Source organism: Bos grunniens, chromosome 15 (assembly GCF_055505025.1).
Source record: "Bos grunniens cultivar Pamir isolate PY7600 chromosome 15, Bosgru_T2T1.0, whole genome shotgun sequence".
NCBI lineage: Eukaryota > Metazoa > Chordata > Mammalia > Artiodactyla > Bovidae > Bos > Bos grunniens.
The window spans coordinates 65,539,484-65,683,662 of NC_141179.1; the positions used below are offsets into that span (position 1 = coordinate 65,539,484).

The 144,179-nt window shown below is 44.0% G+C and overlaps 1 protein-coding gene and 1 long non-coding RNA gene across 4 annotated transcripts; one reads left to right on the plus strand and one right to left on the minus strand.

The window, feature by feature from the left end:
• Window positions 1-8,057: 8,057 nt before the first annotated feature.
• ELF5 (E74 like ETS transcription factor 5) lies at window positions 8,058-54,719 on the minus strand. Of its 3 annotated transcripts, none has more exons than XM_086341127.1 (7): window positions 54,586-54,719; window positions 32,785-32,909; window positions 21,048-21,281; window positions 16,591-16,641; window positions 10,071-10,139; window positions 8,947-9,142; window positions 8,058-8,298 (listed from the first exon to the last, which is right to left on the minus strand). In XM_086341127.1, the coding sequence occupies exons 1-7, from the start codon at window positions 54,639-54,641 to the stop codon at window positions 8,202-8,204; spliced, it is 828 nt and encodes a 275-aa protein (XP_086197253.1). In that variant the 5' UTR covers window positions 54,642-54,719; the 3' UTR covers window positions 8,058-8,201. The 3 variants fall into 3 exon arrangements, with proteins under 3 accessions (XP_086197253.1, XP_086197254.1, XP_086197255.1); XM_086341128.1 differs by lacking the exon at window positions 54,586-54,719 and adding an exon at window positions 39,915-40,051; XM_086341129.1 differs by lacking the exon at window positions 54,586-54,719 and adding an exon at window positions 37,565-37,734.
• A 7,283-nt stretch (window positions 54,720-62,002) lies between these two features.
• LOC147358411 (uncharacterized) lies at window positions 62,003-101,798 on the plus strand. Its single transcript, XR_015142253.1, has 2 exons — window positions 62,003-64,121; window positions 94,996-101,798. It is a non-coding gene; the product is annotated as an uncharacterized LOC147358411 (long non-coding RNA).
• The last annotated feature ends 42,381 nt before the right edge of the window (window positions 101,799-144,179 follow it).

A 144,179-nucleotide genomic window follows, 5' to 3' on the forward strand; every position in this document is an offset into this window, starting at 1 on the left:
CACCTTTGTTGGCAAAGTAATGTCTCTGCTTTTCAATATGCTATCTAGGTTAGTCATAACTTTTCTTCCAAGGAGTAAGCATCTTTTAATTTCATGGCTGCAGTCACTATCTGCAGTGATTTTGGAGCCCCCCAAAAATAAAGTCTGACACTGTTTCCACTGTTTCCCCATCTATTTCCCATGAAGTGATGGGACCAGATGCCATGATCTTCGTCTTCTGAATGTTGAGCTTTAAGCCAACTTTTTCACTCTCCACTTTTACTTTCATCAAGAGGCTTTTTAGTTCCTCGTCACTTTCTGCTATAAGGTTGGTGTCATCTGCATGCTGCTGCTAAGTCACTTCAGTGTCCGACTCTGTGTGACCCCATAGATGGCAGCCCACCAGGCTCCCCCATCCCTGGGATTCTCCAGGCAAGAACACTGGAGTGGGTTGCCATTTCCTTCTCCAATGCATGAAAGTGAAAAGTGAAAGTGAAGTCGCTCAGTCGTGTCCGACCCTCAGCGACCCCATGGACTGCAGCCTACCAGGCTCCTCTGTCCATGGGATTTTCCAGGCAGGAGTACTAGAGTGGGGTGCCGTTGCCTTCTCCGGTTATCTGCATATCTGAGGTTATTGATATTTCTCCCGGCAATCTTGATTCCAGCTTGTGCTTCTTCCAGCCCAGCGTTTCTCATGATGTACTCTGCATATAAGTTAAATAAGCAGGGTGACAATATACAGCCTTGATGTTCTCTTTTCCTTATATTTACATTAGACTATGGAAATAATGTTAGGCAAAAAGCAAATTTGAGCTATTTTCTTATTTGAATTCAAAATGGGTTGTAAAGCAGCAGAGACAGCTTGTAAGATGAGTAATGCGCTTGACCCAGGAACTGCTAGCGAAGTACAGTGCAGTAGTGGTTTTGCAAAGTTTTGCAAAGGAGATGAGAGCTTTGAAGATGATCGTAGCGGCCAGCCATCAGAAGTTGACAGCGACCAATTGGAAGGATCATCGAAGCTGATCCTCTTACAATTACCCGAGAAGTTGCTGAAGAACTCAACGTCAGCCATGCTGTGGTTGTTCAGCATTGAAGCAAATTAGAAAGGTAAAAAAGCCTAATTAATAAGAGGGCGCCTCATGAAGTGACTGAAAAAAAAAATCGTCATTTTGAAGTGTCATCTTCTGTTATTCTTCGCAACAACAGACCATTCCTGGATCGGACTGTGACGTGGCAAAAAGTGGAATTTATATGACAGCCAGTGACAAACAACCAGCTCAGTGGTTGGACCAGGAAGCAGCTTTAAATCACTTCCCAAAGCCAAGTGAAAAGTGAAAGTTAAGTCCCTCAGTCGTGTCTGACTCTTTGCGACCCCGTGGACTGTAGCCCACAAGGCTCCTCCCTCCATGGGATTCTCCAGGCAAGAATACTGGAGTGGGTTGCCATTTCCTTCTCCAGGGGATCTTCCCGACCCAGGGATTGAACCCAGGTCTCCCGCATTGCAGGCAGACGCTTTAACCTCTGAGCCACCAGGGAAGCCACATCCCAAAGCCAAACTTGTACCAAAAAAAAAGGTCACTGGTGGTCTGCTGCTGGACTGATCCACTACAGCTTTCTGAATCCCAGCAAAACCATTACATCTGAGTATGCTCAGCAAATTGATGAGATGCAGTGAAATCTCCATTTTGCAGGGACAACTTTTTGCAGGGAAAATGCTTCCGTAGCCAGCAGGATGCAGAAAATGTTTTCCAAGAGTTTGTTGAATCCTGTAGCATGGATTTTTACATTACAGGAAGAAGCAAACATTTCTTATTGGCAAAAATGTGTTGATGGTAGTGGTTCCTATTTTGATTAATAAAGATGTGTTTGAGGCTGATTATAATGATTTAAAAATCACAGTACGAAACCACAGTTACGTTTGCACCAACCTAATAATTTTAGTTAACATTCGTCATCTCATATAGATACAACACTAAAGAAATAGAAAAAAAAATTTTTTTCTCATGAGGAGAGCTCTTAGGATTTACTCTCAACAGCTTTCATATATAACATACAGCAGTGTTAATGATATTTATTGTTATTGTTCCCTTTATTCTGCTCCCTTTTATTGAAAAAATGTCTTTTAAGAACTGCCTTTACTTGCTATCTTCACTCTCTCTGTCCTTTCTTTGAACCTACAAGCAGACTGCCCTTGTTAAGGTCACCAGTGACTTCCATGCCACTAAAATCCAGTGGTCCCATCAAGGAGTCCCACTTCTGGGTATATCCCCAAAAGGGGTGGAAGCAGGGACTTGAAGAGATGTGTGCCATGTGAAGCATTATTCATCAGAGTCAAAAGGTGAAACAATTTCAGGGTTCATTAATAGGTGAATGGATAAACAAGATGTATATCCAGATAATGGAATATTATTCAGCCTTAGGAAGGAAGGAAATTCTGACACATGCTGCAACATGACTGAATCTTGAAGACATGCTAAGTGAAGTAAGTCTGATACAGATGGGCAAGTATGGTATGATTCCACTTATATGAGGTACCCAGAGCAGTGAAATACACAAAGACAAAGTAGAATGGTGGTTGCCAAGGGCTGGGGGAGGGGGAGTGGGGAATTCTTATTTAATAGGTATAGAGTTTCATTTGGAAGATGAGAAAGTTCTGGAGGTGGATGGTGGTGATGGTAACATAACAGCGTGAATATATTTGCCACTGAACTGTATACTTAAAAGCAGTTAAAAAATGGTCAATTTTATGTATGTTTTTGCCACACACACACGTACACACACAAGCCCAAAGCTCAAAGTCCATTCTCGTCCTTACCTTACGTGGCCTTTCGGCAGTGTTTGACACAGTTGATCATTGACACTTGCTTTAAAAAAAGAAACCAGCTGTTTTTGGATGATAGACTTCACATACCATAAAATCCATCCATTTGAAGTGTATGATTCAATGGTTTTTAGCATATGCACGGAGTTGTACAGTCAACACCACAATTTCAGAACATCTCTGTCACCCCCTAAAAATCTCTGTACTCATTAGCAGTCATGCACCAGCCCCCCTGCCCCTGCCCAATTTAATCCTGCCCAGTAACCCTTGGCCATTAGGGATCTGTCTATAGATTTGCCTACATTGCACATTTTATCTAAATGGAATCATAACAACATGTGATCTTCATTGACTGGCTTCTTTGACTTAGTATAATGTTATCAAGATTCTTACATGTTTTATCAGGTATCTGTACTTCATTGCCTTCTGTTGCTAAATAATATCCCGTTGTATGGATAAGCTGTTTTTTAGTGATCCATTCATCAGTTGACAGACATTTGGGTGGTTTACACTTTTTTGGCTACTATGAATAATGCTGCTATGAACATTTGTGTGTGTGTTTTTGTGTGGACATGTCTTTTCGTTTCTCACATTCTTACCTTCTTAAAAGACATTTTCACTTACCTTCTAGCACACCACTCTCTAAAAATCTACTGGTATTTTATTTTTTTATTTTTTCTAACACAATGTTCTTTATTTTTTTTCTTTTATTTATTTATTTTTTTATGTTTTAGTTTTTCTTTTTTTTTTTTTTTAATTTTATTTTTAAACTTTACAAAATTGTATTGGTTCTGTTATTTACTGTTCTAAAAGGAGGGTCGGTCTGGACTTAGGGAAACATTGAAGAATCATCTTGTTGCTTTCAAATTCAATGTCAGAATTTTAGTTTAAAGCACATTAATTTTTTCCCTTCCCCAGGTAAAAGGGCATGACTCTAATTTGTAATCCCTGCTACAGAAATAAGTTTTCAAAATTTCTTAGCACTTGCTTTTCTGAAAGAAAAACAGTGGGCAAGCTTCTTGGCCATTTCTTTGCCTCTTATTTCATGATAAAGGCAAAGGGCCAGATTCTATTTTAAATGATCCTACAGGGCACACTGAAGGCTTTAAAATTCTCATCAGAGCTTTTAAAGATGTGAAAGGTTAATAGATGTGAACTCAAAAAGTTCTGTATACTTTTGAGTTTTTGAGAATTTTAATCACTCACATATAGAAAGCTCTACTGTGGTCTTTTTCTTTCTTTCTTTCTTTCTTTTTTTTTTTTTTACAAAAGAAATACTTAATTCTATCATTTGGCTGTTTGATAAGTGATTTTTGCATTGTCATTTTAATTTTTGTTGTTTTGCGTTTTTATTGTTTGTTTAAACGTGGTATTTTAAATAATCCTTGTGTTTTCTGATCTGGAATGAATTATATTATGAAAATCTATGTTTAAGTAAAACTCACATTTTAAGGAGTATAGAGGATTGAATGATGGTCTAAAATACTATATCCATATCCTAACCTCTGGAACCTGTGAAGGTGACTTTATTTGGAGAAAAAGTTTTTGCAAATATCTCCAGATGAGATCTGGCTTCCCAGGTGGCACAGCGTAAAGAATCTGCCTACAATGCAGGAGACATAAGAGACTCCTCTTATGTGGGTTTGATTCCTGGGTCAGGAAGATCCCTTGGAGAAGAAAATGGCAATGCACTCCAATATTCTTGCCTGGAGAATCCCATGGACAGAGGAGCCTGGGGGGCTACTGTCCATGGGGTCACAAAGAGTCACACACGACTGAGCGCGCATGCATGGCATGGCCAGGTGAGGTCATCCTGGACTGGGTCCTAAACTCCAAGGTCAGCTTTTAAGAGACTGAAGGAGAGGAGAATGGGCAATTCCTATGTAGATGGAGGCAGAGATTGAATTTTTACAGCCACAAGTGAAGGAACCACTTGAGACTCTAGAAGCTGGAAGGGGCAAGGAAGGGGTCTTCCTTAGAGCTTATGGAGGTTGCGTCACCCTGCTGATGCCTTAATTTTGGACTCATCCCCCAGAATTGTTATAGAATGAATTTCTGTGGTTTTAAGTCACCGAATTTGGTAACTTCTTTCGGGTAGCCTTGGAAACTCATACAGAGACAGAGCTAGTTTAATGGTTTTACAGAAGGAAAACTTTTTGAGTAGCAGAGGGATTCATTTTTTTGTTCTTTGAATTGCCTGATGCCCACCTCCGGCAGGGGACAGCATCTCTTAGGTGGTGAGTGTACAGTCCACTGCTGCCTGCCCGGCCCCCACCTCAGTCCCTGCCATTCCCCAGAGCTGCTTGGTTCTGCTTTTTCACTGCCAAGCTGACAGCCTGAAAGCTCCCAGCTCCCCTCCTGTTAGAGAATTGCCAATTTCCTGGACAGTCTCTTCTTTCAACTGGACTGTGAGATTTGATCCAGTGCATCAACATGGTACTTCCCTCTTCACCTGGCTTGGACAGGGGTCCCAATTTCAAAATGTAAAACCATTCTGGTTATATGAAAAAAAAAAAAAAAAAAAGTGAATTGGTGCAGCCATCATGGAAAATAGTATGGAGGCTTCTCAAAAAAACAAAACAAAAAATAAGAAAACCACCATGTGACCCAGCAATTCCACTGCTACATATATATCTGAAAAAGCAAAAACACTGGCTCGAAAAGACGCATGCGCCTCAGTGTTGAAAGCAGCATTGTTTGCCAACATATGGAAGCAAGCTAAGCATCCATGGAAAGAAGATTGGATAAAGATGTGGTGCATATATATAAAATGGAATATTACTCAGCCACAAAAAGAATGAAATTTTGCCATTAGCAGCAACATGGATGGCCCTGGAGGTCATTATGCTTAGTGAAATAAGTCAGAGAATGACAAATACTGTATGATATCACTTACTTGTGGAATCTAAATAATGCGACCAACTAGTGAATATAATAAGAAGCAGACTTACAGAGCGAGAGAACAGACTAGTGGGTGCTAGTCGGGGAGGGGGCAAAATAGAGGTGGAGGAATGGGAAGCACAAGCTCCTGAGTGTAAAGTAGGGTACACGGATGTATCGTACAACATGGGGAATATAGTCAGCATTTTGTAATAACTAAATGGAATGTAACCTTTAAAAATTGTATTGAAAAAAAAAAAAAACCACCACCTCGAACTAAACACAACAGGGTGCAAACAAAGTTCAAGGTATGAGGCAGCAAGAAGTGACCAAATGCTCTTCCACCCAGTCCAGGAAATTCCTGCCACAGCACTGAGACACTAGTGATACCAGATCTGACTTTTAAAACCAAAGTGGTGATCTGGATTTGCCTGTACATCTCCTGATTTTCAAATAAGGCAACTAATTCACAGGAAACAACAAAACACCACCTCATACACAAGCCATAAAAATGTGTGTTTGTTTGCAAACCAAACAAAAACATACCTGTAGGCCCCACTGGTCCATGCACTCCATCTTGTGAGAACTCTGTCTTCAGAAGGAAAGGTGGTGGGGTAGATCACTCCCCTATATCTCTTACATCTTTGGGACTCTCTAGGAATCTCCATCTCCTAAATGGTAGGAAATATTAATAGAAGGGTCATCCAAGGTCCATATAGTCAAAGTTCTGGTTTTTCCAGCAGACATATATGGATGTGAGAGTTGAACCGTTGAACCATAAAGAAGGCTGAGCGCCCAAGAATTGATGCTTTTGGACTGTGGTGCTGGAAAAGACTCTTGAGAGCCCCTTGGACAGCAAGGAGATCAAACCAGTCAATCCTAAAGGAAATCAACCCTGGATATTCATTGGATGGACTGATGCTGAAGCTGAAACTTCAATACTTTGGCCAACTGATGCAAATAGTCAACTCATTAGAAAAGACCCTGATGCTGGGAAGGATTGAGGGCAAGAGGAGAAGGGGGTGACAGAGGATGAAATGGTTGGATGGTATCACCAACTCAATGGACATGAGTTTGAGCAAATTCCGGGAGATGGTGAAGGACAGGGAAGAGGGCGTGCTGCAGTTCATGGGGTCACAAAGAGTTGAACACAACTTAGCGTCTGAGCAACGTTTCCTGAGTCAGCCTTGCTAAACTGAACAATCCAGAGACAGTGTAACATGTTAAATATTTTATTCACATTGTTTATAAACTGTATCCACCTGGGAAACACATGAATCCAAAAAATAGATTATTTTACAGTCATTCACATTTTTTAAAAACAAGTGACTTTTGACGTGAAACTCTAAGATGGAGGCCCTCAGTCTATCTTGCGGTTCAGTGCCTCATGACATGAAGCTTCCTGCTCTGGGGAAGGGGTCCTGGGGACAGTCCACCTAGCTGGAGTCACTAATGGTTCACCTACCAGTGACTGATGAGAAAACATCAGTGCAGACTTTAACCCGTGAACGAATATTCACTGGTGTAAATCCATCGTCACTATTTTTGTCAAGGAAATATGCGTTTTAGAGCTTGCGTACCCATCAGGTAGGAAAACAAAGGGAGAGACTCATAGTTTAATTGCCTATTACAGAGCCGTCAGGAAATTCCTGGCTCTGTAAAGGTTTAATGTCTTGCTCACAGACAGAATCGGTGAATTATGATTTTATTGTGTTGACAGCTTGAGCCATGGAAACAGTAGTGGTTTGGAAACTGATGCAAACGTCTGTGGATTAACCCTTTGCACATCTGATGCTCCCTACCCTGGAGAAGAGGGGGAACAAATTCAGCAAGAATTAAGAATGTGCCTAATTTTAAGTGTGTTAGCCCAGATAGATGGCCATGGGGGTTTTGCTGAGCGGCTAAAAAGATATTCTGGTTAAGAAAGTTTACTATGCTAAATCCAATTATGTATCAGCTTGATGGCTTAGCTCCTTTACCAGTTAAGAAACTTTACTATGGAATTTGACTTTAACGATTTAAAATCTGTCTGTTTATCTTATCACATCTGACCCCCTCCTACTATGTGAACTACAAACTAATCACTTTTTTTTTTTTTTTTTGCTTTGTGAGCTGCCACAGTTACCGATGTGAAAACTTTGGAGCCTTTGGAGTGGGACCACCAGATGAGCCTCTAAATAGCAGAATTGGATCCTTTTTCTCTGAGCAGCACCGATGACACTGGGCATTGTGGTTCTGCAACTCTTCACTAGGGAAGTGATGTTCGATCAGGGTACCACAAAAGGTCATTCCCTCCTCCCCTTGGGTTAAAAAAAAAATAGCTTAAGGGTTGCGGCCACTACCCCCAAACAGACAACAACAACTCTGAGTCCAAACGTAAGCTGAGATGTGGAGAAATTTTATCAGCACGTTGGCAGGTGTTTTTTTTTTTTTTTTTTTTTTAAAGGACTTTCCAATGTCTATTGCAATCTATTGTTTGAAAAGACAGAAATCCATTACATGAGCTGGATGATGGAGCAGATCATAGCTTGTCTTCCTGCCACCCATGTGCATTTTTTCCAAATTTGTACACTAATCTTCGGTCAACCCGTTCCAAAATTCCGGTTTTATAGTAGTACCTGCAAAGACAGCAGAAGAGAAGCACAGGGAGGGTTCACACCCCGGGAGAGCGACAGAACACGAGCTCTCCCCTCGTTCCTCTCAGCTGACGGGGCCAGCCTGTGGTTGCCCTGATATTTTCACACCCTCTTATCAACTTACACTTAAACCTTTCCCAGACATCTTGAAAACTGAACCTCACCACATGCAGTTCAAAATGTGTGTGTATGTGTGTGATGGCCTCAGAGTGATCCCCTGGGAACACTGCCAAGAAGGGCAAGGATGACGTGTCAGTTTACAAACCCTAATCTCACCTGAAACTAAGTCCCAAAGTGTAGTCTCATGACCTTTTGGTTATCAAGTAAAAAGAGCCCTGTAATTTTCTATGTGTGTGCTGTTGCTTCAGTCGTGTCTGACTCTTCTGCAACCCGCTGGGCTGTAGCCTCCTCTGTCCATGGGATTCTCCAGGCAAGAATACTGGGATGGGTTGCCATGCCCTCCTCCAGGGGATCTTCCCGACCCCAGGATCGAACCTGCATCTCTTACGTCACCTACGTCGGCAAGCAGGTTCTTTAACACTAGTGCCCCTGGGAAGCCCAGTTTTCTATGGCTGACCATTTAATATAACTGTGCTGGCAGACTCACGGCATTTCATGCTGTTCACCTACCTCAGAGCTCTGCTCAGCTTTTCGTACGTCATTCTGTCATTTTTCTTCCTTTGTCCCCACATCTTCGCCAGGGCTTCTGATTTAACCACCCGAAAAATACCTTGTTCCCTATCTTCCCATTCCAGAATGCCGCAGTTTTCCTCAGGAGATAGAAGCAGATCTCGCACAAATTCCCATAGATGAGAACTCTGGAGGCCTTTAGGGAAGCAAAGAAAAGTGAAAAATTAAAAAGTTTCAAGTCATACAACTTCTTATGAAACCATGAGAACTGCTCCTGCATGGAGTTAGTCTCAAAATTATGACCGAACACTCTACTTGGAGCCTTACAGAGCTGTGAAATGTTCTCTTCTGCTAAAACAGTTACAAAACACCCACAGAGACACCAAATTTACGGCAACCAGCGACACTGGTTCATGAAGCTTCCCCACTCTATGGAACTCCTGACCAGTTCTTATGGAATTAACGATGTGACAGTCGAATGATGCTTTGATTCTTCTTTCTGACAAGCAGTATGGTTCTTCTGAGGCCCCATAGCTACAACCATCTGGCTGGACTAATCCTACAGGTGTGTTTTTCATGAGAAACTGGTATTTCTGTTGTTCCATTGTATCATCGTTAAAACTGACTCTGGAGCCTGGGTTTGGGTCCTGATTTACCTCTTCTTGCTCTGTAACCAAATCTCTCTAGTCATTGTCTCCCTCAAATGGGTTAGTAAGAGTACTCTCTCATAGCACAGGTTAGAGGATCATGATTTAATACGTGTTAAACGGTTAGACCCAAGCCCAGCAGGATGGACCCTGTAGATCTGTCTCAGTGCTGGGAAAGCTAACAGAATTGCTATTATCCTGAGTACCTTTGAGAGAAGAATCCACAGTAGACCAGGAGAAAACAACCCAAATTCAATCTGGCTAAAACATTTACTTAAATTCTCCTATTACCATTTCCAAGGGAAAAGAAAAATTTGATAACACTTACAAAAGTAATCATCAGTTTCTCTGCTGTGTTGTTCAGGAAATAACTAGTCCTGTTCAAACACTGGGTCTCAAAGCTTATTGAAGTAGATGGTGTTGTCTCATGAATGGTTTCAAAAAATTAGCAACGACAAACGACATCAGCATACTTACTTGTTCGACTATGACTGTGACAGTCTTGACTTTTGATGCCACTTGTTTTCAAGCAACTGGAATCAGCATCTGCAACAGAGTGATTGACAGCTGCAGGAAGAAATCTAGAGGCCACATTCAGACCTCAAGTCACACCAAATGAGCAGCTATTAATTGGACACCTTCGTGGCAGGAGACAACTGGTGCCGGCTGTTCTGGGGATAATTAGTAGGTTTCAGGAGAATTTGTATTCAACACTGGGGCCCAACTGTGTGTCAGATTCCAGGTTCTGAGCTGGAAACAGAAAGCTGGAGACAAGGCAGACTTGGTCCTCGCTCAGGTAGAGGCTGAGGACTACAGGGCAAGGAAAATACAAGTGAAACACGAATCGCCCCTGTTGTAAGTGTTACGAAGGAAGGAGGCATTAGGCAGAGCATGGAGGCAGGCGAAAGCTCCTGCTGCATCTAGATGGGGTGGGCAGGGCGGGTCTCTTAGAGGAACACATTCATGCTAACGTCAGGAGGTGGGAGAGGGTTTCAGAGGGAAGGAGCAGCAGTGCAAAGCCCAGGGGACCTCCGGGTGCTAGGGAGGGTGGGAGGTGTTGCCTCGGGGGCAGCTAGCTGCTGACAAGTCACGTGGGCACCTGAGAATGACGAGGGATTTTATTCAACAAGTGAAGACGGAAGACTTTGACAAGATCCACACGTTAAGAAGATCCCTCCGGCTAGTGTGGAGAACAGACCAGAAAGGACACAGGGAAAAGCAAAGGGACTACAGCTTATGAAGAGCAGAAAGCAAAGCATGAAATCAATGCAGGGTTAGATTAGAACTCAGGCTGCAGCAGTCTGAGACAGGGGTATAGTTTCATAATTATGTAACAGCCAAATGGGAAAAGAATTTGAAAAAGAAGAGATACATGCATAGGTATAACTGAGTCACTTTGCTGAACACAACATTGTTTATCAACTATACTCCAATATAAAATAAAAAAATCTGGCCTTCCATTTAGAAGCCACAGCTAAATGTCCACAGAGGCTTCTAGCAGGGGGTGGTCCTTCTCCTGTCAACAGGTAGAGTCTGCGGTCCCCACACCTCCAATATGGGCCACGAACGGAGCCCAGAATTCACGCCCTGAGACTCCCAAGGCTGGCAGGAAGACGTCACAGACCAGGTCACAGCTGGGTCCAGTGGCCAGCCCTGCAAGTGGAGTCTTGGAAGAGGATCCTCCGCCCCTCCCCTCTCACCTCCCTTCCCCCTCCCATCCCTACCTCCCTTCTCCGGGGCCTCCCCTCCCCCTCCTCAAACGCAGGACTTGGACGCCTTGCATGATGTGCAAGCCTCCCATGCAGAGCTCTGCCCAAACTGCCTGTTTGTGTGTAAATAATAAATTGTTTGAGCCACAAAAATAAAATAAAAAATTTTAAAAAACCCACAAAGTGTATATGATTCAAATCTAAAAGGTGGCAGCAGACCACCCCTCCCAATCCCTACATCACCTGCTCCCTCCACTCCAGCCACAGTGGCCTCCCAGCTCCTTCTGAAACTCACAGGCACCTCCTGCCTTGGGGCACTTGCTCCCTTGGCCCTGAGTGCTCTTCCCTGGGGCGTCCAGGGGCTTAGGCTCTCACCTCCATCTTTGCTCAAAGTCACCGTTTCGGGGAGGCCCTCTCTGACGGCTGAGCCGGAAGTGCACACACTCACCCTACTCAACACTCCATGTCCTAGTTCTATTTTTTGCCGCCGTATATGTCGCCATGGAACATATTATGTATTTATTTTCTTCACTGGCTGACTCTCCCTACTAGAGGGCAGGGATTTGTGTTCCCATGTGTATCCCCAGAACCTAGCACAGTGTGGGGCATACAGTAGGTGCTCAATAAATGCTGTGGCACAGCCATGTACTGTACTGCACTGTTTTCACCATCCCTGCTGTAGGGAGGCGATGCTACAACTCCTGAATGACAAAGTATGCTGTCCTAGGAGGGAATGGTGCCCCATGCACCGCACCACTGCCCAGGGTGGCTGGTCTCAACGCCCATGGGTCTTGTCACTCCGCGGGGTGACAGCCTGCAATGGTGCTCTGTGGTCTCCCGGGCAGAGGCTGCCATGTCAGCCAGGCCTTTCACACCCAGACCTCCACCTGGTTCTCCAGGTTTATCTCTTGCTGCTCCTCAACTCCTTCCCTCCTCTTGGGTCAGATGGTCCCAACAGGGCTCGACTCTCTCCCGCCTCAGGGCCTTTGCACAGGCTCCCTGCCTCCCACTTCCACCCAACCGACTCCGTTCTCACAAAACTCTTCAGGAAGGCTTCTTGGAGCCCACCCTTCTCTGTCCCACAACACCTGTGCATTTCTCAGTGTCCAGCACCGGACCCACTATCCCTCTACTGCAAAGGTCCACGTCGGCTGTTGGTCACCTGAACTGACAGCTGATATTCATTCAAAGTGGAAAGTGTTAGTCGCTCAGTCGTGTCCGACTCTTTGTGACCCCATGAACTGTAGCCCGCTAGGCTCCTCTGTCCACGAGGTTTGCCAGGCAAGAATACTGGAGTGGGTTGCAATTCCCTTCTCTAGGGGATCTTCCTGACCCAGGGATCGAACCTGGGTGCCTGCATTGCAAGCAGATGAGTGCTTACTAAATGCCAAGTGCTTGGTGAGGGCTTCACAGACAGCATCTCATTTCATTTTTGCCAAGATCCCTTGAGGTATTATTGCTTTTTCCCTTTACTGAGGAGCAACTGAAGCCCAGAGAGTTTAAGGGTTTCACCAAGGAAGGTGGAGCGAGGACTTGGACCTAAAGCAGTTCTGTTCCAAAGCGGCTGTTCACAACTACTGCTTCAGTGTGTCTCTCATGGCAAGTATCTGTTCAACAGATACTTAATGAATAGTCATTGAAATGTGTTGAACGTCTGCTGTGGCTAGGTGGTCACCCAATCTCATCCACCCTTATGATGCATGTTTCTTACTCTCCCCACTTTACATATAAGAAGACAGAGGTGTCTCACTGGAGGTCCCTCACTCACAGGCTCCTGAGGGACCACACGAAACAGGTCCCAGTCTCTCCTCTCAGGGGACTTAGACCCAAGTGGGAGGGAACAGCCAGTGAACAAACCCATATTGGTGATAAACGCGGTGGAGAAAGATGCTGTAGTAGTGTGAAAGGATCGAGGCAGTGGTGAAGGGGCTGAGCGACACTGCGATCATAACAGGAGCCAACAAAGAAAGCTCTTGGACAAGAAGACAGCTGAACAGGAAGGAGCGTGCCCTGGAGACGTTTGGGGAGCCTGTCTAACGGCGGAGCTGAGATCACATCTAATTTTCTGGCATTGGAGCCCTCAGCTCAAGTAACTGCTGTGCATGGTTCACTGAAACGAACAATGACATGAACACGTGACTTCAGTGTTCAGGGTCCCTTTGGCCTCCCCTCTGCTATTTCCTACGTTGTAGCCTAGGATCATATCATTGTGGGAAAACAGGCCTGAGCACACAGGCCAAACCTCAACCAACGCTCAGGAGAGATCAGCTGACAGTGGAGATGCTGCCAGGTGGAGAGAGGTCAACGGAGGTGAGCAGCGTTGATGGTCAGTTGATCAAGATGGAGAAAGGGTTTCGCCCTCCTCTCAGATCCGGTGCCATGCTCTGCGGCGTCGCCTACAGAGCAGGCATGGCCTTTGTTTTAATTTAATCTTTCAGGAAGAGAGAAACAAATGGAGCGGTCAAGATAAACAAAGGTGAACTATAAACTGGGGATTGGACAACAGCTTTCACTGAAATGCCCAAATGGCAAGAACAGGTGGAAGAGAGTCACCTTTTTAATTCTTAAGATTTCTTCCACGTGCTTTGGACAGAAGCTACGTGGCTGGATGGGATGGACACAGGATTGATCAGCAAGAGGCGAGGTGGGTGGGATGGTGGGCGTTTCCACCTGTGGGTCTTGCCAGAGATAAACAGTCCTGCTCTATCCATTCCTACTTCTCAGCAGTGGATTTGATGGTAGTCAAGGGTAAACTAGGCTGGAGGCCCCGCTTGGCTCGGGGGTGGGGCTGGGGGTGGGGATAGAGGGGCTGAAGCCATCACTGTGTGGCCACGTTGAGGGAAGTTCCCACGTCCAAAGCTCCCCAAGGCGGCAGTGGTGGTAGCATCACAGTGAACCCTGCCCCACCCCAAGCTTTTCTGCAGAGGTCCGCAGAGTCTGAGGGTTGCTCTCCCTGCCTCACACTGACCTTCATCTTGGATGTGTCTCCGTGGCGGGGCTGTGCCTGACACGGGCCAATGGGAACAGGGCCCAGGCTCTCTGCTGTCTGTGGGATTTGGAGAGGTTTGTTTGCCTTGAAACTGGAGACTGGTAAAGTGTGGCCAGAGGATATGTTCCCCGTCGTTGACTGAAATCACGCTCACTGTCCTCCAGAAGCTGGGATAGAGACTGGAGGGGTAGTGTCTACACTGAGCTTGTCACGCACACGTCCCCGAAGGCCAGCAGTCCAGTCACAGAGCTGCATCTCGGGCCAACGCAGGAAGTGCCCGGCAGCGAGGCTAGCCCTGCAGGCTTGGTTCACTGGCTCTTCTGAGGCAGAGGTGGGGCAGGGCCGGGGAGAGGAGAGAACAAGTGGAGAAGAGCTGGGGTGCGTCCCTTAGGCCCCTTCTGACGGTTTCCTAGCTTGTTGGGTGTAAGTCAAAAATCCCTTGTTCTCTGAATCATTGTGGCGCTGGGCCCAGACTCAGAGGAATTCTGAGTCCGAGGTCTCAACTGAGTGGACAGCAGAGTGAGCACAAGGGTCTGGGGGCACGTGTGCGTGCATGTGTGTGCACCTGTGGGCATGTGGTGCGGAGCGCAGCGTATAAGAGCATAGACCTTGAGGAGATGAGTCGGAAGCTCAGTTCCGCAATGACTTGTGACTTGTGAGTTCCAGCACCGCCAGTTTCCATAGTAGCAAATGGGGATAATGCTACTATCTACTGAAGTTACTCACTGGTAGAGATGTGGATGGACCAAGAGATCATCATACAGAGTGAAATAAGTCAGAAAGAGGAAAACAAATATCATATATTAACACATACGTGTAGAATCTAGAAAACTAGTATAGATGATCTTTTTTGCAAAACAGAAGTAGAGACACAGATGCAGAGCTCAAACATATGGACACCAAAGGAGAAGAGCGGGGGATGGGATGAATTGGGATTTTGGGATTGACATACACACACTATTGATACTGAGTATAAAATAAATAACTAATGAGAAGGCAATGTATAGCTCAGGGAACCCTACTCAGTGCTCTGTGGTGACCTAAATGGGAAGGAAATCCAAAATAAAAGAGGGGATTTTTTTATATACAGGATTATATAGAGGATTCACTTTGTGGTACAGCAGAAACTAACAGAGCACTGTAAAGCTACTATACTCCAATAAAAATTAAAAAATAAAAATACATAGTGAAGTTATATATGAGGATTGTGGTGTTGGAGAAGACTCTTGAGTCTCTTGGACTACAAGGAGATCGAACCAGTCAATCCTAAAGGAGATCAGTCCTGAATATTCATTGGAAGGACTGGTGCTGAAGCTGAAGCTCCAGTACTTTGGCCACCTGATAGGAAGAACTGACTCACTGGAAAAGACCCTGATACTGGGAAAGACTGAAGGCGGGAGGAGAAGGGGACGAGAAGATGAGATGATTGGATGGCATCACCAACTCGATGGACATGAATCTGAGCAAGCCCCGGGAGTTGGCGATGGACAGGGAAGCCTGGTGTGCTGCAGTCCATGGCGTTGCAGAGTCAGACACAACTGAGACTGAACTGAACTGAACTAACAATGTACATAGAATATTTGGCCTGGCAGCATGCTGGGCACGTAGTAAGGGTTTCACAAACGGCCACCGTAGCTATGAATTTAATCTTACAGTTATTGAAGATGGATGGGAACATTGCTTGAACCCCCAGATGGATGCCACTTTGTCCTGGTTGGTCAGGCCCCCAGGCCAGGACTTTTGAGAGGGTCTCAGTAACCAAGAGCAATCATCATCAGCTTTAAAAAATGAAGGCTCCAAAGTTCCCTTTCCTAAACCTTCTCCATCTGCAGAAGTAAAACCACGAGGGTTAATTTTCAGTCAACAAGGCCATCTGAGATCCTCCATTGCCTTATAATTATAAATGTGATCTGCTTAATGAGCTCTGATTTTTAGACATTATCAACCACAAGGCCTCTAATGGTTGGTAATTTGTAATTACGATTTTTTACTGCTAATGGGTACCAGTATTTGGAGCAACTAGGCTGCTGGCATAGGTTAGGCACTTTATATGCACTGTTACTTGAACTCATCATGACCCAGCGAGGGTCTGACCATTTTATAGACAAAGAAATTGAGTCTGGGGGAGGATAAAGAAGCCACAGACCCAAGCCCCATGCTCCACCATGTTGCTCCTGCCATCTTCTCTTCGTCTCCCACCGTTTCAGGTTATCAGCCTTTGAGTGAAGTCCTACAAGAACCATCGAGCCCCTGTGCGCTACAACAGCCATGGCACAGCAGCGTGAACTTGGTTACTTACAGTCTTTGAGGGTGGCCTTGGTCTCATCAGGATCATTAAAAAAGGAGTAACCTGGGAAAGAAACAGAAATCCATTAACCATGGTATACAACCCTGGTTTCTGTGGCCAGGCCAGAAGGGGAGGTGCTGGGGAGAAGGGGAGTGATTTTATCCTCTGCGGGGTAGTTTTATTTCACAAGGAAACTTGGAAACCACCTGGCCCTTACAGGGCCACCCCAAAGCCACTCCTGAGAGATACAACCTCCTGGTACTTTTTTGGCCACTGCACAGCTTATGCAGTCTTAGTTCACCAACCAGGGATCAAATCAGGGCCCCAGCAGTGAAAGCGCTGAGTCCTAACTACTGGACCACCAGGGAATCCCCCAACCTCTTTGTTTTTAAAGGTCACCCCGGGAGAGCCCTGGGCCAGGCCTCCCAGCAGCTTCTAGAATGTTTTGAGTGGCTATTGGGAGCGAGTCCTGGCTTGGGGTCGGGAGGCCTGAGCTCTGCACTGGTCTGAGTCATCGACCCTTGTGCAGACTTGCCAGTCACCCAGCCTCCAGGCTTGTGTTCCTTCCCGGCAACACGTGACAAAACCACCCTGACCACCCTGTTGGCGCCGTCTATGATCTGGGATGTGACCTCTGATCCCTCGGGGATTTGAACACGTGTGACATGCTGGTCTACAATGGACACGAGAATGGACACAGGAAGCCTTAAGAAACCCGACGTGAGGATTCAAAGAGGGGTCTGGAGACTGCTGTTCTCCTCTGAAGGAGGGGGGTGAGGTTGGGACTGGATCAGGACTTTCAGATCACATTTTCACACAGCACCATAGGCTAGAGGACATCCATTTTCTAACGTGGCGTCCAACGTGAGGGCCAGTTTCCGTTTACTGAGAAGACAGGAACAGGGCATAGCTGTGACTGCTGACTCCTAGGGCCGCTGGTTCTCAGAATGACTGGTTCTGGTCAGCCATACACTGTTCCTTCTTCCCAAGAACAGGCGGGGTTGCCGGGGGATCTTCCTGTCCTGCGCTGGGGAGCTGCCTCCTTCCTCCTCCCTTCCCACCGACCCCGTGCTCAGGGCCAGGGTCCCTCTGATTCTGGGCCCTTAAATCCCACTACAGTACCTGTGGAGCCAGACCACACACTGGGCAGAGAGACCCCCTTTGACTCCTCTCCCTGCTAAAACTTGGTCTGTGCCCTTTTCTGTCAGAGCCCCAATCTGTGGGGTCATATAAGGCCTAAACCAGCCTTCTCGGGTGGTGCTAGAGGTAAGGAACCCGCCTGCCAATGCAGGAGACATGAGACGTGAGTTCGAAACCTGGGTTGGGAAGATGCCCTGGTGGAGAGCATGCAACCCACTCCTGTATTCTTGCCTGGAGAATCCCATGGACAGAGGAACCTGGCAGGCTACATTCTACAGGGTTGCACAGAGTCAGACACGACTGAAGTGACTTAGCACGCATATACACATGCAAGGCCTAACCTAGGTAATAACCAGTTTAACATATAACTTATAGACCAAACAAGGACTTTTCTGAGGATAAAAAACAGGATAACAGGTGAAGACACTATGTCCTGGGCAGATTGGGACACTGGAAACTTTGGTCACAGTACCTGCATTTCAATACACTTTACACACTCCCACCCAAGCAACAGTGAATAGAGATCTAAGAACTGAGCAGGCTGATGGGGTAATCTCACTGCTCAACACGATAACCGTCCTGGCCTGCAGACTGCCTGAAAGACCATCATGGGGGGTGGCTTTGTGGCTCCTAGGATCCTTTAGAATAAGAAGAGGCAACCTGTGGCCTGTTTAAAAACCAGCTGGTTTTTCACTTATCCATTTTGCACAGACCTTGAGGTGATGGGACCAGGGACAGATATGTTTTGATGTAACAATTGCCTGGAACAGAAGGGCCCCAGAGGGGAGATCCCAGCACAGGACCTGCAGGGGCCTGAAGACAAACGTGATTGACTTGACCTTTGACTGAGGCTGGCAGTGCCAAGCTGCATCTTCTCCTAGATGGGCTACTCTTCTCTGTGGTCCTGGCAATCTTGTGCAAGGCTGTTCCCTTGGAAGGGTTCCGAATGGAGCCTACCTCCTCCCTGAGCCTCTGTGATTTGCTCAGACTTGCCTTGTTTCCTGGAAGCCCATTCTGTGCGGACCACTGACCCTGGTAGGTCACTGGCACTGGCAATAGTCACGTACGGACTGGAAATCAAGGGACGGCAGGCCTGTTTGTCCCTTCCTTGCCCTCAAGAGGCCATGGTTCCTAGGGCAGAAGCCAAGCAGTGCCTGAGGGCCCCCGTCCTGGGCTTTTGTGCCCTTAGGCACTCATGATGGGGGAGATCAAGGTGGGGGCAAAGAATCTCAGAGCTGGAAGGTCCTCTTTGGGTTTCTCCCCAAATAGGAATCCCTGTCACAGCACCTCCATCAAGCAAGGGACCATTAGGTTGTTTGATTACCTCCGGTGATGGGGAGCCTCCTACCTATGATAACTTTGAAACAGCCTTTTTATTTTTTTTTAATTTGATTTTTCTTAAACGCCAAGAACATTTTGCATTGGAGTATAACCAATTAACAATGCTGTTACAGTTTCAGTGAACAGTGAAGGGACCTGGCCATACATGAAACCAAAGAAGGTGCTTTTAGAAATGTCTCCTTAAATGGAGCTGAAATATGTTTCCTTTATTTATTAAATTATGTTTTCTTCTTGGTTATATTCATTATGACAAAAGCAGGTGTCATTCACTGTATTTGCTTCCTTATCTGCTTATGCCAGGTAATGTTTCACTGAATCCTGTCAAGAAGGCTGAGGATGTGTGTATCATTACCCCACCCTAGAGGTGAGACAATGGAGATTCACAGAGGTTTAACCCTGTGCCAGAGGTCCTGTGGCTCTGACGTATTAGAGCCAGGGTAGGAACAAAGGTCTTTTTGATCTCGAAGCCCTTGCTTTGTACTGACTTTCCACGAATCAGCCTTGTTTTCTGTGTGACCCTGGAGAAGTTACTTAACCACTTGGGTCCTCAGTCCCTTTATCTGTGATATGGGAAAATAGAATCATATGTTCTCAAAAAACCTTTCCGGATTTAAAAAACCTGTCCATATACATTCTACTCTTTCAGGGCATGTGTGTGCATGCTAAGTCTCTTCAGTCATGTTTGACTCTGTGCAGCCCCATGGATTATAGCCCACCAGGCTCCTCTCTCCATGGGATTCTCCAGGCAAGAGTACTGGAGTGGATTGCCATGACCTCCTCCAGGGGATCTTCCCAACCCAAGGACTGAACTCCCCTCTCTTACGTCTCCTGTATAGGCAAGAGTCTTCTTTACCACTAGCATCACCTGGGAAGCCCCTTTCAGGGCATGAAATGAAAGTTGCTCAGTCATGTCCGACTCATTGTGATCCCATGGACTATACTGTCCATGGAATTCTCCAGGCCAGGATACTGTAGTGGGTAGCCTTTCCCTTCTCCAGGGGATCTTCCCGACCCAGGAATCAAACCGGGGTCTCCCACATTGCAGGTGGATTCTTTACCAGCTGAGCCACAAGGGAAGCCCAAGAATACTGGAGTGGGTAATCTATCCTTTCTCCAGGGGATCTTCCCTACCCAAGAATCGAGCTGGGGTCTCCCTCATTGCAGGCAGATTCTTTATCAACTGAGCTAGTAGGGAAGACCCCCTTTCAGGGCATGTTATGGCAATGGCACCCCACTCCAGTACTCTTGCCTGGAAAATCCCATGGATGGAGGAGCCAGGTAGGCTGCAGTCCATGGGGTCGCTAAGAGTCGGATACGACTGAGCGACTTGACTTTCACTTTTCACTTTCATGCATTGGAGAAGGAAATGGCAACCCACTCCAGTGTTCTTGCCTGGAGAATCCCAGGGACGGGGGAGCCTGGTGGGCTGCCGTCTATGGGGTCGCACAGAGTCGGACACCACTGAAGTGACTTAGCATGTGTTAAATAAAGATACTATCGCCACCTTGTGGCCAATTGATCCTTGACCATTAGGAATGTGATGAAATTGCAATTAGTTGAGCCTCCCTGGAAATAGGGAAGGTAAAGAGTCTAGTTAATTTTCTTCTGCTGCTTAATGAAAGGTCAAGCCAAGTCTCTTTCTGTCCACTTTTCATGGCTACCAATCTTTATGAACATAATATTTTGTATCGGCCTGGTTCCTGGGCAATCCCTGAAGATGTTTTAGTTTTCTTTTTCTTTCTTTCTCATTTTTTTAAAAATGGACTCAACTTACTTCCTTGGTACTCACTCTGCTTTTCCTCCAATCTCTGATTCTAGCGTGCTAGAACTTCTAGGTATGGAAAGGTCTGGTTAGTAGAGGATCTGGGTTAACAGTTGTAGTTAATAAAATATCGCCACGTGAGTCCTATGGTGGGGCAGGACCTCAGAGGTCATTTGGTCCCAATCCCTCGCCCCTGTCCTTGAGGCCCCACGCTCTGGACACTGACCTTGTGAGCGGATGCTCTGGAGGATAAAGTACAGATACTCCCCACAGACGCCGGCCGCCTCCATGAACTCCTCCTGTGTCATGCCGCACAGCTGCAGGCCGCTGATGTTGAAATGGCAGAAAGAGATGCAGTTGGCGTCCAGCTTGTACTGGTCACAGCAGAACTGGAGCCATTCCCAGACGTGGCGCTTCGTCCAGTATTCGGGGTGGACGGATGTCCAGTAGGAGTCGCAAGCTGCACCAGGAAGAGACAAGTGAGGGATGACAGCTGGGAGAGGATTAGAAGCCCCCCGGAGGAGGCTCTGATTTTGTTAACATCCTCATCCTCTGTCCAGTGAGTCAACAGGGCCTCCAGTCCTGGGGTGTTTTTCTGGGACCCTAGTAACTTTCTATCCTGCAGTGAAAACCAGAGGCATCCTGTGTGTAGACTTATTGGGAATGAGGGAATGAGAGGAATAAGAAACCTGATTATGGCTTGGGAGTACCTTGAAGGGGGGTCACTATAGGAGAAGGAAAGAAAAAGTCCCTTCAGGTATTTGGTTTCAAACAACATGACATCAAGAGTATAGACTTTAGAGCCTGATAAGCCTGGGTTTTAATCCTGGTTCCATGGCTTTCTACTTGGGCAAGGTTCACAGATATTTAAACCTCAGTTTCCTTATATGCAAAATGGGGATAATATGCTCCACTCACAGGGCTGTTCTGGAGTTTGTGGTTAATGTATATAGACTACATGGCACAGAGAAAATTATTGATCAATATTTATTCAATACCTGTGGTGTTCCAGGCACCATTTGAAGCGGATTTGATTCCCTCTGCTTTTATGGACAGCTGCCCCACACTAGCTACTGGTTTGTATATTGTCTCTGGCCATCTTGGGTTGCTGAGATGTTGCCCAAGTGTTTGGCAGACCATGGATCACCGGAGCAGGCTTCTCTAGGGGATGGGGGAGGTGGAAGTGTTGGTTGTATTGCCGTTCTTGTGTTTTGGTGGTGTTTTGAGGAATTTCTATCCCAAGGTCAGATCCCCTTCACTCCTTCACTGAAGCTCCCTATGCCCCCAGACAGAGGTGGGCACCATCCTGTCCAAGAGGCTGAGAGGTGGTTGTGCTGACCCAGGGGCAGAGACGGGTGCTCAACAGACTGTCTCAATGCCAGGAGAAACTAAAAGGTTGATGGATCAGGTGTGGAAGAGCTGAGGGACCAGGTCCTTGATCAGGCACTTTGACAAATCTTGCAATTACCATGGTACTTGTTCATTCATTCAAAAAGCTTCAGTTTTCTCATCAGTAAAATGGGCATAATGATAGCCCCTACATCATAGGGTTGTTCTGTGGATTAAATGAGTTAATATATATAAAAGTACTTAGAAAACAGTCTAGAAGATTTTTAGTGCTATTATTATCATTAAGCACCTTTGATGACAAAGGTCCATATAGTCAAAGCAATGGTGGTTATCCAGTAGTCATGTACAGATGTGAGAGTTGGACCATAAAGAAGGCTGGGTACCAAAGAATTGATATTTTTGAACTGTGGTGCTGGAGAAGACTCTTGAGAGTCACTTGAACAGCAAGGAGATCAAACTGGTCAATCCTAAAGGAAATCAACCCTGAATATTCATTGGAAGGACTGATGCTGAAGCTGAAACTCCAATACTTTGGTTACCTGATGTGAATAGCTGACTCATTGGAAAAGACCCTGATGCTGGGAAAGAGGGCAGGAGCAGAAGGCAGGTGACAGAGAATGAGCTGGTTGGATGGCATCATTGACTCAATGGATAAGAGCTTGAGTTAACTCCAGGAGACAGTGAAGGACAGGGAAGCCTGGTGTGCTGCAGTCCATGGGGTTGCCAAGAAATGGACATGACTTAGCGACTTAACAACAACAAAGATTATCCCTGAACACCTACTATGTGTGAAACAACAAATTGTGAGCTAAGGATTCATCATGAATAGGAGGTTTGGTTTCTGTCCTCCAGGAGGAATCCGAGGTTCACAGAGGACCTGCTGAAGGTCCCACAGCCAGTGGTGGGCAGAGTTGGGATACGAACTCCAGTCTGAACTCGAAAGCCAGTGCTCTTCCCATTCTATCATGCTGGTGTTCAGAGGTCAGTACAGAGAAGAGATGAAATATGGAAGGAGAATTGGACGCCAGCGGAGAGCCAGAGAGAAGGAGAGGGCTGAGGAGAAAGCAGCAGGCAGAGCCAGGAAGAGGTGACTGGCTCAGGCTGTGTGGATGACAGAGTATCTCTCATCAGTTAGACCCCACAGTAAATGGCAGCGAGGCTGTTATGATTCTCTCTTTAAATGCTGAATTTGCTGCCACTATCACCAAATGAACTGTGGCAATTCTAATATCTAGCAGGAGATGGCTTCTCTGCCCCTAAGCATCCATTTGTGTTGGTCAGGCTGCTATGTGCCCTGACCTACACCACCTTTGCGTCCTCAAATCCTCCCACATGGGTAATAGGAAGAAACTGAGGCTCCCTCTAACTCAGAGCCCTTCCAGAAATCTCTTTTCCTACCTTGAAGTGGACTGAGATCAAACTTGAACACTAGGTTTGTTATAGATTCGGGTCCTTGGACTCTTTAATCAATAGAAATTGATAAGAGACCAGACCAGGAATTCAGGCAAGGCTTATGACTTGTGCTGCAGCACGAGGGAATGAGAACAAGAAACAGGTGTCCCTGCTAGATGCTGGGGGAGGGTTAACCTGGTTTCTCAAGTAGGGTGAGGGAGGGCGTGAATTGGTGGGTCAGGCTGGAGGGGTGGTTTAGGTGGTCTGCCCATCCCCTTGGAGGCGCTGAGCCCAGGAATCACGCACGGTTCCCTGCTTCTGCTCCGGTGCCTCAGAAGTGGTGGTTGGGTTTGGGCCTTTTTGTATTTTAGGGCTTTTTGTATTTTATTGTTCATCATTTAGGGCTTCCCTGGTGGCTCAGGCAGTAAAGCATCTGCCTACAATGCAGGAGACACAGCTTTGATCCCTGGGCCGGGAAGATCCCCTGGAGAAGGGAATGGCTACACACTCTTTCTTGCCTGAAAAATTCCATGGACAGAGGAGCCTGGTGGGCTTGGGCTGCAGTCCATGGGGTCACAAAGAGTCAGACAGGATTGAACAACTTTCACTTTCAGCCATTTGCCCCAAGTATGCATGCCTGCAGTTATTTTTAGTCCCTTAATAGTTTTTTTTTTCTTTTTTTGTATTTTATGTTTTTGTATTTTATGTTCGAGATGTTTGTCTGGGTGTAAGCACTACAGCAAAGGATCCCAGATTTTAGGTTTATTTAAATTTAAGTTTTTAATCAGAGTTGATATCTGGCCAGGATGGCAGAGGTTGACGTTGCTGGATGAGGAGGGACCCCTATCAGTCGTGGGGTGGGGCTCCAGGATCTCCTCGGAAAATCTGGGGGCCTTTTCCCATCTGGGCTGTGTTTCCATGTGCTGAGTTCTGGCTGGAGTAAACCCGGGGCCTCCGCCTCGCTGGTATTCCCATGAGACTTTTATGAACCTTGCAATTCTTCCGCCCCAGTCCTGAGCTGAACCCCGCCGGGGGTATCTATCTGGGCACTGCCCTTGGAGGACACACTTTCTTTCTTTCCATGGAGAGTGTTCGCCAAGTCTCCAGGCCCCTCCCCGCTCCTCACCTCAACCCCTGTGTTATTTTCTTTGGCTCTGGGAGACGGCCATGGCCGTGTTGTTTCTGGAGGCCAGCGAGGCCTGAAGGATTCAGAGAAGTGTCATGGACACTGGGAAGGCACCGCTGGCTCTGCCTGCTTCCCCTGGGCTCCGAAGCTCCCCACAGAGCGGGCTTTGTGCGCCGCTCCCGCCCCTGGAGGGAGGCCAGGGCCGGGGCCAACATGGCGGCTCTCCTCACCCGCTGAGTGCCTCCCGCGGCCCCCGGAGTGGAGAGAGAAGTGGCTGTTCTCGGCCCTGTGGAGGGCGAAGAGCCAACATGCTGGGAAGACTTTTGGTTATGGGGTGTTTGCGCCATCCTGTCCTCACAGCGGTGAGGAAGGCCTGCTTCCTCCTCCTCACTCGGTCCGTCCCCACCCCCCCCTCAGCATTGCCTCCAGCCCCAGGCACTTCTGGTCACTTAGGATGGCATCAGCCTGTCTTCTACTTCCTGCTCATCCTCAAGAGCACAGCTCACTGCCCCTCTCAGGGAGGCCAGCCCTCCTCACCCCGATTCAGGGGTCCTCCTGTCACCTCCCTCCCCATTCCCCCAGGTGGGCGGGCGCAGCTCCGCTTTGTTCAACCTGAGTGGGCTGGGAGCTGGCCTAGCCCCCTTGTGGGTGCTTGGGGAGTGAGATGACCAGCCTGGGGCCCGATGGCTACTATCATCACTTCACAGGCGGGAAACTGAAGGCCCAGGAGGTTACGTGACTCTGCTAAGGCCGCACGGCTGGTCAGTAAGGGAGTTAGGCCCCACTAACTCGTCCATCTTTGCAGGTGGGAAGTTGGCATCATATTTGCCTCCCTCTTCTTGGTTGACAGGGACCAAACTGGACACACAGGCTAAACAGTTTGGATGACGGTATATACATAGAAGGGGCTTCCCAGGTGGTGCTGTGGTCAAGAATCTGCCCGTCAATGCAGGAGAAGCAAGAGATGTGGGTTTGATCCCTGGGTGGGGAAGATCCCCTGCAGTAGGAAATGGCAACTCCCTCCAATATTCTTGCCTAGAAAATTCCATGGACAGAGGAGCCTGGTGGGCTACAGTCCATGGAGTCTCAAAGAGTCAGACACAACTGAGTGACTGAGCATGCATGCACATATATAAAAATATAATTAAATTAAAATATATGTACATAGTTTATATAAATACTTATATAGTACAGTGTATGTATGTATATTTACATATTTTATGTTTCACATATATATTTATATATATAATGTACATATATAACCTAGGTTTAAAAAATCAGAGTAAGGATAGAGAGACTGGTGATAACACTGTTTGAATGACATGAAGACCATCCTACTACTTGGAAGAAATGAACTCAGAGAAAATAAAAGACAGGGTAATTCACCCAGAGAATATATTATCTTCAACAGGTTGTACTGTCTGGAAATGTGAAGTGTTTTCCTCAACATGTCTACCATTCACAAAATAATCTAGACTTTACAGAGAAACTGTGCCATGAGCCACTTCTGCCTGTGTTTACCAGTTGGGGACAGACGACATCCCATGTCTGGTAGGCTTAATCCAAAGGTTCCCAGGCCATGATTACACAGCGGGCTTGGCCAGCTCCTTTGAAGTTGGAACTAGGTCAGGACACTTGTTTAAAGGGTTAGCTGCACTGGGAAGAAGACTTATGGGGTTAAAGGGAGTTTTCAGCAATTCTGGGGTGACGTTCTCAGAGACGATGCTATACCCTGGGATGCATTCAAATTCAGAGGGAGGGCTTAAGCTTTTAGAGCTGGGCTAGTGCACTCAGATGCCCACAGGGTCAGCAGGTGATGCCCATGTCCCAAAGTGGCTGCTGATGGGGACCGTGAGAATGGGCAAGTTCATGCCAAGTGGACAGTTGTGGCCCAGCTCTGCCAGTCGGCTGTTGCCAGGCAGGAAGGTAGGCCTTGTGTTGCCAGGCCCAGATTGTTATGTGAAATCTCACAATTTTTAAGTGCTGACTTATTTAGTTTTTAAAAATCACTCCGAGGGGCAGTTAAAACTCTTTCCACAGGCTGGCTCCCTCCTGGTGGTCACTTTTGAGGGAGAACTTGACAAGCTTCTGGACAGTTGTCTCCTTCCAGACTATTGTTTAGAGTGGGCATGCTAAGAGTTTATTTATATTTATTGAAGTATAGCTGATTTACAGTGCTATGCTAATCTATGAAAGTGAGAGTGTTAGTTGCTCATTGTGGTCTATAACCTCTGTCCATGGGATTCTCCAGGCAAGAATACTGGAGTGGGTTGCCATTCCCTTCCGCAGGGGATCTTCCTGACCCAGGGATCGAACCCAGGTCTCCCTCATTGCAGGCAGATTCTTTACCATCAGCCACCAGGGAAGCCCAAAGTGACTCACTTTTGCATATATACACATTCTTTTAAAAATATTCTTTTCCATCTTGGTTTATCCCAGGAGATTGGACATAGTTCCTTGTGCATACAGTACCATCTTGTTGTTTATCCAATCTAAATGTAATAGTTTGGGGAGGGAGAGGGATGGACTGGGAATTTGGGGTTGGTAGAGGCAGAATTTTTATTTTTTATTTTTAGCTGAATAGTATTTTCTTCAAATTGAAGTTTATCTGGAAAAAAGCAGTGCTGCTCTGCTGGGAGTTAAGGGGAAGGTACTAGATGGCTTCCCCTCCTTAACACCACAAGGCTCCTTGAAAAATTACTGTTCTGGAGCTTGTTATTTGAATTCTCCCTTAAAGCTGAAAGTGTGTGTGATCTCACACTTAGGGGGCCTGCCTCCTAAAACTCGTTAGCAAAACAGGAATAATAGGATCTGCCTCTCCAGGCTGTTACAAAGATTAAGTGAATCAATGCATGGAAAGTGCTTGGAACAGGACAGGCAGAGAGTAAGTGCTCATTCAATACCATTAATGTTAAATATTAACATGTACTTGTTAATATTGGGGTCACTCCATACCACTATGTTAATTGCATTTCCTCCACTTGTTAGCTGTGCAATCCTAGTAAAGTTTCCTAACCTCTCTGGACTTCAGCTTCATTCATCTGTAAAACAGGAATAATAATAGTGTCTATCTTTTAGGAAGCTTGCTGTGAAATGGAAGAGAAATGATGCATGGGCTGAGAGAAACTTAGCCCAGTGATCTCGATGACAATTCAGATCAACAATTCCCTGTGTCACTTGTAATTAGTTATTATTTGGGGACAACATTTGTTCTCGGGGAAATGATGCTGTCTCCACCAGGGCCTCAGTCTAACTGAGGGACATGCAGAACAAAGGAACCCAAGGACCCAGCGAGACGGAGGCAGACAGTCTGGGTCGGAGGAGACCTGAGTTAGCCAGCCTGGACTGTAATTAGCATGATTTATTAGCATCAGAACCTGGGAAAGTCTTTTGCCTGGAGCAGTACTGAAGAGGGCCAGTGAATGGACTAGGTAGCACAGGGCACCGTCAATTGTGGTTTGTCACTGAAAGGAAGGACTTTACGAGGAGGGACCTGAAATGATATATGGCTTCTAGGTTTCCCTCCAGAGTTGGTCTAGCCCCATCCAATAGTCTTTCTTGACTTTCCTTCTAAGCCTGTGGAGTGATTTAGACCATGAGATGGAAGAAAAAAAAAAAAAAAGAGCCTGGAGCAGTGTGAGAAACTGGATGGGGAAGAGATGAGAAGGCTGGCTGGGTATCATCCAAAAGCCGAGGCCACGAGCGTGTGGTTAGAAAGGACAGAGAGCACCAGGCCCTAAGCCGTCCCAGGCCACAGCTGCCCAAAGGCTCAGACGTGTGCGGGAGAGGCTGGAGGTGGCTGGCAGTGAGGTCTGTCCTTGGGAGTGTGCTGGGGTATGACCACCGCCACGGGGCTCACCTTAGGCTTTCTGATGATTTTATATTTCATTATTTGATTTTGATTTAGAAATTCTGAGACTCTCTTTGATCTCAAAGATCCTATCTCTAAGATTCCTATACCTGGAATAGGAATCTTACTTAAGAAAAGCCCCCCTGGAACCCAGATACCTCTCTCTCTGAGTATCTGGATATTAATACCCAAGATCAGCATTTTGTACCTTAAAAAAATTTTTTTTTCCATCAAATAAAATCTCCTTGTGCTTGTGCTCAGTGGCTTCAGTCGTATCTGACTGCTTGCAGCCCCATGGACTGTAGCCCGCCAGGCTTCTCTGTCTATGGGATTTCCCAGGGCAAGAATACTGGAGTGGGTTTCCATGCCCTCGTCCAGGGGATCTTCCCAACACAGGGACTGAACACAAGTCTGCTGTACCTCCTGCACTGCAGGTGGATTCTTCACTGCTGAGTCACCAGGGAAGCCATACAATCTCCTATAGCTAACGTATTTGTTGAGCACTTAGTACATGCCAGTTACTCTGCTACACTCTTGAGTTTTCTTATCCCATCCTCAACTCGAGGTCCTGGATCATGTAGCCTATTTTACAAAGTAAATGAAGAAAGAAAGGCAGAGAATGGTGAAAGCCCTTCTTGAGGTCACACAACGAGTAAGTGGCCTAGCAAGGTGAAAAGTGAAAGTGAAAGTCACTCAGCTGTGTCTGGCTCTTTGCGACCCCATGGACTATACAGTCCATGGAATTCCCCAGGCCAGAATACTGGAGTGGGTAGCCCTTCCCTTCTCCAGGGTATCTTCCCATCCCAGAGATCGAACCCAGGTCACCACATTGCAAGTGGATTCTTTACCGGATGAGCCACAAGGGAAGCCCAAGGAGGAGGTCATTTAGGTGTAACCCAGCTCCTGCAGCCAAGCCTTGGTAACCACTATACTGCACTGTCTTTGGAATCAAAGTGAGGGTGGGGGTGGAGAGGGGAGCCTAAAGTTTGTCCATCTCAACTGTCACTCCAGGTCCCCAAGGGACCTCCTAAGAACCCCTAGAGCTGCCCCAACCTAGAAAGCTCTGCTGCAAAGTATAAGCAAGATCCCAAAGCCAAGGTACACTGCACATTGGCCTGGCCATCTTGGCCGTCAGGGGAGGGAGGTGTGGGTTTATGGAGGGTCAGGATAGAGTTCCAGGAAGTAGGGGTGAGTCAGGATATTCCATGACTTGTCAGATGCTTGGCTACTGGAACTCGATTGGAGAAATCATCTTTTAAAAACATCACCTGCTAGTGAAATGTACACAGCTCTCCACTATCCAAGCTGGATAAAATTTTCCAGTATCTGTAATTCTTTATTTTAAAAGAGCTGAAGGGAAGTTCAGGGTGAACTCATGACATTCTAGAGCATTTTGCAATCTGCGACCGTCCACTCGCCAGCCTGCAGGGCAACCTCTAAGTGCTGGTTTTAAGAGAGGCCAGGTCCTGAGCTCTTAACACATGGAGGGTTCAGGTTTGGCTGCCTCTGCTAGAGCTATTTAAGAGGCAGTAAATAGCTGGTTCTCCTGACCATGTTGCTTATTCCTCCCTGCCCTTTTTATTTGTAGACATCATTTATCCAGCAGGCATACCATTTCTCTCTCCCTTTCTCTCCTTTTTGTCTCAAAGTGTCTAAAGTGAAGTCGCTCAGTTGTGTCCGACTCTTTGCAACCCCATGGACTGTAGCCTACCAGGCTCCTCTGTCCATGGGATTTTCCAGGCAATAGTACTGGAGTGGATTGCCATTTCCTTCTCCAGGGGAATCTTCCCAACCCAGGGATCGAACCCAGGTCTCCCTCATTGTAGACAGACGCTTTACTGCCTGAGCCATCAGGGAAGTCCTTCAAAGTGTCTAAGCTGCCAACAATTCTGAATTGGATAGGTTGAGATAGAGACCCGTGTCGCTTTTGTTCAATACGAAAAGTGAGGCGAGGAGAGAGAAAGCTGTTTTTCCATGTGGTGTCTTGGTTGCTGGACACCTACCAAGTGCCCAGCACTTTGCTAAACACATTATATGTGGAATCTCAGTCAATCCTCCCAACACCGGGAGGCAGATGCTATTTTAGCTGAGGAAAACATATCTCAGAGATGTTAGGGAAAACCTGGCCAAGATCACGGGGCCAGTCAGTGCCAGCACCAGCCCCGTCACCTTGGACCCAAACAGGAAGCTGCCATTTGGACAACCCTGACTTCAAGCTGGAATTTCCTAGGAGGTGGGCAAGGACTTCAGAAGAGATAGCCACTAAGGTGGCAAGTTGGCAGAGCAGTGTCTGGAGGAGAACTTGGCTATCTCCTGATACATCCCTCTCAGAAGGTTTTTGCACATACTCAGACCCATGTGTCACCTCCTGGGAGACAAAAAGACAGAAGGCCCTGCAGGGCATTCCTCCCACCAGTGGGAGCCTGGTCCTCACTTGGGACTGTTTCACACCCAAACTTGACCTTTATAAGCTCAGAAACACTCGGCTCCTTCTGAAATCCAGAGTGCAAGAGGGAAAGCCCCAAACCTGGCCCCTCCCTTGGTAATGGCAGGGAGCTGGCCCACTCTTGGCCATGCCTGGTTCCAAAGTCTGAGCTCCTGACAACTACAGAAGCTCCTGGAACACTGCATGGGGCAGGCACCTGAGGCTACCCTCTCCCATCCCACTCTGACACCACCTGGTAGAAGAGGCAGGAAGAGGCAGCTCCCAGGATGGCAGGTCTGGGTTATGTGTGGGTGGGGCTGGGCTCCACCATCACGGGACACGCAGGGAAGAGACAAGGACTTGGAAACCTCTGTTTTCCTCCTTCAGATTTAGCCTCTTGACCAAACACAGGGTGGGAGGGTAGGGAGAAATTGAGTACATTTCTCATTGTCTTTTTGGGAATGAGGCGCTCTTTAGGCTTGAAGAACTGTCCTGTGCAGCAGGATGAGCCAGGTCCCCATGCAATGATCTGGACCCTAGGAGAGTGAACCCTGTCACAGATACCTATGTGTCACGTGCAGGGTTAGGGGAGGGTGTGGGATCGGTCTATGTAAGCACGCGCCTCTGGTCTGTCTGTGCAGTGCTGGTTTCTGGCCTGGAGGCAGGCACTCCTTGAGGGGGGCATTTCACAGTGACCTCGGAGACTCACCCTCTCCTGGAAGCCACCTGCTTTCTGACTCCGAGTGTGAGCCCCGCTGGGCCGGAATACACAGGGTCAAGGCTGGGTGGTGAGGCCTGAGGGCTGGATCGGCGCTTGCATCACCCCCACCGCGGGGTGTGTACCTGCTGTGCTAGCAGTCAGCCAGGCTTGCCGTGATGTGCAGTCACCCGGCACCTGGGGACAGAGGCCCTCAGAGGGTTTCTGGGGCAAAGCTCAGCTGGCCTCACTTTGGCTTATGGCCTGCACAAGGCCCCGTGCTTTCTTCTTAGGTGGAGAGAACTGGATTAGGAGAGGAGGAAGCGTGGGGAGGGCGGCCTGGGGGGACAACGAGGGGACCCCTGTTTACTGAGCACTTCCTTGGTTGCCAGGTTATATATTTCACAGTTTGGCTCTCTTGGTCCTTATAAAATTCATCATCCCTGCTCTAGCGATAAGGAAATAAAAGTTCAGAGAATAGCTATAATATTAATACCGATAACCACAGCACTACACCATATGTAAGATGACCATGTAGGATAGTTAAGGGCACAGAGCTCAAGTCAATGTGCATGAGACTTAGTTAACTGTTAGACCTTGGGTGGGTCACGAAACCTCTCTGTGCCTCAGTTTCTTCATCTATAAAGTGGGAATAATTACTAATTTCTCTTAGGGTTTCTGGAAGGATGAAATGGGTGTTTGGCATAGGGTCTGGGGCACGGCTAGTAAGTATTTAGCAAATATTGGCTAAAGCCAGGATGCTCAAGCAATCACAGTGTACTTACTAGGCTTCAGCCTAAGGGTTTCTACTATTTTGTTTAAATTAATTGCTCCAGGACATTGGTGTTATCTCCTTTTTACCCATTAGCAAAATAAGGCTCGGAGAGGTTAGTGGAGTTTCCCAAGGCCACAGAGCCGGGAAGAGGTTGCAGTGAGGATTCTAGGGCTTTCTTCTGTGCAGAAGTGGCTCTTCTTCCTGCCCCGGACTCTGGCAACCCTCTGTCCTGAACGCGGGTGAGAGCTGGCCTTTTCAGGCCGTCATGGCCTTGCTGCCCACCTGAGGCCAGCACCACCTCCTGCCCCACCTGTCCCAGCTCAGATGGGCTTCTCCAGTCATACACACCTGTCTGATGCTCAAAGGCAGGGTAATACTCTTCATTGCTGAACAGGTCAGTCCACGACATCAGGGGGTCGCAGAAGGACGTGTTGGGCAGGAAGGTGCTGTGTGTCACTGAGTCCAACATCACCCTGTAATATCAGAAGAGGCTGTGAGGAGGCGGCAAGCCACACCACAGGAGACCCCAGCAGGGCAACACTTGTTTTTTGTTTTTTTGACTGTATCACTGGCATAAGGGATCTTAGTTCCCCACCTGGGGACTGAACCCATGCCCCATGTGGTAGAAGCATAGAGTCTTAACCACTGGACTGCCAGGGAAGTCCCTACACTTGGCTTTTAATTATGTCAGCAAACACAAACATGCAGCCTCCCAGGAGCCAGGCACTCCTCTGAGTGCCTTCCACGGTGACATTATTTAATTCTTGCCGCATCCTGTGAGGTTTGTGTGTACATCCCCATTTTATAGATGAGAAAAACTGAGGCAGAGAGGTTGAGACAATTGGTAACATGGCCAGTAAGTGGCAAAGCTGGGATTTGAGGATGAAGGTTTTAATTATCCTTTACTTTTCCTGGTCTCTCTCACCTGGCCCCTGAACTCTGGATTATAATGTCTAAAAATATACTTCTGAAAACAGGGAAAGAATTATTATAAGTGAATGTGCCCACAAACACTAATCCACAATTCTGAAATCTGAAAGCTCTGAAACTGAAAGTATATTTGGGTGTGTTTGGTGCCAACATATTTCCCAGCAAAAACAGTCCTGAGTTGACTGTTGTAAAACTTTTATATATAATTATATCTATACTTCTATATATGTATGTAAACTAAACCATACATTTATTAAACATATGTAACTATAGTATGCCATACAGTTTTATATCTATAGCTATAGTTTCATTTGTTCTACTTGATGAATGTTCATATGATACACTGCAGAAAATATTGATGCATTTAAGCAGTCCAAGCAGGCAATATCTTGAGAGGAGTAATCTGTGCTCTGCAGTATATACCCTGGGTGGCTTCCTGATACTTGAAGAATTCTGAGTTCTGCAGCACGTCCCACCCCAGGGTTTTGGATGAGAGGGTGGGGACTTGTCGCCACTGTAACACACTTGCTTCACTGAGTGCCCTGGGCTGAGCAGTTTATTATTCGTGGTGTCCCCAGAACAACCACTCTGAGTCAGGGTCTGGTAGGCGTTCTGTCTTATAGATAAGGGATGGGAGCTCCGAGATTCCAGATGACACACCCAGGTGGCAGGTGAGGGAGTTTGAGTGACAACTCAGGTTGGTCTATTTAAGAAATCATGATCCCAGTTGCTGTGCACACCAGCGAGTGGGAAGCTTTGGGAAAAGATGTCTGATTGAGGTTGGAGAGGGGATAGAAAAGAAGGGGCAAGCATTCTTGCCCACACTAGTCTCCTCCTTCAAATTTCCCTTTGCTATTTTCCATATTCCCACAATTCAGAGAAAAAAAAATTCATTCTTGGTGAATTAGAAAAACTTGCAATAATATTGACGAGATACTTGGTTCTACCCCTTCAGCAAAGAGGACACAGCAGCTCAAGATCACACATCTGGGAAGTGGCAAAGCAAAGACTAGATTCCATGCTTGGATTATTAAGTGCATGGAATTTTAAGATGGTCAAGAACTTATAAGTCATCTAGTCCAGGATTTTCCAAACTTTAGTTATTCGCCTGCCCCATGATAACTTATTTAATTTATTTAAAAAAATCACCCCCCTTATTGTTTAACATAACTGCATTTACTTAAAAGGAAAACTTTATATCACTACTATAAATGGAAAGCCAGGATTTATTTAATATACATAAGAATAAAGATATAAGCTTTGAAATAAAAATTAGTCATTCATGCCTAGATCAGAGGGTCTAGGCACAACTTACAGGCACAGTCTAGTCCACCACCTGTTTTTGAATGGCTCACAGATAAAAATGATTTTACATTTTTAAATGGTTATATAATACGTGCACAATGCACTTGATTTTGCCTTTAGGCCTGCAAATCCTAAAATATTTACTATCTGGTGCTTTAAGAAAATGTCTGCTACCCCTGACTGGATTTATATCACGTATCATGAGTGGTCTGGCATGTTGGAAATTACTGTCAGTCCAATCTTTTCCCGCATCCAGACATTTTACAGTTGTGAAAATTAAGGCCCAAGAAATCTGTGTAACTTTGTCAAAGTCATACACCCTACAGTGTAGGGAATTAAGTTTTTTCCAATTTTCAACCCATCTGCTTTCCTTTCTACAAACACTCACAGCCTCATCTGCTCACAGAAACATCCCAGGCTCACTACCAGGACAATCCGGATCTTGATCCCTAGAGGGTCAGGGACTGTGTGATTCCAGAACCAGAGATCAATTATTTGGGGATGTTTGCAAATCTGTCACGATCATCACTATCAGATATGCATGAGAACTCTGCTACAGACAGAGAAATAACCGAATTCAGATTCTCATGTGTAGGCACCCTCTCTGGGCATCACTGGAAAGTTGCCAGACTTCCCTAGGAAGTCTCCTTCCTGATGCCCGGAGAGGGTTAACGTGCCCAGCAGATTATCATGTTCCTGGATCTCCCCTTGGGAGCCATATCAAACAGAGGTCAAGGCTGCCTGGGTCTGGACTCTGATTTTCCCACAGATTGACTGGTTTTATATCCCTGAGCAGGTGGCTGGATGAGGAGGGATGGGGGTGGGAGGTTATGAGGAAGAAAGAGGCTTGGTGGGAGCCCAGAGCCTTTTCTACTTTCTGGACTTGACCCTAGAAAAGTTCTCCTAAGTGACAGTTCAAGGTAAAAATACCCCCTACCCCTCTGGATCAGAGGCTCAGAAAATGGGAGAAGAGGGTGGCAGACCTCTGACATGACCTTCATGGGTGGGCTTGGAGAAAGGAGAGGTGGCTTCCATGTGGAGAACAGTTCCCAGGTCTCCGGTGTTAATTAGAAATCCTCCAGATATAGGATGCAACAGTAGGAACGTGCTTCTTCATCTCTGCCTGACAAAGCTCTCAAAAGTCATTCGGTAAATTGAATTTGATCGCAGAAAAATTAGGAATCTCTGTTACCAGTACAATATTTACCTCTTAGAAGGATTTCTTTTTTTTCTCTTTGCACCACCCTACTGGCTGGCACTGTGATTTCTTCAGGGCTGTACCGGGTGATGTCTGTATCTGATTCCCTTTGGGGGTTCCTTCTATGGCAAATTATATCCATTAAGTTTTCTTAAAGGGCTGTTTCTGGTATACAACATGCTGTTTTTCTTCTGTAATTATTTTTTGCTTTGTGGAAAAGTATGTTTTATAAAAGGCAGCAGCTTTTCTTTTTTCTATTGCAGTGGGAGGAGGGGATATTGTTAAATCTTGGACTCTCCACAAAAGACCTTGGCCACTTAACCAGCAGGCCCTAGGTGTGAAAGTTCAGGAATAATGGCTCCTTTGTATTCAGCAGTCCAGTTTCTTAGGCCTTTACAGTCCTTGCAACAACCGAACATTTTAGCTCTTCAGATTTCTTTAATGTAGGCGGAAGAGGGTGGTGGGCAACAACAGCTTTTGGGTTCCCTCTTCTCAGGGAGGACATTGAGGCCCAGTGATATATAGTTTTAGGCCTGAAGTTAGAATATGTATTCCGACGAGGGGACAGTGACCAAAGAGGGAAAAAATTGGTAAAAAAAATTGGTCTTAAGGGTCAAAAAAATCTTAGCCATCATTATCCTTTACGACTCTTCAAAGCCCACAGTACATAAGTGATGAATGGTGAATCTGTGATATTAACATTTCATGGAGGGGGTAAGATTAAGAAACAATGATCTAGGGGACTTCCCTGGTGGTTCAGTGGTTAAGACTTCACCTTCCAATGCAGAGGAGAGCGGGTTCAATCCGTGGCTGGGGAGCTAAGACCCCACATGCGGCCGAAAAACCAAAACATTAAACAGAAGCAATATTGCAACCAATTCAATAAAGACTTTTAAAAATTGTCCACCTTAAAAAATTCTTAAAAAAAAAAAGAACAAAAAAGGGGGTGACAGTGGGAAAAAAAGGGAGCAAAGCATTGGGTTAGACTTAGAGTCAGCAGCAGGACAAGTAGGGGAAGCCTAGGGAGGGTCCTAGGCCTGCTGTTGTAACCCCGCATTTTTGGTTTTTGAGAGACTGGCTGACTTGTCCTCATAGAAGGAGCATTGTGATTCTGCCTCTCACTTTTCTTGGAGCCTCAATACTTCATTGGCTGCATGAACACAACAATGAGATGGACTCTAACACATACCCTAGCTGCGTGATTTTCTTCAGGATCCCACCCGATTTGGCTGACACAGCCATACATGTGCACGCACACACACAGGCATATATGACGGCTATAGTTGGATATTGCGGTCAAGTACACTCACCAAATTGGAGTACAATTCAATCATACAGAGATGAAAGTTTTAGCTATAAAATAATTCCCATGATTTTCTCTTCTCCTTTTCCTCCCATACCCACTTTCAGCTGTGACCTCTGGACATTCTTTGCCTGGGTTAGCCAGACCCCTTAAGTATTCTGAACCCTCGCTCACTGCCCGTCTACAGACCCAGTCTCCCCAAAGTGTAATCAACACTTTAGCTGCCTAGTAGGTAGGAAAGAATCAAGCACTTTCAGCACAAGAGGGGAGAATCAAGTGGGTTCTCTTCCAGGCGTGAGAAAGGCTGGCTGGACCTTTGGGAATGGCCTGGACACTCAGGTCCTTGGTGCCTCCAGGGGCTTCCTACCCTTCTGAGAGTTTGGTTCACTCACCAAGCGTGCACCGGAAGGGTCCACACAGTCAGAGATACAGGCCTGTGGGCTTCTTGCCCTCACACGAGTCAGAGGCGGCAGTCACAGGTGTCGTGTCCATGGCACCTCTGTTCAGCCTCCCAGAGAGAGCGGAAGGCGCAAACCACCCAGCCTTGGCCAGTCTGCCAGACAAGGAAAATTCCTTCCTGACCCTGGCAGAGATCATCAACTTCACTCTGGGCATGTGACCAAAAATTCACCCAATTAAGCACCTACACATTGGCTGTTTATGCACCAAAGCATCACTGCACAGAACGGGCTGTGAAGGTGTAAACCACGGAAAAGGGGGCTCGGGAGGGCCTTCCTTGATCTCACCATCGGGGCCATCTCGCTGGGAAGAATAATGCTTTTCCTCCTCTCAAGTCCCAGCGATACCCCAATGCCCACCAGGTTCCGAGCCCTACGGGCAAGGCAGGGTCTACTTCCTACCTTTTGGACCTCCCTCAGAAGAGACACATGGAGGAAAACCCATTGGTTGAACTATTTCAATGCTTTCTGCTAAAGGCTTGTGGGTTGGGTGCTTGAGTGTTTGCTCTTCTGGGAAAAACCAGAGCAGCTATGAGACTGCTTTGCTGATGTCTTGCCAAGTGATTCCTCATCTTCCTTTGGCTTGTATCAGAAGTTTGCTAGTTTGTTCGTTTTTTAGTTGTTTTTCTAAAGGTGCCGCAAAGACTCATAGGAGTTGTGCTGAATAGTTTACCATGGGCTCCCATACAAGGCTCACTGGGTTTGGGTTAAACCCATGTGTGTGTGCTCAGTCGCTTCAGTCGTGTCCAAACTCTGCAATGCTGGGGACTGGAGCCTGCCAAGCTTCTCTGCCCATGAGATTCTCCAGGCAAGAATACTGGAGTGGGTTTCCATGCCCTTCTCCAGGGGATCTTCCCAACTCGGGGATGGAACTTGCATCTCCTGCAGCTCCTGCATTGCAAGTGGATTCTTTACCCACTGAGCTACCTGGGAAGCTATATTAAATCCATTGGGATTTAAATCCTACCTCTGCCACCCACAAGGAAAGGGATGTGGGACACATTTCTTACTACTCAGCCTGCTGAAATTTTATTCTTTTTTTTTGTTTCATATAAGGTGTGTTGTGTCAAAATCCACAACCCTCTTTGAGCTCATCTCTCAAATGGAGATTTTAACATGCAATACTCAGGATAACCCAAAGATTTAACAAAATTAGGTAATATATGTAGATGAGCAGACATAACGTGTATGTCCATTACTGTCCCAGCAGGGGATGGGGGAATCAACTGTCATCAGTATTCTAAAAGGTTGCTACTTAGGTGACTTCTGAGAAAAGCAGACAACCAATCTGTGAAAACTCTTACCAAGAACGCTTTGAATCACCAGAAAACCCTCTCACAGAGAACACAAGGACAAAAGAATTAAGCTTTCGCTCAGAAGGGCAAACAATCTCTTCCCCTGGGTCTTTAGACTAAAACATGAAGCTGTCTCCCTGAATCACTTTACCTTGCTAGGCTTCAGTTTCCTCCTCTGTAAAGACAATTAGGGATCATTGTCCCTAATGATCTCTGACAGCCTTTCCAGTTTGTAAAATTCTCAGCACATCAGAATGAAGCATATCAGAATGAATGTGGGTCCTCAGCTCCCGCGGGAGAAGGGAGCATGTGCTACACCAGTCTGCCAGCAGGGGGCGAACGCTCAAGAACCTCAGATAGTGCAGAGTCTTAGAAAAGGTCTGAGAATACAGTGGAAAAACCCTAACCATTGCTTTTCTGGAAGCATTCTATACTGAGGAGGTGTGAGAGTGCAGAATGGGTTTCCTTTAAGCTGTTATGTTCAGACAATCTCCTGAAAAATTCCCCAAACTGTAATAAGGCAACTATTTTTTTTTTCTGTTTCAAGGGGGTGCTCCATGAGCAGGCCAATGGGAAAAGGAGGCGCTTAGGCAGGAGGAGGTGGGCTTTTCTTGAAGCTGAATATTTTTTGGTGTAAAATCCAGCTTCCCTTCCTCAGGTTAGCTTGAAGAAGGGTAGAGAATGGCGTGCCCGTACGCATTCTCTATCAGTGAGTTCCCCTTGGTTTAATCAAGTGACCCAGAGGGGGCAGGGGTTGCCACGAAGGGGTTGGGTGGCTACACAGCCTGAGGAAGCAAAAACGTCTCTCTTAGGCCAGCAGTTAAATCCCAGTCAAACAGCTCCGGGGAGGTACTGTGACTGATGGACGTGGCAGGAGGCCTGGCCATCTGGAGCTGGGGACGGACCCACAGACCCAGGCCCCCCACCAGAGCCACTAAGCCCTGACGCCCCTTACGATTTATCCAAAAGAGCAAAGAAAAGGTGCTTACGTGAGGACGGCGGTGCTGGGTCCAAAGAGGAGGTTTTCAAGACAAGAGAAGGCAGGCACTCCCAGCACCGGCGTACGGTGGAAATAAAGGCACCTGTAGCCTTGTGATATAAGTAACACCTACAGACAGGTCCGTTTGGTTTTTCAGGTTTATGCACAACCCCTTTGATGACGGTGACATACAGTGTGACACGGCTCCTTGGAGGGGGAACAGTTCTCACACACAGAAAGTTTACCTTTATCCTGCTTTTGTGCCCAGCTCACCCCCCACCCCGGCTCCCCTGCTCCCCACCCAGGGAGTCAGTAAACAAGCTGAGAATTCTCGCCTCTGGGAGCTTTGCTGGATCCTGCGTTTGCTGGGAACTCTCTTTTGGGCAAGCTGGAGGGGAAACAGGAATCTAGCCATGGTGCCCATCTCTGCAGCCCTCCTTCCCTCCCCCGCCCCCAGCAGTAAGGTGGAAGGGTAGGATAGGGCAGTGGTTAAGAACAGACTCTGCAGCTAGACGGTTTTTTGTTTTTTTTTTTTTTTGCAGTTAGATGACTGAATTCAAATCTAGGTGCATCATTTTCTAGTCATGTCACCTTGAACCACTTAACTAGTTAGCTAATAACTTAAGTCTCTCTAATGCAAATAACAGGACCTACCCTCATACGAGGTCCTGCGAGTGAAGCACTGTGTGAGCTCTTTGTTTGTTCTGATTGTAGCATTTTCTTTGACAGAACACATTAATCAGAAAGCCCTTCTCCACCACTTCCTCTAAACCCATGCCTTCCCAGCAGATTGAAGGGAACAGCCAGTTTGTAGAACCAATGTTGGGGCCTTGTTTCTACTTTTCACCCAAAGCATAACCAGCCATAGGACACAGTAACTTACTCAACTTCTATCCTCTTGGGACATAATGTGCCATGGGGTTGTTTTCTCTCTTACCTTCCCCTTTACAGATGGGGAAAAGAAGAGGTTTAGGGGCTCAGTCAGGTGACCACAGCTACGAGGCTGGGGTCTGACCTGGATGCCAGCTCTCAGGTGTCTTTGTGAGAACTACCTTCATCCCTATAAGATCAGAAACAGGACCCGACTTAGGCTGAAAACAGAAGTCCCCGGTCACCTGCAGGACAGCACTGATGGCCCCCTGCCTTTTTGCCCTGTGCTTCCAGCTCTCCTGGGCAGCCGAGACCTGTGTCCAAACTGCAGACTCTAAGCTTTAGAGTGAAAGCAGGGACTGGTTTGTTAGGTTTTCTTGGGAGCACCAGGCATGGGTACAAACACAAATACAAACACACATACAGTCTGGGGAAACAAAAGGCAGTTCATTAGAGGACTCAAGTGTCATCATGGAAAAATTGTTGAAGGAAGATAAGAGGATTGCTGAGGATTCTGACTTGCTGTGTAACCTCAGACAAGTCAGGTAGCTTCTCTGGGCTTCATATCCCCTGATGGTGAAAGGAGGAGGCTGGGTTAGAATAGCAACTTTCAAACTGTGCTCTAAGGAACCCTGGAGATCCCTGAAGCCCTCATAGGAGCTGCTGGGGGTGGGTGTGTGAGAGAATGGGATCAGAGTGGGTTAGGCTCCAGGCGGCTCCTCCCTGATTCAGTAAGAGCATCTCGGCTTTTATATCAATCTTCAGGATAAGATTTCTCTTGAACAAAAGAATCCGCACTTGAAAAGAGTTTGCAGAGAATGGGATTGGGTGGTCATTGAGATTCCTTTAAGCTTTAAAATTCTGCGATTTGCCTCTTTCTCCTCTGTGTCTAGGGGATCTGGTTGGTCATACAGACTGTTTCCCACTGTTGGGTACTTTCCCATCTTGTTACTCGTCTTGGAAAGTCTTCTTATGTTTATATCTACACACATATGTTCTTCTTAGCAGAGAGAGTTTCATGGAAAATATCGTATTCTGATATTGTTTTTAGAAAAGAGTCTTTGGAGAAATTACATTTGTTTCTGTGCTGTCTTGACTCAGCTATTTCAGAGTGAAAAGTTTCTGGCAGTAAACGTGTATGACAGCAAACTGTTTGTCTCCTGCTCCTGAGTGTGTAATACAGCATATCTGGGTGCCCGTGTGGGAAATTACAGGCTTCTGGGCTAGCGAATAAAAGGGGTGATTAAGATAAAACCAAAATAAAAGAGGAATTTGACTCTAATTAAATCTAACTATCACATTGAACCTAAATTTGATTGGAGTGGAGATCGTAAATGATATCAAACACTAAGCTCATAAAACCTGTATTTGAATGTCAGAGGTGGACCAAAGGAATGAGGCATTTTAGACTTTCTAGCCCACCCTCCCTCTGCTGTCTCAACCACATAGCAATACAGGTAGAATGAATTAGGCTTACAAGAGCCACAAGTAACTCAGCCTGCATTCTATTTTTTTAAAAGATTTTTTGATGTGGATCATTTTTAAAGTTTTTTTTTTTTTAATTGAAATTGTTACAATATTGCTTCTGTTTTATGTTTTGGATTTTTGGCCATGAGGCATGTGGGATCTTAGTTCCCCAGCCAAGGATGGAACCCATACCCCCTGCATTGGAAGATGAAGTCTTAACCACTGGACTGCCAATGAAATTTCTAAGCCTGGATTCTGCAGAGAGACTTTATAGGTTTGAGTCCTGACTTTGCCATTTTCTGGCTGAGTGAGTCTGGGAAATTTCCTTAAATTCCTTACATCCTAGTTCCCTCATGTGTAAAGTAGGGGGAAAAGAATGCCTCCCTTGTAGGGTGTTGGGTGAATTAAATGAATTAAAAGCTGAGAAGAGGTGAGAGCCCTAGAATGAACTCTGTTAATCTACGTGCTGTGTGTGCGTGTATTCAGTCGTGTCTGACTCTTTGCCACCCTAAGGACTGTAGCCCACCAGGCTCCTCTCTATCCAAGGGATTCTCCAGGCAGGAATACTGGAGTGGGTTGCCATGCTCTCCTCCAGGGGATCTTCACGACCCATGGATAGAGCTCATGTCTCCTGTGTCTCCTGCATTGCTGGCACTCTTGACCTCTGAGCCACCACAGAAGACCCTATCTACGTGCTAGCCTGTTACATTTGTTAAAGTAATTAAACAAGAAGCCTGTTTGACTGTGGTGCCTTTAATGCTCGGCTAGCCAACACAAGCAAACTGACGCCTCAGCCAAAGTTGATTGTAAATCCACTCAGGTCCGAAAACAAGAAATTCAAAACCACCGATCCCAGACAGCCAACTAGGATTTCCCAGATAAAGCATCTGGTTAAGCGAAAGCCAATCAAATAATTTCCTTGCTTTCTTCCACGTCTGCACTTTAAAAGCCATTCCCGGGACTTCCCTGGCGGTCCAATGGTTAAGACAGGGTGCTTCCACTGCAAGGGGCACAGGTTGGATTCCTGGTCGGGGAACTAAGATCCCTCATGCCACACAGTGTGACCAGAAAGTAGAAGGAAAAAAAAGTCACTCCCCTGGCTCTTGTTGGTGGAGTGCTCCTAAACTCCTAATCACTTGCAGTTTGGTGATGCCGGATTGGAATTGATGTTTGCTCAAATAGACACTTGATAACTTTCATGTGCCTTATCTTTTAATACATTCACTACTTTAAATTCTCATAACTCTCTGATGAGGATGTTACTTAGTATCCCCATTTTACAGATAAAGGAACTGAGGCATAGAGAAGTGAAGTAACTTGCCCCTGGTCACACAGCTAGTAAGTAGCAGAGCAGTATTTTCTGCCTCCAGAGCCCATCCTTTTAACCACCATGCTAACTGGTCCCTGGGTGCTCCTGGGGTGGTTGAGGGGGGACAGGAGGAGGGAATGTACCACATGCCAAGAACTGTTCTAGAACCACTCACCTGTTGTCCCGTGGTAATTTTTCACTGTAATCCTGGAACTAGCTATGACTACCTTCTTTTAAAGGATGAAGAATCAGAGTTGCCAGGCTTGTTGGGTGTCACCCAGCTGGGCAGTGGCCAAGCCTGGGTTGAACTCAAGGCTGCCCACTGTTAAAACCACAGTGTAGACACGAGAGTTCAAGCTGGTCTCAGAGGGGGGGTCTGGTCTCAGAGAGGGTCCTTCCCTCTTGGTTGGTTTAAGATCCCTGAGTTGCATGACTGTTGCATGCACAGTCTGTCTTTCAGAGTAGAATAGAAATTCTGTTACCTCCTTGATTCTCTGGTGTCTAGTATTGTTCTTGGGACAAAGAAGACGCTCATTACATGCATGTATCATGGGAGTGAATTAACAGGCAAACCTCCTAACATAAGGCTGGAGGTTCCTACCCAGTTCCTTTCACTAGATGTAATGGGTTCCCTTCTTCTCCTAGACCCTGACTGTGGTTAACCTGAGCCAGCATTTCTTTAGTCATTTTTCTCTCCCTCAATCTATCACCCTCACCACCCAAGGGGCAGCACAGGCTGAACACAAAAGTGAGTTAAAAAATACATTTAGGTAAATTCAGAGATGAGGCCATTAGCAGGAACAGACTTTCAGGGTGAAGATAAAATATATGAGCTATGGATTAGGATCTCTGTCTCCATTATCTTAAAACCATTTTTTTTTAAAGAAAAGAGTCTGTTGGAGAAATTACATTTTCTATGCTCTATTGGCTTAAATATTTAAGAATGAAAAGTTTTCTGTCTGTGGATATGTATGATAACAAGCTTCTGGCACCTGCCACCTGGGAGCCATTAGATGAGGCATCAGACTGCAAGGCTTCAGTTCCCTCATCTGGGCATACCTACTCTGATTCCTGGTACACATTAAGGTCTCACTGAATGGTGACTCCAATGGTCTATGGAGAGAAATGTAGATATTGATTGAGATCACCCACCTTTGAAAATTACCACACCAAGTAGGATAATGTTGCCCTTCTGCAATGAATAATCACAATCGCTACCATTTATCTGGCACTTACTAGTTGCCAGACATTGCCTAGGCATGCTCCATGTATTAAATCATTTAATCTTTGCATCGTTCCTGTGAGGAAGGTATCATTACTATTATCTAAAATTTACTAATGAGGAAACAGGCATAGAAAGTTCAAGGGACTTGCCAAATATCACGCAGCTGGTAGAACATGAAGCAGGGTTTGAGTCTAGGTATGTGGGAGAATCCCAAGAGGAGCCTGGTGGGCTACAGTCCACGGGGTCACAAAGAGTCGGTCACAACTGAGTGACTTAGCATGCGCACACAGGGCACTAGAGTCACGAGCTCCCCCTTTAGGCTATCATTTGGGACCTCTGGAGGAGGCAGAATCTCAGTTGTGGAGACACTTTTTTTTTTGGCTGGGTCTTTGTTGTGGTTTCTCTTGTTGCAGTACGCAGGCTTAGTTGCCCTGCAGCATGTGGGATCTCAGTTCCCCGACCAGTGATTGAACCTGCATCTTCTGCACTGGAAGGAGGATTCTTAACCACTGGACTACCAGGGAAGTCCTGATATCAGTTTCTTAGGCATCTCAGGTTGCTGGGATCAAAATCAAGGATAAGGATTATAAACCTACTATCCACAGAAACACCCAGGATGGGCTTAAGCACAAATAAGTGCTGAGGCAACTCTTGTTGCTGGTTGTGTATTTGCTTTATTTCCTCTTTGGGTGTCTTTCCCCAGTCTCCTATATCCAGCTCATCCCTTAGCTATTCACGCTGTCCATTCTCCTGGCCAAGAACCCCAACTCAGCAGAGAACAGCAGTGAGGTAGCTCCCTTGATAATCCTTCCATGGCTATGAGCTTCATGGAAGAAATGGATCTTTGTGTGATTTCCATCACAGAAGGCATTGTGGAGGTTAAACAATAGCAAAGACAATGGCTGGCTGAAGCATAATGAAAATGAGGTTAGGTATACTGATTTTGTCATTTTAAGGTTGAATTATGGTAACGTTTATGAAACAGCAGACACAATTGCATGACTGTAGTTTTGGTGTCCTCTCTTTCTGTAGAGATACTGCAGCATGCTGAGTCGCTTCGAAGAAGGCAATGGCACCCCACTCCAGTACTCTTGCCTGGAAAATCCCATGGGCAGAGGAGCCTGGTAGGCTGCCGTCCAAGTCAGACACGACTGAGTGACTTCACTTTCACTTTTCACTTTCATGCACTGGAGAAGGAAATGGCAACCCACTCCAGTGTTCTTGCCTGGAGAATCCCAGGGACGGGGGAGCCTGGTGGGCTGCTGTCTATGGGGTTGCACAGAGTCAGACACGACTGAAGTGACTTAGCAGTAGCAGCAGCAGCTGAGTCGCTTTAGTCATGTCCGACTCTGTGCGACCCCATGGACTGTAGCCTGCCAGGCTCCTCTGTCCATGGGCTTCTACAAGCAAGAATACTGGAATGGGTTGCCATGCCCTCCTCCGGGGGATCTTTCTGATCCAGGGATTGATCCTGCATCTCTTACCTCTCCTGCACTGGCAGGAGAGTTCTTTACTGCTAGTGCCACATATGGAGACGGCAATGGCACCCCACTCCAGTACTCTTGCCTGGAAAATCCCATGGACAGAGGAGCCTGGTAGGCTGCAGTCCATGGGGTCGCTAGGAGTCAGACACGACTGAGCGACTTCACTTTCACTTTTTACTTTCATGCATTGGAGAAGGAAATGGCAACTCACTTCAGTGTTCTTGCCTGGAGAATCCCAGGGATGGGGAGGCCTGGTGGGTTGCCATTTATGGATGGGGTCGCACAGAGTCGGACACGACTGAAGCGACTTAGCAGCAGCAGCAGCAGCAGTTGAATCTGAAGTCACAATGGCTATACATTGAATGGATCTGAGAGGCCCAGCTAAGGGAAGCTTTCTCAAAGGAATTCTTAAAGAATATTTTCTTTAGCTGTTTTCCTACCAAACTTCAGTACCCTGGAGGGCATGAGCTTGCTTCCTGAGAGAATTGCTGGGGGCGACAATTCGAAGAATGGACGCCATTGACTTCTGTGGCCAGTTCATGATATTGGTTCAAGGATGGTGTGGTGCTGATGGTGCTGCCATTGACTAGTATTGAATGGACCAGTCCCTTCAGCTATGGCTCATTCACTTCGTTAATTCAGGAACCACATTAATGACAGGCTATCATTAGATGATCCGTCAGTCAATCATTGAAGACTTAATCTTCCTACAGGTGACTTGACACTTGCTGGCTAAATTTATCTGAACTTCAGTTTCCTCATCCGTCGGTGGGAATGACCACACATGTAGTTTGATATTGCGTGTCTTCACACTGATATCCATGTCTCTGCACCGAACTCTAAAGCATGTCTATGGTCAAGGGACCAGGGGCGATGGTGGCTATGAGGATGGAGGCTGGTGTGAGGAGGGATGCTAGGGGAAATCTGTTGTGGATCCATGTAGATCTACTCTTATTGATCAAGCAAGTCTTACTTCTAAGACGCTGTTGATTATAATAGACAACACTGATTTAGGTAAACTTTGTAGGCAGAAAACATTACATTAAATGTATAAGTAGATGGTAAAGCTTATCCTAATTTCAGAAATGTTAAAATGTGAACTTAGTAAATATAGTAATTAAAAAATATATAATAGGCCAATATTTTCAGGAATATTAAAAATAAAAAAAGCAAGATCTAGTTGCATCCTTCAAGTAACAAACACTTTAGCAGAGAATTCAAAAAGAGACATTTAAAGTGAGTATAGAAGTCCAAGTCTAATTTTGAGTTAGGGACTGTAGGACTTCAGGGAGCAGGAGGTCAATAAGGGCTGAAACAGTCAGAAATCGCTTCTTGTGGGATATGGCATGTGAGTTGGGTTCTGAAAAATTGGAATGACTTGCTAAAAATGGTTGCTCGTTATGTGCCAAGTACAACAACTATAGAAATTGGGCCTGTCATTATCCCCATTTTACAGAAGGGGAAACTGAGGCTCAAAGAACTTCAGGAATTTGCCCAAGGTCATACAGCTAACAAGCAGCAGAGCCAGGGTCCCACTGCCTGAGTCAGAGCTCGGGCCATGGGCCACCATGCTCTGTGGTGTCTGAGACTGCCAGAAGGACAGGTCCTTTAAACAAGAGGAAAGTTGCAGGTGTGCAGAGACAATGAGCATGGGATGGCCCAGGAGCTCAAGTCTAACACATGCCACCTCATGGCAGTCCTGGGACATCAACCGCTATGAACTAGCAGGGATCTGTGGCTAGTTGATGAGGGGTTTTGAGTTTGAGGAGGTCTCAGATCTTGTCTGCTCTTCAGGGTCAGATTTTTGTGGGTCAGCAATGATGCTTGGTGAACAACTTTGATTTTTCTCTTACTCTGTCCATGAGTTTTTCCAGGATTACACTGTATTTCTTATGGAGGTTACTGCTGGGTTTTCTTCTTCCACTCATTTTTAACTAATATTGCTTTCTTAGGTTGTTTCCTTGCAATCTTCTACTATCTCCCACAATTTTATTTGCCTTAAAAAGTACAAAAGTCTGGACTACACACTGAAATTTCCTGAGTTTGGTTTTGTTGGAGACTCACTTAGAGAAACAGTCTCTGTTGTAAACACAGGATGGTGTAAGAACTCAGGCAGTGTGCTTTTACAAAATTTCAGTCTTTCATTGTTATGAACTTCTCTGATTTATCACCTTCTTCTAGAGTGTGTCATCATATGCTAACTGAAATCCAACAATTCTGGTACTTAAGAGTACTTATAAATGTGAGACATGAGCCTTCAAATTTGGGAAGCTGCTTGGCCTCACTGAGAGTTTCACATCAATGTTGACTGGTTTGTGCCTTGAACTTGCAAACTCAGGGAGGTTCCAATGAAGCATTTGTTACTCCCCAAGGTGTTTGTCTAGGGTCCACATTTGGGGAAGTTATCACTGAGCTGTTGGAGTTAAAGAGAAGACAAGTGTCGTCTTTGGTCGTGGACATCACTTGCCCCCATCTCTTTTCATGAAATGATGTTTTAATTCCTCTCGAAGTACAAAAGCAGGTAGGTAGGATTCAGTTTCATTCCGAGTCAATGGTTATCCTTTGGTTCCAAAGAACCAATACGAAATATGGGACTTGGCTGAACATTTTATTTCTTTTCCTTTTTCAATTTTTATTTTGTACTGGAGTATAGTTGATTTACAGTGCTATGTTAGTTTCGGGGGAACAGAAAAGTGATTCAGTTATATATACAGATATATCTATTCCTTTTCAATTCTTTCCCCCTTCAGGTTATTGCAGAATATTGAGTGGAGTTCCCTTTGCTATACTAGAGTCCTTGTTGGTTATCTGTTCTATATATAGTAGTGTGTATAGGTTAATCCTAAACTTCTAATTTATCTCCTCCCTTCCCTTTGTTAACCATAAGTTTGTTTTCTAAGTCTGTTTCTGCTTTGCAAATAAGTTCGTTTGTATCATTCTTTTTAGATTCCCCATATAAGCAATATCATCTGATATCTGTCATTCTCTGTCTGACTTACTTCACATAGTATGGTAATCTCTAGGTCTATTCATGTTGCTGCAAATGGTATTATTTCATTCTTTTTATGGCTGAGTAATATTCCACTGGGCTTCTCTGGTGGCTTCCCTGGTGGCAGTAAAGAATCTGCCTGCCAATGCAGGAGACATGGGTTTGATCCTGAGTTGGGAAGATCCTTTGGAGAAGAAAATGGCAACCCACTCTAGTATCTTGCCTGGTAAATCCCATGGACAGAGGAGCCTGGTGGGCTACAGTCAGACACACATCTCAGAGTCAGACAAGACTTAGTGACTAAATAAGAACAATATTTCACTGTATACATGTACCACATCTTCTTTATCCATTCCTTGGTTGATGGACATTTAGATTGCTTCCATGTCTTGGCTATTGTAAATAGTCCTGCAATAAACATTGAGGTGCATGTATCTTTTCAAATTATGTTTTTCTCTAGATATATGTCCAGGTGTGGAATTGCTGGATCATATCATAGCTCTATTTTTGACTTTTAAAGGAACCTCCATACTGTTCTCCATAGTGACTGTACCATTTACATTCCCACCAAGAGTGTAGGAGTGTTCTCTTTTCTCCACACCCTCTCCAACATTTCTTGTTTGTGGACTTTTTGATGATGGCTATTCTGAGTGAGAGCTTCCCTGGTAGCTCAGCTGATAAAGAATCCGCCTGCAATGCTTGAGACCCCAGTTCGATTCCTGGGTTGGGAAGATCCTCTGGAGAAGGGATAGGCTACCCACTCAAGTATTCATGGGCTTCCCTGGTGGCTCAGATGGTAAAGAATTCACCTGCAACAAGGGAAACCTGGATTCAGTCCCTGGGTTAGGAAGATCCCCTGGAGGAGGGCATGGCAATCCACTCCATTATTTTTGCCTGGAGAATCCCCATGGACAGAGGAGACAGGCAGGCTATAGTCCATGTGGTCACAAAGAGTTGGAAATGACTGAGTGACTAGGAACACACATTCTGACTGGTGTGAGGTGATATCTCATTGCAGTTTTGATTTACTTTTCTCTAATAATTAGTGATGTTGACAATCTTTTCATGTGCCTCTTGGTCATCTGTATGTCTTCTTTGGAGAAATGTCTATTTAGGTCTTCTTCCCATTATTTGATAGGGTTGCTTGTTTTTTTTTTTTAAATATTGAGCTGCATGAGCTGTTTGTATATTTTGGAAATTAATCCCTTGTTGGCTGCATCATTTGCAAATATTTTCTCCCAATCTGTGGGTTGTCTTTTCATTTTGTTTATGGTTTCCTTTGCTGTGCAAATTGGCTGAACAGTTTTAAATGATACAGTAGCTAAACAGACAACCATGGTGTTGCTAAAAGCAAAAGCCAGATAAGAAGGTAGCAAAGGAAAAACAAGAACAAGAAAGGGCAGTAGGTTTTGAATCTGATAGATGTAGGTTCAAAGCTTGGTGCTGTCACTCGGTAGCCAGTGACAACTACCTCCCTAAGACACAGTTTCCGCATCTAAAAACCTGGAGAAATAAATTGTTACTTCATAGAGTTTTGGTAAGGATTAAATGAAATAATATAAAACAAGAAGTACTTAGCTCAATGCCTGGCATTTATTGAATACTCAATAAATGATGGTTATACTTCTTACTATATTATTATTTTTGCTGCTGCTGCTGTTGTTATTAAACTTATCCACCTCTCAATTTCCTAATCAGCAAAATGAGAATAATGTTAGCTCTTCACTAGATTAATTGAAATAATACAGGTGTGTGCCCTGGCACTTAGTTGGTATTTATCCATCCATTTGTTCATTTTTCAGTCTCTTACCTGGTGTCTATCAAAAGTGTACTAACCTGGGAAGTTAGAAGGCCAGCATATCTGGCCAACAGTTATTAATTATCTTAAATAGAGTAATACTTTTATAAGATGTCATAATATATACTTTTATACTTACACTTTTTTATACATCTTATACTTTTATAAGATATTCATTCCCCGACCCAAACTTTTTTGTCCTGACTTCCCATGTGCCCTTCTGGGAACAGAGAAGCTTCAAGAATCCCAACAACTCAATTTACAGAGTGGCCAACAGTTCTGCCACCTGGCCATGGCCCACTCTCCATCTTTCTGCACAAGCCCTGTGGGTGGGCTTTGGCAAGTTCACCTTCTGCTGTACCTAGGGGAGAATGGATGCCACCTGCCTTTATAGGAGGGAAACAGGTGCAGCGTCTCTTTGATTTGGGGTTTGTCTTCACCCCAGGCTGCAGCTGTCACTTTGAGTAAAGTTCAGGTGGCATTAAGGCAAATGGCAGATTTTGCACAAGGCTATCTGAGGGAGGAAATAACCAACTGGGGTCAAGTGTTCCAGCCAAAGCAAGCGGTGAGTTGCACGATTGACCAGCAGACCATGGCTGTGCTAAGAGAGGCTGTCCAAGTATTTAAGGCTGTGAGTAGACTTGGGGGTGCGGGGGGAAGGGTGGAAATGACCAGGCTGGCTCTGGATCTGGCCCACATGGGGATAGGTGCTCAGCCCTTGCTGTAGCGGGGAACCTAGACTTGAAGTGTTACCTTACACCCATCTGACCACGGATGTTTGTTTTTGTTGCTTAGTTGCTAAGTCATATCCGCCTCTTTGCAACCCCGCGGACTGCAGCATGCCAGGCTCCTCTGTCCTTCACTATCTCCCAGAATTTGCTCAAATTCAAGTCCATTGAGTCAATGGTGCTATCTTACCATCTCATCCTCTACTGCCCCCTTCTCCTTTTGCCTTCAATCTTTCCCAGCATCAGTGTCTTTTCCAGTGAATTGGCTCTTCCATCAGGTGGCCAAAGTATTGCACCTTCAGTTTTAGCAACGGTCCTTCAAAGAACATTCAGGGTTGATTTCCTTTAGGAAGCCACTGATGTTTAACCAAGTTTAAATCAGAATTGGAGACTTTCTGGAGGACCTTTAGTATTGGGCCTTGAGGAGTTCATTTATCCGACCCAGAGGTTAGTAGAGTTGACTCCAGTCAGGCCACACAATATTTAGAAGGAGCAGTACTCTTTCAGGAGCCCTTGCAACTTACAAACTAGTTTAAGGTGATAGACGTTGAAGACAAGCCAAGATAGGTCTGGACGTAAGATTTGAAAATGTGGCAGACAGTGGCTAAAGAGGGCACTTGCAGGTAGAATTGGCAATCAGGAGTTCCATGAAAGTGAGAGTCGCTCAGTCGTGTCCGACTCTTTGCAACCCCAAGGACTATACAGTCCATGGAATTCTCCAGGTCAGAATACAGGAGTGGGTAGCCCTTCCCTTCTCCAGGGGATCTTCCCAGCCCAGGGATCAAACCCAGGTCCCCTGCATTGCAGGTGGATTCTTACCAACTGAGCCACAAGGGAAGCCCAAGAATATTGGAGTGGGTAGCCTATCCCTTCTCCAAAGGATTTTCCTGATCCAGGAATCGAACTGGAGTCTCCTGCATTACAGGCAGATTCTTTACAAACTGAGCTATCAGGGAAACCTGATAGCTATTGGATAGCTATCAGGAGCTCCAGAGGTCTTAGCTAAATAGAAATAGAGAAAGGTCTATTTTTGGGGGGGAAAAGAGTTATGACAGATTCAACATAGAGGGGAGAACAGGCAAAATTCCGTCGCTTGTACTCCCATCTGGTCATGTACAGTCTTAGACACAACTCCCAGCCACACCCCCTCTTATATCTTCCATGCTCTCCCCTAGACACCCTGTCCTCCCCAGCGACCCACCCTGCACAGCACAGATCCTCCCACGCCATGCACAGCCATCAGATAAACACAGTCTCCTTAGGAAGCTGATTAATAAAACTATTTTATCTATAATTACACTTGACTGATAATGTCCTCAGAGCCTGCATGGTTAGATTGGCTCAGATGGTAACATCCAGATTAGGACTGAACTCCCTTTGAACTCTGGACACACTGTTGGTCTCTCCAGCTCGGAGATTACAAATGGCTTTAGCTGGATTCGCCCCATGGAACTAGGAGGGTAAGTAGAATTCCAGCTTGCCTTGATTCCTTTTTCTCTCTGAGACTGTACAGATGATATCTCTGAGAACACATGGCCCAAAGTAGGAGGAAGGCCTGAATTCAATTACCTCCTCCAACTCACCACGGCATACTCTGGTGGCTCTACTTCCAAACCAACGTCAGTCTCAGGTTCCTTGGAAGAAGTGACTGTGAATGCTGTCTGGAGGACTGACACTTGAAAATAAACTGTTTAATTCTTGGATCTTAGGCTGTCGGGGATGGGCTCTACTGAGCCATAATTAACTCTTTAAAGTCTTCACGGTGTCCTGAAAATATCTGATTCTTTATGATGTAACACTGAATGGAGGCAGCGAAGAGGCCTTTTAGGCTAATTACATGTTGGAATGAGGTTAATGACGTGCTGAATATTCTTTGCATGGCTCCTCTGACATTGACAAGTCATTTGGTAACACGCTAGGGCTAAAGACACTGATGGCTTTTAAAGAAGGTGGGGGCTAGAAATTGAGCTAGACAGGCCCCTGATGTCACTCCTTAATTTAGTCCCTCCCCTGGAACTAGACCCCGTGTACCCCCCACCCCATTTCCAAGAATTAAGAGATCTTGATTTTCAACTGGCATTCGATGCCATGGGCCTGGAGATGGGGACTGCCATCCGCTTGGGTCTCAGCTCTGTCTTACACATTTTAGAGCAGCTGAATTTAGCTGAGGATGGAAGTAAGAACTTACTATCCGATGGCATGCTTTTCTGCTGAGCAGAAGGCATGTCAGGACGAATAAGCAACATGTGCATCAAAACGAACCACTGGATCACAGGAGAATGCCCAGCACACAGGAATGAGTCCTGATACCAGCCAACTGAAGGGACTTAATATTATGATCCCATTCTGCAGATGCACACTGGCATTTCAAAATTACCCAGGGAGATCCAACAACCACTCCTTTTCCGTCCTTCTACTCAGGGCCAGACATTATTTTAGTCACCTGGAGACCTGTTCCAAGTGCCTACAGCCTCGAATTAGGGGTGCCACGTGCTGCTTTTCTGACTCCCCAACATTTCCTATCTGGGTGAAATTGGGTAAAAATGAATCTCACAGCTTAGACTAAAGAGCGAAAAGTAACTACAAAAAGCCACCATGCTTCATGAGGATGCTTGTCCTACCCCCGAGGCATGGTGATAGAGTCTGGTTTGCAGGCTCAGTGGAAGTATAGGAACCTCTGAGTTTTCTCAGCACCCCCTTTTCTCACTCTTGGTGGAAGGATTGGAGCAAGGCTAGCCCTGCCCGCGGGCTGTCTCCTCTCCCATCTGGTGCCCCTTCCTCTCCCTGCACCCTCAGACACGCAGCACCCACCTCTGCTCGCTTGTCCTGCCAGGCTGGGCCGGGCTCCGGTCCTCCGACGTGGTCATTGCTTGGCCCTGAGAAGGCCCTAGTTGGCTGGGCTCCTCAGCGACAAGGATACCGCATGGCTGCTTCCAGGCCGGCGACACCCCCTTGGGGTGCCCCAGCCCCGAACAGCTTCCCACGTGCAGCAGGGCCCCAGAATGGCAGCCAGCAGGTGGCCCTCCCACCTCCACAATGCCCAGGTGGGAGCCGGAGGTCAGGCGAGTCTCCTGTTTTGACGGGAGCTACGAAGAAGAGAGACACCTGCCGCCTTGCCCGACGTGGCTGAGGTCTGAGTGAGCAGCAGGGCTGTGTCTGGGGAGGCGAGGCACGGCGTCTGGAGGAGGCACGAAGAAATGTGTCAGACAAAGCTCATCAGCACCTCAGCACCTGGCCAAATAGTAATTACCAGTGCCTCGTGCCACCCAGGAGAGGGAGGGCGATATCTGTATCCCCATTTTATAGAACGGTAAGTGGAGGCCCAAGGAGGTTACACAACTGCTTTTAGCCAGTCAGTCAGAGGCTAATCTTGGCCCTGAGTGAGGCTGAGTCAGAGGTTGCCAATGCACCATGGCAAGCGTGGCCCCAACAGATGTGGGGTCTGGTATCCTGAAACACCTTGCGAAGAAAATGTCTCCAGGCAGCTAATTCAGGACGGGTTACTGTTTATATTCCCTGCTTCGGATTTGCGAAGCTCACGAGGGTATATTAAAATCTCTGAGAATTCGTCTAGTAAAGAAACCTCTTTGATTTTGCTTAATCTAGTCTTTCTCAAACTTGAGCAACTTTTTCTAGTAACACCTATTAGCATACCCAGCTAGTGTTCCTCCAGACAGGTTGGGAAATTCTGAAGGAGACAGTCAACTCCCCAAGAGAAGGGACTGCGCCTCTTTCCCTGGGGTGTTCTCTGCACCGCCCGCTTGTGGCAGGCTCAGGAAACTGGGCAGATTTGAGCGGTGGGAGCGTTTTCCACGGAGAAGGCAATGGCAACCCACTCCAGGATTCTTGCCTGGAGAATCCCAGGGACAGAGGAGCCTGGTGGGCTGCCGTCTATGGGGTCACACAGAGTCGGACACGACTGAAGCGACTTAGCAGCAGCAGCAGCAGCGTTTTCCTAGTTCCTCAGGCGTGGAAGCCTGAAGTCATCTTCAACACTCATTCCTCAAAGTCCTTCCCAAGGCTGGCCACCATGTCACACTGACTCCACACCACTGTGACATTTCTCTCCTGTCTATCCCTCTTCCTTTACAGTCAGTGACAAATGACCCACTGCCTCCACAGAGAGGACTTCCTGACCATCCTTTCTAACAAAGCACCTCATGTCTGGGTGGCTAGGTTGCTCAACCCCAGGGGGCGCCCTCTCCACAGGCTACGACACCAGTGGTGCCTGCTGGAGTATGCACCAGGGCTGCCCTTCACTCTTGATCCCCTTGCTTCACGCTACTTTTCTTCACAGGACTGTCCAATACTTGACGCTGCGTTTACTTGTATATTTATTTGTTTACTGATTATCTCCAGGATGCCAACTGATGGTTGTGCAGGTGGCTCACTGCCCAAGAAGGCAGGGCTAGGCATTATCTTGTGCTTTTTTTTTTTTTTTAATCATTCTTGAATCCACACCTAGCTTACAAAACGCGCTGCATGCAATAAGCGAGAGGAGATAAACACCCAGCCTGAGCTCTACCTTCTGAGTGTCCTGTGAGAGCCTGCATCTTCCCACAAAACTGCCTTTATTCAAGTTGTGTCCACCCAGAAAGGGATTCTGATTTATACAAAGGTGCCACATGGGCTCACCTCTTGGTCTCTTCCATAACGTGAGCTCCACGAACTGAGTGGCCATTAGTTTATTATCCAAACCATGGCAATTTTAAGAATAAACATGGCAATAATACTGAAGTGGGTTGTCCCTTTCCTTCTGCAGAGGGTCTTCCTTACCCAGGGATCAAACTCCGGTCTCCTACATTGCAGGCAGATTCATTACCTGCAGGGAAGCCACCAGGGAAGCCCTGAATAAACATGGTACTATTTACTAATTGTATGGGGACAACAGACAAAAGTTGGGACTGTCCTGGACAAACCAGAACATATGGGCACCCTGTCCAGGTGGGTAGACTTTGTTTTGTTTATTGCTTTATGCTTGCTGTCTCGTGTCTGGCACATTCTACTCGTGGCATGTTTGAGAGGATGATTCCTGCTATCATCCCCAAGTGAGGCTCCCTGTTTTAAGCCTCTCTCCTCTCCTAATCCATTCTACCACACTGATCCTCCTAAAATACCATTGCATATGCAGAAACTCCCGTTCCAGCATCTCTAAAGATTCCACAGCTCCATTTTCCAAATTGTCTTCATGTTAACGTAAACACTAAATTCAGTACGCTGCATTTAATGAAAAAAATAAAGAAGAGAAAATAAGAGTGCTATGGGATAATACTTGGAGAATATTTGAATATCCACAAAGACACAGTGTGTGCGTGCCAAGTCACTTCAGTCTTGTCTGACTCTATGCAATCCTATGGACTGTAGCTTGCCAGGCTCCTCTGTCCATGGGATTTTCCAACCAAGAATACTGGAGCGGGTTGCCGTATCCTCCTCTAGGAGGGGATCTTCCTGACCCAGGGATTGAATCCACATCTTATCTACTTGTATTGGCAGGCTGGTTCTTTACCACTAGCGCCACCTGGAAAGATACGGTAGACGTGAAAGAAAGAATTGCAGAAAATAACCATGGTCAACTTCGTTTAACTTCAAGAAGTTATCCAGTGATCCAAAAATGCATTCAATCTAGAATTCTCATTTTGGGGACTTCTCTGGTGGTCCAGTGGTTAAGACTTCACCTTTCAATGCAGGGCATGCAGGTTCGATCCCTGGTCAGGGAGCTAAGATCCCACATGTGTTGGGGCCAAAAAGCCAAAGCATAAAACAGAAGAAATACTGTAATAAATTCAACAAAAACTTTAAAAATGGTCCAGGTCAAAAAAATATTAAAATAAAATCCTGTTTTGACCTAATACATTTGATGGGATTAGATGAGAAACACTTTGGAATACTTTTCCATAGGCCCAAGTCCTTAGTTTGATATCCAAATGCAGTAACAATCAAACCCACATATTTCTCCATATGGAGCGCCTATAACTTCCCCTACAGGAACCTGTGGTTTATTCATTTATCCAGTAAATATTTTCTGAGTACCTACTGTGTGCCTGGCTCTCTTCTAGTGACTGGGAACACTGAGGTGAATAAGCAAGATCCCTATAGAACTCATGGTCTGGAGGTCCATGAAGAAAAACAAATCCCTGTTTTCGCCGGTCTGATCTGGAAAGACCTCACCCAGGGAGTGGCATTTGAGTTGAATGTCACCTGAACGACGTGGTATTAGCTAAGTGGGTTTGTTCTCCATTTCCAAAATTACCCCTTGTATACTTGTCAGTCCCTGAGCTCTTGATCACTTTCTTCTTGAAGCTGGAATTTTTCTCTCCATGTTTTTTCACTTACCTAAATTCCATTTTTCCTTCGATGATTCCTTACAGTCTAATTTTCTACAGTAAACTTCTTGAAGCTCTCATGCATCTCCAGCAACATCTAAGTTCCTCCAGCAAGTCAATCCATCACGTGTTTGGCCTTTAGCATGGGCTACCCGGCATTGTCTTATATCTCTTTTTCTTTGAGGCTTTCCTGAATTCATATCTAGATTGTAAGCCTTTGTGCACATTAGGAAGTCAATAAACATTTGTTGATGATAAAGATATATTCTCCAGCATGGACTAGATGAGGGATGAAAAATGGCTTTTATCTTGCATGCCAAATTGGACTGATGGTTATGACTGCCTGGGGAGTTGTGTTTAGAAGGATCCTGATGCAGTATGTAAAGAGTGCCACAACCTACCAGCAATGTTTTCTGTGTATGTGTATGTGTCGGGGGGTCGGTGGGAGGGTGCTTGGGGTGGTGGGGCAGAGCATAGGCACAACTATTTACTATTCTTGAGCTAGACTCTGCAGAGGTTGAATGTTATTAGCTCAAATGGGATTAAGTGGTGCATAGGACTACAGGAGTTCTCAGGTAGAAGTCTAGGTAATATATCCACTCTCAGGTGCTCAGTGTCTAGATGTGGATCTCATCAGGGTTCCTTGTACCAGGAGGGAGAAGGACAAAATGATAGGAGAGAGCCTTTCTGAACACGTCAGTCTCTGGCTCCATGTTGCTTTTGGTGGCTGCAGAAAAGAAACTGTTGTAAGAGGGGATGGAAAGGGTGCAAGCTCTTTACTTGTTCAGCCTCTTAAGATGGAGCTCAAGCCAAGAAAACTCAACTCTCTCCTTCTGTACTATAATATGGGGCTTTAAGAAGGTCTTAGCATCCTAGATTTAGAGGTACAACTATTTGAATATGGGTAATTTTTTGGGCTCCAAAATCACTGCAGATGGTAATTGCAGCCATGAAATTAAAAGATGCTTACTCCCTGGAAGGAAAGTTATGACTAACCTAGATAGCATATTGAAAAGCAGAGACATTACTTTGCCAACAAAGGTCCGACTATTCAAGGCTATGGTTTTTCCAGTGGTCGTGTATGGATGTGAGAGTTGGACTGTGAAGAAAGCTGAGTGCCAAAGAATTGATGCTTTTGAACTGTGGTGTTGGAGAAGACTCTTGAGAGTCTTTTGGACTGCAAGGAGATAAAACCAGTCCATTCTAAAGGAAATCAGTCCTGGGTGTTCATTGGAAGGACTGATGTTGAAGCTGAAACTCCAATACTTTGACCACCTCATACGAAGAGTTGACTTATTGGAAAAGACTCTTATGCTGGGAGGGATTGGGGGCAGGAGGAGAAGGGGACGACAGAGGATGAGATGACTGGATGGCATCACTGACTCGATGGACATGAGTTTGGGTAAACTCTGGGAGTTGGTGATGGACAGGGAGGCCTGGTGTGTTGTGATTCATGGGGTCACAAAGAGTCGGACATGACTGAGCGACTGAAAAAAAAAAAAAGAAAGAAGGAAATAGCTTTTAATGGCATCTGAAAATTATAATAAGAAAAAATAGCAAAGGAACAAATAAAAGGAAAGAAATCATCTATGATTTCTCATCCTGAATGTAGTTCCTACTCTGGGCTGTTTATTCATCCCTTCAACAATATTTACTTTGTGTCCATCATGAATCAGCACCAGGTTCTGGGCTAGAGCAATGCAGAAAGTAGTGAGTGCGTTCAGTTCAGTTTAGTCGCTGAGTTGTGTCTGACTCTCTTTCTGCCCCCATGGACTGCAGCGTGCCAGATTTTCCTGTCTATCACCAGCTCCTGGAGCTTGCTGAAACTCATGTCAATTGAGTCGGTGGTGCCATCCAAACATCTCATCCTCTGTTGTCCCTTTCTCCTCCTGCCTTCAATTTTTCCCAGCATCAGGGTCTTTTCTAATGAGTGGGCTGTTCGCATTAGGTGGCCAGAGTATTAAGAGCTTCAGCTTCAGCATCAGTCCTTCCAATGAATATTCAGAATTGATTTCCTTTTGGATTGACTGGTTTGATCTCTTTGCTGTCTGAGGGACTCTCAAGAGCCTTTTCTTCAGCACCAGTGTTTGAAAGCATCAATTCTTGGGCACTCAGCCTTTATGGTTTAATGGTTCATCTCTCATATCCGTACATGTTTACTGGAAAAACCATAGGTTTCACTATATGGAACTTTGATGTCCCTTCTATTAATATTTCCTACTATTTAGGAGATGAGATTCCTAGAGAGCCCCAAAGATGTAAGAGATATAGGGGAGTGATCTACCCCACCACCTTTCCTTCTGAAGACAGAGTTCTCACAAGATGGAGTGCATGGACCAGTGGGGCCTACAGGTATGTTTTTGTTTGGTTTGCAAACAAACACACATTTTTATGGCTTGTGTATGAGGTGGTGTTTTGTTTTTTCCTGTGAATTAGTTGCCTTATTTGAAAATCAGGAAATTTATAGGCAAATCCAGATCACCAATTTCTTTTTAAAGTCACATCTGACATCACTAATTTCTCAGTGCTGTGGCAGTAATTTCCTGGACGTGTGTGGAGAAGCATTTGGTCACTGCTTCATGCTGCCTCATACTGTGAACTTTGTTTGTACCCTGTTGTGTTTAGTTTGAGTTTTTTTTAAATTTTTTAAATTGCATTTAAAAAATTGACTGGTTTTGATCTCCTTGCAGTCCAAGGGACTCTCAAGAGTCTTCTCCAACACCACGTATCTAAAAGGAAAACATAAGATTTCTTTTTGTTGATTATAAAGTGTAGTGGACTGGAAGGTAGCTCCTCCCAAATATGTCCACATTGTAATTCCCAGAAGCTGTGACTATTACGTTATACAGTTAAGAGCGAATAAAACATGATTCCGTTCAGGATCTTGACAGTAAGCGTTTATCCTGGATTGTCTATGTATGATCACGTGTATCCTTACAACAGAGAAGGCTTTTAGGGCCAGACACACAGAAGAGGTGAAGGCGAGGAGGTGGAGGCATAGAGTGGGTAGATGTGGACTCAAGATGAGAAACATCAACAGCCACTTGAAGCTGGAAGAAGCCTACTTTCCAGGGAGCCTTTGGAAGGAACGTGGTTCTGCCGACAGCTGATTTCAGACTTCTGACTCCTGGAACTGTGAGAAAATAGATTTCTGTTGTGGTAAGCCAGGAAGCTTGTGGTCATTTGTCATGACAGGTCTAGGGACTAAATAAAGAAAGTAATATGTATGCTTTGCAGAAACTGCAGGCAAATCCATAAAAAGGAAATGTTACGGTAATTCCACAGTTAAGTTATTCTGTAGTTAAGGGACACACACACATGAGGATTATTCTGAACCTCTTTCCATGTTTTATTGTTCTTTTTAAGTTGAAGTATCATTTATAATATTATGTCAGTTTCAGGGGTACAACATAGTGATTCAATAGTTTTACAGACTATACTCCATTTAAAGTTATTGCAAAATATTGGGTAGGTCAAAATGTTCGTTTGGGTTTTCTGTAAGATGATGGAAAAATCCAAATGAACTTTTGGGCCAACCCATTAATAAGCTATTTCTCTGTACTGTTCAATGTACCCTTATTGATTCTTTATTTTATACATAGTAGTTTGTGTCTCTTACTCCCATATCCCTAACTTGCCCCTCTGCCGTCCCTCTCCCACGAATAACCACTAGTTTGTTCTCTATGTGAGTCTGTCTTGTTACATACAATCATTTTATTGTTTAGATTCTACATATAAATGATAGCAGAGTATTCATCTTTCTCAGTCTGACATAATACCAAGTCCATCCACATTGTTGCAAATGGCAGAATTTCATTTTTAAATGACTAATATTCCATTGTGTGTACACAGCACATCTTATTATTCATCCATCTGTTGATGAAAACTTAAGTTGCTTCCATATCTTGGCTATTATAAATGATGCTGCTATGAATATTAGAGTGAACATACCTTTATGAATTAGTGTTTTCACTTTCTTCAGAAATACTTCTGGAAGTGGGATTGCTGCCTCATACGGTAGTTCTAGTTTTTGTTTGCTGAGACATCTCCATACTGTTTTCCATAGTGACTGTACCAATTCACATGGCCACCAACAGTGTATAAGATTACTATATAAATATCTGTTGCTTTTCTATGCACTAATGATGAATTATCAGAAAGAGAAAGCAAGAAGACAATTCTATTTAAAATCACATTAGAAAGAATAAACTACCTAAGAATAAACTTAACCGAGGAAATGAAAGACCTGTACTCTGAAAAGTATAAAAGATTGGTAAAGGAAATTGACAACGATCCAAAGAAATGGAAAAATATTTGTGTTCATGGATTAGAAGAACTAATACTGTTAAAATATCCATACTACCTAAAGCAATCTACAGATTTAATGTAATTCCTATCAAAATGCTCATGACAGTTTTCACAGAATTAGAACAAGCAGTCCCCAAATGTATATGGAACCACAAAAGATCTGGAATTGCCAAAGCAATCTTGAGATAAAAGAATAAACCTGGAAGAATCATACTTTCTGACTTCAGACTATACTACAAAGTACAGTAATTAAAACAGCATAGCTCTGGCACAAAAACAGACACACGAGTCAATGGAACAGAGAGTCCAGAAATAAATCCACCCATTTATGGTCAATTAGTCTATGAGAAGGAAATGGCAACCCACTCCAGTGTTCTTGCCTGGAGAATCCCAGGGGCGGCGGAGTCTGGTGGGCTGCCGTCTATGGGGTCGCACAGAGTCGGACACGACTGACGCGACTTAGCAGCAGCAGCAGCAGTCTATGACAAAGGAGGAAAAAATATGCAATGGAGAAAATACAGTCTTTCAACAAGTGGTTCTTAGAAAAATGCACAGCTACATGTAAAGGAATGAACTCAGAACATCTTCTCATACTGTATATAAAAATAAACTCAAAATAAGACCTGAAACCATAAAACTCCCAAAAGAGAAGATATGCAGAACACTCTTTGATATATATTGTAGCAATGATTTTTTTTTAGTCTGTCTCCTAAAGCCAAAGAAACAAAAGCAGAAATAAACAGATGGGATCTAATTAAACTTAAAAGCTTTTGCATATCTTTTTTTTTTCTTTTAGCAGTATATTAATGACTTCCACCCTAGTCTGTCTAATATGTGTGCTATAATTTATTTAACCAATATCCTCGTGTTCGATGTTTTGGTTATTTCTAGTTTTCCACTGCTACAAATGCCACTGCAGATCTTTTTGATGGTAGCAACTTGGATAGCGCACCTCTCCACTGCCTGAGTGAGCCTCCCAGAGCTGAGCCTGGGAACTGGTGACTGAGAGGTCATTGGTTGGGCTTGGGGTTGGGGCTGGGGATTTGGTGGAGGGCAGTGGTGGGGCAGAACAGGCCAAACTTATTAGCACGAAGGAGTGACTTCAAAACCCGTAACACTTTTCTTCTGAATGACTAGGATTAAGGAAAAATTTATGACCCAGCTGAGAAGAGCAGGAGAGTGTTTTCAACTTTGGATTCAGAGAAAGATATGTGACCGGGTGAATGTAGATTTACGGCTATGCAATAGTGTCGATTGGAGTAAACATTGTTTAGAGGCTGCCTATTGCTTCAGCCCTGCCCCACCCAATGGGATGCAAAGCTAGACAAAACCATTTTCTGCGGGAAACACACCCCTCCTCAAAAGGGCAATGGGTGATGATGAAGACTTCAGAAATTGGAGCCATCACCAAATGTGGCATAAGAAAGAATACATTTGTAATCAGGAGAAAAACTTTTGTGTGTGTGTGTATTTTAATGTAGTCACTGTCTTGTACATTATTGTGTCTCCATGTTTCTATTTTGAGGAGAGGGTGACAGAAATTGAAGGAAGCAACAAGAGATGGACTTGAAATTGAAAAAAAAAAAAAAGTCCAGGGAATGAAATTCAGACACACGCTACAACCATGAAACATGAAGATGAACCTTGAGGATATCATGCTAAGTGAAATCAACTAGTCACAAAAGGACAAATACAGTAGGATTCTACTCATATGAGGTACCTAACCTTGTCAAATTAATAGAAACAGAAAGTAGAACAGTGGTGGCCAGGGGTGGTAAAGAGAGGTGTGAAGGAGGAATTCTTATTTAATGGGTGCTGAGTTTCAGATTGTGAAGATGAAACAGTTCTGGAGATGGATGGTGATAATAGTTGCACGACAGTGTGAACAGGCTCAGTGCCACTGAGCTGTACACCTAAAATGGTCAAAATGGGAAATTTTATGTTATGTATATTTAAAAGAGCAGGCCCTGATGCTGGGAAAGATTGAAGGCAAAAGGAGAAGAGGGTGGCAGAGGATGAGATGGTGAGATAGCATCACGGGCTCAATGGACACGAGTCCATGGCGTCGCAGAGTCGGACACAACTTAGTGACCGAACAACAACAAATGTAGCAGAGCCTGGATTTAAACCCAGGTCTGCCTGGATTTGGAACCCATGTGAGGTTTTTCTCTGGTTTACTGGCTTAGACTACAGCTGGCTTCTGGCAAGTTTCTTATACACTGTTCATTCAGTGTGGCCGTCTGCAGCAACAGGAAGGCGGAGATTATTTGTTGGTTTTCTCTTATACTAAAATTCAATGTTTTAAGATGGTCTCTGACTTGTAGGGTCTCTTTTCCAACTTCTTAGAAGTTGTACAAGTCCAAGCCTGCCTAACTTCATTGCTTTTCTAAGAACTCCTGACATCAAGACAGCTTGTATTTTGAGACATTGTGTTACAATGATTTATTGACTTATCTGTCTTGTCTACCAGGTTCTAAACTCTCAGAGGGTGTGGACTTAGTCTGATTTATCTGTTTCCTCAGTGCCTAGCACTGTGCCTGACTCATAGGAGGGGGCTTATTAAAAATTTGCTGAAAGAATGAAGTCAGACAGACCAATGAAAAAGCTTTAAAAAATGAACTTGTCAAGACTTATCTGGTTCATTAATGACATGATCTATGAAGGACAGTGCTCAGATTAGATCCTCACCTTGATGTCCATTTCTATTTATCTGAGTGATAGAGATTAAGTCTTGGTAGGTTGGCTGGGCAAACAGAAATAAATATGATAAACTCCTATTGTTAAGGAGCTTAGAGTCTGGAAGGGTGGTGCAAAATTACACACAAATCCAGGGAATAGTGGTTACAGGGTAAACAGTGTTGAAGAGGGAAGAGATTTCTGGAGAAGGATGAGAAAAGAGACAGAGTGGAGTTGTTCAGATCCCAAACCTTTGCACAGGGGCTGCCTTCACAGGTATATAACTCTGGCACATAATCCTCTAAGACTCAGTTTCCTCATGTAAAAAAAGGGGAACTATTTTATGGGTTGAACTATGTCCGCAAGGATGTTGAAGTCCTAGCCATCAGTACCTGTGAATGTGACCTTATTTGAAAAAAAAACAAAAAACAAAAAACAAACCTTTGCTGATGATCAAGTTAAGATGAGGTTATAATAGTGAGTCCTAAGCCAGTATGACTGATATTCTTATATAAAGGAGAAATTGGGGCACAAAGACAGACACGTCAGGGGGAAGACGATGCGGAGACACAAGAGAGTGCTACCTACATGCCAAGGAATACTGGGGCTACCACAGCCTAGGGGAGAGACATGGGTCAGATTCTTCCTCGTAGCCCTCAGAAGAAACCAACTTAACATCTTGATTTTAGACCTCTAGTCTCCAGAACTGTGAGATAATACATTTCTGTTGTTTAAGCCACACAGTTTGGGGTACTTTGTTGTGGCAGCCCTAGCAAACTAATATAGGGGCAATAATAGTGTTTGTCTCATGGAGATGTGAGAATTAGGGGAGATAAAATAAGCAAAGTGATTAGCATAGTACTTGGTATGTAGCGTGGTGCTGGAGAAGACTGTGGTGTGGGAGAAACTGTGGTGTGGGATAAGACTCTTGAGAGTCCCTTGGACTGCAAGGAGATCAAACCAGTTAATCCTAAAGGAAGTTAGTACTGAATATTCATTGGAAGGATTGATGTTGAAGCTGAAGCTCTAATACTTTGGCCACCTGATGCGAAGAACTGACTCCTTAGAAAAGATCCTGATGTTGGAAAAGATTGAAGGCAGGAGGAAAAGGGAATGACAGAGGATGAGATGATTGGATGGCATCACCGACTTGATGGACATGAGTTTGAGCAAGCTCTGGGAGCTGGTGATGGACAGGGAAGCTTGGTGTGCTGCAGTCCACGGGGTTGCAAAGAGTCAGACATGACTGAGCGACTGAACTGAACTGAACTGAAATGCTTGATAACTGTGGGTGGGGTGATCTCTCTTGATCTGGTGAAATGACGTGAGGCCTCGCAGAGGTGGTGGCATTTGGATTAAGGCAGGCAAGCTGGGTAGGATGTGCACATTGGGAAGAGGTATAGGAGGAGGGGTCCATGAAACTGCCATTTGCAATGAAATCTTGGTCCCAGGAGGACATACACTCAGCCCTTACAGTCCTGCCTTTGGCCCAGGTGCAAGTGGTTGTTGGGTAATGTGGGGATTCTTGTTATTTTTGCCTGGCCAGCCTTTCTTTTCTCTTCCTTGGATAACAGCTACTCAGTTTTCCTTTGGTAAAGTCACCCCTCCCTTGCTCCAATCATGACTCTGCCCTTCCCCAGGCTGGGGGAGTGGGGGGGGATGCAGCGGGCATATGCCCCAATCAGGGCCAATCAGAGTTCTCATTAGGCATAGGTATGGATCCTGAGAAAGGGAGGGTCTCTGTTCCTCTGGGATAAGAAACAGTAAAGACAATACACTTCGTCCTTCTTGGGGCCACTTTTCCTGACTACATGGAAGAAGCCACATTTAGGATGGGGAAGAAGGCTAAGGTGTGAACAGGAATAAACCTGAGAGTTGGAAAGTGATGGAGCTGGATGGATGGATGGAGAGAGAGAGAGAGAGAGAGTGATCTGAAGGTAGGGAGACAGTGTTTGAACTCCAGGATCTAGTGTTCCCGAATAATCCAGGTGCCCTTGGACTTTAAGTTATGAAAACTGATACGTTTTGTTTCTTACAGATTTTGCATTTGGGTGGATTATATGCATCTAGATGAGTCCTGACCTAGTCGTTATTTTCAGGAGCCTGCCTTTGCCGAAGGGCAGAGAATACTTAGGAGGGTGGAGATGCAGTGGTTGTGGGGAGGTGGTGTCTGTCACAGCTTCTGTCCTCTCAGAGGACAGGAAAGACTCCAGGGTAACCTTGCATCAGGATTGGCTTCTGCTGGCCACTTTCTCTCAGATATCTACACTGTGTGTTGATTTGGGTCCTTTTTTGACCAAAATCCTCTTTGAGGACTAAGGCTAGCCCAGCAAAGAATTTCAAAAGTTTTAGGAAGGCAGAACCCTTCTCAAATTTATTGAAGACTTCCAGGGGGCTGATCTGGGAGACCCCTAGGACCCTTTGGAACTCCCATGAAGAGGTTCTGCATCCTTGACACCTTAAAGAGTGGAGGATGCCTTACACAACTGGGGTCCATCTTATCCTGTTTATCACTCTATTCCTACTATCTGTGACCATGCCTTGACCATAACAGAGACTCTTTGACTCTATTACAACCATAATAGTTTGTTGTAAATAAGATATTACTTAGAAAATATTCTATATTTCTTATTATTTAGCTGGTTTTAGAAAAGGCAGAGGAACCAGAGATCAAATTGCCAACATCCGCTGGATCATGGAAAAAGCAAGAGAGTTCCAGAAAAACATCTATTTCTGCTTTATTGACTATGCCAAAACCTTTGACTGTGTCGATCACAATAAACTGTGGAAAATTCTGAAAGAGATGGGAATACCAGACCACCTGATCTGCCTCTTGAGAAATCTGTATGCAGGTCAGGAAGCAACAGTTAGAACTGGACATGGAACAACAGACTGGTTCCAAATAGGAAAAGGAGTACGTCAAGGCTGTATATTGTCACCCTGCTTATTTAACTTATATGCAGAGTACATCATGAGAAACGCTGGACTGGAAGAAACGCAAGCTGGAATCAAGATTTCTGGGAGAAATATCAATAACCTCAGATATGCAGATGACACCACCCTTATGGCAGAAAGTGAAGAGGAACTAAAAAGCCTCTTGATGAAAGTGAAAGCGGAGAGTGAAAAAGTTGGCTTAAAGCTCAACATTCAGAAAACGAAGATCATGGCATCCGGTCCCATCACTTCATGGGAAATAGATGGGGAAACAGTGGAAACAGTGTCAGACTTTATTTTTTGGGGCTCCAAAATCACTGCAGATAGTGATTGCAGCCATGAAATTAAAAGATGCTTACTCCTTGGAAGGAAAGTTATGACCAACCTAGATAGCATATTCAAAAGCAGAGACATTACTTTGCCAACAAAGGTCCGTCTAGTCAAGGCTATGGTTTTTCCAGTGGTCATGTATGGATGTGAGAGTTGGACTGTGAAGAAGGCTGAGCACCGAAGAATTGATGCTTTTAAACTGTGGTGTTGGAGAAGACTCTTGAGAGTCCCTTGGACTGCAAGGAGATCCAACCAGTCCATTCTGAAGGAGATCAGCCCTGGGATTTCTTTGGAGGGAATGATGCTAAAGCTGAAGCTCCAGTACTTTGGCCACCTCATGCGAAGAGTTGCCTCATTGGAAAAGACTCTGATGCTGGGAGGGATTGGGGGCAGGAGGAGAAGGGGATGACAGAGGATGAGATGGCTGGATGGCATCACTGACTCGATGGATGTGAGTCTGAGTGAACTCTGGGAGTTGGTGATGGACAGGGAGGCCTGGCGTGCTGCGATTCATGGGGTCGCAAAGAGTCGGACACGACTGAGCGACTGAACTGAACTGAATGACGTATTATTTCTTTTATTGAGGTATACACTTGGAACTTTGGAAAACAAAGTATCAAGTAAGTAGTGAGCCTAACATTGGTGTTGTGCTGGGCTTCTCAAATTTTGATGTGCATACCAGTTCCCTGCCTGCAGACTGTATTTTTTTCAGATGGCTCAACATGAAATCTCAGTGCACATTCTCTTTTTATAATATAACACTGACATTCTCCCATAGAGATGTGAGTTCTATTTCTCTCCTGTTGAGTCTAGGTGGGACCATTACTATAGTGGAAGCAATTTTTTAAAAAATATTTGCTTTTGGAACTTGGCCAATAGGCTGAAAAGAGACTTAACATCAGGATCTTTCTTGAAGATATTGAAAATAATTTCTTTCTCCTAGATTTGAAGCAAGAAAGGCATAAACCTGGAGCTGCTAAGGGTCCATCATGTGATAGGAGACTGCTCAAGAGTGAAATCCTCACACAAGAAAGCAGAGCTGACCCAGTGAGAAATCAAATCCTGATGACTGTTTGAGCCTCTGGATCCAGCCATGCCTGAACTCCCTTTAGAGATTTCAGTTAGACAAGCCAATAATTTCTTTGGTTTAAAAGCTAGTTCATTTTGGGTTTCTGTTGTCTGTATCAGAGACTGATATTAGACAATATGCATGACAGCACAGAGTTTACAGGCCTAGTCTTTGAAAATTCATCGTTACTATCAAAAACCAAGGATATTGGTTATCCTACTTCCCTAAGAATATCCTTGGCGGGAGGTGGGGGGGGGGCGGATCTTATCCATGCTGCTGCTGCTGCTAAGTCGCTTCAGTCATGTCTGACTCTGTGCAACCCCATAGATGGCAGCCCACCAGGCTCCTCTGTCCCTGGGATTCTCCAGGCAAGAATTCTGGAGTGGGTTGCCATTTCCTTCTCCAATGCATGAAGGTGAAAAGTGAAAGTGAAGTCGCTCAGTCGTGCCCGACTCTTAGCGACCCTATGGACTGCAGCCTACCAGGCTCCTCTGTCCATGGGATTTTCCAGGCAAGAGTACTGGAGTGGGTTGCCATTGCCTTCTCCAGATCTTATCCATACATTAGTATTAATGGAGCACATCCAAAATGCCAATGCTTTGATGATCTAGGCACCTTCATCAGGTATTTATGCCCCCTTCCCTTCATGACCCCTAAAGTTTCCCAGGCTATCCTGACTCAAGGATAAACACCCTACAGCTAGTTGTTCTCAGCATCCCTTGCTGAGGGCAGGACTGACTCAGTCCTGGAAAACCCCTTGGAGCTCCTGAGTGACTCATCTTGAACAGAGCCCCAGGTTTGCCTGGGAACTTTAGGGGAGTTGTTATGTGAGAAACTCTAGAACACACATGAATAACTAAGATGGGACTCAGTGCCAATTTGGAACGATTAAAGGATCCTGTGAAAGCTGACCCTCTGGAGAGATGTATACGCTTCTATTGTATAATCCTCTAAATTCACAAGGGCAGAGGAGTAGCCTCTTTTGATCCGAGCACCTGCTCACCCTCACTCTTGCCCCTTGGGTTCTTGGCATGAGCGAAACTCCTCTTATCACGGCGACCAGCCCCAGGCTTTTTCCTATCACCCTGGGAGTGCCTTCTTAAGAATTCCTCCCAAAATCTTGTTCTGGGCTGTGTTGATTACTTTTAGTATGTTTAGACCTGGCGCCCGGGTCTGAACAGCAGGAATGAGTTGCCAGAAGGATAAAATTCTTACTTCAAGACAGATGACTCTTCTTTCTTTTAGTAGGAAGTGATATTGTGGTCTTCCCTCCACACCTCTCGTTGTCATCCAAATCCCCATCTCCTCCCAAGGCTGTCAAACGCTACCTCATCAGTGAATCCATCTCTGACCCTGCTTCCTCACTCAGGCTGGTGTGATTTCTACAGGTTTAAAGCTTTCGGAACACTCTTCATACACATTTAAGTTCATGAGTTTTCAGCACAGTGCCTGGCACTGGGGTCCTTAAGTATTTGGTGGGGATGCTCCAGGTTTCAGAAGCAGCTTCTTCAACCCCTATTTCTCAAAGATAGCCTCTCAAGACTGCTCGGTGGGACATGTTAGAATCCAGTGTGAGTCTGATGTATGAAGCAGGGCACCCAAAGCCGGTGCTCTGTGATCCCTGGAGGGATCTGGTGGGGAGGAAAGAGGGAGGCAGGTTCGGGATGGAAGGGGCACATGTATACCTATGGCTGATTCATATGTATTGCAGAAACCATCACAGTATTGTAATTACCCTCCAATTAAAATAAATTAATTAATTAGAAAAAGAAAAAAATGTTAAAAAAAATCCTATGGGCTCCAACAAATGGGAAGTTAGTGACTCATCTTCCTCCCCTCTGGAGAGCTGTGTGGCTAAACTCAGGAGACAAGAGACCAAGACTGGTAACCTGCTCTTTTCCTATCTAGCTGCGTGATCTTGGGCATGTAGCTGAACTTCTTATGACCTGACTCTCCTTATTTGGGCAATAACGACTAGTCTTACTAGTCAGCATTTATGTGAAGATTAAATAAAATGAGCCAGGTACAGCGTTTAGTACAGTACCTGTCACATGTTAGCTGTTATTACTATTATTATTCAATAAAGTTCTGTTGAATATCTAATAGGAGACAGGCCAGACTTTTAGATTCCAGCCTCTGAACCTCACATGGAATTGACTTCTTGGTGACCCAAAGCAGTGTCAGGGTCTTACTGTGACCCATTGTACTTTATTTTGGTCATTTTATTCATTCACTCAGCAGATATTTCTCATCCATCTCTTACGTGTCTACTCTCTTTAAGGTACAGCCCCCACAGTTGCGTTGCGGGAATCAGGAGTAAGGTCAGGAACATACTTTGCAGTTTTGACTGAACGATGGACTAGCCTTCTAGACTATTGATTTCTTCACTACCTTTTTTTTTTTTTTTCTGTCAGCTCCCAGCCCTGTGATGGAGGATAAGAGATCTTTGCTTCACTTTAAAGGAATGCCAAGAGTGAAAATAATACCTCTGTTTCTGCAGCAGAGGGGCTGTAAAGAAAGCTTTAGAGAGAAGTGTGTGGGTTCAGACAATGCTTCTGGCTGGTAAGGAATGAAACCACAAGGATTAGGGGGCTACGCTGCCCTCTTCCCCCCACCTTTTTTTAAAGGAACAAGCAAGGGACTTAACTCTTTATGTTCTGGCTGAAGTTCAGTATTTAAAACAGTCTTTGGCAAGTGGTAACATAGTTTTCAGTAAACACTTTTCTGCTTTTGTGCTCCTTCAGGTACTGTGTTCAGAATACAGAGCTCGGTGGCTGGCTCTGGGTGAAGGGTCACTGGCTGGCTATATGCCACACTTTGCCCCACCATAGAGCAGGATTCTGTAACTAGAACTTTGCTCCTGAAATTCTTTTTGGCCCCAGTGATAAGCATCGTGTAAAACTCTAGTAGGCTGGGGTTCAACATGCAGATGATTCTGTCTGAAACTGGTTCAAGGTTGATTGCATGCAATTTTTTCTCTTTCAAATCTCAGGGCTTTGAGGGGAGGGTAGAAAAGCCATTCTTTTTTGCAGGGTTGTCCATTGCATTCCCAGTAAAAGCCAGTCACAACTTCCAGTTATTGCAACTATGGAAAATACCTATCCCAGTTTCCAAAACCTCCTAGGCGCGCTGCACCATCTTCTGTTGTGAACCACAGGATCAGAGAGCATGTAGGTCATCTTATTTGATGATGGTGTGAAGTTGAGCATAGAACTTTCCCTACTAGGCTAAAAGCTCCATGAAACCTAAACAAACCCGTTGTAGGTTTTAGTCTCTATTGTTTTCTGGTGCCTATGACAGGGTTTGACCCTTACTGGATTCTCAAGAGTTATATGCACCCAGCTGATGGAAAGACTGCATAGTATAGCATTCATTTTGCGTAACTTGGTCAAACGGTAAGTGCAGAGTTTGTTTTTTTTTTTCTTTTTATAAACGAGGGGGATATTTAATTATTTAACAAAGAGTACTCACACAAGTTCTGACCAGTCAGAACTTACCCTGGAGAGTCTGGGGCCCCCTTGCTAGGACAGCACCCTTTAGTTGCTGGTTGATGGGGCAGTCCAGGGGCTGCCAGGAATATGAGTCAGGGAAGCAGGAACAGTCGAGGACAGTGTCTCTTTGTCAAACAAATTTTAACAGCTAGCGAGGCAATACTAGAGTATACGTTAGAAAAGCATCAGAGTGGCTATTGTGTAGAGTGCAGTATAAAGAACATTTTAAGGATTCCCTGGTAGCTATTCATTGACCAAATATTGTGAAATTTCTTTACAAAAGGTTCTTCTCTGACTTGCAGCCTTTCACCACTTACTTTTTTCCCCCTGAAGTCTCCCTTGCCTTTGCTCAGGGAACGTTTATATTGTTCAAGAAAAGAATGAGAAAGAACACTGGGATTCACCTCGCATGGCATGGGCGTAACTGAGACAGACGCCTGTTTCTCAGGAAGCTGGCCAAGGTTTACTACGCTCACTAACAATGTCTTCTAAGCCCCTTTGCTCTTCCCATTGAAGCTCTAGCCTTTTCTTCAGGTGAGCCCACTTGATTTCTAGTTTCCAGATGTTGGCTGAGCAAGTGACCTGGTGGGAAGGAAGGGATGGTGAATGGCTGTTTGGATTCCAGGAGATCAGGAGACCCGGATTTGAGTCCCGTCTCTTTCCTTACCAAATGGGAAGCAAAGAAAGAAAAGGCACGTACACGAGCATTGGGTATCTGTGGACACATCACTTAGCCTCCCGCTGTTTCATCAACTATCAAATGGGGGCTCTGCCTTGGCTGCTCTTCTCCCAGCCCAGAATCCTTGAGTCCCATCTGCTCTGACATCTCCAGGCATGGGTGGAAGGTTTGTTCCAGCCCACCGCTGTGGCTGCTGGTCACCTCTTTCCTCGCCTGTGTAACTGGACCCCACCCACAGCAACCTGGGATCCATCTCCTCTGCCGTGGGCCACCAGCCCTGGACCTTAGCTCAGAGGGTCTCCTACATGGAACTACAGCCGTAAGGCCCTTCCTCCTGCAGGTGCACCCCCTTCCTCCTCCCCCACTCTCACTCCCTCAATCTTTCTCTCTCTCCTCCCATCTGCTTCCCTTCTTCAGACTCTCAGCCTTGCTTCCCCCTCAGCTCACCTGCTTCAACTCCAAGGAAACCAGAATGCTAAGGCTTCCATGGGTACAGTAGACTGCTGCTTTCTTATGCTGGGTCCTTGGGAAGTTACTTAACCTCTCCTTGACTTGTTTCTTCATGTGTATATGTAATATTTGCTCCCACCTCATAGGATTGTTGGGATAATTCGATGAGATTATATGTGTGAAACACTACAGCAGAGTCTGGCCAGTGGGAGTTGCCGGTGTTAGTATTTCTTTTTTTCGCCTGCAGCAAATTGACTTGGCTCATTGAATACATATGGGTGTGATAAAGTCAATTATTAATCTGCCTTGAGAAGTTCGCATTATCTTTCCTTCAAGCATTTAAAATATATGAGCAATTTACTCGCCAAGTTTTTTTCCCCTATTCAGCTGCTATTTTCATTGCTTCCTACAAACATGTGCATGCTTCAGCCTGACTGAACTCTTTGGAGCTCCAAGACTCGCTGGGTTTTCTCATCCTTCCTTGTCTTTGTATTTGTTTACCATGCCCTCTCCTCAATCTATTTTCTTTGTCTCTGCTGCTGGTTGACCTCTTAATAATAAATGTTTCAGGAATTGGTTCACATGCCACCTCCTCCGGAAAGACTTCCCTGACTGCTGCCACTCCCCAAGGCAGACTGAAGTGCTTTTATGAGTTTTGTAGACATCATTGTCACAGGGCTTATACCATGCCAATATCATTATTCCTATTTACTTGTCTCTCTTTCTCAACGGGCAAGTCCTTGATGTCAGGGACTGTGCTTCATCCAATTTTTGTCCTCAGCATCCAGCGCAGTTTTTCGGTACCTAACACAGGCTTAGTGCATGTTAAATGAACGAAGAGGATGAGAAAAGATCTCACAAAAGCTCACTAGAAAAGTAGCAGTTACTGTACTAAAGATCATTTTATTACAAGGAAAACTTCTCTGTTCTTATTTCTTTCCAGATGTATGTTCCTACTTTGGGCATGATTATAACAAGTTTGAGTTTTAGAAAATCCATAGCTGTTAGAACACATTAGGAGGGGTGAGGAAGAAGCTGTTGGAGATAAATATGTGAAAGGAGAAATGACACTTGACCCTCTTATGGTGATAGAAACAGAAGAAGTGTAGAACACACAACACGGTGCTCATAGATGCACTTGTTCGGAATGTGGGAAAGCAGACACAGGATGTGTCACAGGGATATGTACACTGTCCGACATTCAAAGGGAATGCCCTAAGTTACTGAAAGTTACAAGTTATACATAACTTATGAATAAGTTATATTATACTTTGCATATTCTGCCTCAAAATACAAAGTTGGAATCTATTGATTGGGTTTTTAATGGTATAAGCTTTAGCCACCTGGAAATGGTCTGGGACTGTTCATTAAGCTGCTCCTTAAATGTTTTATCACAGAAATTTCATTGCTCATCTGGAGACAGTCCCGCAACCTCATAACTACTTCTGGATATGGAGGGCATCTTGTCAATAAACCACAGAACGGTAAATAAAAGATATCTTAGGATACTGCTTTTCAGACGCTTCTCTTTGGAGCTCCAAGGGTTCTTCAGTGTTCTCTCAAATACTGATGCTAGGATGGGGAAGTCAGAGCTACATTATCTTCACCGACCACCCTCAGCCCCTATTTTCTATGCAACAGGTTAGCTGTCAGGGTGGAATTTTGTTTGAAGAAAAGAGCCTTCTGAAAAATGTGAGGGTTTTCTTATGGCAAGTAAAATGGGTATCCGGATATAGATTCTTAGGGGGCAGTGACTGAGAGCCTCATCCAAGGGAGTTCAAGTCCCGGCTCCTGGACTTCATCTCTCTGTACCTCAGTTTACTCATTGGCAAAATGGGGATAATTGTGGTCGTGTGTCAGTGGCCATTGTGAGAATGAAATTAGTTTAAAATATGTAAGGTGCTTAGAAAACTGCTTAGCATATAGCAAATCTATCCAAGTATTTTCTGTCTTCTATACAGGAAGCCCCTTGATCAGGCATGCCTTATGAGGGATGAGGCAAAGCTTTGAAAGCCAGTTCTAGCTAAGCCTTGAAGAATGAGTTGGTGTTTGAGAGGGCCAGGGCATTTCAGTGGGGAGAGTAAGGCAAGGAGGGAAAGATATTATACATTCAGGCCCCTGGTCTGGACCTAACCTAAAGGAGAGGCACCATAAGCGGCAAATGTGTTATTATTCTTTCTTTCTTTTTGACTATGCTGTGCAGCAGGTGGGATCTTAGCCCCCTGACCAGGGACTGAGCTTGCATCGCTGGCTTTGGAAGCGTGAAGTCTTAACCACTGGACCACCAGGAAGTCCCAGCAAATGTGTTATTATTAATTAGTGTCTCAGGTCAGCCAACGTGGTCAGGATGTATGGGTGAGAGGGAGATGATGGGGAAAAACTGGAATGTGGCCGTCTCCGTGGTGTAGACTTCCCAGCTTGTCCTCCTTGCTAACCAGAACTTTATTTCTGGTGACATCTTTGGATCTGGATTTTAGAAGGATACTCTGGAAGTGCTGTGGAAGATAAAGAAATTAGAAGGATTTCCAATTTACGAAAGGTAAAGTTAATGGCTATTTTAGAGATAAAATTCCCGGAGTGGGGCGTGATCCTGGCAAGAGAGGGAGAGGTCGAAGATGATTCGTTTCCTGGTTTGGGTAACCGGGTGGAGGTGATGCTGTTCATCAAGATAGGGGAGGCAGGAGGAGGAGCAGGTTTGGGTGGGGAAGGTAATGAGTTCACTTCTGGGACAGCTTGAAATTGAAGTGCCTAAGGGAATCGAGGTGGTGATACTCAGTAGCCACTTGGTCAGCCGAGTCTGGAGCTCAGGATGACAGGGCAGGGCTCCAGGTACTGATTTGGAGTCACCAATTTACAAATGAGAGTTAAAGCTTTGGGAGTGGCTGAGCTCACTCAGAGAAGGAACTTAAAATGAGAGAAGAATGAGAATGGAATGCTGGGGCACATGGACTCCCGGGGGGCCCACTGAGGAAGGGGTCAGCATGGGAGACAAAAGTCTTTGGCTTCAGCAGACCAGCCTTCAGAGGGACCCTGCCCAGGACTTGCTTGCCCCGATAATTTATCTGAAAAACATGACTGCTCTCAAAGGGCAAGAAGGGATTTATGGTCTTGGAATCGGTGTGCTTTGGAGTTGGAAAGAATCTCAGCGATTTTATGGTCCAGTGGGCTTTTTATTTTTCAGCAAACTTTTTCTTTCTTTGTTAAAGAAAACTTGTGCCAAATCCCAGTAGATGATAGAGTGATAAACACAGAGCTACCATCACTGAAGCTGGGCCTGGATGGCTTCTTTCAAGTGTCTTGGAGCAGTCCACGCGCTCATTCATCCCACAAATATTTATTGGGCACCAAGTGTACAGCAGGCCCTGTGCTCAGCTCCGGATACAACTGTGGACAAAACAGTTTCTGCCCCTGGGGCTCACTGGTTCTCAATTTTGGCTGTACTTTAAAACCACCCTGGGGAGCTTTGAAAAATTCCCAGTACCTGGGCAATGCCCCATACTAATACAATCAGAATCTCTTGGCAGCAGGACCAAGTATCAGCAGTTTTAAAACCTCTCCAGGTGATTTCACCGCGCGGTCGCATTTGAGAACCAGCGACATATAGACCATCCAGGGCGCTGCGATCTTACCACTGGACCAACGTGGCAGAGCTCGGGGCCAGCACTCTCCCCATGAATCATCTAGGAGGGGCCAGGAGTTAAGCTGGCCAGGGCGCACGGTGAGGGAGCCGGGCCTGGGCCTCTGTGTTCATTCTTCTCGACCACTGATCTTTCTCCTCATACGCCAAAGTGGCCTCAGTGGGCTCCATGCTGTGCGGCCCTGGGTGGCCTTTCACCTGGTTGGTCACCCGGCTTTGATGTGAAGCAAAAATCTGGTGAATGATGGACATTGTTCTCTCTGTTCACCAGGCCTGTCTGTCTGCTTTCTCTGTGAAAAACCAGTTGAATTCTTTCTCTAAATGGGGTATTCTTCATTCAGAGGACACACAATGGGCTTCTTTCACCGGCAATTCAGTCTCTAGTAACAGAGACCGCGGGGCCTGCCAGCAATCTCCTTGTGAAACTGGCAGGCACCTGGCTTCTGAACATGAGCCATGTTCACTGACTGCTGGAGAAACAGGGACCCCTCCTTGTGTGGGGCTCCCTGAGACCAAGGGACCACCCTCTCAATGGCAGGGAGAGAGCTGTGAGCAAGCTTCCCAGCCTGCATTGGCGTCTCCTGGAGTTGCTCTCCACAGGGGACAGCCAAGTCCTTCCCTCTATGTGGCTGACTAAAAGCCCGAGTCTGAAGACGACCACCATTTAAAGGTAGCTAGCTGTGTGACTTTGGGTTAGTGGCATAACCTCTCTGAGCCTTAGTTTCAGGCTGAAATACTAGGGATATAGGATTATTTTGAGGATGAAATGACATAACGGATGTAAAATGTGGGGTACCTGCACGGATGTGCCAAGTGCTGGACTTCACCTCTCTGTGCAAAAGTTAAGGCCCTTTTATACATGATATGTAATTGAACCCAAATAGAATTAAATCAGCACACTAGCTGTTGTAGATTTTTATCTCTAGTTTATAATGAGGATAGCAAAGCCCAGAGAAATGAAAAAACATGTCCCATGTCACACAGCTATCAAAGAAGCTAGACGGTAAGCCATCAATAGTGGGTTAGCTGTTTTACCAGATGTTGCTTAGTAATTCAGATGAGAGGAGAGAAAAGATGACCTGGAGATAGGGAAGGCTTTTTTAGAAAAATTACTTTGGGGGTTGTATTCATAGCCATGCCATTTAAGCCAGAAGCTGTAGTTTTCTACAGGGAACAAGGGAAAAGGAACCAATTTTTGCTGGCACCAGCTATGTGCTAGGCACTGTGAAAACCCTCTTTGGGTACATTTGTGCATTATTTAGTTCCCAGGAATAATTTGCAAGGGAGGTCTTAAGGATTTTCATACCTATTTTGGAAGCGAGGATTCAGAAGCTCAGAGAAGTTAAGCAACATTCCCAATGTCACGGAGTTAAGTGTTGAAGCTGGACTTTGAACCAAGGTCTGTCGGGCTTGAGTGTGGAAGTGTTAGTCGCTCAGTCATGTCCAACTCTTTGTGAGCCTGCCAGGCTCCTCTGTCTATGGAATTCTCCAGGCACTAATACTGCAATGGGTCGCCATTTCCTTCTCCAGGGGATTCTTCCCAACCCAGGGATCGAACCTGGGTCTCCTGTGTTTCAGGAAGATTCTTTACCAGCTGAGCCACCAGGGAAGCCCAGCTTCAGAGGCAACTACTGTCTTGCTTTTGCTTGAACCTTCCCGAATGTGTCCTGGTGACTCTGAGAAATGAGGTCATCCGTGTGTTTTCAGTTCATTCTTTCACTTCTTTGTGGATTTCATCCTTATTTCCTAGGTCCTGCAATAATCAGAAAGGGCCGTTTCCTAGGCACCGTGTTGGGAGGAGAGCAGCACTGACACAATATTAACAATAATTACAACTAATATTATGTTCCAAGGGTTTAATAAGTTCCGGACACTGTTGTAAGAACTCACCAGACCTTATCTCATTTGATCCTCACAACACTCCTATATGGTTGACTTATTACGCTCCCTGTTTTTGCAGATGGAAAACTGGCTCAGATCAGTTCAGCAACTTGCCTAGGGTCACACAGCTAGTCACTGTGGAGCTGGGATTTGAACCGTGCACTTGGGCCCAGATACCACTTGGCAGAACTTTCTGGAAGCAGATGCTGTGGTCTTTGTTCCTCATGACCTGACTTCTGATTGGCAGCCGCCACGGGAAGTGTTCCAATGAGAGGACGTTCTCTGGGAAATGCTTTCTCTTTACTTCATTTTGAGGAAACAGTCATTCCTGGTGGGTGGAGTTTCAGAGCGAATTTGAAACAGCTCTTACTTTTTGCTGCGTGTAGCCTTCCATGGACTTGATGTTTATTTAACTTGGCCCTGACTTGCTTACTCAGTTGGGCTCTCAGGTCTACCAAGCCCTGTCCTGCCCTCCTTCAATGAGGGGGGAGCTCTGTTTACAGGAAGTGGGTCTCCTGTGCTTTCTTGCCTTGTTTCAGGCGACGGCCTTCTCTGCAGGTCACCCCTGTGTCCCTAGACCTTGGATCCAGGTCCAAATCCTGTCTTAGGTGGCTGGTGAACCCTTGGGTGTCTCTGGCCCACCAAGACCACCAGCCCACTCTGGCCTTGGAGAGATTGGCCACAGGAGGTCAGCATTCTGGCACAGGGCTCCACGCTGCGTCATAGTACAACTACGCACCTGGGGTTTCTATTTCAGGGAAGGGATACTCTGGATTTTTCTTTAATTCAATCTTTTCATGTAAAAACTATTTTTTTTATTAAAAAATTTCTTTATTGAAGTATAGTTGATTTTCAATTTTGTGTTAGTTTTAGTTGTGTAGCAAAGTATGCATATACACATATCTGTTTTTTTTTTTTTTTTTAAGATTCATTACCCTTATCCCTGGAGAAGGAAATGGCAACCCACTCCAGTACTCTTGCCTAGAAAATCTCATGGATGGAGGAGCCTGGTGTCCATGGGGTCTCAAAGAGTCGGACACAACTGAGCGACTTCACTTCACTCTTATACAAAATAATGAGAATAGTTATTACAAAATAATGAGAATAGTTCCCTGTGCTATCTAGTAAGCCCTTGTTTGCCTATCTTATACTACATAGGGCGTATATGTTGAGTCTAAGCTCCTAATCTGTCCCCACCCCACCTCCTGCCATCCTTGTTGGCAGCCTTAAGTGTGTTTTCTATGTCTGTGAGTCTATTTCTGTCCTGCAAATAAGTTCATCTGCATCATTTTTTAGAGTCCATATATCATACATTTGTTTTTCTCTGTTTGGCTTACTTCACTTAGTATGATAAGCTCTAGGTCCATCCACTTTTACAAAGGTGCAAATATAGTAGCATTCTTTCTGTGTTTAGTAGTCTCTGTTTAAAAAATGACTACAACAAAAACTCTGCCTTAATAATAATATGAGCAGCAGTGATTTATTGAGCACATACTGTGTGCCAAATACTTTACAAAAAGCATCTCATTTTAATCCTCTTAACAATTTTGACAGGAAGGCGTGATTATCCTGTTTTTACGGTTGAACAATCTGAGTGTGCAGAGATTAATCTGCTCAAAGGCACACAGTCAGAAGTGGCCAAGCTCGGATTTGAGCCCAGGTCACCCTGACACTGAAATTCTTAGATACTATGCATGTAACCTCCCACTTCTCTCCTTCCCCACCTTTCCCTTTGTTCTTCCTGAAGCCTGAAAACTTCAGGATGGGTGAGAACTTGGACGATTTGGGTGACAAGGGGAGTGAGGCTAATTGCTGTTTTCTCTGTGCCCACTGTGTGCCTGTCATCTCTTCAATCTGAGACCAGGGGGTCTGGTTCAGCGTGTCTGGGGCAGAGTGTAAGCAGTGTCAGTGAGTCACTTGTCTCTTGAAGCTTGACAGGAACAGCTCTGTCACAAGTGAATGTGTGTGTATACGCGTGTGTTCTGCCCTTACCTGCTCCTCCTGACAGATAGCTGGTCCTGTGCCTGAATTTGATTCATTTCTAGTGAAAAACAACCCCGACCTGAAGATAAGAATTCACTCAAGCAAGATTGGAGAGTGAGATAATGTGAAGTTTGCAATGAGTTCATTTTAACTGGTGACTTATTCCACCCAAGAGTTCTCATGTGTGAGAAATGGAGTCCGGATCTAGGGGTGTGTATGAGGGAGGCTGGAAAAGCAGCTAAGTTCTCCAGGACAGCCCAGGCCTTCCCATCACTAGGAGCCCAGACTCTGGGCCAGGAGCAGAAGGTGGGGTGCGGCTGCTAGGAGAGGGCTCTGGGTGCCATCCATTCTGTGGGGGACATATCCCTTGTTTGGCATCTAGCTTTTTTTGGCTTCCTTTCTTAGCCTGGCTCATCATTCTGAGTCTCAATTCCCCAATGCAGGGCTAGACGCCTGCTTTCTTAATCTGCCCGTGCTCCCCCTTTGCAACTGGATGGGTTGTCATGACTTAGGCGCCTTCAGTAAGACACCCCCACAGCAGACGTTGATCTTGAAGGGGATCATGTGAAAAGATGGCAGTGCCAGAGATCTATTTTCAGGGGCAGCAGTGGTTGGGGTCCTGGCAGAGTCACTTGTGGCCTGGGGTGTGGCCCAGTGAAGTGGTGGCGGTGGAGGTATCTCTGCAGAGGCAGGCTACGGAGGGCCTGGAGTGGTGTTCCTGTTGTGCTTGGTAGCAGAGCTTCTAAGTCCGTTTCTCTGAGCCTCCCTCCAGGAGGTTTGTGAGCTCCTCAATGTCCTTTTCATTTGCTAATGACCCAGAACAAGATCTCTCTTAGTATTTGTTGTTACTGCTTGAATATGCATTCTGCTGTTGCTGGGTGTAGTGTTCTCTAAATGTTGGTTAGACTTCCTTGGTTAATAGTGTTGTTGGGTTTGTCTATATTTTTGATATTCTGTCCACTTGTTCTATTAATTGTTGAGGGGGGTGGTGCTGATGTCTCCAACTACAATTGTTGGATTTGTCTAGTTCTCCTTTCAAGTTTTATCGGTAATTTGCTTCACATATTTTGCATCTCTGTTGATTGGTACATACCCTTTCCTGTGAATTGACACTTTTAAAATCATTGTGTAATGTTCTTCACTGCCTCTGGTAATTTTCTTTGCTGAAGTTTACTTTATCAGATTTTAATATAGCCACCTGCTTTCTTTTGATTAAAGTTTGCCTGACATGTCCTCTCCCATCTTTTTTGACTTTCAACCTACCTATATGATTGTATTTGAAGTAACATACCATATAGTTGAGCCATGTTTTAAAATCCACTCTGATGATTTTTCTTGCTTAACCTCTATATTTAGATTATTTATACTTAGTATAGTTTTGTCATAATCTTTAAGTATACCAAATTGTTTCTTCTTTTCTGTTCTATGTTTTTTATTAATTTCTCTGTTTTATTTGCCTTCCTGGGGGTTATCTGAATATTTTTTTTTAGAATTGCATTTTGACTTGCCTGTCATGTTTTCGACTATGTCTCTTTAATAGCTTATTTAGTGGCTGCTCTAGATATTATATTATATGTACATAACATCACAGCCTACTGGTATTGACATTCATCAGTTCAAATGAAGCACAGCAACTTATCTCCCTGTAGGTCCCTTTACCCTCCCCTACTTGAAATAAAATTGCCTTGTATATTTCCTCCAGATACATTTAGGACCACATCAGATAATGTTATAATTTTTGCTTCCACCAGCAAACATAATTTTAAAAACCGGAAGGGCAGAAGGACTGTTGTATTTAGCCCCCAATTTTGCTCTCCCTATATTCTTCCTTCCTTCCTAATGTCTCAGGATTCCTTCTTCTGTCATTTTCTTTCTGTTTAGAGAACTTCTTTCAGCCATTAGTTTTGGATAGGTCTGCCAGTGACAGATTCTCTCAATGTCCTTCATCTGAGAATGTCTTGATTTCTCATTCAGTCCTGAAGGATATTTCTGCTGGATTCTGACTGGACAGATCTTTCCTTTCCACACTTGAATAATACGGTGCCACTCCCTTCTGGTGTCTACAGTTTCTGATGAGAAATCCACTGTGATATAAATTGTTTTTCCTTTTATTGGCAGGGTGTTGTTTCTCTTTAGCTGCTTTAAATATTTTTAAATTTGCCTTTAGTTTTCAGAAGTTGAACTAGGCTATGCCTGGAAAGTCATTTTGGGGGTTTATTCTGGTTGGGGCTTGCTGCTCAGCTTCTTGAATCTGAGGTTTATGTCTTTTGCAAATTTGGGATATTTTCAGCCATTATCTCTTTGAATGCTTTTCCAATCCTGCCCTTTTCTCCTCTACTTCTGGGACTCTGAAGACAGGAATGTTAGATTTTTGTTCCACAGGCCCCTGCGGCTCTACTTATTTTCTTATTTTCATCTATTTCTTTCTGTTTTTCATGCTGGGTTATTTCTATCATTCTATCTTCAAGTTTACTGGTTCTTTTCTTTGTTCCCTCCATTCCACTGTTGAGCTTATCTACTGAGTTTTTAACTTCAGTTACTATATTTTTCAGTTCTGAAATTCCATTTGGTTCTTTTTAATATCTTCTATTTATTTGTTGAAACTTCCCAATTCTTTGATGAAACTTCATTTTTTTCCCACTGATTTCAGGCATGTCCACAATTTTACATTGAATTGTGTATATGATATCTGCTTCAAGACCCTTGTCAGCTAATTCTAATGTCTCTATCATTTTGGTGCTGGCCTTTATTGATTGTACATTCAAGTTGAAATTTTCTTGGTTCTTCGGATGAACAGTTACAGGCTTTTGAAACTGGACATTTTTTTTATAATGTTATGATACTCTGGATCCTATTCACATCTTCTGTTGTACTGACATGTTTAGACTCTTCTCTGTTAGAGGAAGAGGGAGGCGCTGCCCTGCTCCTGCCAAGGGGGAGTAGAAATCCAAGCCCCCGCTTGGCCTCTGTTGACACCTGAGTGGGGCAGGGATTTCTCATTATTAGGGTGGAGGTGGGAGTTCTGTTTTCCCACTAGGCCTTCGCTGATACCACCCTGGCTGGGAGGGGTAGGAATGCCTTGTTACTTCTTACCACCCATCCTCCACTGATGTCGCAGTGAAGGGAGGTGACCTGATTATCTTTGGGTAGTGACAAAGTCCTGACTCTTCCCTAGGCCTCCTCTAATACCACCCCGGTGGGAAGGGGAGAGGGTGGATTGATAATTGGAGGGAGGTGGAGGTTCATGCTCACCATGATGGCTCCACTGACACCTATGTGGTGAGTCAGGTGCTTGTTACCATTTGGTAGGATGAAGACCCCAAATCCTTACTTGGGCTTCTCTGACACCATGTGGGCGGAAGTGTTGGGGACCCTCATTACAGCCTGGTGAAGGTGTAAGTATAGGTTCCTCATTTTTGCCTTTGCTGGTCTGGGTGTGAGTAGGCACCATTTTTCTTTTTTTTTTTTTGGTTATGTTTGACTGGAATAGAGTAGTTATTGTCTAAAAGTTTTCTATCTTGCCATTCTTTCCTGGTTCTTGGCTACAAAGAATAGGTTTTTATTATGGCTTATTTATGTCCCTGCTTATTTACATTTCTTGGTTACAAGTTTCTTCAGCTCCCATTCTCGGATATATGAGACAAAAAGAAAACTCAATAAACTTACCACCATGTCATTCCTTAGTTCCCAGCCTGTCTGCCTTCCTTTCCCCAACTTTCAGAATTTTCTTATGATTATTATATACATAATGTCTATGATTTTTATTTGTACTTAGTGGGAGGAATAAGAAGAAGTACATCAACTCTACCTTCCTAAAAGTGGAAGTCCCAATATCATTTAACAAATGCTCTTTTTGCTGAAACCGGCTCCAGTGGGCTCTGTTGTTTGCCGTGAAGAACCAGATTGGTGCCTTTTGAGAAGGGCGGGACCACAGAAAATCTGTCCTCCAAAGGGAGCACACTGTACTTGTCAACAGTTTTTCAGAATTGGCAACTCTTTGTTTTGCCTGCAAGTAGTTTTCCCTGTTTCCTTTAAACACACAGCTTATCTTCTGAATACAACCATTTTCCCCCATTACTTTCTTTTATTAAGTCAGTAATACTTGTTCTTTGTAGAAAATAAAGGTAAGTAAAACAGAGCATCTCCCACCAGAATATATATAATGTATTAAAAATGAGATTATGCTGTCAATTTTGCTAGGTAATCTGTTTTTTTTTTTCCCTTCATTTAACCAGGTATCTTAATATCTTTCTACCCCAAAAAATATAGTTTAGATCATCATTCTTTGCATCCATGGTGTCACAAAGAGTCAGACGTGACTTAGCAACTGCACAACAACATCAGTTTTTAGTGGTTATGTAATATTTCTTTGCAAGAACATAGTTATTTACGTATCTATTGCCTATTGCTGAACATGTAGATGATTTCCAATTTCTTTTCAGTGTAAACAGTTCTGCATGGAACATCTTTGTAGATAATCATTGTGTACTTGCCTAGTTACCTGAAGATAACCCCTGAGAAATGAAATTACTGGGCTGTAAGGGACACATTTTTTTTCTTAAAAGAACTTTTGATAAATATCTTTACATTGCCTTCCCATCCTGCTTGTTGTCCCTTGCTTGGCTCTCATTCTGCTCTAGAATTTTCTCATTCATAGAGCACTAGCGGCATCCTAGCTTCAGCTCCCCCCCCGGTCCCCCACCTAGCTTGTGGCCGGAGAACATCTGACACATTAATGGATGTGTTGTGACGCCTTCCATACTCAACTTGTTCACATCCTGAAGGCTATCTTACATTCAAGCCACGGTGGAACTTCTAAACTAAGGTGGTGCGTACTGAGTTTTAAGTTCACGTGCTGAGGGTTCAAATGGAAGATTTCGGAAGTGGATGTAATCAGTCAGTTCCTTCCCTCACCACTGACCTCTGATATTTGGAGAATAAGAGAGGTAGAGGTGAAGTCAGAGGGATGGACATGAGTGTGAGTGGCCTGTGCCTCTCTCCACTCTGAGAGGTGAATCTTGGCCAGGGGACATAATAGGATCTGCCTTGAAGTGAAGATGGCCTTCACTTCTGTGTCTCAACGAGCAGTGTAAGGAGTCATCAAGCTTCAGATAAGTTTTCTGTTCATCACAGAAAGATGGCCATAGAATAGAAACGGTGGTATATCCAGTGGGGAGAAAAAAGTGTAGACGTAACCTTCCGATTTTCGCAAAGCCTTGGAGTCCTGAGGGTTGGGCATCTGAATGTCTCAGTGGGATCAGATTGGTGTACAGAGGAGGAGGAAGAGAGAGAGGTGGAAAGGGAGGGAAAGGACGGATACAGAGGGAAGGGGAGGGAAGGGGAGGAGAAAGAAAGAGAGGGGAGAGGAAGACAGAGAAAATAAGAAATGAGATCTGGGAGGCCTATAAGAGCTCCTTGCCTGAATATGTGTGGACCCCAGGGCTGAGGATGGAGGCTAATCTGATACTTCAGATATCTGGAGAGGAGAAAGTTGCATTTCAGAGAATTTGCAAGCCTTGGCTGTAAGGACCAGATGACATGAGTTACATTTGAAACCAGAAGCCAGCATGAGACCAAGCAGAAGCAGACCTAACTAAGCAGAGGTCACTGCCTTCTTACACTGCACACTGGGTGACGTTCCTATCACACATATACCTACACTCTGAGCTGAAAGGGTGGCTGAAAACCCTGATTTTGACTTACTTTACTTTAAAGTAACTAGACTAATAATTTTACATTGATCAGAATACGGATCCCAGGCAGAAAGCACATTCAATTAGAGAAAGTGGGGAAGAAAGAAATTTCTGCAGTTTCATGTTGACTGAAAATTTCTTACCAACTATACATACTTCCTAAACTACCATGGCATAATAAAATATGTTTTCCAGATTTGAGCCTTTGCATATCTCCAAAAGTGAAGAGGAACTGCAGAGCCTCTTGATGAAAGTAAAAGAGGAGAGTGAAAAGGCTGGCTTAAAACTCAACATTGAAAAAATGAAGATCATGGCATCTGGTCCCATGACTTCATGGCAAATAGATGGGGAAACAATGGAAACAGTGACAGACTATTTTTTTAGGCTCCAAAATCACTGCAGATGGTGACTGTAGGCAAGAAATTAAAAGATGCTTGTTCCGTAGAAGAAAAGCTATGACCAAGCTAGACAGCACATTAAAAAGCCGAGACATTACTTTGCCGACAAAGGTCCGTCTAGTCAAAGCTATGGTTTTTCTAGTAGTCATATATGGATATGAGAGTTGGACCATAAAGAAAGCTGAGTACCAAAGAATTGATGCTTTTGAAATGTGGTGTTGGAGAAGGCTCTTGAGAGCCCCTTGGACTGCAAGGAGATCCAAGCAGTCAATCCTAAAGGAAATCAGTCCTGAATATTCATTGGAAGGACTGATGCTAAAGCTGAAACTCCAATACTTTGGCCACCTGATGCAAAGAACTGACTCATTGGAAAAGACCCTGATGCTGGGAAATATTGAAGGCAAGAGGAGAAGGGGACAATAGAGGACGAGATGGTTGGATGGCATCACCAACTCAATGGACTTGAGTTTGAACAAGCTCTAGGAGTTGGTGATGAACAGGGAAGCCTGGCGGGCTGTAGTCCACAGGGTTGCAAAGAGTCGGACATGACTGAGCAACTGAACTGAACTGACTGATATCTCCAAAAAAATCTCCCTTTATTTATTTCTATGTTACATATACACAGTGATTATCAAACTTTTTAATGTACCGTTTTGTTAACATGAAAAGTTTCAAGGATAGCCAATATATAAAGGAAGTATCAGTTGGTGGGATGGGGAGGATGCTTTCCATTAACTCTCTGCAGTTAGTGAAAGGCCTCAATGGCTGAGGAGTCAACAGATCCAGGATTGCCATGTACAGTTGTGTAGTGTGCACAAAAGTGTTGGCCAAGGCACTTGGGAGTTGACCTTCAGCCCAAGTTCCACTTATCATGGGATCTGGCATAGGGCTCCTTCGCTGACTGTGTGATGACAGGACCATATAACCAAAGAAATGATGGGGTCATCCTTCCTTGTTTCCTTCTCCAAAGACAAGTATTTACCTCTGGGAAATGCTGTAGGTATGGTCCTACTTTGAGGGGCCACATGGGGTTACTGTTTGGGGAGCCTTCAGTTCAGTTCAGTTTAGTCGCTCAGTCGTGTCCGACTCTTTGCGACCCCACGAATTGCAGCATGCCAGGCCTCCCTGTCCATCACCAACTCTGGAATGTGCTATCGTGAGTTGTCAATGAAATGGGCTGTTCTGTCGATGGCTTCTGCAAAACTAAAATGCATCCTCATTCTGCCCTTGTGCTGCATCAGCCTGAGAGTCATGACTGCTTCCTGGGCTGCAACATGGCCACTCCAAACAATAACAATAATAACAACACTAATGATAGTAAGCACTGTCATCAACTTGTTTGGTCTAGGCAGAGACCCTTTGATCTGGAGGTCTCCAAGCATGTTGCCAACGTGATCCAGCAGCTAGTGTCATTATCTCCCTTTTACAGAGAGAAAATGAGGCACAAGATGTTTAAGCTTAGAGGCCTGAGGTCACGCGGGGTGTTGTTACTGGAGACATGTGAGGAACTCTGGTTGTTACGTCTGAAATAAAATCTGTAGGCACTTAACAAGCTTTTGGTTGGCAATGGCTGCTCTTTATGAGGACTGTATATCTTTATAAATCCTGCCATAAAAGTGAATACCACTCATTAGATTTCATTTCCAGCATGCCTTTCACAATCTTAAATGCTCTCAGCATGTGGCAGAACTTCCTCTGCTCCAAGCAGTCGTTAGTTGCATACCTGTCCTCTGGAACACTCTGGTGGGTCCCCAGTGGTTCAACTCAAAGGTGGCCTTATGTGATGAAAGGAACTACGGTCAGAGTCTCAGAGGACCTCAAATTTTTTTTCAGCTTTATTGAGGTATAATTGACAAATAAAATTGTATGTATTTAAAGTGTACAATGCGATAATTTGACATATGTATGTATACTTTGTGAAATAGTTATCATAATATTATTAAGTAATAGATCCATCATCTCATATGGTAATTTTTTTTGTGGTGATCTACAAGATCTTAAGATCTACTTTCTTAGCCACTTATCATATTATTGTTAGGTAATACATCCATCATTTCATGCGTAATTTTTTGTGGTGAGCCACAAGATCTTAGGATTTCAAATACACAGTACAGTCTTACTAACTCTGCTATAGTTATTAGAATCATAGTATATTAGATCCCCAGGGCTTATTATACAACTGAAGGCTTGTAACCTTTGATCAACCTCTTCCCATCCCTGCCACATCCCCCGCACCCTGCAACCAGGCCCCTGGTAACCTCCATTCTTCTAAGTTTCTATGTCTGATTTCTCTTTTTTTTAAAGTGAGATCATACATTATTTTTCTCTGTATGACTAATTTCACTTAACATAATGTTCTCTAGGTAAATCCATGTTGCTGCAAATGGGTAGGATTGCCTTCTTTCTCATGGTTGAATAATATTCCATTGTATATGCATATTATATCTTTTTAATCCATTCATCCATTGATTAAATGCTTAACATTTATCTTATCTTGGCTATTGTGAGTAATGCTGCAATGAATAGGGGAGAGCAGATATTTTTTGAGATTGTGATTTCATTTCCTTTAGATATATCCCCAGAAGTAGGAATGCTGGATCATATGATAGTCCTATTTTTAATTTTTTGAGTCATCTTTATATTTATTCATAATTGCTATAGCAATTAACATCTTCACCCACAGTGCACAAGGGTTTCCTTTTCCTCACATCCTTTCCAACACATCTTTTGTCTTCTTGATAAAAGCCATTCTAACTGTTGTGAGGTGATATATATTGTGGTTTTGAATTGCATTCTCCTGATAATTAGCAATGTCATGCACTGGTTTATATACCTGTTGGCCATGTCTTCTTTGGAAAAATGTCTATTCAGGTCCTTTGTGCATTTTTAAAATCAGTGTATTCTGTGTATACATGTGTGGGCATGTATGTGTGTGTGTGTGTATGCATGTGGTTTGTTGTTTTGTTCTGTTCTTATTTCCCTTATTAAGTGATAGGAGTTTATTATGTATTTTGGATATCAATCCTATTAGATACATGATTTGCAAGTATTTCCTCCAATTCCACATGTTGCCATTTCATTTTGCTGATTGTTTTCTTTCCTGTGCAGAAGCTCTTCAGTTTGTTATAGTCTCACCTGTTTGTTTTTGCTTTTGTTGCCTGAACATTTGGTATCCTATCCAGGAAATCATTGCTAATGCCAATGTTAAGGAGTTTTCCTCTATGATTTCATCTAGGGGTTTTATGGTTTCAGGTCTTACATTCAAGATTTTAATCTATTTGGAATTAATTTTTGTGAGTGGTATATAATAGGAGTTCATTTACATTCTTCTTTGTGTGGATATATAGTTTTCTCAATACCATTTACTGAAGAGTCTATCCTATTCCAACTGTGTATTTTTGGTGCCCCGGTCAAAGAGTAGTTGACTATATATGTGTGGGTATCTATCTGGACTCTCTATTGTGTTTTGCTGGTGTATGTGTCTGTTTTTATGCCGGTACTATACTGTTTTGATTGCTACAGCTTATGATATAATTTGAAATCAGAAAGCGTGATGCTTTAAGCCTTGTTCTTTCTCAAGACTGCATTGGCTCTTTTTGGTCTTTGGTAGTTCCATGAAAATTTTAGCATTGGTCCTTCTCTTTCTGTGGAAAATATCAGTGGAATTTTCACACGGATTGCATTGACTCTGTATATTGCTTTGCGTAGTATGGACTTATCAGCACTATCAATTCTTCCAATCCATGAACATGAAAGATATTTCCACTTGTGTCTTTCTCAGTTTCTTTCATCAGTGTCTTGTGGTTTCCAGTGTACAGTGTTTTACCTCCTTGGTTAAATTTATTCCTATTCCTTGGTTAAATTCATTGTTTTTGATGTTATTGTAAATGGGATTCTTTCCTTAATTTCTCTTTCTGATAGTTCATTTTTGGTGTACAGAAATGCAATTGATTTTGTAAAATTGCTTTTTCCGGGATAGATGTGCCATGTAGCTTGTGGAATCTCTGTTCCCTGACCAGGAACTGAACCTGGACTTTGAACTGAACTATGGCAGTGGAAGTCCCAAATCCTACACTAGGCCACCAGGCAACTCTCCGTATACTGCTTTTGTGTACTGCAATTTTCCTGAATCTGTTAGTTCTAACAGGTTTGTTTTTTTTTTTTTTGGTGGAGTCTTTAGGGTTTTCATTTTTAAAAATTTATTTATTTTTTAATTGAAGGATAATTGCTTTATAGAATTTTGTTGTTTTCTGTCAAACCTCAACATGAATCAGCCATAGGTATACATATATTGTATGTATAAGATCATGCCATCTGCAGAAACAATTTTACTTCTTCCTTTCTGATTTGGATATATTTTATTTCTTTTTCTTGCCTAATTGCTCCAGTTAGGACTTCCAGGGTCACTATGTTGAATGGAAGTGGCAAGAGTGGGCATTTGTAATTTGTTCCAGATCTTAGGGAAAAAGCTTTCAGCTTTTCACTGTTTAGTATGATGTTAACTGTGGGCTTGCTACATATGGCCTCCATTATGTTGAGGTACATTTCTTCTATATCTAATTTGTTAGGGATTTTTTTAATCATGAGGTTTTGAATTTTGTCAAATGCTTTTTCTGCATCTATTGAGATGATTATTTTATTCTTCATTCTTTTAGTGTGAGGTATCATATTTATTGATTTGCATTTGTTGAATTATTCTTGCATCCCAGGGATAAATCCTACTTGATCACGGTGCTGTTTGATTTCTGTGTGCTGGTATTTTGTTGATAATTTTTGCATTTATATTCATCAGTGATATTAGACTCAATTTTCATTTCTTACAAAGTCTGTGTCAGGCTTTGGCATCAGGACAATCTGGTCCTATAAAACAAATCAAAAAATGAAAGTGTTGCCTCCTCTTTAGTTTTCCGGAATGGTTTGAGAAAGACTAGTATTAATTCTTTAAATGTTTGGTAGAATTCACCAGTAAATTCATCAAGTTCTGGCTTTCATTTGATGGGACTTTTTGATAACTAATATAATCTTATTCACTATTGGTTTACTCAGATTTTCTATTTCTTCATCATTCAGTTTTGGTAGATTGTATCCTTTGCATTTTCAATTACAATGTGAAGGATTTGCATTAAGCCATGTTTTTAAAATGAAGTCATGGTTTTATGAAAATTCATCCTACCACAAACTCCAAACTTCTGAGATCTTGGAGAATCTACTTTTTCCCTGGTCTGAGCCTTTGGGATGCTCTGCATCATTTTCCTTGCTGCTCTGTTATCTTTTTTTTTGATGGGATTCAAACTGTTTAAAGCAATATACATTCAGTCAGAGTTCAGTGAAGAAAATAGACTGAGAATTTTAAGTAGAAATGGATTCAATTCAGGGGATTAAGAGCTTATAGAACTGTTGTAAAGGATAGAGGAGTGGATGTCTGGTGGGTACCACTAAATTATTTCAAAGTCATCCTTCAATAGCTATGATCCAGAGGTTAGAAAGCTGATGCCCCCCTGCTTTTACCATAAGTGGTTCTGGCATCCATGCAGCTGGTGATTGGACATTGGAATGAGGAGTCCAGTGGCTGAAATGCCTCTAATCACTCATGTTTCAGTCATATTGCTGCTTCACACAAAGGCATTATTGGAGGAACCTAATTTACTTCTAGAACCATACCTTCAAGAGTGTCTGGGAAATGCTGATTTCTCTTTTCTAGCTCCTGAGTTACAGGGAATGGGGAGTTAGCACCAACAATTCTATTCAGCACAAATAGTATTCAAATGTCATTTTACTTGATGTATTAGTCAAAATAGGCTTTGCTGTGCTGTAATAATAAATAATGATAACTTTTTTTAAAGAAAAATTTTAATTTTTAATTTATTTATTAACACCAAAAATATTTTGTATTGGAGTATAGCTGAGTGTTGTGGTTAACTTTCACATTCTGATGATTTAATATAATAAATATTAATTTCTCACTCACTAAGTATCTGATGCAGGCTGGTTAGCCCTCCTTTTTCTTCTAGATATACTATCTAGAACAAATGACCTTTAAGACATTGAGATAGGGGAACAGAGAAATGGAGGACACATATCATCCAGTATCTGCTTCAGCTCAGGAGTGACACATGTCAATTAGGCCCATGATCAATGGCCAGAGCTAGTTACAAGTTGGGGCCAGAGCTAGGCCCCAACCTAGCTGCAAAGCAGGTTAAGAAATGTAGAGTAGGAGGACTTGGAAATTTGGTGAATGCTTGCTATCACTCGTGGTAAAAACAGGAAGTGCTTGGCTTCAAAATCAGGGTGAGCCTGCCTTTCAATCTCCCTTTCCCTCTGTGAAAGACCTTGAAGACAAAGATTCCAGGGTTCCTTAAATACCAAGATAAATACATTGCATATGAAAGGATTTAGAACTATACTCTAGTTATCTGTGTGACATTTTTGGGGAATTAGAAGAAGATTTCCTTCTCCATAAGTATCTCTCTCACTGACCTAACCAGGCACCTAAAATTTCCACCATTAATATTATTTTTGTGTGTGCTCCCTCAAGCATATGCATGTTTTAAATAAGTTAAGGCAATAAGTAATCTTGGATTACACCAGAGTGCTTTCAGGGAGCAGGGATCAAGGTGTAGGAGAATTGGACTGATGCCATGCACAGGAGAAAGAGAGAGGAAAACTGGCACCAGTGAATCCCACAGATCAGCAAGAGCGTCTTGGGAATATAGGCCAGGAGGCTGGGAGGAAGTCGACTGGGCTCCCCAAGGAAAGGTAGAAGGGGGTTTTAGGCAGATTATTCATATGACACCTTTTCCAAGGGCTTGGCCTATTTTGGCCTTCAGGGTGGTCACATCTTCACCCAGCTGCATCCAATAAGGTCACAAAGATGTTTTTGGACCAAGCCTACTTTTGCAAGATAAACTCAGGTGAATCTGCCCAGCTAGACTGTAGTGAAGACAAGTGAGGCTGCAATGAGGTGTTTTCCTCTAAATCTAGAGCTGTTGGGCTTGGCATCCCAAGATTGACTTTAAATCTAAACTCTCTTATTGTCACTCCTGTGGACTTTTAAAATGCACCTTAAAAAAAAAATGCAAGTAGTTATGTTGCAATGGGCTAGTTATGTTTTTGCATCTCTGCTGGCAGGATTAAATGAGGAATGCATGTTAGGCATATAGTAGAGAACCAGTGGATGCAAGCTGTGTTCCCCCTTGTGGGTCACGTTGATCTCTCCATCTGTGAAATAAAGTATTATATAATACCTCTCTCTGGAGCTTTACGTCTCCACAGTCATCTCAAGGATCAGAGGAGGTGAGGAGAAGGCTGAGTTGGGGGAAATCTTCTGGACTTTCCACTCTCATTTTATTTGTTTATTAAAAAAATGCAGAGTACATCATGAGAAATGCTGGGCTGGAGGAAGCACAAGCTGGAATCAAGATTGCTGGGAGAAATATCAATAACCTCAGATATGCAGATGACACCACCCTTATGGCAGAAAGTGATGAAGAACTAAAGAGCCTCTTGATGAAAGTGAAAGAGGAGAGTGAAAAAGCTGGCTTAAAGCTCAACATTCAGAAAACAAAAATCATGGCATCCGGTCCTATCACTTCATGGTAAATAGATGGGGAAACAGTGTCAGACTTTATTTTTCTGGGCTCCAAAATCACTGCAGATGGTGACTGCAGCCATGAAATTAAAAGACGCTTACTCCTTGGAAGGAAAGTTATGACCAACCTAGACAGCACATTAAAAAGAAGAGACATTACTTTCCCAACAAAGGTCTGTCTAGTCAAGGCTATGGTTTTTCCAGTGATCATGTATGGATGTGAGAGTTGGACCATAAAGAAAGCTGAACGCTGAAGAACTGATGCTTTTGAACTGTGGTGTTGGAGAAGACTCTTGAGAGTCCCTCGGACTGCAAGGAGATCCAACCAATCCATCCTTAAGGAGATCAGTCCTGGGTGTTCATTGGAAGGACTGATGCTAAAGCTGAAACTCCAATACTTTGGCCACCTGATGCAGAGAGCTGACTCATTTGAAAAGACCCTGATGCTGGGAAAGATTGAGGGCAGGAGGAGAAGGGAATGACAGAGGATGAGATGGTTGGATGGCATAACTGACTCGATGGACATGGGTTTGGGTGGACTCCAGGAGTTGGTGATGGACAGGGAGGCCTGGCGTGCTGCGGTTCACGGGGTCGCAAAGAGTCGGACATGACTGAGTGAACTGAACTGATTTTTGATATGGGCCATTTTTAAAGTCTGTATTGGTTTGTTGCAATATTGCTTCTGTTTTATGTTTTGGTTTTGCCCTGAGGCATGTGGAATCTTAGCTCCCTGATTGCACCTATCCCCTGCATCGGAAGGCAAAAAGTCTTAACCACTGAACCACCAGGAAAGTTTATCCACTCTTATTTTAAGCTAGAGCCATTCTAGGTAAGATTTAGTTTGGAAAAAATGTATTCTGTTGGTGAAATGAACTCTGAAACTCTGTGGACTGGGGATTCCTGCAATCTCTTCCTTCTAACATGTTATAATCGTGAGAGAAATGTTTCTGAAAATACCTTAAAAATGACAACACACTATACAAACATAATGCTGTATTATTATCAGTGTCTCTTTCCGATTAGATCTTAGTTTGAAATTTGGTTATAATAGATTGCAGTATCAGCTTCCATAACCCCCGTCAGTTCAGTCATTCAGTTGTGTCCAACTCTGCAATCCCACGGACTGCAATGAGCCAGGCTTCCCTGTCCATCACTGACTCCTGGAGTTTACTCAAACTCATGTCCACTGAGTCGGTGATGCCATCCAACCATCTTGTCTTCTGTCGTCCCCTTCTCCTCCTGCATTCAATCTTTCCCAGCATCAGGGTCTTTTCCAATGAGTTAGTTCTTTGTATCAGGTGGCCAAAGTATTGGAGTTCCAGCTTTAGCATCAGTCCTTCTGGTGAATATCCAGGACTGATTTCCTTTAAGATGGGCTGGTTGGATCTCCTTGCAGTCCAAGGGACTCTCAAGAATCTTCTCCAACACCATAGTTCAAAAGCATCAATTCTTTGATGTTCTGCTTTCTTTATAGTCCAACTCTCATATCCATACGTGACTACCGGAAAAACCATAGCTTTGATGAGATGGACCTTTGTTGGCAAAGTAATGTCTCTTCTTTTTAATGTGCTGTCTAGGTTGGTCATAACTTTTCTTCCAAGGAGCAAGCGTCCTTTTAATTTCATGGCTGCAGCCACCATCTGCAGTGATTTTGGAGCCCCAAAAAATAAAGTCTGACACTGTTTCCACTGTTTCCCCATCTATTTGCCATAAAGTGATGGGACTTTATGCCAGCAAATTTGGAAAACTCAGCAGTGGCCACAGGACTGGAAAAGGTCAGTTTTCATTCCAATCCCAAAGAAAGGCAATGCCAAAGAATGCTCAAACTACTGCAAATTGCGCTCATCTCACACACTAGTAAAGTAATGCTCAAAATTCTCCAAACCAGGCTTCAGCAATACGTGAACCACGAACTTCCAGATGTTCAAGTTGGATTTAGAAAAGGCAGAGGAATCAGAGATCAAATTGCCAACATCCATTGGATCATTGAAAAAGCAAGTGAGTTCCAGAAAAACATCTAATTCTACTTTATTGACCACACCAAAGACTTTGACTGTGTGGATCACAACAAACTATGGAAAATTCTTAAAGAGATGAGAATACCAGACCATCTGACCTGCCTCCTGAGAAATCTGTATGCAGGTCAAGAAGCAACAGTTAGAACTGGACATGGAACAGATTGGTTCCAAATCAGGGAAGGAGTACGTCAAGGCTGTACGTCAAGGCTTTGATCTCTGATTCCTCTGTCTTTTCTAAATCCAGCTTGAACATCTGGAAGCTCATGGTTCACATACTGTTGTAGCCTGGCTTGGAGGATCTTGAGCACTACTTTGCTAGCATGTGAGATGAGTGCAGTTGTGTGGTAGTTTGAGCATTCTTTGGCATTGCCTTTCTTTGGGATTGGAATGAAAACTGACCTTTTCCAATCTTGTGGCCTCTGCTGAGTTTTCCAAATGTGCTGGCATATTGAGTGCAGCACTTTCACAGCATCATCTTTTAGGATTTGAAATAGCTCAACTGGGATGCCATCATCTCCACTAGCTTTGTGTGTAGTGATGCTTCCTAAGGCCCACTTTACTTCGCATTCCAGGATGTCTGCCTCTAGGTGAGTGATCACACCATTGTGGTTATCTGGGTCATGAAAACCTTTTTTGTATAGTGCTTCTGTGTATTATTGCCATCTCTTCTTAATATCTTCTGCCTCTGTTAGTTCCATATGATTTCTGTCCTTTATTGTGCCCATCTTTGCATGAATTGTTCTCTTGGTATCTCTGATTTTCTTGAAGAGAACTCTAGTCTTTCCCATTCTATTATTTTCCTCTATTTCTTTGCATTGACCACTGAGGAAGGCTTTCTTATCTCTCCTTGCTATTCTTTGGAACTCTGCATTCAAATGGTATATCTTTCCTTTTCTCTTTTGCCTTTAGCTTCTCTTCTTTTCTCAGCTATTTGTAAGGCCTCCTCAGACAGTCATTTTGCCTTTTTGCATTTCTTTTTCTTGGAGATGGTCTTGAGTTGTTTGAAGTGAGATTGCTCAAGATAAAGTGAGATGCTCCTATTTTCTTTTTCTAAGAAGGAGTATATTTTTTCAGTTCAACTTAATGTATTTATTGTTACTGCTATGATATATATGATTAATATATTGGATGCTCCCTCTCTGTTTCTGTCTCTTTCTTTTATCTCAAAAGGTTGGATGGCATCACCGACTCAATGGACGTGAGTTTGAATAAACTCTGGGAGTTAGTGATGGACAGGGAGGCCTGGCATGCTGTGGTCCATGGGGTTGCAAAGAGTTGGACACGACTGAGTGACTGAACAGAACTGATATTTCTGAACAATTTAGAAATGCTTTAATACTTATACAAAGTTTCAAACCATGAAACAAATATCAAATATTGCTAATGGATAAGTGAATTGAGCTTCCCAGATAGCTCAAATAGTAAAGAATCTGTCTGCTATGCAAGAGACCTGGGTTCAATCCCTGGTTTGGGAAGATCCCCTGGAGAAGGGCATGCCAACCCACTCCAGTATTCTTGCCTGGAAAATTCCATGGACAGAAGAGCCTGGCAGGCTACAGTCCATGGGGTCACAAAGAGTCAGACACAACTGAGTGACTAACACACACACACGTATACCTGAATTATGGTAAAAGTATAGAACAGGGATGGAAATGATGAATTCTTAATTCAGGAAAATGCTGAAAACAAATCAACAGCTAGAAGCCAGTCATGGCATGGAGCAAGTAGTTGACAAACAATGCTGGATGAATGAATGATTCATTCTCTCTGGGGAGGGTGAGGAGTAAGGGATTAGGGATGGGTGCAGAGACTTCGGTTTTAATATTTTATGTCTTAGCCTGAGCTTTTGCTACCCAAGCATTTGTAATATTATACTACTTCTCTCTGTTGGAAATATTTCATAGTTAAAAAAACTAAATCCAGGTTCTGATGTGTGCTTTCAAAGAGCTCATAGGTTAGAATTAGAATTGTTGCAACTAGCTCACATTCATCACCCCAGCCCCAGCACTTTTTGGCTATGTGTCTTGGGCAAATTATTCACCTTCTCTGAGACACTGTCCTTATCATAAAATAGTGATAGAAGAGTTTCCACCTCACAGAGTCCTTCAGACGAAAGGTGCAATCAATAGCTAGTACTGAGTGCCTGGAATATAGTAAGTGCTCAGAGCTATGTCCACATAGCATCTCAGGTCTGCCCAGCAACCCTATGAAGATGTGGAAACAGACTCAGGTAAGAACTGGAAAATGATGTTGCTGGGGTTTGAACGCAAACACCACCCTTCATATTAACCAGTCTGAGTGCTAAAGGCATTGTAAAGTGGAATTTACCTGTCACCTCTATTTCCCTATCTTTTCTCTCCCTGTGTCCTCTAGACATATAGCACAAATGGGATTCTACAGTATTGGTCACCACACTGTAAGCTCCTTGAGTTAGCATAGTTGCTCCAACTCTGTCCTGTGGCCAGTCTGTGTACCTTGCAGCTTTCTGTTGTCAGAAGGGAGCCCTGCTCTCCTCCCAGACCCTGCCACCAAAGCCTGCCTTCCATTCCCAGGATGCCCCTGGGCACCAGAGGCAGAGAACAACCTGCTGTGTCTTGAGCTTGGCAGCCATCTTGGCTGGTGTTAAAGAGTAATTAAGTCATCCACGGAATGACTTAATTCCTCTATCCAGTGGTGGAGGCTGAGGTTGTGGTTCAGAGCAGGCTGGGTCAATGCCAAGGCTACTTTGGCTTCATCTAATTCACATCCCTCACATTCCTCTCTACAAGGATAGGGACAGGGAGAGGTGAACCAATCCTGGTACGAGAAGGCTTGGCCTGGAGCTTGTCTCCTCCTCTTACTAGCTGTGGAAATTCGGACAAGTAACAACCTCCCTGAGCTGATATTTCCTCATCTTAAAATGATGATAGTAATCTTTTCTTACCTCAGGGTTGTTGAGCAGTGCAAATGATATAATGAATTGAAAACCTCTAATGTGCTTTGCTCTGATGAGTCCGATAGTATTCTATAGTGGGAGGTGGAAGTGGGAACAGGAGCAACTGGGGGCTAGACTTTGCTATCAGCCCCCCTGGACACCAGCTCCTCTGTTGGCTCAAAGCCATCTCTCAGAGCAAACCAGGTGGATTGTCTTGAACCCTCCACTTTGTCAATATCCTCACCTGTCCCTTGGAGGAGAAAATGGCAGCCAATTCCAGTATTCTTGCTCAAAAAATCCCATGGACAGAGGAGACTGTCGGGCTATAGTTCAAACAGTCACAGAGTCAGATGCGACTAAGCATGTGTGCATAACACCTTTCCCTGAATTTAAATTTTGGAACTGGATTGTAATGAACAGGGGAAGGGGTAGTCAGGTGATGTTATGAACTGGTGTTTTAAGAAAATCCAGGGTTCTCTTGGAAGAAGAATCATCATCAAGGGGGATGGATATAGACATGGAAGTGATGTGATTTTTGGTAAGTGGCTTAACCTCTATGAATCTGATTTCCTCAGCTAAAAACCAAGGAACATAATACTTTACTTGTAGGACAGTTATAAGGATCAATTGAGAGCATGTATGGAGATGCAAAATGGCAACCCCCTCCAGTATTCTTGCCTGGAGAATCCCATGGACAGAGGAACATGGTGGGCTACAGTCCATGGGGTCACAAAGAGTCAGACATGACTGAGCAACTGAGCATGTGTACACACACATACACGTGGAGATGCAAATTGGGCCTGGTAGGTATTAAACACTCAATAATAGGAGCTGCTAATAGCTAGTAGTCACTGAACAGTGGGCTGCCTTCTGTGAAAACAGACCCATCATGCTCTGAAGCCATCTCTTTCCATTTCTTTCTTTCTAAGGCTTTTCTGGATGTTCATTTGACCTAGATTTCTGCTGTGCACAAATATTGAGAGTGAGGGCCCCTCTCATGGGATTTGCACGAGATGGCCTTGAGGGGCTGCTGTAAGGTGCTGGTGACTCTCAATGGTCTCTTCAATGGACTCTCAATGGTGCTCACTCATGAGGGCTGAGGGGAGTGAGTATGTCTGAGAACATCTGATGCCTGGAAGCGCAGAGATCTGCACACAGAATGTCATGCCATTCAAGTTGGAATTAATGTTCTAGACACAGAAGTAGGGACTGCAGGTAGGATAGTGAACATGGCTTGGCTCCCTCCTTATTAGCTTTCAGTCTTTTAAGTGGAACAGATATATAAATTCAGTTGGGTGAGGGCTCTGAACTCACAGGCTTGTAGGGGAAACAATTAAGTCAATTCAATAGTCTAAGAGCTCTGATTCAGTAGGTGGGCTGCCCACATATGTGGACTAGTAGGAAGTCTACTGATCCTGGGCATCAGGAATCTTAGGGTTTTGGCCCAGGCTCTGCCACTGATATACCCTTGGGCAGATCCCTTCCAGCTTTTGGAAATGAGATGAACTTTATGGGCCCTTATAACATGTACAAAACTTCTTTTTTTTTTTTTTTTGGTCATGTGGAGATTTTAGAACTGGGGAATAGCCAACATTCTGGTTTAAAGTATGAATTGGACAATTTCAATAAAGAAAGAGGTTAAAGAGGACAAACCTGCATCTGTGTAATGTTTTGTGTTTCTTCAAGAAAGTGTAACATCTTTGATTGACAACTCCTTGGCTCAGCCAACGTGGAGACTTTTAGGAAAAATTGCCACTAACTAAAGAAGTGATGAAAATGACTGTGAGAAACCAAAAGGAAAAGAAATCTTCCTCAAAATCCCTGCCCCAAATGGAGAAAGTGTTTCTGCTGATGGAGAAAGTGAATCTGGGCATCCAGGGTGAGCCCAGGGGTCTTAGGAATGGACTGGCTGAGCAATAGGTTGGTTTTTATCTTAATCTACATGTCTACATGGCTTCTCCCAAAGGGGAGCTTCTTCTCTTGGGCATGTCATCTTTCAGCAAGTACTGGTGAAGAAATTGAAATCCCATGTGGTCCTTCCAGCAATCCTGGTGGATGGGAAATAAAGGGATGATGGCCAGTAAGAGACGGCAGTGCGCCCAGGGACCAAGAAAGGCAAGCAATCTTTCCCACTCTTGGGTAGATTTCCCCGTGGGCACTGCAACCGCGTGAGAGGGGCTGCCTCATGGAATCTGTGACCATAGCTTGGGGGTTCAGCTATTGCCACAACCCTGGCCAGCAGGGAGGGAGTGGAGGAAATTAATCGCTTATGTTTCTCTCCTCATGCTTCCCAGTCTCCTCTGGGACCTCCCATTGGCCAACTGTAACTTGAAGGCAGAGGACAAAGGAGGCTGGCAATGCAGTCCATGGAGCTCGGCTTCTTGAGGCCCAGCAGGGCCTGGTCTACAGGAGAGAATTCACAGAGCTGGGAAGGACAGCAGAATCTATACCAAACAAGAGGCTCTTCCAACTCTCACAGCCTTGGGACCAATAAACCAGGTCCCCATTGAGCAGTTCACTGACTCAAGGGACATGAGTCTGAGTAAGCTCCGGGAGTTCGTGGTGGACAGGGAGGCCTGGGATGCTGCAGTCTATGCGGTTGCAGAGAATTGGACACGACTCAGTGACTGAACTGAACTGAACAAGCACCTATATTCAACCCCTCTTTCTCCCACAACAGCAGTGAAATATCCATGGGTCAGGTGGGTTGGTGTTACAGAGGAAGGCCCTTGCTCGAATAAGGAGTAGAGGAGAAACCTGATTTCTTTGACCTGTCTTTCCCAGAAGATGAGGGGCAGACGTGGACCAACCCTCTCCTCTCAAGGCAAATACATCTTTCCGTCCATGGTAGGGACAGGATAGACCCACATGTGTTGAATACCAATTACATGTAGGGTACAGAGTTAGTCTTTTGTATATGTTGTGTCTTTGAATCCTTTGTTGAGCATCTCATGAAAATCAACAGCTCCAGAGCCAGCTGCCTTGGTGGAGAAGGCAGGCCTGCTCCAGGACACCTGGTGATGAGAACAAAGTTTGACTGCAATACCTTCCCTCTTCTCTGATTCTTACAAGACCCAGCCCAGCCCCATGGGCCCAGCACCTCCCTATCTCTCCTATCAGGAGGATATTAGTCCTGATAGGAGCGTGATGAAGTTATTCACTCCAGCTGTTAGGAACTTAATGTGTTACCTCTCCCAGGAGAATTTGTGTTTTTCAGCACAGCCAGACAGTGGGTGTGCTCACCCCAAAGGAGTGAATCATTAATGGTGGAATTCCAGTCATCCGGGGAGATCATATTTCTGGGGTGGATTCCTTCCTGACATTGTTCATATTATACAGAGGTGGCAGCCACCTATTGTCCCTTGAAAAAAGATTATCCCCTTGGGTGTGGTGATAGTGAATACGGAGAGACACATCTAGGGTGAAGCCAGAGTCATCTGACTTACAAAACCAAAATGGCCCTTTGAATGAGAGGCACTTAAACATCCATCACCACCCCCCACCCCTCCACCTCCATCAAGATTAGGGGAGAATGCATGCCCTCCTCTCTAAACCTGGGTTCCCTTCACCCGGAACACGGCACTAGTGCTGTGCAATGTCTCTCTTGGCAGAGATGTTTGGGCCCCTTGTTTTCAGCTCTGTGCTGTTTCCAAGAAGGAGTCGTGGCTTTTGAGTAGGACTGGCTACTGAATAGTGGTCCTGATGCCAAATGAAGGAGCCAAGAAGAGCCAAAAGAGAGGAAAGTCCTGACATTTACCCGAAGGTGAGATAGCAATCCTCATGGCAGCCAGATGGCAGCTGTGCTGTCCTGAAGTGGTTTAGGGGTCAGGCTTGGGCCAGAGCTGGGCTGGGGGTAGGAAGAGGACAGACCAGGCCAAGCAGGAGAGCAGGGCAAAGTCTCCAGCAACCATTCGGAAGGATGTAAGAAAAGCGACTTTCATCAGGAGCTGAGGGCTTGATGGAGAATGGTCCTCCACATTTACACCCAGCACCCCATGAATTTGTAAAAGCCAGGCCTGGAAGATTTTGCTTTTTTTTTTATACTCAGTAACATCGTCAAGAACAGTAATCACTACTTCCATTTACTGAGCATCTATTCCAAAACTAGGCTGTTCACACAAATCATTTATGGGAGCTCTTTGTTGTTTTTCAGTCCTTCAGTCATGTCTGACTCTTTGAGACCCCATGGACTACAGAACGCCAGGCTTCCCTGTCCTTCACAGTCTCCCAGAGTTTGCTCAAACACATGTCCATTGCATCAGTGATGGAGTCCTTACAAAGGTCCTATTCATACACTTATTGAGTTTCTACTTTGAGTCAGGCGCTATTCTGGGCACTTATGGCAGATCAAGGGACGGGACAGATGAGACCTCTGTCTCCGCTGCAGGGCTGCTACATGCAGTTAACCAAGCACAACTCCAGGGGGTGCTATATGCATAGGCCACTTTGCCAACAGAGTGCCCTGGCATTGAGCATCCTGGCAGTCCTGCCATTAGTGGAGGTAATAGAATACCAGTGAAGTGTTATCATCCTTCTATTTCAGTTGGTTAAGTAACCTGCTGAGTTTTTCAGCCAAAAATGACTGAGCTATGATTTATACCAGAGTTGACCTGACCTAAAGTACTTACAATTCACCCACGCTGGGTATGTGCCAGCGGGTATAGGGATGAAGGGGTAACCAGGCTGGGAAGGGCAGGGCTAGGTTGAACGGCCCAGTAGAGGAAACATGTCCTGACTGGGTGGACTAGGATCGGCTCAGGGGTTACAGAGTGTCCCTAGATGAGGCTTATTTAGCTATAAGGCTTGATAAGATCAGCTGCCTCCACGGAATGGTTGAGAGGAACAGCCTTTATCCTCACCAGCTAGGGACTTACTCAGAAAGATCTAACCCTGGGTGGACCATGCAGCCTGAAAGACCCAGAGTCAACTATTGATTCATCCATTTATTCATCACTTACTAGATGTCTTAGCTTATCTTGGAGAGCAGAGAGGTAGGTCCAGGGACCTAGAGGTTTGTAAGGGCAGCCTCTAAACTCCTTTGGTTCAGAACGGGGAGGGTAAAGTACCATTCAGGACCCTTGGTTCACTTTTCCTGAGTAAAGTGAGCATGCGTGGCAAGATCAGAGATGGTGCTCTCCCCCCATGAGTTCACTCTGCTACCTGGATCTAGTTTTCATAGCTATGAGCTTGAGTCTCACCTTGGGACCTGACTTGGTGCTACCCTGGACATGAAAAGGAGAAAGCCTTGTCTAAGTTCTGCTGCCTTTTGTCCAAGCTTTTTCCCTGATGAAGGAAGAAAGATGGCCCCCACCTCTCCTGCTGTGTCTCCCTTCTCCCATCCCCAGTGGCTTCTGAGGCCTGAACAGGGCTGCCAGAGACCCAGTGCCAGCTGCTCTGAAATAACAATATTGGCAGTTGGAGGAAGAAGAGAGGTTTTGAGGGGTATCTCTCTGTGTAGGACGAAGTCAACTGAAACACAAGTTTGACTTGTGTTTGGATGGCTGCTACCTTTGTTTTGGCTACAGAGTTTATCCTCGCTCCATTCTTTGAGTCTCTTCTGTTCTTCCATCTTTATTGACACCAGGAACCCAGGTCCGGCGGAGGGGAGAGAAAAGACTGTTTGGATGAATTAGCTGTAACTTCTAGGAGGAAGGCAATAAACCCAGAACAAAAGACCACTTGTGAGAGTTGGACTATAAAGAAAGCTGAGCACCAAAGAATTGATGCTTTTGAACTGTGGTGTTGGAGAAGGCTCTTGAGAGTCCCTTGGACAGCAAGATCCAACCAGTCCATCCTAAAGGAAATCAGTCCTGAATATTCATTGGAAGGACTGATGCTGAAGCTGAAACTCCAATACTTTGGCCACCTGATGTGAAAAGCTGACTCATTTGAAAAGACCCTGAAGCTGGGAAAGATTGAAGGCGGGAGGAAAAGGGAACAACAGAGGATGAGATGGTTGGATGGCATCACCAACTCAATGGACATGAGTTTGAGTAAACTCTGGGAGTTGGTGATGGACAGGGAGGCCTGGTGAGTTGCAGTCCGTGGGGTTACAAAGGGTTGGACACGACTGAGCGACTGAACTGAACTGAATTGACGTCTATCTAGCTTCCCAGGTGGCGCTAGTGGTAAAGAACCCTCCTGCTAATGCAGGATACATAAGAGATGTGGGTTTGATCTGTGGGTTGGGAAGATCCCCTGGAGGAGGGCATGGCAAGGCAACCACTGTTCTTTCCTGGAGAATCCCATGTTCAGAGGAGCCTGATGGGCTACAGCCCATAGGGTTGCAAAGAGTCAGACACGACTGCCTTCTCTCTGGGTCCAATGTGATGGACCCAGGCTTCTCTGGATCATGGGATTCTCCACTCAGTGCCTCCAGATTTTGTGAGAGAGATCTTTGTGTTTTTGGTTGTAACAGAGGAAGAAAGTCAGAGTTAGGGCTGGTAGGATCAGGCAGTGGAAACATGAATTCCTCCTTTCTTCAGATTCAGGGATTTCCTTCTAATGGAGCCATCACCACCCACAGGAGTAAGCAGAATTCTTCTTCCCAGCTCCTCCTGCTGACTAGTGGTCCCAGTTCCCTCTCATCAGCTCCTTTGAAGGACATTTTGATTTCTTTTGAAACGTGAATCCTTTTAATTGTTTGTCATGAGCTCCCTGAAGAAAATGGAGGGTCTGACACATTAGTGAAAGAACAGAAAGTTATCAGGGTGGTTGGAGACTGGGAGAAGGGAAATGTCAAAGGGAAGCTTGGTTTGTTAAAAGCAAATTTCATCTTCCTCTTGATTTCGCCTGTGGCTGGTATTGCCTGGGCAACTTCTTTTTTTTTTTTTCCAGAAAAGTAATTCTCAAGAGAGTTGGGGCTACAGCTGGCAAATGCCTGGTACAGTCACTGACGTTGCCTCCTCCCCATGCCTTAGCACAGACACCACTTGACCGGCTCACTGGGACAGGAGCCCCAGATCCTTCTTGGTGCAGTGTTCTATGCAGTCTCTGCCAATCAAAGCTGACATCTGAGATGAAGCCCACTCCCTATGCCTGTTCCAAGCTTTGGCTGTGAATTCTTTATCGTGACTTGTCTTCCAGGCATCCTATTATATTGTTGTGACTTCCACAGCACTTGGAGATTCAGAGGACAATTTGGTGTTGATTCACAGAATACCCTCTGGATCAATGGTGTTCAGTGTACGCTAAACTTGACTGACTCACTGGTATCTGTTTGTCTCCTCTACCAACCAAGCTGGTTCTCTAGGCTCCGCAGGAGTTCTGGCTGAGACCTCTCATTGCCCCATATTCTCGCTATTACTAATGAGGCGTTGTTCCTTAATTACTGGTTGCTGGATACCAGAATTGCTTTCCTTTGTTTCCGTGGATTTAGCAAAGGGCTCATGAATATTTCTTGTGCTTGAGACAAACTGCCAGATTTTTCATTTCCAGGATTGCAAAGGTCATGGAGCTGGCTATCGGGAAATTAAAGTTAGCTGCGAATTGGAGTGAATGGGAATCAACGTGAAGTGAGACTAAGAGATGCCTAGAACATAGAATGAAATTCACCTTCTTTGTTGAAGCTTTTCAGACCCTTTGATGTAAGTCCACTGGATAGTCTATTACCTTTTTTAAAACGAAAAACAACCAGAATGTGGGAGGAATAGCCACTCCAGGTAACTCAATATTCTAAGTGATGAAAATGATTGAAATTATAATATTAAACAGCTAGTAGCCCTTGTTGTAAAAAACGGTTCCAACATAGATGAGTCTAAATTTCCTACCTCAGGGTGTCCCTCCTCTTGAGCATAACTAAGTCCTTAATGATTCAGTTTCAAGGCCTCAGGGTCCTAATCCTGAGAAGCAGAGGGTGGAGGAAGTTTACTGAAATTTGTTGGCTAGCTATGGGATCCATCAAGAGGTTGTCTTTTTTGGATTAAATCCAGGAGGATTTTTTTCAAACCAATTGTTTCTTTCTCATGAAAGCTGAAAAGTTAAGGTAGGTGGAGGCTAGCTGGAATTCCAAAATAATGGATGGGTTTTTTCTCTATGGCTTAGAGGAGCTTAGATCTGAGGACAAAATGAGTGTCTAGACCTAGTGACCTTGTGTTGGTCACATTCTCTGTCAATGGCTTGAGGTTGCAAAGGTCATTACCATCAAAACCATTTCCGCAAACACACTTTGTGATCTGAGAAGTTACCCACCTCGACAAGCCTCAGATTCCTCCTCTGTAAAATGGGCACTCAGTCAAGGCAAGACATTTAACCTAGGAAAGTGTATTATTATTATTGCCTTGAAAAGCTCTGTAGAAAGATATTAGGTATGCTTTATGCAATCTCATGTTGAAATTTATTTTTTTTTAAAATAAGGTATATTGGATTTTTCCATGGTCAACTAGATATATTCCTCGTATGCATTTAAAGAATACAAAAAGTCCTAAATGAGGAAAAAAAAAAAACCCATGTAAAATTGTCCCACTCAAATACAGCTTCTCTTAATTTTTTCTTTATTTCCTTCTAGGCATATTTTTGTGTCTTTAAAAATTGTGGTAAAATACACATATCAAATTTACCTTTCTAACCATTTTTAAGTGTACAATTCAGTGGCATTAAGTATATTCACATTATTATGCAACTATCACCACCATCCATCTTCAGAACTTTTCTTTAACCAAATTGAAACTTTGTACCCCCTAACCCACAACTCCCCATTATCCCCTTCCTCAGCCCCTGATAACCACTAGTTCTGTATCTATGAATTGGACTATTCCAGGTGCCTCATATAAGTGGGATCATTTCTAGTCATTTTTGTGAATAAGTCTTCGTAAAAATAAATAGATTGACCCTAAAGAGTACAGAATTCAGCAGCCTGATTTCTTAACACTTGTACCTTGTGAGGATCTTTACATATTGCTCCATTGTCTGTATGAACATATTTTAATGGCTGAATATTATCCAACTGAGTGGATGTATTGTCTATTACCATCCCCCCATAGTTTCCAGTCATTTGTTCTCTTAAAGAATGTTATGCAGAACTTTTATCATATTGAAGGTAGCTTCCTTTGTGCAGATCCAAGAAATTAATAACTGGGTTAAGAGGAACGAGAACAGTTTTATGTTCATGGTATCTATTACCGAATGGCCAGGAAATCTTTCCAGATGGTCCCATTCGGACCCAAGGCAGGCTTTCTCTGGGGACTGTGAGGTCCTGTTCTCTAAGGATGTTGACCATTTGTAGGGTCTGTTCAAGCATTAACTGTCTGGGAGGGTGGGATGGGCAAGGGTGCTTTCAAAATTCCTCGACGGGAGGTGCTTCGGGATGTGGATCTCTTCAGAAGGGGTGACAGGTGTTCCCTGGAGCAGTCTGTGCAGAGCAAGCCCTGTTTTCTCTTTGGATTGTGTATTTACTTCCGGGCAACCTGAAGGCTTGTTGATGGGGATTACGGAGCATCTAAAGCTCCCCTCCACCCCATATCATCCCTTGGCTCCTTCACCTGGATGGAGGTACACTAGTCACATTTTCATCCTCTCCCATCTCTGAATTTTTGTGACTCCGGGGCTCGGCCACTGTAGAGTCCACCATTTGGGCCCAACAACCTCACCTTTCTCACGTCATCCTGGCTCCTCCATAACCTCTTTGGTTCTGTCTCAAATGTCCTGGGGAGGTGGACCGGATGGGTCCACCTCCTCTCTCTTCCCAGGAAAGCCTGTGTCACAACAAGCATGTCTGTGCTTCTCCCCCACAGCTTTCTCGGTAGCACAATCTGATGACAGGGCCCCAGATGCCCTCAGCGGCTCTCCAACAAGACGTCACAGCCGCGAGAGATCCCAATCAGCCCATTTTCTCCCTGCAGCACTGTGTCCTTTGGCTGCCGGGCCAGAAAGCCAAGCCTATTTTTACCTATCATTTTGATACTTATCTTGGGGTGTAATTGGAATGAGCCCTCAGTGTGGAAACTCTTACTCAGAACACAAAGGATCGAAGAGGGCTTGGAGTCTGAACTCTGGAAGGACTCTTGCCTGAGGCCTCTTGGCAGGGATGGCTCTGGTTTCTTGGAGCACTGGTGAGGCCAGCAGGTGGGTGTTCCCTTCCGGAGTGACTTCCCGCTCTTTCAGGAGCTATGCGCCATGGTGAACACTGCCATTGCCTGCCTTCTCTGCATTATTTGATGAACACGTGGGCGAGCTGCTCTGTGGCTTAATACCAACGGCAGAGTGGTCACCATCTGTTGGTTCTTCTTGTCCCTCTGGGAACTGCGGCTTGCATCTCACTGTATGTCCCTTGAGATATCACCTGGGATCCTTCAAACTGTTTGCTCTGCCTCTGAGTGATGATTTCCAGATTCCAACCAGATTCTGTGTCAACCGTCTGTGTGTGAAATGTCCTAATGTTGTCACCCACACCAATAACATCAGCTGAAAAGTGTTTTGCAAGGACTCATTTCTTTCTTTTTTTTTTTTTTTTTCAAACTTCAAACTTTTTATGTTGTATTGGGATAAAGCTGATTAACAATATTGTGGTAGTTTCAGGTGAACAGTGAAGGGACTCAGCCATACATATGTGGATGGTGTTAGTCACTCAGTTGTGTCCGACTTTTTGCGACCCCATGGACTGTAGCCCGCCAGGCTTCTCTGTCCATGGAATTAATATGCATGTATCCATTCTCCCCCAAACTCCCCTCCCATCCAGGCTGGCACGTAACACTGAGTAGAGTTCCATGTGCTATACAATATGTCCTTGTTGGTTATCCATTTTGAATATAGCAGTATGTATATGACCTTCCCAAACTCCCTAACTATCCCATGCCCCTGGCAATCATAAATTCATTATACTAAGTCTGTGAGTCTCTTTCCATTTCCAAGGACTCCTTTCGATGATAATGAAGTTTGTTTGTTTTCTGACTTTTTCCCCATACAGCTAATGCAGTGTTTTTTTTTTTAAGCCTCTTTTTCCCCTCTTAATTGTATCCTCATGTGAGGTTGATTCTAGCACAATAGCAAACAATGAATGCATATTTATTAGAAAAAATCATGATTTTATGAAGATATGAAAGGGCATATAATAATTTCTGTGAAATCCAACACTTGATCATTCTTCTCCTTTCCCAACTGAGATGTTGAATCTGACAGTGCTCAATAGAAAAAATCAAGTTGTAAGTCTTTTTAAAGTGGGCTTCCCTGATAGCTCAGTTGGTAAAGAATCGACCTGCAATGTGGGAGACCTGGGTTTGATCCCTGAGTTGGGAAGATTCCCCTGGAGAAGGGAAAGGCTACCCACTCCAGTATTCTGGCCTGGAGAATTTCAGGGATTGTATAAAGATATTAAATTTGACAGTGCTCAATAGAAAAAAAATCAAGTTGTAACTTAAAAAAAAGAAAAACATTTAAACTATTTATTATGAAACTAAAACAGAAGTTGGCAGATCTCATATACTCTAGATATCTATCTCCACGCTTCAGTAGTGATCAGCTCTTGGCCAGTTCTGTCTCTTCTGATCCCCATTCATTCCCCGACTCCAGATTATTTTGAAGCATGTGTCATTTTACACCCAAGAATTGTGTCATCTATCTCTGAAAGGTAAACATTCCTTTTAAAAGTGTACATCTACTTTTTAAGTGAAGAAAAATTTGGGACATTTTCAAAGAAGACTTAGAAAGGTATGAAATGATAGCTCTTTAATTAAAATATTTATTAGACAACTAATCCTATATCTCTTTAATTAAAGCATTTATTAGACAACTAATCCATGTTTATTGTTTCTAAAACAGGTACATTAGTAATAGAAGCTCAGTTTGTACGATAAACAAAGAGGCGCCATTAAAGAGGGTATGTCCTCGTTTTTAGTCACTTGTTGAAATCAAACTTTAATTCTGCAGGATGCAACTATTATCATGATTCAGAATTGTACACACTGGATGTATTTCCTCAGAGGTACGCTCAGGTCCAGTTGATTTAGTTTTCTATTTACCTAGCTATGTGGCTAATTAGCCCATGTCAGTTTTGTTCAAATGGGTGATCTCTAAGCTTTTTGGACTACATACTTCTATCAGTAAAAAATTCAGCGTGTATCCAGAGATGAATTATTTATTTATAAATTGTACACATACTCTATTATGGTGGTAAATTAAGTATGTTATGGAACACATATAAAATAGAAACTAAATGATGAAATGACAACTAAAAATGAATAGCAGGTCTAAAGTTTTTCTGCCACTCTCGGTGGGTATATTTTGTAGGTACCCCAATGTGAAGACCGCTGGGAAGGCTGTGGGAGGCAATATACAGCATAGGGTGGTAAAGCTGGAAACCCTGGGTTCATATTCAGGGCCAAATCCAGTGGCTCCACCACTCCTTAGACATGGGATCTTGGACACATCACTTAATCTCTCTAAATCTATCTTCTCAGTAGGATGAGGCATTAATACCTCATAGGGTTTTGTAAGGTTTAATCCTTACACAGTGTCTGGGACATGGTAAACATCAGATTCATTTTAGCTAATAGTAACAATAGTGATCGTGCAGTCCTAGAGGACTGGCCTGGGTCAGTTTTTTCTTGCTCTTTTTGCAGAGTACCACAGCACGATGGGTACATGGACATTTTTTATCCAAGGGCTGCGGTGCTGATGATGGTGCCAGTGGGGATGCTGTGATAATCCTGACACGGATGATCATGTTGGGTGTGATCAGCAGTGTACAGGCCGCCACTCATTCAGTTATTTTTTATTTATTTGTTTTTGGCTGTGCTGGGTTTTCATTGTTCAGATTTTTCTGTAGTGTGGCGAGTGGGGGCGACTCTTTAGTTGCAGCACGCTCATTGTGATGGCTTCTCTTGTGGAGTACGGGCTCCAGGGCGTGTGCGCTTCAGCAGCTGTGGCATGTAGACTTAGTAGCTGTGGTCCATGGGCTTAGTTTCCCCACAACATGTGGGATCTTCCCAGAGTTGGGGATCGAACCCATGTCTCCTGCATTGGCAGGTGAGTTCTTTATCACTAAGCCACCAGGGAAGCCCCATTCATTGTTTATTTGTATTAAAGATGATGGTGATGATGGGATAATGGTGATGGGATGATGATGGTTACAGGGATAGTCACTGGGGGTGATGAATTGGACCAGAGAGGAAGCCTTTTTTGCAGTCTCTTCTGGAATAACATCATCAATACTTGCATTTGTCTTTCCTAAGAGCCCTTCCCTTATCCATCTGACAAATATGCTGACTAACTTGTTTCGCTGTGTCTCCCTTCCCAGCCTCTCTGCCTTGTTGATGTTTTGCTGCTGTGTCCTACTCTTGTGTACCTGTCGATGTTTCTGTCAAGCCTTGCTGTGCTTGCCTGCATGGGAGATGGGCCAGAGCTCTGCCACACCTCCTCCAGTGGCTACTTGGTACTCATCTCATGGAATCTGCCTCTCAACCTGTGAAGAGGGTGATCAGAGAACTGGAAACCTCCAGTGTGGCGCTTTCTGGACTTGATTAAGATGTGCCCATGACTTTCTTATCCTGAGAGAGGGCAGATGTGATAGGAAGCAAACTCGTGTACTGGTGCAAATCTGGGTCCAGTGCCCTCACCTGATCAGGCAGGGGTGCGGGGAATCCGCCTGCCCAGGGAATCTGCCTCCAGCCCTGCGGCCTCTGCTTCTCATGTGATCTGAGAGGTCTCCCAGGAAGGGCTGAAACTCCCCTGGCTCAGAATCCTGAGAAAGCTGGCAGAGGAAATCAGAACAAAGGAAGGTCAGTATTATGTCCAGTGGTGCCAAAGTATAAGGCCAAGTTGAAATAAGAATTTGCCTTGAACTCTTTTTTTCTGGGTGCTTGTGGTGTTTTTTTTTTTTTTTTCATTACCTGATCAACTGGGCATTAGGGAAGTATGCCCCACCTTTTCCAGGAGTGGTTCTGACTTTATAGTTTTAAGAAATTCAAGAGTCTGAGGTTGACACTTCAATATAAGCACACTGAATGCTATTGTTCTAGATATTGACTTAGGAATTAATCTCTTTGGCAAATTACATTGCAGTAGCACCACATAACCTTTTATTTTAATTTTCTTTCTCTATAGGCTATTTTATATACACCTAAGATATTCTGAAAATGAGCCATGACACCTAAGAATATACATTTATTACTTTGCATTAATTCTCCAACTGGGGTGTTGCCCATGTTTTAGAATTACCTGGCTCCAGTTCTAAGGAATAGAATATATGATTCAGTAGAATGAGAGTATATGTTCTTATGTGATCCCCTGGGGAAAGAGATGGCAACCCACTCCAGTATTCTTGCCTGGGAAATCCCATGGACAGAGGAGATTGGCGGGCTACAGTCCATGGAGTCTCAACAGAGTCAAACATGACTTAGTGACTAAACAACAAACAAAATGTTAACTATCTATGCATTCTTGTATGCAGAAATATTATTCTATGTATTTGAAATACTTTATCAGTTTTATCCTTACTTCTAAAAATTCTTGGAATTAAGACACACTTATCTAATTATCAAACAGCCACACAACCCCAAACAATTTGGGACTGCCTTCCCAAACACTTTTTTGGGAATTTCCTCAGCTGGCTGAGAGATCCTAGGCCAGGAAAGAGGAAAGCATTTCTACCTGTGACTCTGATGGGATGGACTACAACCTTTTGATGGTTGTTCTAACAAGGACTGGTCACAGAGCTTAGTTTTTAAACAAGAGGTGAAAATGAAAGCCAAGCTTATGTCTGGTTGATGGAATGGAACTTGCATCATGCTTAGGACCATTCTTTTGTCTAAACACGGCACCACTCACATTTATCATCTGCCTTTCCCAATTCTCATCCCCCTCTGATGGGAAATAAATAAAACAGCAGATATCCGTCAATCGTTGAATATGTACAATGGGATATTATTAAAAGACATATAAAAAGGACTAAAGGAATGAAGGAATAAAAAGGAATACAATGCTCTTGTAAGCTACAACATGGAGCCTTGAAAATGTCGTGCTAAATGAAAAAGACCAGTCATAAAATGCCACATACTGTTTGATTCTGTTTGTTTAAAAAAATTCCAAACAAGTGAATCCATAGAGAGGAAAGCAGGTTGGTCGTGGCTAGGAGGAAGGAGGAGTAGGGAGTGACTACTTAATGGGCACAGGCTTTCCTCTAAGAGTGATGAAATGTTTTGGAACTAGAGAGAGCTGATGGCCGCACACCATTGTGAATGTACTAGTCGCCATTGGACTGTACACTTTACAGTGGTTTAAATGAATTTTTTATTATAAGAATTTTACTTCCACTTAAAAAAAGGGATAGCGTAAAACAAAGAGAAAGGGGGAAGAGGAGATATCATTGGACAAGACGATTCAACAAATTTTAGAAAATTGAAAACATTTGGAGAAATGGAAATTGACTTACCAGAGCAGAGGAAGTGAAAACCTGAGTGGTTTCGAGGGAATAAGGAATGCGGGTGGGGTAACCAATGGAGAAAGAAGCTACTTTACTGGTCAGACACTATAGAAAGGCTGAGGCTTAGAGATAACAGGTGCTATGATAAGTAGTAATAAATTAATAAATTCTGGCTGAAATTCAGAATGTAGAGAATTTGGATGTCAAGGTCTTTTTTTTCTCCCCATGCCAAACAGTCAGGAGACTTTACAGCCTGTCCCCTTGCTGTGCCTTGGGAGACCTAGAGATGGTGGAGTTCAGGGTGAAATCCCATCCTGAAAATGAGGAAGAAAGGAAAGACTATTCCTGAGATCTTGGCTTCTTCTAGGATGCTTGCAGCCAGGCTTAGATCAGCACTTGCAGCCTGCCCCCAGGTAGAAGACTGGGAGATTTCTTTCCGGAGAAACTGAGTCATCCAAGAGAACACCCAGATCCTTATTTCTGAGAGCGCCCCAGTAAAAGAGCAGCTCACTATTGGATCAGTTTCCAGGGTAGCCACCAGTTAGGCCTGACCTTTAATACAGAACTTCTAAACAATTGTCACAGTAACTTGGCTTTAATTATGGAAGGAGAGGATTACTTTTGATGAAACTTTCAACATCAGTGACAGCATAAAATAACTAAAAGAGAAAAAAAAAAAAAAAAAAACCTGGTAATGTAAAGAGCAGAGAAACACCAAGGAAAAGAAAATAAGTTTTAAAATAAAAGCCTTCATATGATTATTGTCCTTTGGAAAGATATATTGGGTTGGCCAAAAAGTTAGTTTGGATTTTTCTGTACCATCATCACACAGAAAAACTCAAATGAACTTTTTGGCCAATCCAAATATCTCTGAAAGAAGTACAAGTTGCCATGGAAACATTAATCGGAGAAGAGGAAAGAATTCCTAGAAATCTAAAACATAAATGACAAAATAAAAACAAAAACTTAAACAGAAGGTTAGAAGATCATGTTTAACCAATAAAACTTTAGATTTCAAAAACAACAATGGAGAATCAACCCAGAAGGTTGTGAATGACCAAAAGAAGTTTCAGAAGGAGAATAGAGAAAAAGAAAGGCGAAACATTTTAAGGAAAGAGTCTAGAACAAAAGGCTGTGGGTTTCTAGATTGAAAAGACTCACCCTGTACCCAGGAAAATGGATAAAAATTTTGGGAAAAACCACATTGAAACCCATCCTTAGGAAATTTTAGGGCAAGAGGGTCCTAAAGACTTCCAGAGTGAGAAGTGGATCACATTCAATAAACTTGGAATGGCATCAGCTTTTTCTATAGAAATCTGACACTGGGAGGTAGCAATTCCTTAAATTTCTAAGAGAAAAATTATTTTTACCTGGAATTCTATATCCAGTTCAACCAACAGCCTGATGTGAGGGAGGAATTAGAATACTATCAGACAAATAAAGATGAAAATTTTGCCTCCTATGCACACAGTCTCACAAAGTATTAGAAGTCATACTCCATCAGAACAAGGACATGAATCAAAAAAGGGAAGAAATGGGTTCTGAGAAACAGGACTTCCCTGTATTCACAGCACACGGTACAGGGAACAGCCAAAGGGTCCTGATTACATGTGAGGCTGGCAAGGATGGGCGGCTCCAGAAGGACAGCACCAAGGGAGGGAATGAAAGGAATATCTGATCAGCTTACGCATTCAGAAGTAGTATTTAAAATGTGTGTAACAAAGATGTTGGAACATTTGTGAAAAGAATGAAAAGTACAAAGAAAATAAAGCAAATGAAGAGTAAAGAAGGCAATGCTTAATTCCTGGAAAACAACAACAAAAAACCTTTCAAGATAGGAAATGCAATCATGATGTATTACTTGACTAATGGGTGAAAAATGAATACATGTGTAGTCATTAAAATGCAGATGATGGTTGTTGTTTAACCTGAAGTTTGGAGGAAGGGGGAGGGACAATAAGGTATAAGAGAGCTAACTGTTTATTGACCATTATATTAAAATCGACGTGTCAAAGAATACCGGCATAAGGACATTATTTAGGAAAATGGACACAAATATCAAAAGAAGAACGAATAGAGGCAGAAGTGTTTGCTTCTGGGCATAGGACTTGGGAGATGAACAGGAAGGAGCTTGCTGCTCTTTGTTGTTGCTGTTGCTGTTTTTGTAAGCCTGTTATGTTAGTATCATTATCTAAAATGCTGAAAATAAAAAATAAATATTAGTTAAAAATATTCGCCAACGTGGAGTGTATCAATGGCATGCATGACAAGACTGATCGGTTGCGGGGACTCTCCTATATTCATACCACAAATAGTGCAGATAGTTAAAATTGTTGGCATTTATTGGACATTTACAACATCAGTCACTCAGCATCATCTCAATTAATCTACACAACATCCCTGTGATGGAGGCTCTTCTATTCTCCTCTTTATAGATAAGTTAACCCAGAGGAGGCAGTCTTTGCCCAGGGTCCTGCAGCTCGTAGGTGTGGAACTAGAATTCAACCCAGGTCTGGGAGACTCGGCAGCTCACGGATTTAACTTTGCAGGTTTATTACCTTTCCTCTGCATCTTCATTAGGTATTTTTAGTATCTAATTCCCCATGCCCTGTACCGGGTGTTGTAAAGGAGAATTACATGGGCACCCAGTGCTTTGTAACTCCTACTGATGGCAACATGTCAGAAATGAACCACACACACACACATTACCCACTGATTCAGTGCTAGGATGGTGGGGGGGTGACATGGAGAGGACTCTAGGCCCTGTAATTTGGGGGACCTGAATGCTAGAAGGATGCCAGGTTGGGATGCTGGTGGATGGGAATGTGGGAGAAAGGAAGAGGCTGTTCTGGACCAAACATATCCTCATGCACTAACCCATCACCATGTGGAAATTCATCACCAAAGGGCAATCTCCTTTCCCTTCTACAGATTCTCTCCAGGCCGTGCTTTCCAATTCCTCTTCCTGTTCAAGTCTGATACTCTGTTTTAGGTTTTGGAAAGTTGATTTGAATCATGAGATTGGGACTAACATATACACAGTACTATATATAAAATAAATAACTAATAACCTGCTGTATAGCACAGGGAACTCTACTCAATGCTCTGTAAGGGACTATCTAGGAAAAGAGTCTTAAAAAGAATGGGTATATATCTATGTGTAACTGATCCACTTTGTTGTACAGCAGAAACTAAGACAACATTGTAAATCAACTCTACTCCAACAAAAAATTGTAAAAAGTTGATTTTATTTTCCTGCAATATAAAATGCAAAGATGGACAAGTTTTGTTCTCTACTCCAATAAAAAATTTTAAAAAGTTGATTTTATTTTCCTGTAATATAAAATGCAAAGATGGACAAGTTTTGTTCTCTACTCCAACAAAAAATTTTAAAAAGTTGATTTTATTTTCCTGCAATATAAAATGCAAAGATGGACAAGTTTTGCTTTTTTTTTTTAAGTTGGGAAAGACAGAAAAATAGAAATAAATCCATCAAGCACTGCTTTCCACATTGCCTCCTTTTTCCCACAGTTGAGCTACATTATGTGTTAGGAGCATATATTCTTTCTTTTACTAGACCTCATCCACCTCCCTCACCCTGGAGTTCACAATTACCTCATTTTCCCTCTGATTGCCTTTCTAACCACCAACTTTCCCCCCAATTCTTTTCTCCTACTCGTCTCTCAACAAGATCCTCCCACCAGAGAGTCTGTCAGCTCTACCTTTTCCTCTGCAAGACCCTTCTCGCAGTCCCCTCCACCCAGCTCAGGAGGCCCTTCCTGCTGGCTCTCCCAGCCTCCCCTCCTTGCGTCTTCCCAGGTACAACAATCTTTCATTTCCGGAGTAGGATCACCTGTGTCCTGAACTTCCTGTCTGTTTGTTTCTTGGGTTTACTCATTTGCTTTGTTTGAACTCACAATCTATGAATTTCCCAAGAAAGATACCTTTTTTTGAGTTCTGAGCTGAATTTTAACAAATTAACATTTTTTTTTTAGTATTTGTTGCTGTTTAATTGCTAAGTCATGTCCGACTCTTTGTGATCCCATGGACTGTAGCCCACCAGGCTCCTCCGTCCATGGGATTTTCTAGGCAAGAATACTGGAGTGGGTTGCCAAGTCCTGGGCTGAATTTTGAAGTCACCAGCCTGGAAGCATCCTCATGCCTCTATGTGTACACCAGGATTCTCCTTGCACTTCCCAACCATTAAACAGCCCCCTTTCTGTCTATATCTCCTAGATCTTGGTGAACCCATCACCCAGGACAATAGTACAAGTGTCCTGGTCTGGCACGGAGCCACAGCCCATGCCCAGCAAGTGCCAATCAACAGCACTTGCCTTAATAATAGCTTAGCCTCAATAACCAAAGTTTAAGTTGTATTAATCACCTAATAAATAAATCTTCACAAGTGCTAATTACTAGCCTAGTCTGCTGCCTGGGCCCACTTAAAGAGTGCTATTTTAGAAGCTGTAGTTCTTATAGTCACTCAAAAAACATTTATTAAGTGTGTCCTATATACAGGACACCATGGGAGAGCTTTATTGTGAGTTATCTAACTTCATGCTTGTGATAGTCCTATGAAGTGGGCATTATTGCCATTTGTAAATGAAGAAACAATTTCAAAGAATAAAGCTCCTCCAGCTGTTTGTTCAAGACATTTACTGAGAACTTACTGTTCGCTAGCTGATGAGGATACTGAGGAGTGGTGGTGGGGGAGGACACACACATGTCCTGACTGCTTCAAGCTTCTAGTCTGTCTGAGGAAGACAGACAACAAACAAATACTTTTACAAGTAGTTCATTCAATGCATTTGAGATAAGGGCCATGAAGAAGACACGTGAGACGGTGCATCCGGAGAACCAGAGCTGGTTTTCCAGAGGCAGTGCATGAGTTCTATAAGCTGGTAAGAGTGAACTGGATGAAATGAGCTGTGAGGATGGGATACAGGGAAGGAAGAGCCCAGGCAAGACTTGGAGACTAGAATGGGCTTGAGTAAGTGAGGAGCGGGGGCTTCCCTGGCAGCTCAGCTGGTAAAGAATCCATCTGCAATGCAGGAGACCCTGGTTCGATTCCTGGGTTGAGAAGATCCACTGGAGAAGGGATAGGCTACTGAGACGCCAGTGTGCCCAGAGCAAAGAATGGAATGGTGTGAATGGTGTGGCCAAAAGTATCCCGAGGACCAGTGCAGGGAACAGATGGTGAAGGGTGCGTGTGTTCTGTAAAGGAATCTACACATTATCTTTGAGGACACAGGGAGACAATGAAGAGCCATGGAATGAAATGAGATTTGTGTCAAAACTCCTTCTGGTTATTGTGAGAACACTGCATTGGAGGGGATGGGAGTGGACCTGGGGAGAGCCAAGAGAAGGCTGAATTAGACATCACAGCCTAAGGGACGGTTGCTTGTATTAAAGGGTGCTAGTGGAGAGGTGGAAGTATTTGGGAAGTTTTTCCAAGGTCACACAGAGCAGAGCCAGGCTCTGAATCCAGCTCTTCTGTGGACAAGGCTTGTGTTCTTTCTGATGCATGAAAGCTATTTTTCCCTCCGTGCAAGTGTGAGCAGGGACCCTGCACCCTCCCTGTCCCAGTGCAGTGGTTGAGGATGCTAAGCTATCACCAGTAGTTACAAGGAGTCCCTTTCTCCCTCGTGTAGTGTTAGAGCTCCTACACTATGCTGTGCAATCTGTCATTTGGGGAGTTAAGAGGAAAACATAGTCACTGCCTCTAAGAGCACACACATCCTGAGACAGGCCATAGGAATGTAAACAGAGTCCCCAAACAAAATTATAAGGCAGTTATAGAAGCTCTAGAATCTCCCACAGTTCTTAGGGTGCTAATTCCAGAGCTACAACTCTTGACTGTTTGACTACACTATACCCAGAAATAGCTTTAGTGATCCTGGAACTGGGGTGCACTTTTTCCAAATAGACTTACCACTTCTCTTAGACTGGCTTGATCCTCTGTCCTGGCCAGAAATTGTCTTCCTCAGGAACAACAGTAATACATTCGAAATTATTTAATTTTTTTTGAAGTCCAAGTATTCTCTTAAATAATTGATCTGCATGGATTGATTGGTCAATGTTTTAAAACTGTCTCAAGAGTGAACTCCTTTGTCATAGGGCTAGAAGCTATGCAGTCCAAGAATATGACCATTAAGACCTAACTTTCCTATAATATTCTTAATTTTCATGTGTAACTGACATTTTCAGAACATGTATTCAATTTTGGTTTGAAAATAGGGTTTTCCCAGGAGTATGTAGGAACTTGAGAATGTACGTTTCCATTGGAATGTTTGGGGTTCAACTAAGAAAGTACAGGACCCTGCGGAGCTCATGGCTTCTAGATTAGCCAGTTCCTTATGGATGCCTTGGGCAGATGGGCTGTGTACCTCAGGGATCTTCTCCGAGCTGCCGTATGGTACATGACTTATTCTCAAAAGTTGTAAAACTGAGTGTTACCAGGCCCAGGCTTTAACAAAATAGTTTAAAGTACAGGAAGAACTGGTGTTCTGTGGTGTGTTGATAAATGCTTATTGATATAAACAATAAGCAAACATAATTTACAAACTGCAAATGCTATAATACTCTTTATTGTAAGTTTCTTATGAGTGTTTGTTAGTCACTCAGTTGGGTCCGACTCTTGTGACCCCATCAACTGTAGACTCCCAGGCTCCTCTGTACTTGGGATTTTCCAGGCCAGATTACTAGAGCAGGCTGCCATTCCCTTCTCCAGGGGATCTTCCTGACCCAGGATCGAACCTGGGTCTCCTGCATGGCGGGCAGATTCTTTGTCATCTGAGCCACCAGGGAAGCCAAATTTCTTATAGCCAATGGATTTCCCTAAAATGCCTTTGTTGATTTTTTCTCTAGGCTCTTGTCTCCAGAATGTACCTGATCTATTGTTTCAGTCGATGAACAAATGCAATTCCTACATGAATGTGGGTTGATTTCTCCTTTATGTAACAAGTAAGTAGAAAGGGAAACAGCATGGCTGTTATGTTGGACCATCAATCATTGGTCAATGACATAGGTAACTTTGCTGAATTGGATGATAGTTTTTAAATACTGCAAGAATATTTTCTCAATTTTTTTGTGTTTCATAATGTATTGGCTATGCACACAATTAAAATTTTAATCTTCATATTTAACATTTCTCTATCCCTTTTTTATGGGTATACTATTTTATTAATATTTAAATTTTGCCAGGAGTTCAAGGATATGCTAGCCTTAGTTCAGATTTTTTTGAAACAAAGATAAAATGTACAAACAGATTTAAGGGAGCAGTGTATTGAATGCTGCACAATATATTAACCAAGTAGACAAGCTAGAGTCAGAGTAAGTATGTACTTAGCACATGTATGGGGACAAGTTCTGGAACTGGAAGAAAAACCTGCCATTCAGGACTGAACAGAGGTCCTTGATTGCTGACAGAACCCCCCCTTGACTTCAGACTTGAGACAAACCGAGAGAGCCTGTCAGTGTACAAAACCCACTGAATTCAGGACAAGCAATAACAGGATAGATTGTGCTCTGCTGTGCTTAGCTGCTCAGTCATGTCCAGCTCTTTGTGACCCCATCAACTGTAGCCCACCAAGGCTCTTCTGTCCGCTGGGATTCCCCAGACAAGAATACTGGAGTGGGTTGCCATGCCTCCCTCCAGGGGACCTTTCCAACCCAGGGATCAAACCCAGGTCTCCCGCATTACAGGTGGATTCTTTACCATCTGAACCACCAGGGAAGCCCAACAGGATAGATTGGCCAGAGCTGATTCAGATTGTGAGGGACAGTCTAAAGTGATCAGGGAGGGGGCGGCTGGAGACTGGGAAATATGCAGCTGAAGTCGACAGAATCTGTAGATGTGAGCAGACATCTTCTAAAAATCGCTGATTTCCAAACAAGTTCTTTAGATTCTTTCCCCAAATGAGGTCTCCATCCCTTTTTAAAAAGTCTTTAAAAAATATTTTTACTTTATAAATAACAGACAATTGACAATTTCAAGAGGACAGCAAAGGGACTCAGCCATACATATACATGTATCCATTTCCTCCCAGACTCCTCTCCCATCCAGATTGCCACATAGCATTGAGCAGAGTTCCCTATGCTGTACAGTGGAATCTTATTGGTTATTCATTTCAAATACAATAGTGTGTATGTGTTGATTCCAAACTCCCTAACTATCCTTTCCCCTGATTCTTCCCCTCTGTGAATCGGTTTCTGCTTTGTAAGTAAGTTCATTTGTATAATTTCTTTTTAGATTCTGCATATAAGGGATATCATATGGTATTTCTCCTCTGTTTGGCTTAGTTCATTCAGCATGACCATCTCTAGGTTCATCCGTGTTGTTTCAAATGGCATTATTTCATTCTTTTTAGGGGCTGAGTAATATTCCATTGTATTTCCTTGATCAGGGATCAGTAAACCATGGTCTGTGGGCCACATCTGGCCCCCTAACCTATTTTTTTAGTTGAAATTTATTTATTTACTTATGGCTGCTCCAGGTCTTTTTTTGCGGCACACAGGCTCTTTTTTGCTGTGGGTGGGCTTTCTCTAGCTGCGGTGAGCAGGGGGTACTCTTTGCTGTGGTCAGGCTCTGGACTGATGGCGTTAATGAATGAACCAGAGGGAAAAGGCATTTGTGTTTCCACCTCTATTTACTCAGTATCTTGTATGTTCTAGATTTTGTCTAGGCACTGGGCTCCATGCTTCATGGGATAAAATGAAGCATGTTCCTATTTCCCTACATTTTTAGCAGATGGTGGCAGCAAGGGAGTGATGGTTGGAGGGCAGGTTAGAGAGGGGAGTGGAACAATATTATGTAGCAACCATGAGAGAAAGGTGGAAATACCTTAGAAGGTTTGGAGCAATGATAGTTCCGATGTACACTTTAAAAGGACAACTCTGGTTGCTGTGTATGGAGACCAGGTACAAAGCCACTGCACTAGTCCAGGTGAAGGTGGCTGCATAGCAATAAAGGTGGTGAGAAGTAGCAGATTCTCGATGTTCTGTGAAGACAGATGAGCCATGGGTTCTGAGGCAGAGAGGAATCCAGGGAAGACTCCGAAGGTTTCCGACTGAGAAACTGAGAAACGTGGGATTCCCATTTGCTGCAACAGAAAAGACTGTGAAAGGAGAGTGGAGGGGTTAAAGGCAACCGGAAGTTTGGATGTGGACATGCTGGTTTTGATGTGTTAGACGTTGCAGTGTTGAGTAGACAGCTGCACCCATGAGGCTGGAATATAGCGGGAGAGGCTAGGCTTGTGGGTATAAATTTAGAGATTATCAGCGTATAGGTGGCATTTAAAGGCATGTGATGAGATTATCCCACTCAGAGAGGGAGACCAGACACAGAACACAAGTGGTTTGAAGGCTGAGCTTTGGGTCCCAATGTTTAGAGGAGGCAACACAGTAGGGGAGAGACTGTATTTATAAGGCACAAAGAACCCTCATTGTCAGGGATTTACAATAGGGTTCCTTGAAATGGTTTAGGTGGTGAATGGGTAAAAAGCCCTCCTGACAGTCCCATGGACCCCAGTTGGCAGCCTAAGGGATGGTAAGTGGTTCTGCTATGTCGCTCATTCAGGGGAGAGACTGTGACATTTGCAACATTTCTCAAAGTCCTTTTAAATGTTTATATATTTGGCTATGCTGGGTCCCAGTTGTGGCACACAGGATCTTTTATTGTGGCATGTGAACTCCTAGTTGCGGCATGTGAGATCTAGTTGCATGACCAGAGATCGAACCCTATGTTGGGACTATGGAGTCTTAGCCCCCCCAGGGAAGTCCCTCAAAGTCAGGTTGAAATGAAAGCGTATGTCCTAGGATTTTGCAGTGTGCTCCTCAGTCAAGTAAATAACAACAGGATGTGGTGGTAGCCATAAGAAGACTGGGTGCTCCTGCAGTGGTCAAGCCAGATGCACACCGTCTTGCTATTTGCCAAGTGGAGGAGCCGTGGACAGCAGAGTTGGAAGCGTGCACCTCTCCTGCCCCACTGCAGGTTAAATACTGTTTCCTCCTTTCTTTCAAGTCCCAGTGCTGCCATTGGTAGCTGTGTGACCACTGGAAAATCACTTAACTTCTCTGAACCTCTATTTTCTCCTCAGTAATAACTTATTACGACAACCATAGGCTGCTTGTGAAGATTAAATCATTTAAATAGACTGAATGATGTGTATGCGCATGTAGCGAACTGCAAGGTGATGGGGAAGTATAAGAGAAGGAAATAGTTGTGCCTATAATGTTGTTGTTGTTATGCTCAGTCCCTAAGTTGTGTCCAACTCTTTTGTGACCCCATGGACTGTAGCCCACCAGGCTCCTCTGTCCATGGGATTTCCCAGGCAAGAATACTGGAGTCGGGTGCCATTTCCTACTCCAGGGGATCTTCCAAACCCAGGGATCAAACCCCAATCTCTTGCATTGGCAGATGAATTTCTTTAACCACTGAGCCACCAGGGGAGCCTCTTGTCTGTGATAAGATGGTTCAATTCGCACAGTGATGGCTTTTCACACTGTATAAATAATGAGGTTTTCTATACTCACCTCACTGAACATACTGTCTTCAGGAAGCAAATATTCCAAGCAGACATGAAAACATCCCCCACTGTTATGGCTTATATTTGTTCCTGGCCCAGTTAAGAGAATGAGCTGATTAATCTAGCCCCATTGCAGTCAATAACTTCTGAGTCGGAAATATAAAACAGAGTTCTCAAATCCCGAACGTCCCTGTGATGCCTGAGCTGCCTTCTCTGCATGCCAGGGGCAGCTCCTCTGGTCTTCCTCTTCCGCCTCCATAAAGTTGATAAGAAGTAAGAGGGGACATGAAGGATGAAAATGATCCTGTGTTAGTAAGTCATTTTGGGTGGGCTACAGCCCATGGGATCGCAAAGACTCGGATATACGTGGCTTCCCAGGTGGCGCTAGCGGTAAAGAATCTGCCTGTAATGGAGGAGACGTACCTGGGTTTGATCCCTGGGTTGGGATGATCCCCTGGAGGAGGGCATGGCAACCCACTCCAGTATTCTTATCTGGAGAATCCCCATGGACAAAGGAGTCTGAGGGGCTACAGCCCATGGGGTCACAAGGAATCCGACACGACTAAGCACAGCGTACCGCAGCTGATCAGTCTTTGTCTGGTTATTTTAATATCATTCCACCAGGTGGCGATGTTTCCTCAATCCCAAATTTTCACTTGAGAAGAAGCCAGGTTACAATTCGTTGCTAGCTTTTTCTGCCCTGAACATACTAAAAAAGAATGATTCTCTAAAGCTGTGGCGGAAAGAAGGACATTTTCTTCTGAACACCTTGGCAGTTTACGCTGGAAACAGACAAGCCCTTTATTCAGGGATTTCTCCTCTTTGCAAGTTCTGGGAATTCTGATTGGAATTTTGTCTTCTGAGGATGCATATGGTGGGAACTGGGAGATGTTGGAACTGGGTGGCTCCTAGGGAGGCTTTTTTTTTGAAAGTCGTCCAGTCGTGTCTGACTCTTTGTGACCCCATGGGCTATACAGTCCATGGAATTCTCCAGGCCAGAATACTGGAGTGGGTAGCCTTTCCCTTCTCCAGGGGATCTTCCCAACCCAGGGATCAAATGCAAGCCTCCAGGCTTAGCGGGGAGTGAAGATACACCCTAGCAGTGGGCTGGGCTTGTGTGAGTCCTTAGCCCAGAGAAGGGCATCAGATGCCGTTTTCCTGTGCCATGAGGGACTGCTGCTGCTGCTGCTGCTAAGTCACTTCAGTTGTGTCTGACTCTGTGTGACCCCATAGACGGAAGCCCACCAGGCTCCCCCACTCCTGGGATTCTCCAGGCAAGAACACTGAAGTGGGTTGCCATTTCCTGCTCCAATGCATGAAAGTGAAAAGTGAAAGTGAAATCGCTCAGTCGTGTCTGACTCTTAGCGACCCCATGAAGGAATAGAAGTTGCCAGATGCAGTAGCAGCTAGGATGATCCTTACAGAGTCAGGGTGCTTTATTTAGGAATGTCAGAGGTGCAAGAAAGCAGCATACAGTCCAGACCCCTTCTTGTGCCATTAGGGAAACAGGCCTCGAGTTCTCCTGTTCTACCTGCTTGCCAAATTACCTTTTATTTTAGCATTTCAAATAGACTTTTCAAATGTCCCTTCTTGTACACTCAGCTAAAATTGCTGTTTAAATCTGCTGTCCTCCCACCTGCCTAGCCCCTGCACCTCTGCATGCCAGGCACACAGCACTGAACAAGATTCCAGCCACAGACTGACTTGTTCAAAGACATCAAAGAGCAGACTGACTGATTCAGGAGGGGAGATAAGTTGTTTAAGATAGTAATTTATGAACCTAAAAAACAAATCTCATAGTAGGATTTTTTTTTGCATTTAATAATAATAAAATAATAACAAGCAATTATTTGTTCATTCCTTCCTATGCACCAGGCTCTGTGTTAAGCACTTGACGTCATTGTATTGTATAGTGATCTCCTTAACAAAGCTGTAGGGTAGTTATTACTATCTACTTGTTATAGAGGCTCAAAGGAGAAGTTGAGTAACTGCCCCAGGTCAGACACCTGGAAGCAGCAAACCAACATTCCCACTCTGCTTGTCTCTGGGTTTTGATCTCTAAGCCTCCATGTTTTGCTTCATGATATTGTCTTTTACAGGATCTGATACAGAAACTAGTGGGGTTTCTTACCTGAGCACTAGTCAGTATCTCATCATTTTCCTGTTGTGACATGAAGGCTCGGTGATAGTCGGCTCAGGGCTTAGGGACTTGGTGATAAAATGTCACACCTATTGGACACTCAGAATGTGGATGCCTGGGTTGATGAGGGATGCTCCTGAAGATAGTTGTTGGCACCAGAATCCAAGAAATAATTAGAATCTGTGTGTTTGGAAGGTTTTCCACTACCTGCAAAGGCAAGGATAGCCGGCACTCCTGGGGCCTGAGGAAGCACACAGCGATGAAGGCCGCCAAGGGCCCCTTCTGCGCATGCTCGGAGCCAAGCGTGTTGCACGCATGGCTGCATCTGGTCTCTTGACAGTCTGTTGACACCAAGACTGCTCTGTCCCCACCTCCCTGGGGACAATGTCTCAAATCCAGGAAGCTGTCCTAAAGAAACTGATGCTGGATACAAAAGGCCTTCATAAGTCAAGGTTCCTGTTTCCTGCAAAGAGCGTGAAGTTAAAATATATTATTAAAATGTAGATGAATAACCGTGCCCAGAGCTAGAGTTACTGTCAGAAAAAGAGGGAAGAATTTCCCGTTTCCACAGATGTGGAATCCACAGATATGGATTCCTGGCTCAATACCACCACCTTGGAACTATGGGACTGTGGGCAAATTACCTAACCTCTTCTGAGTCTCAACTTCCTCATCTTCAAAAAGAAGATGATATAATATACACCCCAATTGTTGTTGTTGTTTAGTCGCTTTGGGACCCCATGGCCTGTAGCCCTCCAGGCCCCTTTGTCCATAGTATTTCCCAGGCAAGAAGAATACTGGGTGGGTAGCAATTTCCTTTTCCAGGGGACTTTTCTGACCCAGGGGTTGAACCCGTGTCTCCTGCATTGGCAGGCACATCCTTTACTGCTGAACCACCAGGGAAGCCCCATATATCCCAGGGTTGCCATGAATTTTAAATGAGATGATGTATGTAAAGTGTGTGGCATAATTTCTACAACACAGTACGTGTTCCATAAATACCAATGACGCCGATAAAGGTGGTTTTGCTATTAATGCCCTTCCAACGAGCTGCCATCCTTATTCCAGAAACTTCTTCATGATCATTGTGAGACACTTTTAGAATCTCTGAATCCAGGTAAAGCCCATTTATCCCAACATTTCTGCATGTCGATAGCTCTTTGCCTCTGGAATGACCTTCATCCTCCACATCCCCATTTCGTGTTTTGCCAGGCCTCAGAATTTAGGAAGTGAAATCCCAGGGCTTCAGGGGCTGTGGTCTGTGATGAAATTACTGCCCATGCCCAATAAATGTTCAATGAATAAATGAGAGCCAATAAAACTATAAAAACCAAGAGTAAAAATAAGTATCCTTACATATGTTTTAGATCTTAAAAGGCCTTTATGTTCAGGCTGGTCAGAGTGAAATGTGTGTCTAATAAAGATTTTACAAAGAGCCTGGAGTAGCGTGACCAAAAGGAGAGAGAGGTTCCAGTGCCCGGCCCTGGGAGACCAGGTGGACAGCCACCTGGGGCGAGGCCAGAGACCTTGCAGCCTCAGGGCTGATAAAGTCCATGAAAGATGCTCAGGTCAAAACACGTTTCCTATCAGAGAAAGGAGAACAGAAATGAAAGCATAAGAAAGAAGGAGGCTTCACAAGGGAGCTCCCTCCAGGAATAGAGATTGTGAATCTGCAACAGAAAGGCTTTTAAACAGTGATATCAGAATACTGAGTAGAATTCCTGTGCTCTACTGTAGGTCCTTGTTGGTTATTTTATATATAGTAGTATATGTATGTAAATATATATATATATATATATATATATATATATATATATATATGGGTTTCCCAGGAGGCTCAGTGGTAGAGAATCCGTCTGCAAGTGGAGAGATGCAGGAGACCCAGGTTTGATCCTTGGGTCAGGAAGATCCCCTGGAGAAAGAAATGAAAACCCACTCCTGGGAAATCCCATGGACAGAGGAGCCTGGCAGGCTACTGTCCATGGGGTCTCAGAAGAATCATACATAACTTAGTAACTAAGGAACAGCAACAGCAAAGTGTATATATATTAATCTAAATTCCTAATTTATCCTTCCCTCCCACATTCTCCTTTGGTAACCATAAATGGGAAAAGAATCTGAAAAAGAATAGATAATATGTATATGTATAACCTAATCACTTTGCTGTACACCTGAACCGAACAGAACATTGTATATCAACTATATTCCAATATAAAATAAAAACATAAACTAAAAAATGTGGTATCAGGTGCCTTGATAATGTTCTAGTAGCTAAACAGAGCCATAATAAAGGCCACAGTAGCCCACCTGCACCCACCTGCCACATTGCCTGATATGCCACCACTAGGATGTCTTCCTTTTTGGTTAACAAACAAGTCAGAATAAGGTCTGGAAAGTTCTTATTTTATACCCTCAAATTTTGGATTGCCTCTTCTTGATTTTAAACACACACAAAAACCTAATAACTTCTTACGGGTTTTTTTTTTTTTTTTACTCTCTTATTACAAAAGAGATGTGTATTCATCATAGAATATTTGAAAAAAAGAGGTAAGGAATATAGGAAAATAAATTCAGCCAATAATGTAGTCATGCTATTATTAACATTTAGGCATTCTGTTTGGCTATACAAAACTTTTTTTTTTCTTGTGAAATTGAATAGAACACAATTTAACTATCTTTTCATTCATAATTGGTTGCTTCTTATTTAGAAAATCGATTACTGAGTTATGAAAAATCCACCCATATTTTCTTCTAAAAGCTTTATACAGCATAGCCTTTCAAGTAAGATTGGAAATTCACCTGGAATTGATTTCCGTGTGTAGTGTGAGGTAAGGACAAGTTCCCAAATGGATATGCAGTTGTTCCAAGACCATTCTTTCTTTACTACTCTGCAATTTCACTTTGTGTGAAAATAAATCAGTTGTCTACACGTAGACAGTTTCTGGGTGCCCTTGTGTTCCACTGGTCTGTCTGTATGTTGCATAAGATAAGAAGGGCCGTGCTCTGTTTTGGTAACAGACAAGCCCAACATCTCATGGCTTAACATACTGAAGTTATGACTCCTTCACCAGCAGGCCACAGGTTATGCAGAAGATGCATCAGGGCAGCCATCTGCATGACGTGAAGTGGTTGCTCCACTGAAAGCACTCTCCATACAGAGAAGAGACACTGAGGCTTCCTGTTGAGTTTTTCACTGACTCAGCATAAAAACATCACCCATCATTTACTTCCTCTTGCAGCTCATTTGTCAGAACCAGAGAGTTCTACCTGTAAGGGGCCCTGAAGAGCTGTCTGCCAGGTGCCTGGAGAAGGGGAACACCCAGATATTAAAAACACTAGTGACGTCTTCCTCCCTCCATATTCTAGAATGAAGATGACAGTCTGAATTACTCCGCTGCGGTAGTAAGGCTCAGTACCTGGTAGAGCAAGTCCTTCAACCCTGGGCTTCCTCTTCCAGAAGGTCGTGACTAGTCTGGGACTTTAGCAATTCCATGTAAGTTTAGGAAGTGTTTGATAAGTTCTTTAAAATCCTGTTGGAATTTTTTACTGAAGCCATAGCTCAATTTAGGAAGAACTGACATTTAAATTTTTGAGTGTTCCAATTCAGTAACAAAATTTCTCTCCTTTAACCCAGGTCTTTAACTTTTTTCAATAATGGATGTTTTGCACAGAGGTCTTGCACATGCTTTGTTAGATTTTTAGATTTTTGATATTTTTTAATGCTAATGTAAATGTTACATTTAAATTTTTTTTTCAATTTACAAAAAATTGTGGTCAGTGAATAGAAATTTAATTCATTTTTCTGGGTTGACTTTATATCCAGTGACCCTGAGGAACTAAATTTCTTAAAGTCTAAAAGTGATGTGCAGATTCCCATGAATTTTCAATATAGATGATAATCTAATCCATAAATAATAACAATTTTATTTCTTCCTTATGTCTTTTAATTTTTTTTCTTGCTTTGCTGGGTAAGACTCCAGGAAATGTCACGATAATAAGCATCCTTGCTTCTTCATAACCTTCAGAAGATTATTTTCCAAGTTTCATTATATTTTCATTTTAAAATATATTAGTTGATATAGTTTTCATATCAAAGAGTTTTGTAGATACTTTACCAGATAAGTTCAGTGGCCTCCTTTTTCTAGTTTCTAAGATCTTTAATAATAAATGGATGCTGAATTTTAGTGAATGCCTTTATCTGCATATACTGAGATGACTGTGATTCCCCCCTTCCTTTTTTTAAATTGAAGTATAGTTGATTTACAATATTGTACTAGTTTCAGGTGTACAGAAAAGTGACTCAGTTATATATATTTCAGATTATCTTTCATTATAGATTATTCCAAGATACTGAATAGAGTTTCCCATGTCATACTGTAAATCCTTGTTGTGTCTGTATTTCACGTTTAGCAGTTTTTACTTGTTAATCTTGTACTCCTAACTCGTCTCTCCTTCCCTCCCTTCCCACTTTGGTGACCATGAGTTTCTTTCCTATGTCTGAGTCTGTTTCTGTTTTGTATATTGATTTATTTGTATTATTTTTTTAGATTCCACATATAAATGATAGCATAAAGTATTTGTCTTTCTCTGACTTACTTCACTAAGTAATATTCTCTAGGTCCTTCCATGTTGCTGCAAATGGCAATATTTCATTCTTTTTAATGGCTGACTAGAATTCCATTGTATATATGCGCCACATCTTCTGCTGACCAGCACTTGGGTTGTTTCCATTCCTCTTTCATCGGTTAAGGTGGCAAATTATATTGGTTTTCTGATACTAAAGAAGCATTTACTCTAGCACCCAAGAATAAGCAAAAGGTGGACAGGATTTTATTCCTTTTTACATATACATTGCTGGCTTCAGCTTGTTAATATTTCATTTAGGATTTTTTCACATGCTCCTAAGTAAGTAAAACCGGCCAGTAATTTTCTTTCTCATACTGTTCTTGTTTTTTTTTTTTTTTTAATCAAGATTAACCTGACCTGCCTCTTGAGAAACCTATATGCAGGTCAGGAAGCAACAGTTAGAACTGGACGTGGAACAACAGACTGGTTCCAAATAGGAAAAGGAGTATGTCAAGGCTGTATATTGTCACCCTGCTTATTTAACTTATATGCAGAGTTCGTCATGAGAAACGCTGGGCTGGAAGAAGCACAAGCTGAAATTAAGATTGCCAGGAGAAATATCAATAACCTCAGTTATGCAGTTGACACCACCCTTATGGCAGAAAGTGAAGAGGAACTCAAAAGCCTCTTGATGAAAGTGAAGGTGGAGAGTGAAAAAGTTGGCTTAAAGCTCAACATTCAGAAAATGAAGATCATGGCATCTGGTCCCATCACTTCATGACAAATAGATGGGGAAACAGTGGAAACAGTGTCAGGCTTTATTTTTCTGGGCTCCAAAATCACTGCAGATGGTGATTGTAGCCATGAAATTAAAAGACGCTTACTCCTTGGAAAGAACGTTATGACCAACCTAGATAGCATGTTCAAAAGCAGAGATATTACTTTGCCAACAAAGTTCCATCTAGTCAAGGCTATGGTTTTTCCAGTGGTCACGTATGGATGTGAGAGTGGGACTGTGAAGAAAGCTGAGTGCCGAAGAATTGATGCTTTTGAACTGTGGTGCTGGAGAAGACTCTTGAGAGTCCCTTGGACTGCAAGGAGATCCAACCAGTCCATTCTGAAGGAGATCAGCCCTGGGATTTCTTTGGAAGGAATGATGCTAAAGCTGAAGCTCCAGTACTTTGGCCACCTCATTCGAAGAGTTGACTCATTGGAAAAGACTCTGATGCTGGGAGGGATTGGGGGCAGGAGGAGAAGGGGATGACAGAGGGTGAGATGGCTGGATGGCATCACCGACTCGATGCACATGGGTTTGGGTGAACTCCGGGAGTTGGTGATGGACAGGGAGGCCTGGTGTGCTGCGATTCATGGGGTCGCAAAGAGTCGGACATGACTGAGCGACTGAACTGAACTGAACCTCACAAAGTAAAATAGAAAGTGTTCTCACTTTTTTTATTTTCTGGAAGAGTTTGTATATAGTTTGCACTATAACTTCTTTAAATAGTTCATCAAGTTTGCTTGAAGCCATCAGAGACATTTTATTTATAAGTTTATTTTTAATTAAAAATCAATTATTTTAATAGTTCCACAATTATTCAGACTTTTAAATTTCTTCTTTCATTAGTTTTGGTAAGTAGTGTTTTCCTAGGATTTTGTCTAGCTCATTTCAAATTAATTCATACAGAGTTGTTCATCAGTTCAGTTCAGTCGCTCAGTTGTGTCAGACTCTTTGTGACCCCATGAATCGCAGCACACCGGGCCTCCCTGTCCATCACCAACTCCCAGAGTTCACTCAAACTCACGTCCATCGAGTCAGTGATGCCATCCAGCCATCTCATCCTCTGTCGTCCCCTTCTCCTCCTGTCCCCCAAATCCCTCCCAGCATCAGTCTTTTCCAATGAGTCAACTCTTCGCATAATCTCCTCTTAATTTCTTGCTAATGTCTCCAGTATAATGATGTTCTCCTTTTCAAAGCTGATGCTATTGATTTGTGCCTTTTTTCCCCTTTTTTGTCTTGATCTGTCCCAGCAAAATTTTATCAATTTTATTGGTCATTTCAAAGAACCAACTTTTGAGCGTTTTCTTTCAATTTATTTTAATTTTCCCATTTCATTAATTTTTACTCTTTTTTCCCTTTTCTTCCATATTTTTAGGCCATTATTCTGCTATTCTTTTTCTAACTTCTCCTAGTATTCCTGAAAAAATGTTTTCTGCTTACTATATTCTTCTCATCTTTGTACTTTCTATCATTTTGTCTCTTTCTGCTTCCTTCTGGGTAATTTCTTCTGATCTACCTTTCAGTTCACTAATTCTCTCTATATCTACCTGTATTGAATTTGCAGTTAATCCCATCTGTTGAGTTTTTTCCCTTTGTTATTTAGTTTTTAAGTATTAGCATTCTGGGATTTCTATTTGATTGTAAATTTGATTTCTCAAATTTACAATGGTATTATTCTAGTTAATGCTGACATGTCTTCAGTTCTCTTTTTTGTCTCTTTGAGCACAGTGGGCACCATTGTTTTATGTCTTTATGTAACTGTCATTTCTTTCATTAATTGCTCCAAGTTTCTGGTGGTGAGAGTGACTATGAGAGACAAAGACTCTCTCTTTCAGGCTCCTATACTTTTTACCACACTTCTTTTATGACATCTATTATTTTCTTTTCTCATTATTTAGATATTTTATCCCCTACTAGACGAATGGATGGTTCAAGGATCATCAGAGACAAATTCTCTGTCTTGTTCAACTTTATGTCTATCTTAGTACCTAGCATTATTCCACCCAAGATAGGACGATATTATGAAAAGTGAATGAATTTAGTCTTATCTACCTACCTACCTGCTTAACTACCTATGTATCAGTTATTTTTTGCTTTTTGGCTTCTTCTAAACTTCCCCAAGCCGCACTTGCCTCTGGGCTGGTCCTAAATAAGGAAACATGCTCCAGCTTCAGGATTTTTGCACCTGCTCTTTGGTCTGTCTGGAATGCTCTTGCCCCAGATATCCATTTGTCTATTCTGTCATCTCATTCACACTTCTTATCAGACGTCACTTCTGCAGAGAGATCGTCTCTGACCATCTCATCAATAACAGCATTGGCTCTCCCCTCTGCCACTCTCTTACCACTTCCTCCTGCTTTATTTCCCTGCACAGCACTTACTGCCAAGCTATGTGCTGTGCTTAGTCACTCAGTCATATCTGACTCTTTGTGACTCCGTGGGCTGTAGCCTGCCAGGTTCCTCTGTTCATGGGATTCTCCAGGCAAGAATACTGGAGTGGATTGCCATGCCCTCCTCCAGGGGATCTTTCTGACCCAGGAATCAAACCGGGGTCTCCCATATTACAGGCAGATTCTTTACCAGTTGAGCTACCAGGGAAGCCCATTGTCAAGCTGTGGTATATTGTAAATATATCTGCTTGTTTATTTTCTGCCTCTGCCACTAGTTTATAAGCTCTATGAGGTCAGGGACTGTTTTTTGTTTACTACAATTGTTTCTAGGGCCTTGAACAGTGTCTGACATGTAGAAGGCACTCAAGAAATATTTGTTGAATTAGGTGCTGTGATAACTGCTTCATAAACAATTAAAATAATGTTTTTCCTTCAGCAGTTCTAAAAGTTTAATATGCTTTAATTGTGTTTATTTTACTGATGAGTAAACTGAGGCTCAGAGAATTTATTGAACACGTCCAAGAGGATACAGTTAGCAAGTGATTGGTCTTGGATCTGAACTCACACCTTTGCTTTCCAAAGCTAAGCTGTCCTGTTTCCAGGACAGCCTCACATACATAAAAAATGTTTACTGAGATGTATATGTAAAATTGAGCAGGTAAGCTGGGGTACAACAGCTCTTGGAAGGATAAAAAGAGAACACTGAAGCTGTGGGGGAGCATCAGACATTTTCTTATGGGTCAGAAGCCCTCTTTGCACTCTTTGTATGATCATCCTGATCTGGGAATCCCCAGCCCTGCTCTGCCTCACTCAATCTCCATCTGGCAGTTTTGTTAGCCTGTCTGATCCAAATAGCTGTGTCAACAGAATGGTGACCAGACATGTAAAGCAATGTATTAGGAAAGAAAAAAAAAAGCAGCTCAGATGATATAAGATTATCCAGATGTCAAGTATCCTGTGCTTGTACACTTGCCCATTCATGTTATTAATTTTTTAAACATTTGTGATAAGAACAACAGTTGGGCTGCTTCCCCAGGGGCCTCCGTGGACAGATTAATGCAGACATCTGCTGCTTTAGGCTTGGTTTCCTACTGGTTTGGGGCAGAACCAGAAGCTTCTGAGCCAAGTTCAGGGGTAGAAGAGCCTCTGGGAAAATTTGAGAAGGAAAATCAAGAGACCGCTGGGCATGTCACCTGCCAGAATCCCTTCCTATAACCTGGTGGTTTAGAAGGGCAGGTGTGAAGGGGGGTTGGATGCCATCCATCTGCCTTCTTTGCAGCTACACTGATGCCTCATTCAGGAACAAGCAGTAAGAAACCCAGATCCCATGGAGAGTATCCTATGCCCCCTACAGAGCCAGTTCATTGTATAATTGTTGCCATGATCATTTGGAGATGAAGCGGGCTCCATTCTGGGAAGGGTAACATGGCCAGACAAGTGCCCAACTTGGGAATTGTGCAGAACTTAATTGAAATTTGTCTCATAGTTGGGTGACCCAGTGGCAGTTATTTAATCTATGTTCAGATTTCTCATGTGGGAAATAGGAACCATGACAGCTACTTCATAGGGTTGCTGTGAAGAGTAATTGGAACCATACCCAGGCAGTGTCTGAGACTAAGTCAGACACAACGTAGGGTATCATAAGTGGTGTCTCTTAGCCAGGATGGAAGCTTGAGGGGCTGGGTCTTTATTAGATTGGCCACAAAGCAGTCCTGTCCTCGCCTTACTGATTCCTCGTTCTTCTCTGTGGACAATGACAACTTTTTTTCTGTCTCATGGAACAGCTGCCCCTTGAAACTTACTTTTCATCAGCATCACCTGGAATATTAGATGAAAATACACTTTCCCAGTACCTTTCCCCAGATTTTCTATTTCAATGGGAGGGAGGGCAGGAATCTGAGTTTTTAAAGAAATACCCCACTTCTCCATATAATTCTGTCTTTGAGAAACACTGTTCTAGGATTTACAGAATGCCGACAAAGCCTGGATGACATAAATGCAAAATATTCTTATAAAGACCAAAATAGAAATGAATACTCCCTTGAACTCCTTTGGGTGTGCAGTTTGCATAGTTACAGCACCTTTTCATCAAGTGCAAATGAGACCCAAATGAATCCTTATTTTGACCCCTGAAGAGTTCTTCTGGTGGTAAGAGTTGGAGAGAGAGACAAGGGCCTGAGAGCCATAGGGAAATTAACACCAGCTCGTAGATATCTGGATTCTAGCTTCAGCTCTGTAGTTCACTAGTTGTGCAAACTTGACATATAACCTTAGCATCTCTTGGTCTGTTCTCTCTTCTGTAAAATGAGTCCCTGCCCTGTCCACGTCTCAGGGATTCTGTGGGCTTAAGTGAGATGAACAGGTTGTAAAAAGGACAAACTCCTTGATGCAAGTGGAAGACAAAGAATTATAAAATTTGGTGGAAAGGCGAGGCTAGTTACCTCCTGATTCAGTTAGGATCTAAACAGGAAAATAGAAACTCAGATGTTTTCAATAGAGAGAATTTAATGTAGGGAATGGGTCACCCCAATGTTGGAAGATCTTTGAAGTCAAATAGGAGATGATAAGGTAGATATAGGTCAGTAAGAGCAGAAGTTCACTGGTACATATAGGCTGAAAACAGAAAGGGAGGCTGAAAAAAAGAACCCCTGATGGGCTGGTCTGCAGGGAGCTGGAGCCATGGAGGAAATGAGGTGGCCTCTGGAAACACGCCCAGGACAGAGGGTAGGGAAGAAATACACTTCTTCCCTCCTGTCTCCTGCTGGCGCCCCCTCTGGCTGACCCAAGTGAAGCTGGCTGACATAGGAGCCTGAGAAATTCTTGCACCCTCAGGTATCAGACCCAGGGAAGAGAGCAGAAGGGGAGGGGTGCTGAGAAGACAAAGGACTAGGGGATGGATCTGAGGGCCATCAGGACAGAACAAGGGCATCTGATCTTCCACCTGGGCCCAGATCTACCCACAGATATGTGTTAACTGAATGTGTCTTGGAGCTACAAAAGCCACCTTGCTCCAGCCTGTACCTCGTCTGCTGTCGTTTCAGTTGTGTCTGACTCTGCAACCTCATGGACTATAGCCCACCAGGCTCCTCTGTCCATGGGATTTTCCAGGCAAGAATACTGGAGTAGATTGCCATTTCCTCCTCTTGGGGGTCTTTCCAACCCAGAGATCGAACCCAGGTCTTCTGCATTGCAGGCAGAATCTTTACCACTGAACCAGCTGGGAAGCCCTATCCTGTACCTCATCAGCACTTAATAATACAATTCAAAAGTTAGAAAAGACCCAAAGGCAAAGATTTTAGGTCAGATTGGGGCCTCCACAATGGCCAAAATTCATGAGAAGAGAGATGGCACAGAATCAAGGTTTTATTTGAACCTTTAGTCAATATTATTTTCCCTTGTCCACAGAGGCAGGGAAGTACATGTAGGAAATTTGGCCAACCTTTGCCTGAACCCTATCCAGTTTACCAGCTGTCAAATAATTAATCAGATATTCTGGGTTTTACAGTTTTGATATCTGCCATGTACGTATTGACTTTTCAAGCCGCTAGAATCCAATTGTCTGCGTTTCAACCCGGAAATAGTCTCTAAACATAACTTAATGCTTCTTTGATGAAAATGCTTTGGGAGCGCATGGGGACCACATGGGGATTTAAGGAGCCAGAAGTGGCAATAACAGGATTCTGGTTAAAGGAATGCTGTTGAATGTAGAGGTAGTGCTATGGGCTCTTTGGAAAACTGTGCTTAGTTACTCAGCAATGTGCCCCTCTAGAGACAGAATCACTGAAGTGAAGAATGGAAGGTGAAATGGAGCCATCCTCTGGTTTGGCTTTCTTATTTCACTTGAGAGGACTGAACTCTATAGAGGAAAAATTCCACCTAAACCCTTTCCTTCTGATCCTCCCAACCCAGGCAATGCAGGACTAGAATGTGATGAACAACAAGGGTCCACATATAGCCCACCTAGTTTTATAATTCAGCTTTGAACCTAACCTCAGGATGAATGATCAGATACACACTGGCTCAAAGACCACATGCAGTGGCATCACACACAGTACTCGCAAAAATCTCTCCTCCTTGAACCTCTCCCGTGTCTAAGACTCAGACTCTGAGGATGAGGCCAGGAATCTTGCCTTTTATTTTTATTTTTTTTTTATTTTTATTTTTTTTAATTTTTTTTCCTAATTTTATTTTATTTTTAAACTTTACATAATTGTATTAGTTTTGCCAAATATCAAAATGAATCCATCACAGGTATACATGTGTTCCCCATCCCGAACCCTCCTCCCTCCTCCCTCCCCCTCCTCCCTCCTCCCTCCCCATACCATCCCTCTGGGCCGTCCCAGTGCACCAGCCCCAAGCATCCAGCATCGTTCATAGAACCTGGACTGGCAACTCGTTTCCCACATGATATTTTACATGTTTCAATGCCATTCTCCCAAATCTTCCCACCCTCTCCCTCTCCCACAGAGTCCATAAGACTGTTCTATACATCAGTGTCTCTTGCTGTCTCGTACACCAGGTTATTGTTACCATCTTTCTAAATTCCATATATATGCGTTAGTATACTGTATTTATGTTTTTCCTTCTGGCTTACTTCACTCTGTATAATAGGCTCCAGTTTCATCCACCTCATTAGAACTGATTCAAATGTATTCTTTTTAATGGCTGAGTAATACTCCATTGTGTATATGTACCACAGCTTTCTCATCCATTCATCTGCTGATGGACATCTAGGTTGCTTCCATGTCCTGGCTATTATAAACAGTGCTGCGATGAACATTGGGGTACACGTGTCTCTTTCCCTTCTGGTTTCCTCAGTGTGTATGCCCAGCAGTGGGATTGCTGGATCATAAGGCAGTTCTATTTCCAGTTTTGTAAGGAATCTCCACACTGTTCTCCATAGTGGCTGTACTAGTTTGCATTCCCACCAACAGTGTAAGAGGGTTCCCTTTTCTCCACACCCTCTCCAGCATTTATTATTTGTAGACTTTTGGATTGCAGCCATTCTGACTGGTGTGAAATGGTACCTCATAGTGGTTTTGATTTGCATTTCTCTGATAATGAGTGATGTTGAGCATCTTTTCATGGAATCTTGCCTTTTAAACAAGCTTCCCAGGTGATTTTCACTCATATTGCTAAAAACTCTTGCAAATTTGTGAAATGCAAAAGGAAGGGAAGAGTAAATGAAGCAATGAATGTGGATGCTGCTGCAATTTATTCATCCATTTTCTCACTGAAGCACATCGAGGGTTTTCCAATCAGTCATTTTACAAATAGTGATGCAATGAATCTCTTTGTCTCACCATCTTGTGACTATGTGCTAAAGTTTCCCAGCAGTCATGTCTGGATGTGGATTTACCAGGTCGCGGGCATGTGTATCTTCTTCTTGGCTAGAATTGGGAAACAGCTCTCTGAAGTGTTTACAACAATCCCCAGTCCTGAACTAGCAGTGGCTTAGAATGCCTTCCTTGTTACCTCCTGGCCAACATTTATTATCATCAGACTTTTTAGTTTTGCTAGTTCGAAGGATGTGAGTGGCCTTTTCTGTGTTGGTTTATGCTTCTGTGATGATCAGTGAGATTGAACCTCCTTTCCTGCCTTTAAGGATGATCCTTCCCTTTTTTTTTTTTTAAGTTAAGCTTTTGGCTTTATATTTCTGGTCAAGGACACACACAATTTTTATTTATTTATTTAGGCTGCACTGCACAGCTTGTGAGATCTTAGTTCCTTGACCAGAGATTGAACCCGGGCCTTTAGCAGTGAGAGCATGGAGTCATAACCACTGACTACCAGGGAATTCCCTAGTGAAGTTCATTTTTAAATTGGCTTTGGTATATTTTTTGGGGGGCTTCCCATGTGTAAAGAATCCGCCTGTAATGCGGGAGACCTGGGTTCAATCCCTGGATTGGGAAGATCCCCTGGAGAAAGGAAAGTCTACCCACTCGAGTATTCTGGCCGGGAGCATTCCATGGACTGTATAGTCCCTGGGGTCACAAAGAGTCGGACATGACTGAGTGACTTTCACTTTCACTTTCTATGTTTTTTAGCAGTGAATTAAATTGTATGAATATATATTTCTTTCAACCCTGGACTTCCCTCAATAAAGTCACTTTTATTTGAATGAAAAAGACAGTAAGCTGTATTTTGCTGTTGCAAAAATGGCAAACTCACCCTGGAAAAGACAAATGGCATGTAGCAAACTGAAGGTGCAGGTGGGGAAATTCTTAGAGAGGTTCCTGCTCTACCTTAGAAATGGTGGGTCACATCTGAAAGTCAAAGAAATCCACTCAGTCCAACTTTTTTCTGCTGTGGGTTTCCAGGATTGATCTGCCTTGTTCTTTTCTTTTGCTGCCATCTGGTTTTCTTCCTCCAGTTCTTGCTGTTGCCTGAGAAGAGGGACTTTGTGACCCAGGGTCTTTGCCCTACTTCCAATCTTGGGATTCCCCCAGGAATTATTGGTAGCTGCCCCCAGAAGCCAAACGTGGAGGAGACACAAGGAAATGGAGAGCCTTTGGCTGATGGTGTCATCAAAAACACACGGAATACGTGAGCCAGCAGCGCACACCTCTCTCCCGGCTGGCATCACTAACGTATCAGTCATACTTCTTCTGAAATTATTCTCTCCCAGTCCCCTGACACTCCCCTTCTCTCTTTGAATTCCCAGAGCTGGTGCTCATGAACTTTCTTCTCTTTCCCAAGGGGACTTGTCCTCTTTCACAAACCAGCCACCAAAGCGAGAGTCATCACCTCTCACAGGAAATACCAGACAGATGTGTTGTCATCTCTTATCACAAGGGGAGGCCGCCTGGGGTTGGTTTCTGATGGAACCTCCTGGCTGGTTCCTTCTATTCCTGTCTTGACGCAAACACAGGGGAAGGGCAGTTTCCAGATATAATCCACTCCCATTTCTGTTGCTTGTCCATTCTAGCCAACTCTCATCCTGTGACATGTTTTCCCCTGAATCAGCCAAGAGCCTCGAACAGTGATAGGACAAGCAGAATGGACAGGGAGGGCCTTTGAGGACTAGAGGTGGGCAGCTGCACAGGAAGAACAGTAGGGAAGGAAGGCGGGGGAGCGGGCTGCAACCCTCAGGTGTCTATGGAGTGGTCTTTGATGGGTTGTGACACAACAACATTGTCCGGAAGGATCTGTCTGTTGCCAACCATCTTCCTCTCAGAAGAGCCCCACACTGGGGTCCTCTGCTCTAGGGCATGGTGGTTAATTGAACTCAGGCTCTGTGTGGTTGATTGTGTAATTTAGTCACTTAGCAAATATTTACTGAATTCCTACTATGTGCCATCTACCATGTTAGACAGCTTGGATGAGGGTAGAAGTAATACAGAGAAAAAATTTCACTTCTGCTATTGCTTAGCAGACAGCAGGACTTAAAGAGAATAAGAGGGCAAGCAAGTTTTGATCTCTGCAGAGAGAAATGTCTGGAACAGGAAATGTTATGAGGAAGGGGCAGGACTGGGTGTCTTCATGACAGAGAGAGGACTGGGCGGTCAGGCAATAGGTGCCCAGAAGAAGCATAGAGTTTGAAGATGAAGGCTTTCTGACCAAAGATTATGCCTCTACCTGAAGTTTTGTTTGGAGCTAAGAAATAAAGTACGGTGGCGCTAGTAGTAAAGAACCCATCTGCCAATGCAGGAGACATAAGAGACATGGGTTTGATCCCTGAGTCAGAAAGATTCCCTGAGGAGGGCGTGGTAATCCACTCCAATATTCTTGCTTGGAGAATCCAAAGGACAGTGGAGCCTGGCGGGCTACAGTCCATGGGGTTGCAAAGAGTCAGACACAACTGAAGTGACTTAGTACACATGCATGTAGCTCAGTTGGTAAAGAATCTGTCTGCAATTCAGGAGACCCAGGTTCAATCCCTGGGACCGGAAGATCCGCTGGAGAAGGGATAGGCTACCCACTCCAGTATTCTTGGGCTTCCCTGGTGGCTCAGCTGGTAAAGAATCTACCTGCAATGCGGAAGACCTGGGTTTGATCCCTGGGTTGGGAAGATCTCCTGGAGAAGGGAACGGCTACCCACTCCAGTATTCTGGCCTGGAGAATTTCATGGATTTTATAGTCCATGGTGTCGCAAAGAGTCAGACATGACTGAGCAATTTCACTTTCATTTTCATGCAAGAAATAAAGTAAGTAAAGCACTAAACACACTGTGTGGTATGCAGTAGGTGCTCAATAAAATGCTTTGCTTTCCTTATTGTTTCTATTTTCCTTTCTCTTTACTCTTTTATTTTTATTTTTTTCCCCTTCCTTCACCCTT

Bases quoted from the DNA above. Each gene is read 5' to 3' on its own strand.
- ELF5 (XM_086341127.1), bottom strand. From the start codon at position 54,641: ATGACCACGTCGGAGGACCGGAGCCCGGCCCAGCCTGGCAGGACAAGC. The intron at 10,140-16,590 runs GTAAGTAACCAA...ACTCTGTTGCAG, and splicing joins CAAGGCCACCCTCAAAGACT to ATGCTGATTCCAGTTGCTTG. The intron at 9,143-10,070 runs GTAAGTATGCTG...GCTTCCCTAAAG, and splicing joins TCACAGTCATAGTCGAACAA to GCCTCCAGAGTTCTCATCTA.